At 41.9% G+C, this 143,844-nt stretch overlaps 2 protein-coding genes across 6 annotated transcripts; one reads left to right on the plus strand and one right to left on the minus strand.

The window, feature by feature from the left end:
• The first annotated feature begins 3,813 nt into the window (after positions 1 to 3,813).
• On the plus strand, positions 3,814 to 103,023 carry RBM33 (RNA binding motif protein 33). Of its 5 annotated transcripts, none has more exons than XM_064434341.1 (19): positions 3,814 to 4,061; positions 14,850 to 14,928; positions 19,788 to 19,836; positions 21,666 to 21,742; positions 24,279 to 24,570; positions 25,642 to 25,752; positions 32,338 to 32,509; positions 36,691 to 36,896; positions 38,686 to 38,992; positions 44,135 to 44,193; positions 59,738 to 59,897; positions 60,778 to 61,109; positions 61,774 to 62,016; positions 62,796 to 63,083; positions 69,232 to 69,870; positions 83,156 to 83,359; positions 84,753 to 84,941; positions 96,039 to 96,127; positions 96,309 to 103,023. In XM_064434341.1, the coding sequence occupies exons 1-19, from the start codon at positions 4,034 to 4,036 to the stop codon at positions 96,355 to 96,357; spliced, it is 3,573 nt and encodes a 1,190-aa protein (XP_064290411.1). In that variant the 5' UTR covers positions 3,814 to 4,033; the 3' UTR covers positions 96,358 to 103,023. The 5 variants fall into 5 exon arrangements, with proteins under 5 accessions (XP_064290411.1, XP_064290482.1, XP_064290542.1 ...); XM_064434412.1 differs by having other exon boundaries at positions 3,816 to 4,061; positions 38,836 to 38,992; XM_064434472.1 differs by having other exon boundaries at positions 3,816 to 4,061; positions 38,836 to 38,992; positions 83,159 to 83,359.
• A 23,688-nt stretch (positions 103,024 to 126,711) lies between these two features.
• On the minus strand, positions 126,712 to 136,867 carry SHH (sonic hedgehog signaling molecule). Its single transcript, XM_064434752.1, has 3 exons — positions 136,065 to 136,867; positions 131,065 to 131,326; positions 126,712 to 127,579 (listed from the first exon to the last, which is right to left on the minus strand). Exons 1-3 carry the CDS (start codon positions 136,371 to 136,373, stop codon positions 126,873 to 126,875), a joined length of 1,278 nt encoding a protein of 425 aa, XP_064290822.1. The 5' UTR covers positions 136,374 to 136,867; the 3' UTR covers positions 126,712 to 126,872.
• Between the last annotated feature and the right edge of the window lie 6,977 nt (positions 136,868 to 143,844).

The following is a 143,844-nucleotide window of genomic DNA, read 5'->3' on the forward strand; positions in this document are numbered from 1 at the left end:
GAAACCAAAATTGGATACACATGAACGCTGCCCACAGCTCTGAAAGCCCAGTTAGTCATGGGGCTGCAACACACTCAGAAATGTTTCTGTTCAAGGTTTATCATCAGTGTTTCTCATATACTTTGTTTTAATACTCATACTGCTCTCTTTCCTTAAGTAAGACATTTATTAGTTTTTAAGATTTTGCAGTGCCTCTGCCCTTGCAGGGATTGGCTCAAAGGAAAGCACCTTTCACCTGTGTCTCTCTTTCAAGAGGTACTGCTGCCTCCTGTGACTGCTGTCACTGCCAACAGGTCAAAGATAAAGCCCAGTGACACCTACAAGAGAGCAGATTTGCTTTTGCACCCCTCATTTGTACATTTTAAATCCAGAATTTCCTGTCAGGTGCGACAGAACATTTGCTGCATCACAGGATGTTGCTGAAATAACCCAAGAACTGTTAAGTGTTTGGTTTGGAGGATTTCACCCAAAGACAGGTTTAACTTTGGGTGGAAGGTGTCACTGAGAGGTTCAGCACAAGGAGGTTATGAGCCCAATCCAGACTGGATCTCCCATCTGCGCCAGCCTGCCATGCTGTGAAAACTCAGTCTGGTTTTGCCAGACTAGAAAGCAAGCACACAAAGAGGTAACTGTGGTTCAAAAGTAAGTAAAAAGTATATTTTGTCTATGGAATTAGGAACCAACACTGTTCTAAACACCCTCATATTAATTCCAAGTGTTTAATGGAATTAAACTTGGAAGGTTGCTGGACTGGATTTCTGACTGATTTTCTAGAGTGCAAAAATAAATAATGATTTAAGCATAAAAAATATCTAAAAAATATTATGTCTGCTCCAGAAATAAGTTACCAATTATTTTGAAAAAAAAATGTTAACATCCAAACCCACTGTAAATAAAACTGATAATGACTATTAGTGAGGAAATAGGTTAATGTAGAGAAGTTAGGACACAACAATTTTTACTGAAAGGTTTAAAAGAAGAAATCTGAGGCAGGAAATGCAAAGCAACCTGCTCCAGTAATGCAGTGAATGCAGAACCAGGATTATTGGATCTTGAGATCTCTCTCTGTCATTTACTTCATCCCCTTGCAAGACAATCTGTTGCATTCCTGACTGCAACAGGGTTTGCTTGGAAGATGCACAGTTATTTATGTTATTTATGAAGAAATTCCAAAAGTATTTTTTAAACAGATGATGATTAATTAACATGCAATAATTTTAATTCGTGGGTTCCAGAAGCTGTATGTTAACTTACTGAAAAGACAAAAGTACATTTGTATTTTATAGCATGGCATAGATAGTACAGAGAAAAAGTTGGAGGTTTTTATACAGAATCCAGAGCAAGTATAGTTCATGGAATTTGAAAATTCATAGAAAGTTCTGAGTGAAGGTGAGTAGAGTCACCACACATGTCTCTGTCATTATCATGTAGGTCCCTGTTCCACACCTGCTGAAGTTTGGACACCTGGGAATGGCCACTTTTTTTGTACCAGAGCTGTGCAAAATGTCTAAAGTGTTTGTATATTAACAAAATAATAGTTAAGTGTCTTGTTATTCCTCTTTAACATTGGACTGGTCTGTTAAGAAAATGGTAAATTGGTTTCTGTTTGGACTCTCAGTCAAAAAAATTTGCTATTAAAATGAGCAAAAATATAGAGTATAAAATATCCATAAAATGTACCCTTCTACATATCTGAATTCCACAAAGCTGCCCATTGTGAACATCATTTATGTTTAACAATTTGCCATCATCAAACAAAAGGGATGCAGAGATTTTTGACAAGAGACTGTGAATTGTAACAGGCTGCAGCTGAGCCTGGCTGAGTCTTGCCCCACACAGTCTTTAAAGGGTCCAGGAAACTCCTTCCCTTTGCAGGATACCCCTTCCCTTGCCAGAAAACCCTTCTGTACTGCAAACCAGCTTCAGGAAACAAAGCTCAATACCAAGAAGCAATCAGTGAACTCCTGGCCCCTCACTGAAATCCTCCTGGGTTTTTACCACTGGTGGCTGTTGTATTCACTTACCACCCCCATGTCAGGCAGCCAGAGCTGGACTCATGAACTACACACTAAAATATCAGCAAGCATCACTTAGTGATGGCCTGTATCCCACATTAAAGACAGAATTTGGCTGTGAGTTTGTAGGAATACATAAAGAATAAACCTCTACTTATATGGTTGCGAAGAAAACTTGAAAAATGAGATCAAATGCGATGCAGAGACAAGTCTGCAGGGAGCACAGAACAAAGTGACATGAGAACTTCCCTATTCTCACAGCGAGGGTTTAATCAGATAACGCTGATAATTTAAATACTAACATTGTTAATTATTTCCATGAGGACTTGTCCACCTGGGAAAGTTTTGCCGTTTACTTGAACTAGTCTTGTTATAGTAGGCTCCATTAAATTGTTTTAGGTCAGATTTGGTTTCCTTACAAGCAGTATATAACCTAGAAGTTTGTTTTATATCATGGCATAATTTTATATCGCATTTAACCTGGCCTGCGCAGAAGTCTGGATTAAAACTTGGAGAAGTCAGGAAGGAAAGTTGAAAGGAAAAACTTTTTGGTAATTACTTTTCTGACCAGTGATCCAAACTGATACACACTGGGTCCTTTGGAAATGAGAGGGGAGCAAATAGCCAAGCAGGCAGGAGGGCAGTGCTCGGAGTGCCAGCAGGAAGGGATTCACAGCTTGCAGAGAACCAAACCGAGTGTTGTGACTCTGAACCACGAAGGGAGAACTCGGGTGAGGTTTGAGTGGGGAAGAACCACATAAACTGAACTTCTTCAACTAACATAACTAAGTTAACTGGGTTAACTTCCCTGCTCAAGCCTTGAAAGATGGGGGACCACAGATCTGCCAAACACACCTTGACCCATCCCTTCATGATGTATTTAACTCATTAACTCACGAGGGTTTTTGTCACCCAAGAGGCAGCTGAACTCGGTGGTTCGGGCTGTTCCTGAAGCCTCAATAAACCCCGTGTGTGCAGCTCTGGGACCCGGCACTCAGGAAGGACATTGGACCTGCTGGAGCGGCTCCAGAGGAAGGAAATGGAGCTGGGGCAGGGTCTGGAGCCCCAGGGTGGTGAGGGGCAGCTGAGGGAGCTGGGGGCGCTCAGCCTGCCGAGAAGGAGACTCGGGGGGACCTCATCACTCCTTACAACCACCTGAAAGGAGGCTGTGCTCAGCGGAGAGTCGATCTCACTTCTAAAGCAATCTGCGATGGGACAAGAGGAGATACTCTTGAGCTGCACCAGGGGAAGTTCAGGTTGCACAAAATGCGCAATTAGAGACCGGAATGGGCTGCCCAGGCAGGAGTCACCGCTCCTGGAAGCGTGCACGGGAAGGCTGGAGGTGGCACTCAGCGCCGGGGTGTGATTGCTAAGCTGCTGCTCCGTCACGGGCTGGCCTCGGTGACCTCAGAGGTCTTTCCCAACCTAAGTGAGACCGGGATTCAGCGTGGGCCGCGCATTTCAGAGGCGCTACGAGGAGTCACCCACGTCCGCAAGAGACACGTACACATCCCCAAGGGGGAGCCTCTCCCCCCCACTCCCCCTGTTCGTGCAGACCAGGGCAATCCGCCCCGCACGCAGCCGGGACAGCGCAGCCGGGACAGCGCACCGTGCGCGCGCCCCGCCCCGGCCGCCATTCCGCCCTCACGCCGCCCCCGCGCGCGCGCGCCCCGCCCGCCGCGCACGCGCGCCGCCCTCCCGCCCCGCGCACGCGCGGGGGGCGCCGGCCTGGCCAACCAGCGGCGCGCGCCGCCCGCCCGCCCCTCCCCGCCGCGGAGGAGGGCCCCCGGGTCCGCCGCCGTCCCAGGATGCAGCGCGGCCCCGACGGCGGTGGCGGCCGCCATGTCGTGCTAGTTTGTTGTTCTCCGGCGGCGGGAGCGGGGCCCGGCGGGCGCTGAATCCGAGCCCTTCCCGGCGCCTCGCCCGTGTCCTTCGCCGCGGCACCGGCACGCGCCGCTCCGGCGGGCGGCACCGCGGCGCTGCCGCTGCCCGCCGCCGCCTGGGCCGGGCGAGGAGCCATGGCTGCCGCGCTGGGAGGAGGCGCAGGTGCGTGCGGGGGCCGCGCCCGGGGCAGCGGGGCCGGCTCGGGGCGGCGCGGCCCGCGGGGTGCGGGCACCGCGGGGTGCGGGGACCGCGGGGTGCGGGCACCGCGGGCTCCTGCGGGGGCTGCCGCGTGCTCGGGGCCGGGGGCGCGGAGCGGGAGCGGCCCGGGCCCCGCGCGTTCCCCGAGCGGCGCTCCCGGTGCGCGGTGGGCGCCGTGCGGCGGTGGGCGGTGCTGCGGCCGCTCGGCGGGGCAGGGCCCGCAGCCACAGCGGCCTCGCCGCGGTGCGGGGCCTTGCGGGGACCGTGGGTGTGTTTTGTTGGAAGGCGTTCACAGAATCGCTGGATCAGTTAGGCTGGAAAACATTTCTGGGAGTATCCAGTCCAGCCTGTGACCGATGCCACCGTATCAGCTAAAGCACGGTGCTAAGTGCCACGTCCAGTTTTTCTCTAAACACCCCCAGGGATGGTTGGTGTTTTTTCACACAGTTTTTACAGGGACAGGTGTGTGGCTTGAGTAACACGTCTTTAATCTGTGGTGTAGCTATAATTTATTTATAGACTACCCAGAAGTAGAGGATCTCACTTGAAAAGTGTGAAATAAAGTCAGTGTTTGACTCCAGGACTCTCAGGTGTTTGTTCCACTGTGCTTCTGCATGAATAAGGTTACCTCTACACGCAGCATTTTAATAGGCAGCTCTGTGGTTCTGATTAAGCAAACTCTAAAATGAGAATATTTGGTTGGGTGATTAAAAGAAAGTCTTTTAGGGATCTCTCTGGTGTCTTCAGGAGATATACACTTAAGAGGACTTGTGTGTTCCTGTGCTTTCATTAGGAGTAGCAGTTTTTGATAAAGACTATCAGAGTGCTCAGTTGATACACTTTCCTTGTCTGTACAAAAGTTTTTGGGGGTTTAGTCTCTGTAAGTTGTTGTCGAGGAGGAGAGGGGTGGTTGGTTCAGTGCTCACTCAGTTGAAGGGTCTGACTGGTTGGTTGGTTTGATGGGTGACAAGGCACATAAACATAATTATATTTTTATGCTAAGTCTTGCCATACATAAAGGTAAACGTCACAAAGAACTTCCCAAATTTAGGAGTTGAGTTTGGGAAGAAGGCTAGGAAGGACAGCGCTGTGGTAAAACAGCAAATAATTTAATACCTTGAGCATTGTTATAATAACGTTAAATATACTGCAATATTGGAGTTACTTTTCTAAAGTCTGTGCTAATTTATGTGGTTCAGGTCTGTGGTTCCACTTGTGGAAGTAAGGTTGCCATTCATGTACTAGGTGGAAGTTTTTGTGGTATTGTGAGGATAGAGTAATTTAATGAAAGTTTCACTTTTGAAGCATTTTGGTTCTCGTGTTTAAAACTGCTTCAAGTTGAATGAATGTGTTCTCATGTACTGCAGCAGACAGCCTTCAACAGAGTGGTGAAACTGCAATTTCAAGGCTGATTTTTGGTGTTGTGAAGTTCCATTTGTGGCCAAGGGTGAACTGGGACACCTTTGTTTTAGGTGAGCACTAGCAGGTGTTTTTGGAAAGGGACTGCTATCTAAAGTCAGTAGTGGCAGCATGTGAAAGAAGCTGCAAGCTAAGTGTTTTGGTAATTTAAAATTTTAACTGTAGCAACTAATGTTTGGGATTTAGCTTTTGAATTTTTGGGGCAAGGAAAAGGCTTTAAAATACAGGCATAACAGCACCCCACTGTTCCTTAAAAAAAAAAGGCTAATGATTGATAAAATAGGTATTGGGAATATAGAGTTAATTTGATGACATTGTAGCATAACAGCTGACAAAATTAGATAGTTTTGGCTTTGAGGATGCAGATTAAAGTTTTAAGTCCTCTGTAAGGGTGTGTTGTAGGACTGAGAATGAAATGTCTGCATTGGCTGAACATTTAAATGTGTTTGATGGAAGGAAGGTGATGTGTCTGTTGGACAGCATGTATGGACTCATCAGTCATTTTTAGTCTTTAAAGCTTTGGAGAAAAAAATCATTCACAAGTACTTTTGTGACCAGTTGTGTTGGTGCAGCAAAGCTTTCTAAGGATGAAAGTGAAGGGTCTTTTGGTGTTGGGTTTCACAAACTAGAAAGTTTTGAAGTGGTGGTCTGTGAGGTCTCTGGGAGTAATTCAAAGTTGCGTAATAGTTTGCAAATTCTTTAGCTAATCAGCCTGATTCAGCCTGCTTGAAGGTCTAGAAAGGCTGCATGTTGAAACATGAAAAGTTGAGGTGGATGTGCTGGTGCTGAGGGACCTTGAGGGCTCATAGTTGCTCATTGATAAGGCACTGGCTCCCAAACTTTGTTCCAGTTTTACATACAAAAACAGAGCCAGAGGAAGCACTGAATATTGAGTAACAGCATCTTAAAGGGATTGATAATCACAAGGATCCATGTGGAGCAGCCAAGGGACAATGGCTACAAATTGCACCAGGAGAGGCTTCATTTGCTACAAGAAAGACTTTTAACAGGGAGCATAATCACTCACTGGAAAAATTTCCTCTGATGGTGGAACCTCTATTACTGGAGACTTTGAGGATATATTTGGACAGGGTGCTAGAAAAATTATTTACTCTAGGCTCCCTTTTTCATGGGAGACCAGGTGGTGTTGGAGGGTCCCTTCAAACCTGCACTGTTACATGGTTTAATGATCATTAACCATTTTGTATAAATGCTGACATTTTTTCATTATATTTACTGCAGTCAGTGTGCAGCTAGATATTAGTCTCATTTAGGGAGAGATGGTTACAGGTTAAACAACAAACCATGTTCAAAACAAAGCAAGGAGAATCTTTTCGTTGTCTGTCATACTGCAGTAAGGGAAAATTATTGTAAGCTTTCTTTTCAGATTAGTTTGCTTCTGATGAACACCAGTGGTCTGGAAGACTTTGGGTGGAGATGTCTTGGGGTTGTGAGTCATGACATGAGATGGGGTGGAGGAGGAGGAGTTGGAGAGGGTCCCACTGACAGATGTGTCCCTTCCTGCTGGAAGTCCTGTACAAAGAGGTAGCAGAATGGGTGTTCCTTACCTCTGAGGCTGTCAGCAGCTTCATTTCATTTGAGCATGTATGAGCTTTGCTCTTGCACTCCCAGCAGTGTCAGGGCTTTGAAAGCCCCTTGTGAAGCAGTTGATAAAAAGGGGAGCCAGGCTGATCCTGCTAGCACAGCATGTGTGGTACATTCTGTGTGTTGGGAACACTGTCCAAGGATGCAGCAGGAATTGTCCAGGGTGACAAATTGAGTGAACTTGTGCTTCAGGCTATTCAGCAGTGCCTCCAGGGACTGGAATTAGATTCTACATTTGTGCCTGGGTGATGCAGACATTAAAACTCCTCCAAGTCTTAGAGGTCTGAAGAGTTTACAGTTCATGAAATAAGATGCTCAGGGTGTACCAAGGACCAGTGCACTTGTTATACTTTGTTTTTTGGCACTGGTTCTTAGTATAATACTATGCTACTTCAGTGTGCTTGAGGCAGGGAGATGTCCTTTAAACAAAGCAATTTTTAATCTCTACTTTTTTGACAAGGTCTCACTCTTCTGAATGTTTTCTCTTTTCAGGTCATCTGAAATAAACGTAGCCTTAGTATCAGTTGTTTTTACAAAAGCCAGGCCAAACTTTTTTGTATCATATACTAAACCTCAGATTTTTAGATCGTGTAGAGTTTGTTGTCAGAATAATTTAAGATGATGGCTGTCACAGGCTTGGCCAGAAAACCTCCAAGTAAGTGACATGATTCATCCTGTGTTATGCTGTGCTCTGATGCAGCCTCAGTTTTAACTATAACTTTTGTTTGCTGTGAAGATACTGGAGAGTTTCTGGAGAGTTGCAGTTTCTCATCAGTGTCCAAATCCATTTGGGAACCAAGCTCATGTGGATTTCATTTAAACTCTCAACTTTCCTTCAGTGTTCAGCATTTGTAAAACAAAGACTATGGCACTTTTGGTTTTCAAAAACGAATATATTTTCAAGTTCAATCAGACTTTGAAAGTAATTTTTCTTTTTTTTTGTGACTTGGTGGTTTTGGGTTTAGATGTAGTTTATTAATTAAAAAAAGAAAAGGAAGAAGAGGCCCTATTTCTTTCAAGTATTGGTTAGAAAATTTCAGTTCCAGACAGCATATCATAATTAGTTCTGATCTTGCATATTGCTAGTGACTTGCTGTGCATACAAACTCTTAAGAAGAAAGGTTTTGAGAAGATAAAAATAATTTCTCTCCTGTAGAACTTAGTTTTTTGCTTTATTTCTTTGAGGAAGCTAAACTTTGTCTATAGAAATAATTTGGAGACAAAACATGAAGTACACTAATTGAGGAATGTGTTGGGCAGCTGTTAGGTTGTTATCCTTAGTCAGCGAGTACTTAGGCTTCTGAGTAATTGTTTACCAGTATCAAGGCTGTCTGCTGTCTGTTCCTCAACAGATAAACTAAATTGTTTATATTTGAGTGGTGTATTTGTGCTTAATGTGGTAGTAAGACTGAACGTGATTTTTGTGATGGTGTAGAAAGGTTGATTATTTTGTAATAAGCGGGACTGGATTTGTAGTGGGCTTCATGAACTGTTGGGTTTTGGCACAGACTTGGATTCAGAAATTCCTGTTGACCTCGTGGGTTTTTTCCTGCCAGATGCTGTCAGGATTTGTTACCAGAAGTTTTTGTTAAACTGATGCTAATGGTGCAGTTCCATTGCCATGAAACCTGTTATTTTGTGTTGCATAGCAACAGATACCAAAATTCAGTTCACTGTTTAGCTGTTTTTACATGGTGTACTCAGGTGCTGAAAATCAAGTTTTTACAATTCCTGTGTGTTGTGTAACCTTTAACAATGAACTATGAAGAAAAATATTTTGTAGAAATATGTTATTACATAAAGACAATCTAGTAAAATGTTTTTAATCTGGAGTCTTGCTCTTGAAATGCTGCCAAGTTGTCATGTTTAGTGTTTTGAATGGGATAGAGCAAGATGGGCTTGTTATATTCAATATTATTTGAAGAAGACAGACATGCTGGTTTTCATGTGGTAAATGACCTTTTCTCCTCTTATTTTCTGTTATTTATTTTTTTTTCTTTTGCTGGCTCTCTTACCTATCAAACAATCATATTGGGTTTGTTTTATCTTGCCCCAAACAGTGAGTTTTAGTTACTTCAGTGAAAGACCTGTTGGGTAAAGAATATGTAGGACCTCTTTTATCCATTGACCTATATAGTGGCATTTACATCTTGTTTTCAATCAGGAGAAGTCTTCAGTGCCTAAAACTACAATAATAAGCTTTGTATTCATGAAAGTGTAATGCTGAAACAAACCAGAACACAGAATTTGGAAGTGTTCAGGTTTGTGAGACAGCACCTGCTTCGTGTTCCAGAAAGCTTTCAGGTGTAGGTCTGGGGGGACTAAAAATGCACTTGTCAAATGTTTTCCTTATTCCAGAAGTCTTGGCCATGTCACTGCAGTAAAGTACTCCATCGTAGCAACAGTTGCTATGTGTGACTACCTTTTTAGGCTGTTAGTACCATTTTAAGATGTTAAGAGCTCTGCAGTATTCTGCTGATTCACCTCCTACGCTTGTGAGACTTGGCTGTGCAGCTTAAGACTTCCATTTTACACAAAAAAATTAGTGAGGATTTTATTGAAGAGGTGTCCACAGAGTTAGAAACTGCCATCAACACAGCCAGAGAAGAAATGAGGCTTGTATTTTGTGAATTTCTGGTGTGGATGATGTGTTCTTATTGAACAAGAAAAAAGATACCAGGTTTGGCCATATATCATAAAACCAGAACATAAGCTGTATGGAACAACTTGCATCACTGCTGGTGCAGCACCAGGGTAAATGTCAATAAAACAGGAGCCTTTTAGTGTGGGACCCAAGTATGTTTGTGTTTATTCTGCTTTACAGCAGGCTGGTCTGACAGATCAGCCAGCGTTAGTCCTTCTCTGCAGCATCCTGAAACTTCCCTGCCACTTTGATCACAGTGATTTTCTTAGAACTGCAGTAGGAAGAGCCAGGTGGGTGGACTGTTTTGGGTTTTCCCTCTATAAGTGGCCTGTTCTTATTCAGTTAATGCTTTTTTTGGTGTTAAATAGGTCTCCTTTGGTTTGCTGTGGGTTTCTTTTTTTTTGTTTTACTTACTAGTTTTGCCTGGAAATTAGAGGGGGTTTAATGTGTTTAGAGATCACCTATCAGCATCTTCCAGCTGGTACCCAGCTGATGCACAAACATCATCTTGGTGAGCTTTGCCATGGGTGCCTGGAATTGTGAGGAGGAGCCTGGCCAGAGCCTGGCGTGTCTTAGCAACAGTTTCTGTGTATGGTTGCTGGAAGAGATACAGAATTCTTCCCTGCCATAGACATTTTAATGCTTTAGAAGGTTATTTTCATGGATTCCCACCATCTATTTATTTTCCTACTATCTTTCACACAGAATAAAAAAATTAAACTTTGGAAAAAGAAATTAAACTTTGGCTGTTGCTCTCAGTGGTTGTGAACTCTGCTGATGCTGAGTGGTTTTATTTCTGTACAAGTTAATGTTTTACAGGCATTTAACCACCCGTGACGCAAACATTGACTTAAAAGTTTCTCAAGGAGAAGCAGCTATTAATGTTACATTGATTGTTATTTACTGGTATTTTACGATGTTATTGCCTTGACAGGTCAAAGAAAAAATAAATGTCTGTGTGATTTCAGAAATGGAGAGAAAATGATGCCTCGTGAGGTCTGTTAGGTATCACATCACATTGCAGGTGCAAGGCCCGAGTCCATTTCCGAGCTGCTGTGTCACAAATAAAGCTGGCACAGAATGCTGTTTGTGCATGCATGACTGTTGTGACCTCCTTTTCTAAAGGAAACCTGCAACCTGCTCTGGGCTCTGACAGTCCTTAATGTCAAAATGGCATAATTTGTAGCACTCATTGTCAGTGTCAGCTGGCACAGAACAAATAAGCATTAAAAAAAAGAAGCTATCTCCTTCTGTCCCAAAGATCTTTATGTCATGTATGTTGAGATGGGGAGAGAGGAGATGAGGGTAGGGAGGTGAAGGGGATGTGTGGAGCAGTTGTTGTAAGGTGTGGTCACTACAGGCAAATTGGACCTGTCATTTTTGAGGATTTTGTGTGCATCCTGCTAGAGGGCACTTAGGAAAAGAGCTTTGCTGGACATGATTCAGCTCTGAATTTTGGTAGAAGTTTCTCATAAATAAGGAATAAGATGTGAGAAATGTGAAGGGGTTGGAGCATGGAGGTTCATGATGCTGGCTGAGTGGTGAGAGTTCAGGTCCACACTTGACAGATTCAGAAACTTGCCAGGAACTTGGACTGTCCTTTGCTATAATTTCTTCACTAGCAGCAGTAATAGGTCGAAACATTTTTATGGCTGTGGAACTTTGATGTCTGGGTTGGAAAAGTCAGCCATGAGTTGTATCAAAAAGTGTTTCACTGTGCTGTGGAGAGAAGGGTTTGGTGTGTAATTTTGTGTTGTCTAGATTTAAACCTGGCTGATGTGAAGGTCCATCTCTGGAAGGATTTTGTGCTAAGAGCTCAGATCTTCAAGTGCTCTTGGTTTATAATGCAGCTCTAGTGCTAAAGGGGTGCCTGGCATAGCTTAAAAAGAATTTACTGTCTTCCTGATGGTGGGTATTGTCTTGAGCTGTGTTAGGCAATATGTGGACACTTGTTATTTGGATTGCTGCCAAACCAGTTACTTTACCTTAAAAAATAATCTTTGGTGGTGGTTGCATCAAGTCAGTGGATTACTGTAATCCAGCTGTAAGAATAGTGTCAGTGTAGGATATTCATGCTCTTAAAATGTCAGTGCACTAAGGCACTGCAGCATGGTTTTGAGTGACCATAAGGAGAGCAATGTGGCTTTTTTTTTTTCCCCCAGAGACCACAGAATTAGTTAAGTTAGTGTTCAAGAGGAAGATGGGAAATACTTGTGTGTTTGTTTGGTTTTTCTCTGTGAGTGAAATAGGAATTGGAAGGTAGCAATATGTAGATGTTTGAGCAGAGAAAGGTAAAAGAGCTGTTTTCAATGGTTTTAGCTTATGTAAATCAGTTAAATATAAAAGAGTAATTAAAATATAGACATATCTGTTGACAGTAAAGTGGAGAACCTCATCAAGGAGAATTATTTCTAGCTACTGTTTAAAGATAAGAGTTGCCACACTTGCCTCATGTTGCATCATAATTCTTACTGAGCACTCTTTCTTTCACAGCTGTTTATGATTGAAATTTCTAGTTTGAATATTCTTAATACAGTGATGTTGCAAGATCTGGATTTTCTCTTTTTAATGTTTTTACCTTCTTTTAAACTCCTTCAGTCACTTAACCCTGATATTTTGATAAGATGAAGTGAGAAGTGAATAGGTTTGTCATTGCATATTCACTTAAGGATACTAGGCTGAATTTAAAGAGCTGAAGACAGATTTAGTTTTGGAGGTTTGTTAAAGAAACCAACCAAACAGAAACCACAGTTGAATAAAACAGTTGTTCCTTGGCAGTGTACTTGGTCAAAGGGTTGAATGCAGATAGACTCAGGAGGGTAAGTTGATTTATGGCATTTTAGCAATCCCAATTCAGTGTCAGACTGCAGGGACTGGGTTGCTTGACCTCCTGTATTTTGCAGGCCATTCAACTGCTGCAGGTTTCCCTCTATGTTGAGCATAACTTTTGTCCACTTGTTAGATTCTTACCAAAGTTGTTAAAATGTATGAAGAGAGAGTGAATCCAGCTGTGCATTCTCTGTTGGGCTGCAGTCAGAGAAGGGGAGAGTGGAAGTTGAGTGTATTCCAGTTTCCAGGTGACAGGACATGATGTTTGAACAGGGCAAATAGCCTTTGCATATTCTTGCACAGAAATGGAAGTTTTTACATTTTTAAGTAGCAAAATTGTCATTTGCAAACTAAGCTATTCAAGAGGAAGTGGTGGGCTAAATTAGGGTATTTATTGAGAGAAATATGGAGCAGCAGTTGTTTCTTGGAAGGCAAGTGCATGTTTAGGTACAGAGGGTAACCTGCTTCAGTGACTTCTGGTGGTTTTAGTGCCCCACTTGAGATGACTGATGGTTTTTCCACCTGACTTCTTTCTTGTGTTGCATTGCTGCTGCTGACCTGCCCTGTGCTGTCCTGATGTGTACTCCTATTTTCAAAGTGTCTTTGCAGGCTCAGTGTTGGTGGATGAGCTTGTGGCCTCCAAGGCAAGCAAAGATCTGGCAGATGATGTCACCTTCACCTCCACTGCACCTCAGTTCTGTGCATTTCTGGGGAGCTGCTGTTTCTGGAATGGCCTTCACTTGCAGATTTTGCCATGACCTGTTTTCCTTGGGTGATCCTTGTTGCAACAGTGAGAAGAGGCAAAGCTGTGTAGTACATTCTGGGGTTTTTTTATTGTTGAAGCATGGTGATGTTGGTTGATAGTGGCTGACCATGAGCCAGAAGTGTGCCCAGGTGGCCAAGAAGGCCATCCTGGTTTGTGTGTGTGGCCAGCAAGGCAAAGGCTCTGATCATCCCTTTTTACTGATACTGGTGAGGCCACACTTCAAATCCTGTGTTAATTTTGGGCCTCTCACTACAAGAAATACACTGAGGTGCTGGAGTGTGTCCAGAGAAGGGCAGGGAAGTTGGTGCAGGGTCTGGGGCACAAGTCTGATAAGGAGCAGCTGAGGGAGCTGGGGAGTCAGCCTGGAGAAAAGGAGGCTCAGGGGGACCTTATCTCTGAGAGGAGGCTGTAGCCAGGTGGGTCTGTCTCTTCCCCAGGTAACAAGGGACAGGATGAGAGGAAATGGCCTCAAGTTGTGCCAAGGGAGGTTTAGATTGCATGTTTGAAAGGATTGTAAAGATTTGGAACAGGCTTCCCAGGGAAGTGAAGTCATCATCCCCAGAAGGGTTCAAAAAACTAATGGATATGGCACTGGACATGGTTTAATGGTAAACGTGGTGGTGGAGCTGTTGATGGTTGAACTTGGCAATCTTGCAGGTTTTTTCCAACCTTAATGATTCTTTAATTCTATGCTGATATTCATCTGTTTTCTTCATGTTAAGTGAAAAGTAGAAAAAAGTATTTTTGTATCTTCTAAGCAGCGTGCACACTCCTACACCCACCCAGAAAATCCCATCTGTGTGGTTGTGTTGGCAACTTTTCATTTTGTATCAAAGGTTTAATGAAACTGAAGGAGTTCAGAATTTAGCTAGATTTTGTAAGGAGGATAGAAGCAATTTATAATGATTAGGAGTATACCAAGAAGAGTAGAAGTAATGGGGAATAGTTAATTATTAGCAGATAGAGTAGTTAAGACTGAGAGATAAATCACTTACTTGTCGTACTGTGTTTGAAGAAGCAGGATAAATATTTGGAGCTGTTGTGAAAATGAAGAAACTGTGACCTGCACCTGGGCCCTGAATCTTGAGCTGTAGCCAAGGGGTCCCAGAGCCTGCCAGCAAGGCAGAAGTAAAAGGTCACTGTGATCTCAGAAGACCTCAGACCCATTTCAAAGCCCACTGACTTCATTTAATCAAGAGACTTTGCAGGCAAAAAAAGAACTTTGGACTCAATAGGAAGCAGGGCTGGGGGGGCTAGGTAATGCATTTGTGTAGGTGTATTGGGTAATTATAGGAATATGTAAGACTTTTGTCAATAAATGGAGAGCCAGAGCTCTGTGAATTTTGCACATCTTTGGGAGATTACTCCCAAAGTGTGCCCGGTGCTGTCAATGAACACACAACTTTCTGACTTTAACTAGTTGGAGAATTCTATTCTGTGCTTCAATTTCACTAAGAATTATTTAATATAGTCACCTTTTTTTTTACAGATGATGACTTTGATCAGTTCGATAAGCCTGGTGCAGAAAGGTCTTGGAGGAGAAGAGCTGGAGATGACGACTGGGACAGGTAGGTAGAATATTTTCATATTCAGTTCTGTGTGCTGAATTGCATTGTTGTGTTTTCCCATTCTGGCATTTTGTACTCTAACATTCAGAGCAGTGCACATTTAGATTCTAATGAAGATGTTGGTTGTTTTGCATGTGTCAGCCAATGCTGGGTTGTGCCAAACATATACTTGCCTTGAGGAATAGAGAGCATTGTGAGGAGATGCCTTTTAAAATTGGATAAATACAAAGTATTTGTGCTGTGTAATTTTGCAATTAATGTTTTGGTTTTGCTTTTAAATATTTAGCAGACCTAGGTGGTTTAAATAGAATTTGCTGGTACTTGAATTTGCTCAACTTAATTTTTAAAGTATTTTTTACTTTAACTTGATGTTTAAATTCCTATCCTCAAGGTTCTAATTCCGTTTTTAATTGGGGAAGAGGGGGAGAGCTTAGGCATGGGCTTCTTAAACAATATGACAGTTCTAAGGATAGAGAAGTGTGTGTGCTCTGGGTTATTTCAGGGGAGAATGTGTGTTCTTTTATGAGACAGGAATCAAGCTGCTGGCTACACTGATCTGCTCTTTCTGGGAGAAAACATTTCATTTATTTCTGTTACTTTTCTATGATTCCTTTTTAGTAATAGACTTCTTCAGACTTTGCCAGTTGTTTTCACTCTAAAAGGGAGAAAAAATATTCTGAGTAGATTCTGTCTTCTCTAATAATCACTCAAGTGATTGTAGTAAACAAATTTTACTGTAAGTAGTTTTCCACTGAGCTGAGCCTTGGAGTAAATCAACTGCTCTACATTTATTGTCATTCCAGAGGCATTAGTTTCCCCTTCCTTGGTGTTCTGCTAGGTTGTGTGGGTAGTTTTCATTGCTGCAGGAGGTGAGGATGTGCCTGAGGAATTTGGGCAGTAGCTCAGGTATAGACAGGGTGTTCTGCTGTTTGCTGATGAGCAGTGTCTGCTCTCTGTCAGGCGGTGCAGCTGCTGATAGGTGGGTGCTGAAGTGCACGCAGGAGCTGCTCTGCTTTCAGAGTGTGGTTCAAATAACCTGCTCAGGCTGGGTCCCTCCTGTGCTGCCTCCTGCCCCAGGACTGGCTATTCAGAAACCTTAAAATCAGTGTTACAGGCAGAATGTTTTGGATTGGGACATTCCTGAACTTTTGGCCTTTGGTGCATAAATGAGTGGCTCTTAGCTGTTGATTGGTCACATTTGGGTGTAGCTGCCCTGCTCATCCCTTGATAAGATCTGAAAGAGTCAAGCAGCTGTTGCATCAGAAGTTTTACCCGGTGGTAAACTGCTCCTGCAAAGCTGGTTTTAATAGGGCTTGACAGTACTTCTAGAGTATTTTCACAAAGCTGGGACTTCAAAGTATACAAGGACTTAGTTTTAGAAAAAAGTTTTAATTTATGTGTTTATTATTAACTGTATTTAATTAAAGAGAGATGATCATAACTCCAATAGTGAAATTGTGAGAGAAGTGGTTTCAGGTACAGAACAAAATTCTAGAGTTTTATTTTGCTGATCATTTCAGAAGTTTTATTTTAAAACTGTATCTAATAAAATACTATTTGTATGCATTGAAATTTTTTTTTGATTAATATTATCTTCAAATTGCAAAGCTCTCTTTGTGAGTGTTTTGTTCTGTGGGTGTCTTGGCAATTACAAATGCTGTACATGGATATGTTGCCTAATGTAATTGCTTGGGGGTTTTACCTACTGGCCTAATTCAGTATAGGACATTGTTTCTCAAAGATGGAAAAAAGGCTGGATGAACACAGTAAATCTTGGTTTTAATCCTTCATGTCTTGTTTTCAACTGAAGCATCATTTGGGAGGGGGAGAGGAAGAAGTTCTGATGGTCACACATCTCCATCAACCATCAGCATTATTTGACTGAGTCCCATCCTCCACTTAAATAATTTTGAATTTTCAGATCTCTGTCCTTTCTCAAACCCTGGAGGGTGTTAACTGAGAGTTGGAAGGCCCCAGTTATTTAGGAGTACAAATCTAGTACAATTGTTCTTGGAGAATTTTCCCCATTTTTTCCAAGTTATTTTCCTGAAACATTTGTGTCCTTGCTACTGCTCATGTTTAATGAGGCATGCTTATAAAATTGGAGACATAAAAGGGCCAGTCTGACGTCTTTATTACGTTAATTTGTACATTTATCTCATTAAGTAGCCCAAAGGTTGGGTTTGGGAAAAATCTGCATTTCTGCTGCTGTCCTTCAAGATGACAGGGCAGATTTAGTGGCTGATTTTTGCTGGAATTCACTTGTTCAGACCCTTCTTTGAGATTACTGATTTCTCTATGCTGGCTGAAAATTTTCCACTTTTTTCTGCTTTTTTTTGGTTGGTTTTTTTTTTTTTCCTTATTTGAGAGGGCTAAATTTATTCAGTGAGGGAAATGTTGGGTATTGGGAGTTGAGGAAGGGGAGGAAAATCTGTCTCTTTCTTGTGAGAGCAGGAAACCCAAAATAATCTTAACCAAAACTTTCCTAGTATTTTGGTTTTGGAAAGACTTTTGTGTCTTGATGATAGCATGGGCGAGATGCTTTTGGAACTAACATAGGTGTGTGCTTTTATTCCAGTTTATTTTATGTTGATTTGTGTGATATCAAATTGCAACCATTAATTTTTGTCTATTTTTCTCAACTAGCCTAAGATCTGTTAGTGTCAGTGGGTTTTCTGTTTGCTTTCTTGGTGGTTCTTTTGTTCGCTGCTCTGTTCTTTAATGGTCAGATTTAGTCCTTGTGGTTCCTCTTTTTTCTATAGACAACTTCAGATTTGGCTATTTATAAAGGAGCTTGAGATAGTTCCACTTTACTGTGCTGGTTTTTGGCTGTTACTTTGTTTATTCAAAAAGTTACTCATGATCATTTTTCTTCTTCTAATTTATCAATGAAAATACTGAGTGATGTTGAGTATTTTAATAGGTTTTGAAGGGCACCCTGTGAACTACTTTTTGCTTCTCGTGCAAACTTCATTTATATCCTAGTGTTAATTTTTTGACTGTCAAGCAATAGGTCAGAGTTTCTGAAAATCTAGAATATGTTTGCAGTTAATTCTGGAGATCAAATGTTATTTTTTTTCTAAACAATCACATCAAGGATTACTTTTTAGTAGTGTGGCAAATAGGCCTAGGTATGTTTAGATAATTAATTTTTCACTTTCTTTTGCCTTCCTTTCCTTAATCTGAAGTTCTTGCTACTCAGACTTGGTTTTTATCTTTGAATGCTGCTGCAACATATGCTCTTGCCATCTCTTGAAATTTCTCTAGTGCAGTTTTATTAAAAGCTGTCAATGGTGGGCCATAGTGCTGGGAAATATTTTCAAACATTTTGGTGCATTTGTCAGATTACTGACAGTTGAAAAGATGAGTGTGTGGGGTTTTTTTTTAGAGGCAAAATTGAAGTAGGAAATTCTTCTGCAACCATTTCTGTTCCACAGAGTCTCCTGTCTCTGAAAGAAAAGGCTGAAATTGTAGTCAGTTTGCTCTTTGGAATGTGTGATATGTCTTATCTCCCAGGTTTTGTTTAATGTTACATTGAGCAGAAAACAATTGCTATTTGTTAATGTTCAGTCATTCCTGGAACTATTTGTGATCAGTTAACAGTGGATAAATTCTGTATATTCATGATAAAGTCCTATTTAGGGCTTATTTGGTGTATCATTTGTTCCTTCCTAGCCCACATGATTTTTTCAGCCCTCACTACGCCTTCTCTCCTTTGTTATCTGTACAGTAATTGGCTTTGAAAGAGATTGATCCATCTGAAAACCAACTGCTTTATGTTTTGGGATTGTCTCCCCATTTTTCAAACATTTGCCATGTAGTCCTAAGGAACTCTTACACAGTTTCCTTTTCAATTCATTCATACACATTTTCCTTTTCATACAGGCTATTCTCACTTGGGATAATTTGGGTGCTATGGACTACCTAAGGTGTGGTGGGTTTTGTGTCCCTTTGTTTGTTTAAGGTGTGCAGATAGAAATAGTCTCCTCTGAAAGTACAGCTCATATTTCAAATCACTGGCATCTCATTTTAGGATTGATACTCATATTCTAATACGTGTTTTTGTCAGTAACAAATGTTCATTATTGAAGGGGAATGGTCATCCCTGTCATTAAATAATTCTTTCACTGAAGGAGGAATGAAATTAAGCAGTTTTTCTGGAGTTTAGCTCACCTTGGATGTAGTTCCTAGCCCTGAATTGTATTTATGGGGCAGTTGCACTGTGATGACAGAAGTGTTGTAAGCCAATTTTTCTGTGCTTCCTGAATTCTTGGGCACAAATATAGAACTGATGAAACATGCATTTGATTTTGTCACCCTACAAATATGTGTTTGACCTTACCCTCAACTTGAGGAGGAGGAAATAAGGTATTTATGAAAGATCAAGGCCTAAACCTGGCCCTCGGGACAGGTCCAGGCTCCCAAGCCAGCTGGTTCCCAGCCTCCCAGCTCCTTGGGAGTGCAGCTCGGGCCACGTGGGGACCTGTACACTGAGTCTTGTCCACAGGACATTCCTGTCTCATGTGCTCCCTGGGCAGCTGGAAATCAGCAATTTGGGGTTGGACAATGTGTCCAAATGGCCTTGGAGTGAAGGATCTAGGATGGCTGTGTTTTGGCTGGCTGTGCCTGTGCTTGGCTAGGTTTCTCTGCTGGTTTAGTGGAGGGAATATGGAAAGGAGAGCATATAGGAATGAAATGACTGTGTAAAAACCTTTTATTCCCTGAATGCTGTGCTAAAATAGGTTTTGAGCTGGCTTAGCAGTAATTCTCCTTGAGGCAGTTTTTTAAGGCATATGCCCTGTAAGGTTTTGATTTTGTTTTGTAAAGTTCTGCTTCTTAAATTTGTTACTGTTTTACAGTGAACTTGATGATGACTTGCTTGGAGAGGATTTGCTAACTGGGAAAAAGGTAAGAGATGTGCATTAAAGTGAATTGTTTCAGGTATTAAAATGTGAATGTTGTTCAGCTTAGACAGTTCAAGTGTTTGGTTTGACATGTATTTCACAGTCACCTCCCCAAAGCACAGCCACAGGTACCTGAGGTCTGCCTTACTGCCAGAGCATTCTGCCCAGGCCTTGGTTTCCTTTTGTGAAATACCTCCAAGTGTGGCGTTTTAAAATACAACTTAGAGAAAAATGTGTTTTCAACCCAGTTAGGTCTCCTGAATGCTAATTAGCATGATGGAAGATTTAATCCAAGTGCCAGTTTCCTGGCTGTTAAAAATCACTTGTCAAAATACCAGCAGCATTTACCAGAGAGGAAATAAAAAAGCAGTCATTGTTGTCTGTGAAAGTTCACACTCAGTGTGCATGATCTGTTACCTTGTTGCCTGATGAGTAAACAGAGGATTTCCCCTTTTAAAGTGAGGGGAAAAATGTGGCAGCAGCTAAAACTGGGGAAAAGAAACAAGTTTTCCCCATGTCTGCTAGAGACCCTTCCTGCTGGTACCTATTTTGAGGGTCTGTGAAAAGAGCTAAATGTATCTTTGGATTTCCCAGATATCCATAGGAGAAGACAGGACTTCTGTTTGAGAAATCACATTGACTGGTCACCTCTTTCTATATTTTTTCTTCTAAATGAACTAATTTTGAAAGTAGTTTTTGAAGTTTTAGTTGGAGATCTCGAGCAGGTTGTTAAGAAACCCAGCTCTGTTAAGAGTTGAATTTTATTTGTTGTAGTTTTTTATAACCATCTTTAAGTGTTGGAAGTTAGCTTGAAATTATTTTATTTCCTATTAAAGATAGGAAGTTCCTTATTCTCATGTGCTGGTTTAAAGATAATAAAATTCCAGGAGGATAATGATTGCAGAAGTTTGTTACACAGTTACCAAAACCAGGAGCAGTTAACATTGAATGGAGGTGATAAAGCTACTTAGTTATCCTTAAAAATTGTACATGTGAATACTAACCAGTACTTGATTCTCCAGTATATTATGGGTTTTTGTGCTTTTTTCTATTCTTCTTTTCAATTTGCCATGTTACAGGGCAGTATCTGTGGGTATGGACTCATGTGATGGCATAATAATGGATTTATCAAAAAGTTTTCCCTGGGTTATTTAGGCTAAACTTCCTTCTACTTAATCTCATCCAGTACTTCTAGATAAATCTATCTTTGTGTAACCTTTCTGGCCCTTTCCAGCTTTAGAGGTTGGAAATGTTGCTCAGCAGAACTGCAGTTATCTCTCCCTAGGGGGTAATTATTAAAAAAAAAAACAACAAAAAAAACCTGAAAGTTTTGTTTGAGGGACAAATTAGGAGGTGACACAGTATTTTCTTATGTTTTTTCTTCTCTTACAAACTAATCATGATTTTTCAGTTTTCTTTATCGCATCCTTCCTCCAGTCTCCTGTCTCTTCTCTCTAGAAGTTGCAATACATGCATTTTCTTGACTTGCCTGATGTATCAAGGTCACAAGGCTGTGTACGAGAGCCAACCTTTCTTCCTTTCTGGTCTGTTTTAAGTGAGGTGTCATCTTTGGCTGTATTTGAGAATGCATCAGTGAAAAAGAAGTGTTGATAGACAAACAAATTATAGTTCTGTAAATTTCCTTAGGATTGTCAAAGATGTATTTTAAGATTTGTGATCTTGTGTTTTGTGTTTTATCTCATTGAATTAGGTAATTTCTTTGAAGATATGGTCTTAGTTTGGGATGTATTCTTCATGAAAAATATTTAGTCTTCAGTACTTAGTTAAAAGTTTGTGTCTTTTATGTTCATGATTGACTTTTTTGAAACCTAGAATCAGTCAGACTTGTCGGATGAAGAGCTGAATGATGATCTTCTGCAAAGTGACAATGAAGAGGAGCAAGAATTTCGGTATTTATTTTTTGAATCTTGTTTTGGATAACTCAAAGCTATGAATGACTCCTATTACTGATAGCTAATAACTGCTAAAATAAGGTTATTGGTATATACTTCAAATAGATTTGCTTTTTACCTAACTAACTAGTGATGTGTGTATAATGTACTCAATAGCATTGTTAACATTCCAGTAAAATTATTTCTTGTTTATTTTGATCTAATAGATTTATTCAAGAAACTGTGTCATCTGCTGTGCATTTTGAATTAATTATAAGCACTAACAGAGCTTTCTTTACTGCTTCAGCATTGCTTACTGTGGTAATCTTCCTTCTCCTGATGCCAGATGATTTTGTTTTGCCTTTTCTTTTATATGTCATATCACTTCTATGTATCCTCAGTACACTTAGCATGCATACTTGTAATTCCTTAAGTCTGATAATTTATCATAGTCCTAGTGTTCTGTTAGGCCAGGAGACCAAACATCCTAAAGGCCTTGTAGTAGGAGGCTGGAAAACCCTATGCTATCTTGGGAGACCAAGGTCCTCTCTAGAATTCATCCTGTAAATTGGAGATTTGGCCCTGCCAGGGGGGAATTCCTTGGGGTGGGAGGATATCATGCTATTCACTCAGGCCTCTCATTGGGGCATCCTCGTTAGGTATGCTGATTTGTAAGGGCTATAAATTGTGTATGGGATCTGTCCTGTGTTGTGTGCATTTTGGTACATTCCACCCTGGCAAAGTGGTGCACCATATGGATCCTTGTTAAATATCAAGGTAAAAACCCTTTATTCCTTAACTGTGTCTGGCCCTTAATTTTTAGGACCAAGGGAAAGGCATCACTCCTATAGAGTCCTTTTCTGCCATATTTCTTCTAAAAATCTATCTTGCCTCCTAAGACTCTGAGGAGGGGAATTTGTGACTTAAATATTTGTGTACAATTACATAGCAGAAAATTTTGAATAGGCTGGAGCAGATATTTCCATGGGAGTTTACTGAGAATCCTGCCCTGTGAATACCCTGTGGTAATATGGTTCCTCAGCTGAATTATGAGTATTACAAATCAAAATGGGTTTCTTGTTGTTTTTGCTTTTCAAGCTGGACTGAAGTAGGAGAGAAGATGCTTGTAATGCTAAAGTGATGTGGTGCCATTGCTGCTTTTACTGGCCTGTTTTTCCAGCTTTCCCTTATTGCATGCTGTGCAGGGCATGGCACCTGAAGGGCTATAAATCTGTAAATGTGTGTGTATATATATATATATATGTATATGTATATATCTATGTATATATGTAACATACATAGGTGTATCCATCTCTGAGATCTCCTGTTTTAGCTGTAATTAGGATAAGGCCTCCTGTCCTTATGTTGGACTTAGGTTGAGGATGTGATAAAATGCTCCACCATCAATGTTTTCATTGGCTGCCATTTTCCTCCCTGCAGGAGTGGGGGTTGGATGTTCCCTTCAAGAAGGGGAATCCCAGTCACAGTTCTTGGCTGTTTTTTTGCTGTATGTCCTCCTTGAGACCCCTGGGTAGCAGGGATGGCTGTGTGACCAAATGCAGCTGTGATAAAACATCTCAAATGTGATAGTATTGCTCAGTGGAAGCAGGTTTCTCTAGACAAAATTTGCAAGATTTTTAGCAGCTTTCTTGCCAGAGAGAGCCTTTCCCTTCCCCTTATGTTTCCAGTCAACCTCCTGTTTCTGTAGTTGGGAGGATAATGATAATCCTGCATAATGTTTTCACTTTTGTGTTAAATCTGCTCTCTCTTAGAGATGCAAATAGCTCATAGCTGCCTGGATCTTGTTCCCCCAAACTTAGGAAGATGGAGAATAATAGGAATGTTATTTAAAACAAAAATAAATTCTTTGAGTTCCTTACACACAGAGCTCTCAAATAAAGAACTAGTCTGCTGTTGGTTAGTTGCTTCTTTTGTTGATGGCATTGGCTTTTGTAAACAGTAAACTCTGAGCTTTTCTTTGCCTGCCTGTAGATTATAAACTTGCCAGCTTTTGTATTGATTTGGTTTTTTTCATGTCTGTGTGCTAGTTAAGAATGTCTTAATCATTTACATTACAGTTCTTGACTATTTGTTTTTTATTAAGTAGAACACTAAATCTATCATAAAAATGCAAGTTTGAATTCAAGATAATCAAGAATGAACAATGTTAATACATTTAGTAAAAAAAAAATTATTAGTGTGTTCTGAAAGATTGGAAAAACAGATGCAGTTATAGTAATTTTGTGTATTTTTTTTTGTTAGGCTTGCAATTCAAATTGAATCTGGTCTGCTTTGGTTACCAAGCAGGACTTTTGCCAGTGTGACCTGCTAAACCATCTGGTTGGTTTGATTCCCCTGGTCAAATAGCCTGCAGCTGGTGATAAGCTGCATTTTAGTATGCATTATGAGAACATGGCAAGGAGTCAAATAGTGTATGGGGTATAATTCCATCCACCAACTTGGAGATTTTATATTTGTTGGCTTTGTTTTGCTGAATCTTTGTGAGTAGTTGCCAGTTAGACTTCAGCCTCTGAGTTTTCCCTCTGTCCCACAGCTCTCCAGGTGTCACAGTGAGCCTCAATGCCACATCTGGCATCCTGACGTCGTACGAGTCCATCAACGATCCCTCACTGGAGCACGAGTCTGAGTATGACCAAGGGGAAGATGAAATTGGTTATGACAAATCTGAAGCACCTGAAGAATATGCCTCAGAGTATGCAGAGGAAGGACATTATGAAGGCAATGATCCTGAGCTGACAGAAGACCAAATAGAATATGGGGAAGAGCCTGGAGAAGAAGATGAAGTGCTAGACCTTGAAATCAATGAACCCCTAGATGAATTTCCAGTGAGTTTCCTTCTATTGTATCTTCAAAGATAACATTGCTTCACGTGCATAAGGTTTTAGATTGATTTAAAATCTGTTTACCTCCCTGGGGAGGAGGGGAAATTAGACCTATTATCACTGTCTGCCAGTTTCTTTATCTAGGCTGTGACAAAGTTTGTGTTGACAGCTTGTTTGGCGGTAGGTAATGCTCCTTTGTCATGCTGGAAAGCAGTTGAGAATCGTGACCTTGAGGGTTGTATCCTTAAGGAAGAAAACTGCTTTGTGTGGTGGAGATACACTGCCAATTGTTAGAAGTACTTAATGCAAAAGCTTTTATCCAGGCTTTAGACAAGATCTGATAAAGTCCTTCCAAGGTGAAAAGATTATTGACCTGCTAAAGACATCTTTAAGGTGCTAATATCCCAAAGTGATTGATGTCCTGCTTGTTCATCCTTTTTGTAACTGAGAGCTGTCTAAACCTGAATAAAGAGATTGGAGGTTAGTTCAGAAAATGTCACCTGCATAATTCAATATAATTTAAGCAGCATATTAGAGAACATGCACTGACTTTAATTGTTAATGAAATGATTTAATCTTAATTAAAACTGTGTGTGATCAGTGAGGTGTTTGAAAATACAAGCAAACTTAAGCAAGATTTTGCTTTTATGTTCAGAATTTTTTAGAGTTGAACCCACTCATATGTATGCCCTTGCATAGTGCTTTAAGAATGTTTATATTTGATGGGTGAAATCTGGTGTTAATGTCTATGTGCTATGGCCAGAAAGTCCTGCAGTGTTTGCTTCATGAATTTGTGATCAGTGGATGCAGATGAAAGTACTGTAGAAGTAGTTGGGACAAACTGTATTATATGGGAACTTTAGGATGACATTGCTGGGATATGGATGGAAACTGTTTTGGTTTTGATAATACTGAAATCATTGTCTAGTTAAAAGCCCTGCTAATTATGCTGTGCCATATCACTTATAGTTGACTGTTCCCAGAGATGCAACACTGCTGCTGTTGCAGCAATGCAGTCAGACCCCACCCATTCATTTGCCTTGTGTCTTTTCACCTTCCTGTTTACTTCATTAGGATGAAGATTACATGCAATCATATAATGAGCAAGCAATGGAAGAACAAGGAGAGTATGCAGCTGATGAGGAGTTGGAAGAATCCCAGACAATGGCTAATGAATCAGAAGAGGTATGTCATGAATTTAATGGAAATTTTAAATAACTAGTTCTGTTACAATTTGATTTTGTAGAATTGTACATACTGCTGGGTAAGAATTGATGCAACTTTGCCAGTGTTGAATTATTGGTGGTAGTACTTTATGTATAAAATGAATTATGGTAGTATCTATATTGTCAGATACATCAGATCCTCTCTCCCCCTTGGGACTAGAATCATAAGGGAAAGCCCAAAATGTGCCTACTTTGTCTTGGCTTCAACATTAGAAATCTCTGGGGCCTATTTATTTGGGTAGGAAATGACAGTAATACTGCACAGTCTGTTAAATCTCCAAGAGCTGTGGTGCTTCCTTTTCCAGGTGGATCATTGGTGCTGTTGGGATGTACATACAGTTCTTGGGTACCCCCTTTGAGGGAGGGGAGTGTAAGCATGGAAGGTTTGGTATTGTAGGCAGGGAAAGAGATTGTTGTTTTGAAATTTGTGTTGAGACTGAAATTCCTATGAGATTTATCATCTTCAGTGAGGAAAATGGAGAGTTCCTTCATTTGCAATAAGAAAGCTTTTGCTAAAGTCTGCCAAGTGTGCATTTACTAATTATAGCCTGGTAGTGATGGCTAGAAGAGTTTTTTTTTAGCTTTTTATATGCTTTTCATATATCTGTAGCCTTGTAGATTTTTAATATATATTCTTGTGGCTTCTAGTATTTTTTCTGCCCTCTCTCACAGTTTAACAAACCTTTACTCTACATTCCTGAAATTCCTGTTTAGTCTTATTCTTAAGAAGTTAATTCCTGACAAGGGTATCTTATGAACCTAAGAGACATAACAAGAAAAAAGGGAAAGAAGCCCCTGGACCAACTGACCCAGGGTTGGGTTGCTGGCCTAACTGATTTCCTATTGGGTATACTGGCTAGATAAACTAATTAATTAAACGTATACAATTACAGAAATCCTGTATCATGTATGTGTAATGCCATATTTTGTGCACCTGCAAGCTTTCATAAAAGAATTGGTTTTTTATCTTACCACTTCAACTGTGTTGCAAGGTTTTTCCTTTTGTTATTAGACAGGAGTATCACAACCATTTTTAATTTGCTGTAAGTTTTTGGTGTAAGATTTTTTTCCTTTCCCCACCAGGAATCTGCTTTAATATTACTTTTATTCCAGTTCTTAATTAAATAGGATTGAATGGATTACCTGCTGAGAAGTGTAGTCAGAGTGTATTTCCTCTTTGGAGCTTTAACTCATCAGGAAATTAATTCCTCAAAGACACAGCAGCATTACTGTATGAAGTTCTCACAGTTGGGTGTGCTGTGATGCTCCAGTTGTATCAAACCTATCTTGGTAAAACATTTTTTGGTAGGTGGAGATGTGCATTGAAAGGGACCACCTGCATCCTTCAGCCTCCTCTGTTGCAAGTGTAACATCTTGCCCCAAATACACATTCATGTCATTAATTTCCTACTTCCCAAGTGTTAAATTTACCCTTCAAAAGAACTGTGAAATCCTGGAGCACTTTTTATTCCTTCACTGGATTGGTGATGCACATTTTGTTTTGGTGTTTTGGAGGTGAACTGATGCATTTGTATCTGCAGCCACAGTCTGAGATGATGGACACAATGCACACCCTGTAAAATTAAATGCATAACTGGGACTCACTGCCAGACTTAGTGCTGTAAAAAAACCCACAGCTTCTTTTTGGGGAGAATCAACTCCAGAGTGAGAATTCTCTAATAATCCCATTGTTTAAATTTGTCTAATTCAGAACTAAATTTAATTTATTCAAAAGGTACCATCAATGCAAGTTTTTAATTGGTTTTATGGAATTTGTTCATCATATAAAGTGAATGTTTTGGCCATACCTTCAGTTACTCTACATTTTGGCTTTATTCTGATGGTTTGTAGATTGTCACAGGTTTCTTTTTTCCAAAACAGTACCATCTTTTTGTTACTTTATTATTTTGTATGGATCTTAGTTCCATTTGGCACTAAGGCTCACAGTTGCACTCTCCAAAGAATACCACCATGAGAGAGAATCTTTGTAGAGCATTCACTTCTGTTCACTGCATGGTTAGGTGCCTGCCTCCAGCTCTGAAGAGTTTTGTTCTTTATTCAAGTGTTAAGTAACAGCACTTTTCCTTAAATCTCATTCAGTACTTGTAAACAGGGGTAAGGGTTGGCATTCTCCTGCAACACAAGAGTGGAGCTGCAGTGGATGTGGTACAAAGAAAGAGCATTATCATCTCTTGGTTGAAATTCAGCATCTGAGTAACAGAGGAGAATGTTGGGTGGTGTTTCATTTTAAGCAGTTACCACATTAAAACCAGCTAAAGCCTCTTACTGTATTGCATGAAGAAATAAGAAATCTTTTTGTAAAGCAAGAGAAAAGCTGACTGGCTTGGGAATTGGAGTCTGATGGGAGAAAACAGGGAATAAGGGAAGTGAGACAATTGTTACAAGTGGCACTCAGGTGGGAGAAGTGAGGAATAGGCAGGTAAAGTTTGTTTTTGAAACAGTGCTTAAAATTGCAGAACTTGAATTTTAAATAAACAACAAGTCTCTGTGACTTCCTTGAAAAACATAGCAGTGCTTCAGAAAATATTTTTGTCTTCCTAAGGTATAAAGCAAAACCCAACACCCAGAAGTTTCAGCAGCAGATAGGTGTGGTAGAACGGCCACATGACGTATCATGTCCTAAATATTTTGGAGGAAAAATATCACTAATTACTTCTGTGAAATGTTCATAAGAATTAAATCTCATGAAATTAGAATTCATAATGTCTTTGTTTTATATTGGAAGAAAACTGAAGTCAATGATGGGAGATTTATCATTGCATAATTTAAACTGTCTTGGGTTATGCTGATAAGAAATGAAGAGTACTTTAATCAAGAAATCATTTCATTAAGAAATGCTGCATACTGCTTTTCTTTTGATAGAATAAAGGCTTGGGAAAAAAAGGCCAATGTGTCTGTCTGGTTTTTCCCATCTGTGTTTAGCCAGAACTTCTTCACTTTAGTTCTGTTGTTCAGGTTTGAAAACCACTACCTGCCAGCCTGGAGCAAAGTGGTGGAAAGAGTGCAAATCAAAACAGCCAATTTTTAAAGATATTATAAGGCACTTAGACTTGTTTCTTGGTTTCATTTTTCATCTGTAGAATTGAGGTGCCCTTGGAAAAGGTATAATATCTTCCTATCTCCCCTGTTACTTCTTGATCCCCTGGGATTGAACAATTGCAGCTTCTTCAGTGTTAACCCATAGTAGATGCCTCCACTTCCTTTTTTATGGCTTGTTAGTAAAAGTTGTTTGTTTCACCTATAATTTAGTTATTTTTGCACATCTTCTGAATGTCTGGCACAAAGCTCTCCTGAGTACTGTTTGGAGGATCCCATGTTTAGGAGGATCATGCTGTCAGTGTTTGTGCAGCTTCCCTTGGGCTGTGTCTGTTGGCATTCCTGCAGCTGCCTGTGAGCTGCTCGGGGCAGGAGCACTCGCCCCTTCTCCAGAGCAGATCAGAACCCAGTGTGAGGGGTCCTGCTCAGTGGCTGGGATGTGGGGCACAGTTATTGGATGAGGATGGCAGGAACCCCTGACCTCGTGGCAAAGAAAGGTCATTCTGTTTCTATGTAAGGGTCAGCAGAGCTCTTTGGTAGCTTTGTGCAGGGTGTCACAGTGGGAAATGTAAAGCTCCCTTTGGGAAGCCTGGGCTGGTGAGTCCAGTCCAGTGACCTCAAGTGGCCATTCAAGGACTGTGAACATCTCTGCAGAGATATTCACGATTAGCAGGTACTAAAGCCATTGCTGTGAGTAATGATATGGCTTAATTCTGTGTCTGCAGTTGTCTTTTTGAAACATAGAATCCATTCATGCTGTAATCTGGGCAAAACAGCTTCTTCTCTTCAGCTGGAAGCTGGAAAAGATCATGTAGGAATCTTGTATCTTACAGCTGCAGAACAACCTGCAGGGGAAGGGTGTGTGCTCCTGCCCTGCTCAGCCAACCTTTCCTGCAGCACATGGGTGGCTGTCAGACATGTTTGTGTGTCCATTGCATAAATCCCTCAATAAAAGGTGTAATCAGATTTGGACATGGGTCAGGTACCATGCTCCAGCACTGCCTTGCCTTGGTGCCTGCTTTTTCATTGGTTCCTTGATAGTATTTTTGTCTTTGATATTTAATGCTTGTATGGCTGTTGCTGGTTAATGAGTGGCATGAGCATTATGCTGATGAATAAAGTGAGTCAGACCAAGACTTCAGAATTGGTATGAGTGGGTAAGAGTAGAATAGTGCCAGTCTGGAAAAGTTTGAGGGTTTTTTAATTGTTCTGTAGGTAAGTAGTTGTCTGATAGTCTGTCAGAAATTGGGATGTTTTCTTTTTAGAATAGATTTTTTTTTTCCAGAATAATTGTCAAAATGCAACAGAGTTTCAGTTTTTTTTAAATAGCATTTCATTAAAACATAGCAGAAATTTTCTGGAAAATGTGGACTTCATTACCCTTTCTAGTCCTAGTTGAGCCTTGCACGATTAAGTTTAGCACTCACAGATGAGATTACATGATTGAGACCAGTCTTTGATTAATAAAAACCAGAATTTCAGTGTAGCTTTTAAGGGCCATGGATGTGTCTGGGGTTTTGTGCTTTAGAGTAGAGCAGGAGGCTCAGTCTAGAGTAAGCATGTCTTGCAAAACAGCTGCTCCAGTTCTGACTTCAATATCCTGATCTGAAGGAAAAGTTTGTAAAAAGAAGCAGTGAGACAGTAAAATTATGGGGTTTGTGATATTTATGCAAACACAGATTTAATAGAGATATTGCTACTCCTTGCTCTTTTGGGAGTCCCTCTTTTCCAAGTAAAATGCCAACCCTGTCTTTCTCTTGGTGTTGTTTGTTTTCATTAAACCATGTTAGCATCTCTTTCCTTGCTAACATCCCTCCTCTGTTCCACGAGTATCAAATGCTTGCCCTCAAAGGTATTTTGATTATATGTGGGTATGTTAATTAGACCAGTTGTGCTTAGTTTGGGTTTGCTTTTGAGGTTTCTTTCAGTCTTGAAGGTGGTTTTTTTCTTCCTGCTTTCCCTGTTGACTTTACCTCCTTTTTTTTTTAAAATATGATAAAGTTGTTACACCAAAATAAATATATTTGTAATGTGAAAGCCTTAAAGCCATTTGTAAAATTTGAGTGTTCTCTTAGCTGTATGTCTTAAAGCAGTTTTGTGAGGTCAGGAAATGGAGTGCTGAAAAGTTTGGAATGGATAAAACACAACTTGGGATCTAATGGAGTAGCCATTAAAGCCCTGTAACTAAGTATACAGATCATTTATTCACCAGACCAAAGCTGGAGTGGCTTTGAGCTTGAGCTCATAAGGTTTGCTGTCCTTTTTTTAAAGCAGAAGCTGTTTTGCCAGGTCATCCTGTCTCTGATCTTGCATCACACATTTTTATTTTGGTTATGGATGAAGTTAGGCTGTTGGATAGGGAAATTTGCAATCTCTTGCACAATTATGCCATTAATTCTTTCTTGATTTGTGATTTAATATCTGTCCACCTGACTGTCACACTTGCTGTGCCTTTCTCATATACATTTCTGCACTGATCTGGTTAATTAGAAGATTAAACCATTTTTCCATGTTAGATTTAGCTCATTTTTTAACTGTCCTCAAGCAGCATTAAATTTATGATGTATTTAGTGGCTTTGCATAGAATTAAAATGCATGTGCATTTTAATTTAACAGGCTCTAAGAAATGAACAAGTAGGCTTGTACAAGAAATAATGAAATACACAGTAACCAAAAATTTTTATGGAGAATCACATGATATTAGAACACTTCTAATGTTGTAGAAATCCACTATAACTTCTGTAACACTCTGGACATTTTCATCAGGCCTACATGTGAAAATGAATTTTTTTTTTTGTTTCTGTTCATTTGAAGGAGAGTGATCCATTTTCATTTGGAACATTGTTCTATTTAAATAAATGTTCTCTGTTTTAGAGAGAACTGGAAAGTAAATTCCAGAAGCATTCCAATAGCATCCAGAATAAAAATTGAGCATTTTCAAATTTGTCCAATCCTATTCTTCTCCCTGTCCATTACTGAATTGAAACTGAGAAGTATTTGAAGAACAAAGTAAAGGCATACATACCTAGAGGAATGGGATTGAGATGCAAAATTATCATGTTGGTTGGTTTTTTTAAACAGTATGGTACTGACAATTGTTAAAAGATGAAAAAAATATAGGATTTTACTGTTCTTATTATTTGAATCTGGTAGTAACCAAGGTTTGCATCATAGTCACAGTGACAAAAATCTGTGTGCAGAAGTACCTACTAATAGAATGGAGGTTCTAACTGGAGTTTCAATAATCCCTTTTACAGCAAACTTATTTTCTAAATATATTTTACTTTATTATTTATTATGTAGTAAATATATTTTTATTTTTAAAAAAATGACCAGCTCTTAAATGTTCACTGAATTATATATGAGCACAGTGTATAAAGCCAGCAAGATTTCTACAAAGGGCCTTTTAAAGAAAGCTTTGCTTTTGATACTGTTTGCAAGAAACTTGATTTTTGAGTCTGCATGTGCTCTGGTTTTTATGATTTAGGCAGCTATTGGGTCTCTGGAACTTCAAGAAGAAGCAAAAGAAGAGTCTGATGAGGAGGAGGATGATGATGAGGAGTCTGGACGATTACGTTTCAAAACTGAACGGAAAGAAGGAACGATCATCAGGCTCTCAGATGTGACAAGAGAAAGGAGAAACATTCCAGAAACTTTGGGTGAGGTTTTGTGGCAATGGATTGTTTTGCAGGGTTGTGATGAATGATAGTAAAGGGCAAAGGATGTTTTAACAGAGGTGAATTTTAAATGGATTTCCAGCCATGAGACCATATCTCTACAAACCACATAGAGACTGTATCTTGTTTATGCCAAAGGTATTGGTGGCTTGACAAAACAGAATATTTTAAAAACAAGAGTGTACTGGAATAACTAAATTTCTGCATATAATTGCAAGGTAAAGGACAATTGCATTTTTTTTTCAGGTATCTGTAGATTTATTCTTTAGTTTAATATAAAAACAAGACCAATAAGGAAAAAACCTTATAGTGGAGCTTGACTGTTAAAGGAACAGTGATTTGAATTAGACTTTTAAATGTAATTCAAAGTGATCTGGGATGTAGCTCTGAGATACAAGGAAAAGATAAGTGCATATGTGGATGATTATACAAAGATGTTTTTAAATTAATGTTTGGCAAAAATACAATATTGCTGTTGTGAAATGGTTTCTATTCATACTAGTTTTTCTTAATAATTTGTTGATGGAGACCAGATAACTGACCATGTGGTAAAAGGTTAAACCACAAAAAATTCTGTTTGCATGTAAATATCTGCTTCCTTTTAAGATTATAGAGCAAATTTTTGCAGCTGCTATGGTTTAAAAATGAAATTTCATTGCAGACCTACATCTCCTTACTCTAAAACATGAACATAGTTCAGAAAACACTTAAAGAGGAATTAACATTTCAGTTGAAGTTACAAACGTAATTTCCATCCTGTCACATTTTGGTGACCTTTTGTGACAGCTTGTCTCTATTGGAGGAGTGCATTCTTACTTACTGATTAAAGATGTCATTTGAAACCATTTTATTACCAGCAATAGTGAAATTAATCTTGACACTTAGAGACACTAGAAAAATAATTGCTGATTCACTGCATTAACTGTGTGTGTGAGAACTGTACAGTCAAGATGAGACCAAGTGAGTGCTGGTAAAAAAGATGTAAAAATACAGTGTTCTCAGTAATGTAACTAAGATCTTTCCTAAATATTTCTTCATCCAAGATAATCTAAAGAATGGATTTTCAAAGTCCAGAAGAGGGGTATTGTAGGACAGCTCTCCAATTCCTTTCTAGCAATACCAAGTTTGTCACCTTTGATAAGAAGTACCTATCTTCTTTCAGTGCCTGTAGGTGAAGCCTTCTCAGAGTGGGAATTGTCATTATTCTCTTTATGTAGTTACATCTTAAGGAATGTGAAGAGGAGAAATATCTTAAAGAATACTTTAGTTTTGGTAGTACCATTCTGTCTAATCAAAAATACCCAACTCAAACCCTTAGACTTTTATGCAGAACCAATTGCAAAATGCTAACAAAGGTCAGCTGGATGTGGCAGTAATTGTTATGCCCTGCTTAGCTGGCTTATGTTCACTGTGATGCCTCATGTCTGAGATTTCAGGCAGGGCTGGGAAGTTAAAGTGAGTGTTTTAAATTTGTCCAGTTGCTCTGTGTGCAGAAGCACAGAGTGTAATCAGTTTGCAGATCTGGATGATGAGGAGAAATGACAACATACTGCATATCATATATGTGTATGTATATATTCATGTGAATGAATCCCTGGCTGTGCTTTGGAAGAGCTCAGGGAAGTAAGGAAGGAGAATCTCTTCTTCCTCTGCTTATCACCCCTTTTCTTGAGCAGTCTGAGGTTGCTTTCAGGGACAGTTTTTGTGGTTTCTCTCCTTGCAAAACCGTCTCCCATGCCTTCTCCTCTGCTTGATCTCTGTGTGTGTGACACAGTGCTCTCAAATTCAATCTGCAGCCCCCCTCAAAAGAGAGCTGACTATATTTTGCTGTGTGGTGATGCAGCACTTGAGGTGCTCATGGCATCAGTTTTAACTTCTGCAAGAGGGTTCTGAACCTGCACTTATGTGTCTAAGCAAAATTCTTCACAGGTTGGACAGTTGTCCTCAATGGCATTTTGTGGAGGAAGTATGCTTGGTGTTGATGTAATCTTCTTATTTTTAAAATCCAGTGGTTATATTGTACTTCTGTGTCATAGATGTAGTATGGATGTGAATTTGTGTGTGGTTTTGTTTGGGATTTCTTTCCAAAGTTGGTCTCTATTTTGTCTGAAAAACTGAGCTTGTGGACTGTGCCTTTAAGGACATGGCCTTAAAAATTTGAGAAATTTTGTGTAAAGTCAGGAGGAAAAAAATTATGTATTTTAAGGAGAGTGATTCTACACATCCAAGATTGACAGACTTGACTTTGCATGGATGCTGTCATCCCTTCCCCAAGCTTAATGAGCACAGTGCTCTGAAGTAATTTTGTTTGGAGCAGCCCATCCTTTCTTCCAGAGTTGTTTCTATTCAGTGTCCTTCAGTGTGTGCTCAAGAGGCTGAGAGACTTGGTCATGGTCTTGCTTTTGTAACATAGTGGCACTATTTTCCCCTTTGGATATGTGGAGAGTAGGGGTATGTCTTTTAGACAGGTCAGGTCAAAGCCCACATTTGCCTTTCAGTGTTTGTGGCTTTCTGAAGAAGCACAGCTTGCTTCAGGTGTGGAGAAGAAGAAGACTTGAAATCAGAGCTTGGTTTTTCCCACCTAACCAGCATTTTTGATCCCTGGCAGCCAAAGATGGCTATGGCAGTTGTTTTATTTGCATCTAATGCTTTTAATTGCTTTGGGCAAGAGTACATTTCTCTTAATTTTTGTCAGAAATGCACATTTCATACCTAAGACTTGAGGGACTGTGGTTCCTTCCCTCATTCTAAACATTCTGTAAGATTTTCCTGATAAAGCCTGATTGTCTTGGGCTCTGCTGTGCTTTGAGGGCAATGGTAGCATTTCATAAGAGTATTTATTAAGGCTTTGTGCCATTCAATTCAATTGTGGTGTCAGAGTGGAGGGAAAAGGAGGTGGAGAAACTTGTCTCATCACCAACATACAAAAATGAAATAGGAAACTCAGGCAGATCCTGGGCTTTTAGAAGTCTGTCATGTTTGCTGTGTTCTTACAGGCCATCAGCAAGTTCAGAACTTTAAAAAAATTGAAAAGCTTCTGCTTTGTGGAGGTGCTGAATACTTCTGAAAACTGGGATATGCAAATTTACAGTCACTGCAGCTCAGTCATGCAGGTAGTTTTTGTAGCAAAGTAAGAACAACTGCTGCAGAGGGAATGCTCAGTGCTCACCCTTTTCTGCCCTTCTGTCAGTCCTCAACTTCAAAGACTAATAGAGATTACTTATGAAGATGTTAAAGATGGTGGTGGTTTAAATAGCTTTGGCCTTTAGACTCACAAATTGTAAGAGTTTTCTAATTGATTTAGTTATTTATTCTTGGGAGAGGGTATCTAGTGGTGTGGAGACGTAGTAGTAATGTCTCCTGCCAGATACTGGTTACTTTAATTCCAATATTACAGCCACTTTGTGTAGTATTGACAAGTAAATACTATATTAATTCAAAATAGCTTTTATTTGTCATTTGTCTTGGCTGAGTACCATGTGTTTTCTGGTGTTTACATGTGTTGTGAGTTGAGTGGGTGTTACCAGCCGCCACGTGTTTGACTTGAGCTGAGCACAGATTATAATGTGTGCTCTCTCTTCAGTGGAATTACCACTTGTGAAGTACAGTTGGTTCTTAAACCACATACAGTAAAACAAAAATTAAGTAGTTATGTACTAGAAACACTTCAGCAAGCAGAATGTCCTTCTTTGGAATGGACCAATGTGCAGAAGAGTCTGGTGCATAAAATCTGTTTATATGGAAGACTCAACAGATCCTTTACTGTAAAGTTTACTGCAGATTCATTGTCTTGCCTGTCATCTGCAGATGAGTGAGATATTAAAGATAACAAAACTTTGAGCTGAGCCACAGCCTCCTCTAAGAGCAGAAGGCACACTTCAATACCATCTTGAAAAAGAAAACAACCAAACCTTTTTGTTCATGTTTGTTGCATTTATCTGCTGCTTTTTGCCTTTGCAGAAGACAGAAGTATCTGTGCTTTTCCCTTGTAAATATGTCTTTAACGAAATGTTAACATGCCACCTAAAGGAGATCAAAGCGCCTGCAAATTTTATGTTAGTTACAGGGATTCTTCTGTCGTTCTGGCAGTGTTTTATTTGTCATTGTGTTTTCCACCTTCTCAGCACAAAGCTAAAATAATTTTCCCATTTCTCTCTCAACAGAGCTTTCTGCAGAAGCCCAAGCAGCATTACGTGAATTTGAAGAGAGGGAAAGGCAGCTCAAGCAGGGGCGGTACGGCTCCAGGAGAGGAGGGAGAAGAGGAGGCTCAGTTATGTGCCACGGAATGGGAGAACAAAGGAGAGACAATAATGATAGGGGAAGAATGAAGGATCACAGGCCTGCACTGCTGCCAAACCAGCCATCAATGGTACCTTTCAATCCTTAGTATTCTTTGAGCGTCCTTACAGGCAGTTGTGGAGAAATGTATTTTAAATCATGAATCTTTGCAAAGGTGGAATATATATTCCAGTGTAGACTTTCTGCTCTTTCAGGGCACTCTTAGGCAGTGTGGGCTTTGTGTGATCTGATGATTGTAATGTGCTTAGTCCTGTTACTGGCTTCACCTTGAGCAATCTCAAGACCTCCAAAGGAAAAGTGCTTTTTGAGTGATGAATCACAGTCAGACTTACCTGCTGGTTTGCATAAGGATGGAGGAAAAACTAAATTCCTCTGAGAAGTCTGCATGTAACATGGAAACATGTTCAGGTCCCTATTATTTATAATAATGTAGTTTAAAAATACAATTCTGTAAAATACTTCCTGGGTTCTGTCAAGGTAATATTTTTGCTGATACTTCTTTAAAAAATCTATTTGCATATAAGCTATGCTACTATGGAGGTAAATAAATCCCTAGTACAGTAATCATCACTTCACTACTAGATAAGTTACTATTTTGGGATTTCAAATGAAATTTAGCTTTGTTACTACTTTCTATTTCTCTGCTGTGCTTTTTATCACAAGAGTAAGACTTTACTTTTTCCATCAAAAAAACCTTGCAAAAACCAAAACCATCTCCAAGTGATCAAGAGGTCAACATTTTTTTTTGTTCACTGTCATAAAATATACTGGAAGCTGAGATTGTAGAACAAGCTCTTTGTATATCTTGCAGGACAAAGTCATCTTTGTTAAACAAAGGTGATTTTTTCCAACAGCAGTAAGTAGGTGCTGGTCACTGCCAGGAGTCAGTGGATATCTCAGTGCTTGAGAGCCCTGCAGTAGTGTATTTCATGCTTTTTCAGCAGTGAAATTTTTTTTCTGTTTTGCTGCAGTCATTGCAAGCTATTTTGATTTGAAATGTAAATATTTTTGTGTTCATCACAGTGTCTTATTGTGCATACTGTGTGGCTGCTTTGCTTTATGTATACTGAAAGAAAGAAGAAACAGTCTGTCACACCTCTGTTGCTAGAAGGTTGCCTCTTTGGGTCTCTTCTTGCACTGCCACTTGGAAGTTGCCGTCTAGGACTGAGAGCTAGTAACAGTCACTTGAGAGGCAGAAATGTCTCTGAAAAGAGACACAATATTTTTTTATTAGCACTGATTTTGGCCATTTGTTTTTGAGTTGAGCAGCAAGAGACTTTCTTCTGTGTTTGGATAATATATTTGAAAGATATCTACAAATGAGTTTTTTCTTCAAAGCAGTATGGATAGGTGTGCAGCACTGGTACTGAAGAGTATTTGAATTTGTGCTGCACTGATATCTGAATTTGTATTTTGACTTCTGTTGCCAGCACTAGGTCTGTTATCTCAGAGAGGCTCTTGTATACATGAGACAAAAGGTAGTGAATTTTTTTTGTACTATGACTCAGATTTCTAGTGATCTTCACATAAACCTTATTGCAGTTAATAACACTGACATATGCAGAACCCTGACTTTATATGAAATTAGACAGTTTCACTGCTAAAAATGAGAGAATGTGTCTGCATTCCCTGTGCTTCTTTGCTCTTTGTTGCCTTCTCCTTCACGTGAATGTTTTTGATTGCTCCTTTGCTTTCCTGTGCTGATGGTTTTTAGTGGAACCAGTTGATTATAGGAAAAAAGTTTCTCTGTTCATAATTGGCCTTAATTGTTCTCCAGAGTTGTCTTGGTTTTGTGCTCATTTATGTCAGGATATTTTAACTTTAAAGCCTAGTGACTCTGTTCTTTTGTCTGACTTTAGACTCACTCACAGAGGTTAATTCCAACACACCAGCAACCTGTTATGAGTCTGTTCCAGCAGCAACAGCAGCAGCAACAACACCAACAACAGCAACAGCAGCAGCAACAACAGCAGCAGCAGCAACAGTTACAATCTCTGCTTCCTTTACAGCATCAGCATCATTCTTCTCCTCCTCCAGGGCTACATATGCCCCCTCAGATAGAAACACCTCGAATAATGATGACTCCCCCTCCAGTGACACCTCAGCAGCCGAAGAACATCCACATAAATCCGCATTTCAAGGGGACGGTCGTGACGCCTGTGCAAGGTGAGCTTTGTGGGCACCTTCCCAGTCATGCAAGCGTGACTCATCTCATTCTTTGCCAGAGATGGAACAATTTGTTTGTTTATCACTTCATGGAAATGTGCTTCAGGCTGCTGGTTTTTTTTTCTTGAAGCTTGAAACAAATGTTTTGCCTCAAGTAAGACATAATGTTGTTGGACTGTGGCCAAATGAGCAAGCAAAGCCTTTTCAGCTTCTACCATGTTTGCTAGTCTAATGTAAAGCCTGAGAAGAGCAGTAAAAATGGAAACTGAAAAGAGAATGTGCTTTTCAAAAAACAATAAATGTCAGTTTTCAAAACTAGGAAAATACTGCAATTTGTGAATTTCCAAGGACCATCTCCCTGTTTTGGTGAGAGGGTACTGAGGCACTCCTTGCAATGTAATTGCTCTGTGAAAAATACCAGTTGCTGTTCTTTCTTAACGAGATACATGCCCTCAATTCTCCTTTCACAAAGTCATATCTGTAATTGTTTTGATTTGCAAATATGTTTTTTTTTTCTAAGTTAACACAAGCATTTGTGCTGTGCTTCTTAGGGTAGCTCTCAGCAAAGCTGTTCATAGTACTGCTTATTTAGGAAGTGTTTAATCCCAGAGAGGGTTAAAAAAGATACCTGCATAGCTCTGATTTCTGATTATGTTGGGACAAGACAGACTAAAGAAATACATAAATATTTATAGATATTTACCATTAGGTTTTCTGTGTTTTCCCCCTCCACATCAGCAGAACTCCAAGCCAGTGCTATCTTTGCTTCATTGATTTGACCAATGAAAAGCAGGAATTTGGCAGGGTAGAATATTGCCAGTGTATGCAGGTCTGTTTTGCTTCTCACAGATGGCTTTGTAGTAGCTGTGTCAGAGAGTTTATTTTGCTTTTCCCTGTGGTGCTTCCCACAAAATTATGCATCAGGACAGATTATCTGGAAACACTCCAAAAGAACCTTTACTTGTGAATTTGTACCTTCTGTGCATTTTTCTAGCACTACCAAAGTAAGTTACTGTTTAATGAGAAGCAAAAATTGCTTTTAGACTATTCTAGATGCCTTTTCTCTGTCCCTGTGAAACAGTACCAGATCTTTTCTATCTAGGTAGGCAAATGCGATCATAATCCTGGGAATGGCTACTGAGGACTGAGGGCTTGTCCTTTTGCCTAATGTCAGAAGTTTCCCAGTGTATTTTCTTCCTTCTGTCTGAGGAGTTTTTTTTTGCATTGCTGCACAGCTTCAGGCTCTTCTCATTTTTGCCTCTATGTCTGTGGCACTGTAGCTGTTGCAGGTCTCTTGCTTGATCTTGTTCACAGTCTGTTTTTCAGTCTTCATGCACATCCTCATTTCCAGAAAGTTGTGTACTTCCTGCAGGTTAGGAGATCTTCAGTACTGGATTTGTAAAGGGGAGGGTGTTCTTGGGTTTTTTTAGATCTTACATCTACTGACTTTATGTACACATTCATTTCTTGGCTTGTAAAAGTTCAGGTGTTCTCTTAGTTGGAGAGTGAGTTGAGATTGTTGAATGGCGTTAAAACCTGCATTCAGCAAGGGCATTCTTGCTCTGTGTATGATGGCAGCTGCTTCATATGAAATCCCTTTGTGCCATTTATTTTACTGAAAGAGTCCTTGGCAAGACTACTGAATTTTTCTGCTAATAGCTGTGCAACATACTATTAAATATGATCTTTTAATTCACTGTAGAAATTTCATCTTCTTGATTAGAGAGCATTTATTGGAAGCTGAGTCTCCTGCAGTGACTGAGAATAGTGGCCATCTCAGTCTTAATCTGTAGCAGTAGTTATGTTACATGAAAGTAAACACTTGTACACATAAGGAAAATGTGAAAATGTGTTGAAAATCAGGAGCTTTCTGTAGATAAATGAGCTAAATTCTAAAATCTTCAATGGTATTTGCATATTAATGTGAATTTTAAAGCAGTCACTGCAGGCAAATGGTAGATAGACATTCCAGTGCAGGAAGTGCTGTTCCAAACTTCCTCTTCAAAAGTCTTCCTTTAATCCATCTGCTTGAAGCCCCAGTAGGCAGAGACTGGTGGTTGGCAACAAAAAGATGTGTTTCACTTGCAGCATCATTTCTTTCAGGATAACAGGAAGGATGAAAGATCAGATTGACTTTGTGTTCTTGATGATGTCCTGCCTCTTCTTGGCTGAACATGTTTCCACATACATGAGGGACTTTACACATTGCACCTATCTGACTGTATTCTCCAAAGTTTATTGGGATTCTGTTCTTGAAAATGTGATGCCTGGAAGCGAAAAATGCCATGTCTGGAAGTGCATGATATGCACACTTAGGTTCTGGTAATTTTAATGGTGTGCTGTCATGTTTTAGTGTAGACTGGCATTTTTTCCTCTCTAATTTTATGGCAGGATAAAGCTCACACACTTCTAATTGTCAGCAGCAGGGACACTCTTCCTAACTGCACATCTTAGAAATACACTTTTTAAACATCTTTTTGGTTTGAGTTAGTCTTGAAATGCGTTCACTGTATCAGTATTTTCTAAAATAGACTCAAACCACCTGTAAATTGTTAGGAAATTTTCATGTGAATAAAATAAGAGCTCTGAGCTACTTCAGCCTGAAAAGGAGTAGAAACACTGTTGAAGAATCCAGTCATTGGCTTATTCCTTTGATGTTTCAAAGGCAAATCTCTTTACAGTGGCCACCATCTCCCTGCCCAGCCTTGAATCCTGATTTGAAAAAAATAGTTACTTTCAAGTCAGTTTTGTTTCAAATGGATTGGTACTATTTTTAGTCTTTGAAGCTTCATAAATGATTGAGGACTTGGTCTGTCAAACCCTTAAAAGATGAGTCTCTGTGGATACCTGCTGCAGGTACTGTGCAGTTGGTGTTCAGCTGTGGCATTTGAATCCCATATCTTTTAGCTTGTCTCATAGTTTTATCTTTTCTTTGTGTTCTATTCTGCAAATTACTTTTGAGTTGTAGGTAGTAATTTTTCACTGAATGTGTGTCCAAACTTGAGTATGATCAATTTATTTGTGCAGGAGAACTGTACATAGATGCACTGTTAAGTACTGATTTAACCTGTGGTAATAGGTGTTGCATTTTTCCCCTTAAATGTTTATATCTGAAGTAACTATTTCAGGGATCCTGTGGTGCTGCCAACATTGACATGAACTAATGAGCAGTTTATGGCAGCTCACTATGCCATTTACCTTTTGAAAACTGTTTGGTGTCTTGGGAAAAATCACATTATAATTCTCCTGAATAATCAGTGTGGGAATTGCTTCTTCATCTTTTCCAGTATAGTGTTGGAATTTATAGCAAGAAGCAATTTAATCTTCTTAAAATAGTGCCTTACAACATGCTGTGTATTATTTTTGAAACATACTTTTAACACCTATGGAATATTTGACATCAAGAAAATGAGGGCTTGAGACTTCTTTGCTGCTTAAGCAAGTGTCCAAGGATTGAAAGGGCACAGATTTTGAACTACTATCTTTCATGAGTATTAAATTAATTTGTTGAAAAGATATAAATATATGAATTTATATGCTACTGCTGGAGGCAGGATACTGGAATAGACTCTAGTTCAGTTGACATTTCTCTACATTTCCCACCTTATGCTATTTTTCTCAATGCCTCTTTGACCTGTAATACCTGAACTGTTTCAGGACTAGGTCTGTCAAGAGCATCTTACCAGTTTTTTTCTGTGTGGCTATGGCTGTTTGATACCAACAGATGTTCATTAGAAGCCAGGATGAAACTATTCCAGTCATTTTCTGGTGTAATGTGATACAAAGCTTGCACACAGTCCTCCCGTGCTGAAAGACTGCTGCAATTAGTTTACCCCATCAGTCTCTGAACCAGCAAACCACAAGTACTTAATGAAAGTGGATAGAAGCCAGACATGGACATGAACTGAAAAAAAACCACTAATGCATTAGTTCTTGTGCCTCGGTTTCCAAGGGAAAAGGGATTTTTGAGGCATCTTAGCGAACTTCTGTGTGGGGAAATGCATTCAACTTCTCTCTCTAACTGGAAGCATTTCTTAGTATCTTCCCTGCTCTGAAGTGTAACACAGTAGCTGTCTGCAAAGTCAGTGTTTAATCCTGCCTGGAAAATGTTTTCCTATCACTTTCAGAAGTGCTAAAAACAAACTGAAGAATCTTAGTAAAAGCTTTTAGCAAATGAGCAAACACATTATGTGGTTGGAAATGCTTTATTTAACTTCTCTAGGCCTTCATTTAACATGGAAATGTTTGTACTTTTAACCACTTGACACAACTGTGAGAGGAAATAGAAAGTGCTCTGGAAAATAGGAAAGCTGTTGTTACACTTTGTATTCGAGATTCAAATATAGGCTCAGTTCCCAAGGTGATCCAGCTGTAGCACTTTGTGCATTTTGCCATAACATTAAGTGAATGTTTTGGGAAATAGCTTTTTGTGACTAGCATTTCAAAGTGCAATTGTAAGGACAGTTCATCCATGTTAATCCCCCTGAAATACTAGTTTTAGAGGTTATTTTTTCAGGAAAAGGTCTCCTGATTCTTCTCAGTATCTCTGTGCAATCACTGTCTTTCATCTGAGGTCAGCAGTTCTGTGATCAATGTTGCACACACCACTCTGGTGGCAAGGCCAGCCAGACTAAGTAATTTTTGTGTGCTGTTAATTGCAGCTGCCTGCCTCATTTTACCCTCATGAGCAGCAATTTTTACCATTTAGTGTCTCTCATGTGGTAGTTTGGTGGTGAGACTGGGAGATGCCTAGGAAATGTTGAGTGGCATGAAGTTGAGAAGGCAAATTAATCATGTATCCTTCTATTTGAAACATGAAATTATTGTTAGTGTCTCTGTCAGCTTTGTCTAAGGGATGTCTTTGGCTGAATAACTGTTCTAGTTTGCCTTCCTGCAACAAGGAGCAATTTAATTCTGGAAAAAGCAGAACTAAATTATGTAAATTAACTAGGAGAATCCTAATTGCCCTGTTGCATGTTGTAGGGGAGGGAACGGTTGGTTAAAGTTAATTGTAGGAACTGTGACATGTGAGAGTAAAAGTAACAGATTTTAATCATGGCTTTTTATTGCAAATGCTTTTGGAAATAACTACAACAACTGTTAGGTGAAACAAATGGTGTTAAAAGGTGCTTCTTGTTTCAGTGCCCTTGCTGCCAGTTCCTGCCCAGCCAAGACCTGCTGTAGGACCCCAGAGATTTCCTGTGAGTAGCAGCTGTTTCTTCTTCTCTGATATGGATAAGCATACATTTGCAAGGAAATATTAATATAGCAAATAAAAGCTGTTCTAGTGAAATATAATTTTAAGGATTTGTAAATATTGACAATACACTCTGCAGTTGAAAATGTTTGTTAAAAGCTTAAGGTCAATGGATTTTTGAGAGTAGAATTAATTCTGTTTAACTGTAAAATTGTTGAACCAGTCTCTCCAGTGGAAAAGGCATGAATGCATCTTGTCTTAAGGAATATGGGCTTCATTTTATTACTTGACTCTTTCTGTATAAATAGAATCCTTATTTTATTTGATATAATAAAAGGCCATTTGAAATAATCCCTAAGCTTAAAAAGCAGTAATATGTATTTATTGTAAAATGCAGCAATCATTTTTATCATTACTAAAGGTATTTCAACACTCTCGTGTTTTTTATGTAAAAAATAGAACTGGCATTGCATGACCTTGCTTTCTTTGTTTCTAATAATGAAAACAAACAAGACACTTAGCTGCTTCACTAAGATAATTTCACTTCATAATTTTTTTAAATTCTATGAATGGAAGGAGTGCATGCTTCTAGAACTTTCCTCATCATTTCAGTTTTGTTATCCTAGATTTCTAGTTGAAATGGTTAGCAGGGTATTAAAATAAACAAAATACCTAGGTTGCAATATACCTAAAGTATTTTCAAGTAAAAACTTGTATATTATACTTCCCGAATATATAAAACACACAAAAAATGTGTTGATGTGTGCAGTGTTGAAGGAGGAAAATAGATGTCTGAACATCTCTATAGTATCTCTGTCATAGAGATCAGATGTACTGGAAAGAAGCAAATTTCAGAAACCTTCTGTGACTTTTGATTGCCCAATGCAGACCTGGTTGTTTTTAATGCAGAATATTTTTCATACAGGACTTATGGCTGAGGAATTGTGATATCTGTATTTTGCAGAGAAACAGTCTTTACATTGCTGCATTTCTTCTGTGAAATCTTAAAAAATTAAGTTAAAATGCACAGTTGCATTAAGTAAATTCATGTTATATCTTCAAGAAAATATTTTTGAGCTTTTTTTAAAACTAAAAATATTGTGGTTTTCAGAGGAAGTAGTTTCTTCAGCAGTCTTTAGTATTATGGGGAGACTTTACATTTTGAAAGTAGTTTTAATTGTTATGAAAACAAGTGTCTTGCATTTGTTTTTCTTTGATACTAAGTTAATTTGCCAGTAAATACAATTTGGGATGGAAAAGAAATTGGAGGATAAGGAATATCTGTAAAGGCATTGTAATTGGCATCTTTGAAGTATGTTTACATCAGTGTAGAAAAATTGGAAATTAATTTTTTTTAAAATCAGTGTGAAATTAGATTTTAGTCCTGTTCACTTTTGGGGCTGCAAGTTGAGAAGTATTGCAAACCTAACTAATCTAAATGCAGCAGTTTTTAAAAGGGAACAAAGTAAACTGAACATTTTTTGGTCAGACTCTTGCTCCTTTAGCCTGCAGGAAAAACTTGACTGCTTGCTGTCTTTTTATTTATATAAGCAGTGCACCAGGAAAGAGTCAGTATAATAAAATTTTCATAAGGAGGAGGAGGGCTGATTTAAGAACAAGGGTCTGGCATTGTCATTTGGTTGCCCTCACTGTTTTTTTTTCTGCTTCAGCAGTAACATGCTGCATGACCCTGAGAAAGTTGCTTCATCTTTCCATGGCTCACTGAGTTATAAAGTGGACTTCCCCTCTGAAGTACTTTATAAATTTTGCATGGGTTATCAGTCATATTAGGATTAGGAATTAAGTGTCACTGTGTACATATCTCATGTTTGTTTTATTAAATGTAGTATGTTAGCTCTTGAGCTGAAGACAAATTTACTTTCTGACTAACGTTTTATCTTGCAGAACTACCTTTTTTGCTGTTACATGTCAGATGCCTTTGTGCTATTATAATTCACTTGTTTATGTATAAATGTTGACTTAAAGCAATGCAGCAGTGGTTAGACAATTTTGACAAGCCATTTGTAAAAGATCAAAGACGTACTCCAGACTATGTACAGTTCATTCAGCCTTTTCTTCATTGTATAAAGAATCTCTGGATATGTAATAACTTGAATTTGCTCTTGTTTCTAGGATTGCATAATCAAAGGATAATAGTTAACTGATTTTTCTGATTGCTTTGTTTCTAAAAGATAGTGAGGTTAGATTTAAATATTTGCAGTCTGCTTTCCCCTTGAACTTTGAACTGGATGGTTTCTTTTGATTGAATGTGACAGAGGTGGAAACATGAAGAGTAATTAAATTCTTGCAAGAAGAGACCAGAAGTGGGCAACTGAAGAAAAAATTTGTCTCTGAGTTTCTGTCTTATCTAGGAGAGAAAGCTCTCAGTGCAGAGAGCCTCTGTGCTCCAAATGTGGGAAGAACTTCAATCAGAGCTAATCAATTGCCAGTCATAAATCTATTGGAAACCAGGTGTTGTTAATTTAGGGCTGATGAAATGACTTTGTAACCATGTAATGGTTAATTCTTACAACCTTCTGCAGAAGGATGTAATTGGAGGGTTGAACAAAGTTGTAATGAGCGTGTTAACATATGGTGTGAGACCTAAATTATAGGAAATAATGTAGTGCTATGTCAGGCTAGTGTTGATCAGGACTGAACCTGCTTAGAGTGGGGGCTGATTAAATTCCCTTGAACTTGAATCTCAATTTTAGTATTTCAGGGTAGAGCTCATTGTTCAGTTATTTCTTTCTTAAAACTTAACTCCTGGAATATTTAGAAAGGGAGTACTGGAAGATACAAGGGAATGAATCTGTGTTGTGTGCACGGAGTTTTTGTAACACTCACAGTAATCTTGAATCAAGCAATCAAGTTGTCCTACCTGTTACTCCATAAGCATTTGAGGTGACTTGGTGTGAGTGGTGTTTGAGAGCTATATGCAACTGATAAGGACTGAATAAATGGTGGATCTGAGGTGTGTCACAGCTGAGAACCATGGTGCAGTTGTGGGATCTGGGAGTTAAGGATGTGAATTCTGTTTGTCTGAGTTACACAGTCCTCGTGGCTGTAGTTCATAGTAATCCAGTCTAAAAGCATGGTTTGAATTAACCTGGATCTGTGCAAGTGCCAACTATATTTTCGTTAAACAGTTTAAAGAATAGATTAAATAACCTCTTTGGCACAGTCCTTCTCAAGGTCTGGCTTTATCATCTGTCTTTGCTTTAAATGGTTAAGAGGCCCTTTCCAGAGTTCCTGTCCCAGTGTCACTGTTGGTATCTCACAAACAACAGTCTACTTTGCAGACTGATCCATTTACAGGAAGGTCACAGAAGACTTTATTCACAGACTGCTCATATGGCTCTTCTGAACTTCTTATGTGTTTTCTGACCAATTTACTAACTCTTGCGGATGCCTCAGTCAGGGAAAGGAGCTGGGGGGTTTTAAATTACACAAGAGGGACCACTGTGATTTCTGTCCTTCATCCAGTGTTTGTTATCTTGGCTAATTTCTCTTTCAATTCCTCTGTTCTGTGAAGAAAGATGGGATAAAACAAGGGAAAAGGAGATTAAATAAAAAATGGAAGAGGTATTTCAAAGCACTTTTTGTTATATAAAGGCTGCTGGTAACTGACTGTTACAGAGGCCAGAGCATTAGTGAGAGTGAAGCTGGAAGTTAAGGGCTGAAAAAATCTGGACCATCAGCTTATCTTGAGTCCAGCAGCACATTCCATGTCTGAAATATTTCAGTGTTTCCCTGAAGAAAAACATACAGAAGCTTTTGGCTTCACACATCATGTATTTAACTTATGAACACCAAAATAATAGTACTACATGAGACACATGTGGGCAGTAGTTTATGGACATACAGAAGTGAAAGAAGTGTTGCCATGCCCACTTTGGGATGGAATGTGGCAGAGAGAAGGTGTCAATGTTCTTCAGCCTGAAATTGTGAGCTATCCCTAGCATCCAGATTTGTGGCTGGAGTGTGGGGCATTTGGAGAGAAGAGGAAGCTGGGGAGAACCTGCCTCTCACAGCTAAAGGCAGAAGAGAGGGATTCCTCAGGTCTGAGGCCATTCCCCTGTGTCCATGACCTGGATGCTCTGCAGAGAGAGCAGAGCCTGTTAACGGAGCTGTGTGCCTTTGGCCAGCAGAGCTCTCAGGAACTTGGGATGAAGTCTCATTTAGCTGTGGTCCTTAAGCTGTCACCCTGGGTGTGCTGTGAGCCAGGCAGGTGCCCAGCCCAGACAATTTGAGTTTCAGAGCTGAGGCTGGGAACAGTCTGAAGTGACACCAAGCACAAGATGAAGTGGCACCACTGCCTACCTGACTAATTTGTGCCAGGAAGGCTTTGCTATTTTTTAATGCACAAAGCTTTTCCCCTTTGATAGGACACCCTAATGCACTGGGTGGGTGTCTTTCAGCTAACTGTTGGATTCATGTCTGAAGAAGCTGAATTGTAAAACAAAAGTAATGTTTTATTTAGTATTTTTAAGACTTTATCAGGCCCTTGTGAATAGCCGATGTTCTATGTCTTTTTTATTCCCAGGGGGATTTGACATTATTTGTTTTTGGAACTTAGAACTTATTTTTAAAATAATCTTTATCTCAAAGAATACGTTTTTTTTTCCTTAAACAGCAAAAACCTTAGTAAACTTTCTTCATGTTCTCATTCAGCATGTTTCCACTTGATCTCCAGCACATCAAATGGTGTCTCAAATGGATGCTGTGAAAGGCAGTTGATCAGTTTAGATTAATTTTTCCCACCATTTCTGGAATCAGTAGTTTGATTTCTGAGTTTTCAAGTGTTGTTTGTGTTCCAGACACTGTTTTTAAATACTTCTTTATTGATTTAATCTGTGAAAAGTTTTTAAGCAAGTGACTAGTCATTGCTTGAAACAGAAGTTGCCATCCTTCATGGCCAATTGTTTGAAACATTTTTTTTTTTTAAAGCAATATATTAGTGCTATACAAATTAATTATAAAAGGTACATTAGAATACAGCTTACATATTTTTTTCCAAGTGATCCTTGGACTGACATGGATCACCCCACCATCATTTTAGCAAACATGGGCTAAAATGGTGTTACAGTGGGCCTGGCTCTGTGGCTGTAGCACCCTCCTACAGGATGTAGAGGCAGAAATTTGCAATGGTTTTGAAAACAAAACTCCTTGCAAAAGTGTTTGTTTTGTGTTGTGGGAAATGCAAATAGGGACAGCATTTTTCCCCATTGTTTTCAATACAGTCATGAGTTGCTACATGTGAGTAAGGGTTTTTAAGCAGTTGTTATTAATGTGGACTCATAGTCCACATAGTAAGGACAAATTGGACTCCTGCATCTGACCTCAGGCAGTCATTTTAAACTGATATTTAGTAACCTGTACATGTTTGCAGCAGTACGTGTGTAGGAGGCAAACTGTTAATGGAAATAAAAAGCCACTTGTGAAAATGATTCTCTTACTTCCTCACAATTATTTTGCTTTAGCTATGGCTTCACTATAATGAGTAACAGTAAATGAAATTTTCCCTCTATCGCTGTGTAGTAGTGGCAGATCACAGGTAGTGTAGAAAGCATTTTGTTTCCATTTAACAGAATACATGGTATCAGGTGGTGTTGATTGACATTTCTTGGATACTGCTTTACACAGCATTTCATGCAAATCATGTTTGAATGAGACTGCTGCATCAAATTACATTTCTTTCAGATTACAGCCCTTGCAGATGTGAGACAGAGCTTGTTCAGCAGCTAGCAAAAGGCTTTGGTTTTTAACAGGTACAGTTTTCACAACTTGACTGCAAAGCTCTGTAATTACAGCACTTTAGATAGTGAAGGAATGATGGGCACCTTCTCTTATCAGATCCATAAGTAGTAGCAAGCAAATGCAGCATGAGATCGCTCCAGCTGTCAAGTATTGTCAGGCTGCCATAGAGGCAATGCAGTTTAAAATGCAGGTGACATAATACCCAACATCCTCCATTTGCTAGTGGGCTTCTGATTAATCACGATTACCATACATTATCATACCATCAAATTTAATCATATCAATGAATTCCCATCTGCAGGAGGAGCAGCAGCAGCTAAACATGATGGTAACAGCTATTAAATAAGAGAGAAATAGCTGGTTTCTAAATGGAGTAACCCTTTAACTTGTCATGTTGGCTCCAGTGTGCACGTGGTCTGTAGATGGTAAAATGGAGCAGAAAACTTGTGCATTTATATTTTACTGTCATTTATCTTTCTGTAAGGTGATTGCTGTTTAGCACAGCTAAGGAAAACCAGTGTTGATTTTTTTTTTTCCCTGTGTTAATGATGGTAGATTTCCTTCAGTCTCAGCTTTAGTACCTTTAGAATCACAGAATGGCTGAGGTTGACAGGGACCTCTGGAGATCACCTGGTCCATCCCTCTGCTCAAGCAGGGCCACCTGAAGCCAGTTGCCCAGGACCACTTGTGGATGGCTCTTGAATATCTTCAAGGATGGTACAAGTGCTCAGGCACTCTGACAGTAAAAAAAGTTTTTGTTATCTAGGTATATAGTTTGTACTTTGGTTTTTGTATATTTCTGTGAATGAAATGTGACGCTCTTAAAAAATCCATTGTAAGCAAAGCACAAACTTTTATCAGTGCAAAGAGGGAAAAGTATTATGCGTGTGCTATTTTGCCATTAATTAAGCACTGTTAGAGTTACTTTGCAGAAATCAAGACTTATAAAGAAATCCAATTAATATATACAATCTGCTGAGTACAATACAGTAAGAGTAATCTACAGCTTAAACACTGAATAGGGAACTAAAATGTATCTATTATAATACTAGAGAGTATTAGATGATAGTAGAGTTATCTTAAGCTATTTCACTGAGATGAGAAAATGCCCTTTTAAAAGGTAACTCAGTACATTTGTGTCATCACAATATGAAAAAGAGTAAATCTGTAAACTGGTATTTGTTCACCTTCTGTGCCTTCATTTCTTGCTAATTCTTTAGAATGTTAAAGGGAAAGTGCTTCATTTTATTATAAAGTAGTAAGTCACTACTGTTACAATAAAATAAGGCAATTCAGAGAGATATGGTTTGACTGTAGGATACCCAAAAATGATGAAAATGTTCAGGCCTTCTTAGCCAATGCATGAATAGTACTTGCAGGCATATTGGTAACTCTCAATATGTAAATTTCTCATATCAATGTGTTTGTAAGGTCAGAGATGTGCAGAACATCTCAAAAATGAGATTTCCTAGCAGAACTGAAAACCATCAATCCAGTAATTTGATTACTAAGTAACCAGGTCATTTTCAAAGTCCAGGGTAGCAGCAATTCTCATTTTTGTTTTCTGTAAAGCTGGCTGCTTCTTGACTTTTTTTGTAGCAAGCTGACCATTTCTTGTTAAAGAGAGAAGCATCATCCCTAGGTCGCATTGAGGTTCTGAGATTGTTTTTAAAGAAATTGTAACTGCAACTTCAAGCTTGGACTGTAATATAGAAATCTTAAATTTGATATTCATGATCCAGTTTAGATGTAGCCTCAAGTTGTTTCTAATTGTTAGTGACTTGCAGGCCACCAAGATACACATAAACATTGTGATAATATTTCCTTGGGGTAGTTTCTGCAAAGTCCAAGAGAAAGATTTTATCTCATTAGTTCTACAGCAGAAGGGGTTCCTCATTTTTTACACATCCATAAAACTGTTAGCTGTCAGCACAAAATGTATGCAGAAAGATTTTACTGTCTTTTACTAAATGATTATGGAATCCTCATCTTTCAAGGGATAGTTCATTGTTCTAAATGACATTAATGTCTCTTATACTCTTTTGCCAATTTGATTGTGTCGTACTTAACCTTAGAAGTTAGAGGGCACCAAACAGAAATGATCATGCACTCTTCTACACCCCACTCCTGCAGAGGATTGCAAACTTAAATGAAACTGAATATTCCAGATGAATTAGTTTAAGAATTTAGTGTTAAAGAACTTCCTTAGGTTTGTGGTTTGAGAGGTTTGGGTTTACTCTTCCCTTCAGTCTGTGCAAGTTGCAACAGCTTGTGTGTCACACTATTTCTCATTGTGGCCTGTCTCTGCTGGAGGCACTCTGCTTCATCCATACCGAATGGATGGATGGGAGTGTGTGGTTTTTTTGCACATCAGCACTTCAAATTAGGCATTAAAATCTAGAGTTGGGATTTCCTTACCCCAGTACATTTTCTAGTCTGTATTTCATTAAGGACTCTGAAGCAGAAGTTCTCCTGTGGAGAAGTGGATGCTCATGGGTCCATCTGCTTTGGTGCTTCTCTTAGAAGCACACTGAATTTGGGAGTGTTTTTGTCTCCATTTGCAACATGAATCTGTTCCTGCTGGATGTATTGCGGGGATACCCTGAAACTTGCTGAAAAGGGACACTTTTAGTATACAATAGTTAAAATTTTTAGCTTTAGTCTCCTGAACTGCTAGTGATTGTCAGTCTGCTGGGAATACCCATCTCTGTCTGCATCGCCTGTGTTACTTATTTTAGTTATTTGATCATGAGTTGGCTTAAATAACAGGGGACTTCTTTCCTTGCTTGTACTGGTTTACCATGTTGGCTGACATGGTAATTCTTCTTTGAGACCCTAAACAGTGAAATAGGGCATTGGTGATTTCTCCTACAGATGACCTGGACTTCTGCCATTATCTCTTGGAGTTGTGTAGTGTCAGAGAGGAGCCTTGTCCAAGTTTTGGGATACATTTTAATATTAAAAATTACTTTCATCTCAGTTGCAAATATCAGCCCATTCTCTGTGACTCAGTCTGCCTGTAGTGCCAGGATCTGTGCAGTCCACAGACTTGGACCAGTGCTTGGCTATGTCTATATGTTTTCCCCTCAGAAAATATATTCCAGAAACTTTGAAAAGATTAATACATGGGTAGCATAAAACTGTTGTTTGGACTTTTATGGGCACTCTGAACTTTTTTGTCCATGACTGGCATGAATTCAAGGTGTCTCTTTTATATTAGGTGATCTTATCCTAAATCTTAAATCTTTATCCTTATCCTAAATCTTCTGAGAAAACCATGGTGCTTGCTAGGTTTTATTTCACCTTGATGGACTTACATGATTGTCATAGACATCAGAAGAACAATACTGAATCATTGAAACCATATTGTAAAAGTATCAAAATTAATTTTATAATAAAAATTTTCCATGAGTCATTCCTTTCTGTATACTGTGCAAACTAGAAGAAAATACTTGAAACTTGAAGACCCATATTTCATGGAAGATACGGATACATATTTCTTCTTGGAAGTTTTTGAACCATATCCAAGATATATGAGCAGGGTTTCCTGCACAAGAGGATGAAAAGTCAGTTTCTTGCACAGAAGGTAGGCAGTTTAAGAAAGCTTTTCAAAAAGTCTGGGGGCTGCTGAAATAAGAGGATTAACATCTTGTGACAGATGGCTATAGTTTTAATTGTCATAGGTTATAGTGGTCATTATTCTTTGCATTTAAACCATATAAGAAGAATTAACTGAGTGGCCCTGCTTAACTGTCAGTGGGGTTCTCCTGGCTCTTTGCATTTTAAGTGAGATTAATAAATGAAAACATGTTGTACAGGCAGGGTGTATTTTATTGAAAGATTCATGACGTTTCAATGACATTGTTAAGGTATTTAATTAGACTCATGAAGAAAGTGGAGTGACCCTTTTAGAGAAGCTGATAAATCATATAATAGCTGTTAGATCCTCTTTATTCCTTGCTTTATAAGATTAACTTTGTGCTAAGCAATTTATGCTAAGTTTTCCCTTTTATTGGTAACCAAAGTTATCTGTGCTTCATGAATAGATTATTGGAGATAACATCATGTAATTAACAAGAGATGCAGAAAAGTAAAAGTACAATTTGTGTAAGAATTGTATGAGAGAAAATGTTAATTTCTTAACTAGGAAGGATATTTAAAGGGATAAAAGGAAGGCAAAATAGTGCAGTTCTTTGAAAGGATTTAGTAACCTTATCTCGTGTTCTTTCAGAAGGTGGGATTGCATGAGTGTGTGAAAGTCATGTTCAATGAGCTATTCACAACTCTAATGAATTGTAGACACAAGTTTGCATTGCCTTTTTTTTCCCCAAAAGCGATTGATAGGGTGTAGGTTATGCCTTAGCTATATTGAATAATTGAAGTTAGTAAAAGGGGAAATTGTACAACCTGCAGTTATTCAGAACTGTATAAAAATGTCAGTCTGAAGTGCAGTAAATTACGGTGTGTGTGGGTGGAAGAGTGGGTACATTTTTTGGTAAGAGTAAACATCAGCAAATCAAAGATTTAAGACAAAATACCTGTCAGAAGCACTTCACTGTAGTGTTACCTTCTCCTTTGAAGTATTTCTGAAATGTCTGTGGTTGTGTTTTCTGAAGAAATCTACACAGAACCCTATTTCCAATGTAATTTTCTTCTAGACCTCAGGTCTTGTATTCTTATACACCACCTTTTTTTCTTCTTAAATTTTCAAAATAAAATTGCAGGAGGATAAATTAAATTGTGGAGTTTAGAGCTTTCCTTAAAAACAGGAAAAGATACAGATGTCTGCTGGGTCATTCTTAGGGACATTTGGTAGAGCTGTCATGGTAACCATTTCTGTAAGAATGTGAACCAACTTTGTGGGATCTCACTGGGAAGGCACATAATTTTTTGTCCTTTCCCTCAGTGTTAGAGTTGGCCCCAGTGTTGGACTGAGATGTAGAACCTTGGAGCCATCACTGATCATGTGAATTTGCAATTTTCTTTTTGAAGTTGGAACCTATTAGCTTAAAAATAGGTGTTCTGAACACTGAGTAAGGAAGCTTTCTGAAAGATTTAATAATGGTGAAGTAATAGTTAAAATGTTTTTTTGCAGGGATTCTTAGCTGATGTGTGTACTGAATAGTTGGGTGTAATTTGAAACTGTCCGGATAGCAAAACCATGAAAAATGGGAGTAACTACTGTGCATATAAAGATTTATTATGCATCTATGTTACAGTATGCTTATTTTATCAAAAATAAACCATTATGAAACCTGGCTTTTGCACCTGCTCTTCATTAATTTTTGAAGTTAAATAGCTCTGAGTGGTCTTTTCCACCAAATACCAGAGGGCACTTGGGGGTTATTAGCAACAAATACTTGCTGAATGTAGAGTTTAACATTAATGGTAAAATAATCCACTACTAAAATTGTAGTTTAACTACTGTTAAACACACACACAAAAAAAAACAACAAAAAAAAACCCCAAAAAAACCAAGCCCACCCTCAAAAGCTTTAAGCAATGAAGAACTGTTATATTACTTGGTACTAGTTTTAGGACAATTAGAATTTGACGTAAGTAAAAGTTGAAGTGCATTCAATAGAATACTGTTGTATTTCTGTTGAATTGAAAAAAAAAGTAATATAATTTGAGAATAATAGACAAAGACCTCATAATTTAGAAAAAGCCCCCATCATAGTTTATGTAATTTTTTTTAAGTTAATGTGTGTCTGGAAGTAGTTGAATGTTGGAGTTTTAGTTTCACATGGAGTGTGTGATATTAATCAATTGCACAATTGAATTCCTGTTGGAATTATCCTGGGAGCTTTTTCAGAAGAAAAATCTCAGCAATGTAAGATATGAAAATATAAGCTTCCCCCTCCCTGTTCATACTGTTATTTAGGGCAGAAGTTTTTATCTTTAGGGATATGGAAGCAAAGCTGGTTTAGGAAAGAAGTGGAGGTCAGTCTATCATGACTGTGAGAAGGGAAAGAATCAACCTAATTTTTTTTTTAGAAGCAAACATTAGTAATTAGTTTTCCAGCAAATAACAAATGTCTTTGCAATTAATTTTGCATGATTGGCCTTTGGTTATCAGCCAAGAAATGTGATCAGTCATAATTTAGTAGTTTTTCAAAATGTCAGACACATAAAGTTAAAATCTGCTCAGCAATCAAATAAGTAGATAAGTAGATATTTATTAGTGAATCTGGAATCTTAAAAAGTGGAAAAAAACCCAGAGTATTGCACTACTAGGGACAGAAAAAAGAGAGGCCAATAGGAAGAATTCCAAACTTCAGATATCTCCTTCCATGTCTTGCTAGTTATTGGTTTGTGGTTTTGTTTTGTTTTTTTTTTTTTTTTTTAAGTGTGAGCTTTCTGAGACTTAAAATGACCTTGTATTATGCCGTTCTAAAAGTTACCTAAAGCTTATTTCATAAAGATTTCTTTATGATGCAAATATAAAGCTGCTGTCAGTGTGTGTAATAGTAGCAGACTTCAGTGGCCTAAACCATGTTGTGCTGGATGCTTGCCTCATTTTGAATCCTTTTGGTTGAAATTTTCCAAATATACTTTAATTCCAAAACTGAAATGGTGGAAAAATATTTTGTGCCCAAGTGAGTTATTTAGAAATGTTTTATTTTTGCTCAGTTTCCAAGGTAGAAAATGGAGTTTGGCTGCACTGAGGATGTTTCAGTACATAAGGGCTGTGTGGAATTCAACAGGACTTTCCATGCATTTGCAATTCAGGGCTGCCTTAGGAGGAGACAAGTCTGGGCATCATAATGAGGGTACAGGTTGGCAGGAGAGGGAGGGCTGGTACAAAGAATTTTTTATTTATAATAAACACACTGGATTATTTTCAACCTGTGCCTGCTGCTTCCCTGGCACGAAAAAGAGGGGAGATGGCCTGGTGTAAGTGTACAGACAAGGAAATCAGGGGCTGAGTGGGGCAAGTAGGAGCTCTTGACCAGCTGCCACCACACAAGACCAGCATCTTGGAGTCTGGAAGCTGGGATCTGGATCCATGCTGGGATTAGGAACAGTGGCCAGAGTGAACAACATGATGGGGATGAGAGAATGTATCTGAAGGAGCAGGACCAGGAGAACAAAAAGGCAAATTGGGCAAGGAATTAATATTGAGGAAGATGCTTGAGACCAGGTTACAAATGTGGTTGAGAAGCAGGGATGGCTGCTGAATTTGTAGCCTAAGCCTGTTGCCTTTCAGGCTAGCACTTAAACTGAAGTCTGGGAGTGAGAGGAGAGACTGAAAAGGATCTGTTACCTCAACCAGGGCAGAATACATGGAGTTTGGAAGAAGCAGGTAGAGGAGAACATGATCACTGCCCTGCCATTTGGTGCTTGGAACCAAGCCCAGACAGGTCATTGCTGCTGCCAGTTCTTCAGCTCGGGTGGCAAATATGTGACACTTAAGATTTATTAGCCCAGGTTTCAGTAAGTTTCCACGTAATTTGTTTTTTGCTGGCTATTTTACAAATGACTAAGATATGTGTAGGCATATGTCTCGGGAAAACTATGAGGAATTTGAGAGCTTCTGAGTCAAGCTCTCTGAAAATGGAGAGAAAAGGTTGTCAAGACCATGCTCTGTCCCAAGAATTAAGATGAGCATATGACTACGTGCTGTAAATCAGATGCAAGGTTGAAACCATCTTGTGTAAAAGTGCCCTGTTGAACTGGGTTCTCCCATGCTCCTGTTGCAATGACCTTATACATTATCCACTGGTAAACTAATAACTAAACAGCTAAAAATGAGTTGGTCAGCTGGGTGCCTCCCTCAGGGATGTGCAGCATGTGGAATGGCTGTGTGTGTATTCCCTGGGGTTGCTGAAAGAGCAGTACTTTGAGAAATAGGCTTTTGTCACCAGGCTTCTGAGATGAGGGAATGCATCTAACCTAATTCTGAAAGCAGCTCTGGCTATGTGCAGTGATGCTGGAGGTGTGGTTTGGGAGTGAAGGGTCAGGCTCCTCAAGGTTTGTGTTCAGTTGATCTTTTGGCAGGCAGCCGGCGCTGTCCTGGTCAACATGAGGGAAGGCAAAGTAGTTGAACATCCTTGTTCAGCTAAACCTGAAAAGGTTTTCATAGAACAAATAAATGTCACTTTTTTCCATCTCAAAAAAGTGGGATTCCATTCCAGCTCCCTCTTGCTCCAAGTGCTGTTGTTTGCAGCCAGCCTGTGAAATTCAAAGGCAGCAGTCAGTTCCAAGGTAGCAGGAATATTTTGTGTTGTGACTGTTCACTTGCAGAAGTGTAGAGCTCCTCCTACAAACAGTGTGTGTGTTATGAGGACTGTCATGCTTGAGTGTAATATAATGTCTTTTCACTAAATGAAATACCCACAGGAGACTGGCTGACTGGAAGCACTGGCAAGGGGATATAGACCCTTTAATCTCTAGGAATGATAATGTATTTACAGTTGATGGCTGTATAATGACATAAGTAGTCACAGTCTTGGTCCCAAATAAGAGGTTTTAGTATCTCACATGTCCCCATTCAGGTGTTTCAGGAAGGGCACAGATTTAGTAATGGATCTGATCCTTGGTGCTTCTCATCTACTTATTTGGGCCTTGCCAATCCCAGTTGTATTGTGCTGGTAGAAGGCTGTGAAGCAGCTCTGTCTTGTGCTGCTTTGATAGTGAATATGCTCCAGGGCCATTGTTGCTGTGTGAGAAATTCTTATCCTAAAATTCCAATCTTGGTGCAGTACAAATGTGATAGGGTGAAACTGTGCATAACCCTTGGTGAGGGCAACTCAAGAGATAAAAGATAAGCTGCTGCAGCTTAGTTGTTTGGCCCTTTCCTGATGACAATCCTTCAGTCTAGCAGGGAGCTTTTGGTCTGGAATCTGTTTTGAAAAGCTTGTCTTCAGCAGTGAAAATTTTAAGCTTCAAGGTGAGCATCACATGTAGACAGAACAGATCCCACCACTGATTTCAGAATCTTTATAGAAAGAAAATCTTTGTGTTCACAGGTATTTTCATTATTTACTTGCTTTACTCACATAATAAGGAAATGGTTGAGAATATAATTTATGTGAAGCAAAGCTTACACTGTAGATCAGAGGTTACCAATGTATTCTGTCAAATTTCAATAGAAAAAAAAAATTCTAGTGTGAATTACTCGTTAAATGTGTCTTCTGCCGAGTTCAGTTTTTGTATTAACATACTGCTTCCTGCAATATGCAAAGGCATTAAAAAAAGAAAAAAAATCCAGTGTCTTACTGGAAGAAAGAATACAAAATTTTCTTTCTTAAAATGCTTCAGATGCTAAACTGTGAATAGCTAGAAATGTTACTCTCCTCTTAATTCTTTTAGAAAGATTATTTCTTTAATTTTCTGGATGTTATAAAATGTACTTCCCCCCCTCGCTTTTTTTTTAAGTAAAGCTGCTCCCTTCTGTGGCTTACATTGTGCTAAATTGATGATGAAGAATAGTATGGTTTATGAAGATAAATGTCAGGAATGTCTTCTAAAGTAGACATTCAGATTTTTTTGGATTAATGGCAAAGAAGGTCAATAATTGCATGGATTTCAATAAGCTTGAGAAGAAATGGCATTCCTGTGGTGCTAGTGATTATTAAAACATTGTGAATTCATTTCAAGATACTGTACTCGGGTTTAATGTGTCTTCCATTGTGAAGGAATGACTCAGTAAGGGCTGTCAGTTTGTACAGGTGATAGGAGATAATGCATACAGCAATTGTAGTTTCGAGAGAAAAAAAGTTATAGCAGACAATACATAAATTTCTGTATGGTAGCTCTAATTTTAATTCTGCCTTATTAAATAGGGCCCTCCAGACTTCCAGCAGCATACACCTGGACCAGTTCCTACCAACTTCTCCCAGGCCCCGAGGCTGCCAATCCAGGACCAGTGGAGAGGGCCACCCCCACCCCCTCCACCACTCCCTCCTCCACCTCCTCAGGACAGAGATCCTTTCTTCTTAGCAGGTGAGCATTTTCAATCCCATTAACAATTAGCACGCACCTGTTGTAAAGTTACTGCACTGTGACTGCACATCCCACAACGTGAAGTGTTCAGAAGAACCTGAAAGGCTGCAAGATGCCATTTGATGTAGTCAGGCTTGTACATGCTAGTAGTTCTGGTTATCTAGTATATTTTTACTTCTTTTGATGTGGATTTTTACTTTTTTTTTAATGTCTTCACCTGTAACTGCCATGAGTCCAGATATTTATATAGACACAAAAAGAATTAATATCTGTTTGTTGCAATGAAGTTGTTGCACTTTGTTATAGTTTGGATAACAAGTACTCCCCATACACTTGGGTTTCTTGTAACTCTTTAAGCTGCCTGGACTGTGTGTGTAGTGTAAGACATTTGTTAAGGTTTGATAAAATTATACAGCCGAGCAAAAAAAAGAGGGTAAATGCTTGTTTATACCACGTATATGTAATGTATATATATACAATGTTTTGCAAATATCTTACACATGTACAATATGTAAAAATGTGCTAAATACCTGGTCAACAAATGGTGTCAATGCTTTATGAGTTCTTCTGTGGTTTAAATTGTAATCACTGGAATCCTTCATTGATTCTATTAAAGTAGAATTTCCAAAAGGTATTGCTGATTCCAGCAGAGTACCAGTTGTGCTGGTCTTTCAAGGATCAATTCCTTTTGTACACAAATGACAGGAACAAGGGAAACATAACCTTGAGGGTAGCTCTTAGAATTAAAACATCCCATACATTCAGTTTTGCACTCTGCAAATTTCAGGTTGCTTTCGGAATCAGACTAGAGCTGTATGTTTCCAAAATGTGTTTGTGTCCCGGGAAGGTTGTAACTGAATCCATTCTCTCATTCCCGCAGATCCGAGGTTCCCGGGTCATCCCTTGTTTGAGCAGCGCAGCCCCCCGCCGCCGCCGCCTCCCCCGCTTCTGAACAGCGCCCACCCCGTTCCTACGCAGAGCCCGCTGCCCTTCAGCCCGCCCGGGCCCGCCTTCAGCCAGCAGGGACAGCAGCCCGTGTATCCCCGGGAGCGGCCGGTGCGGCCCAGCATGCAGCCCCAGGGCCCCGTGGGGATCCTGCACTTCAACCAGCCGGGCTCCGCCGCGCCGCGCCCCTTCATCCCCCCGCGGCAGCAGTTCCTGCAGGCGCCGGGACAGCCCTTCCTGTCCCCGCACACGCAGCCCAGCATGCAGGTACGGCGCTGGGGGAGTCGCGGAGCCGGGGCATTGCCGGTCCGGGGGGATGGCCCGGCGGGGATGGTCTGCTCCCGCCGCCGTGCCCGGCGGGGATGAGCTCCTCCCGCCGCCGTGCCCGGCGGGGATGAGCTCCTCCCGCCGCCGTGCCCGGCGGGGATGGGCTCCTCCCGCCGCCGTGCCCGGCGGGGATGAGCTCCTCCCGCCGCCGTGCCCGGCGGGGATGAGCTGCCGGATGAGCTCCTCCCGCCGCCGTGCCCGGCGGGGATGAGCTGCCGCCGCCGTGCCCGGCGGGGATGAGCTGCCGGATGAGCTCCTCCCGCCGCCGTGCCCGGCGGGGATGAGCTGCCGCCGCCGTGCCCGGCGGGGATGGGCTCCTCCCGCCGCCGTGCCCACCTCGCTCGGGCCGGGGCCGCGCGGGGCCGCAGCGCCCTCTGCCGGCAGCGGCGGGGCCGTGGGGCCGGGGCAGCGCTTGGGGATGCGCAGAGGGCACAGAAACCTCACTAGAAAACGGGGTGCAGGACAGGAACCCTTGAATTCGTCTTTTTCTTTTTACTTCAGCTGAAGGTTCATAGCTGCTTACAGTTCTAAGGACTCAGGAGACTGGAGCTGCTTTTCTAGAGTTTATTACCTTGAAACTAAAATTTTTTCTTTTCATGTGAAGGGTCCCATGCATCCTCCATTACAGCCTCAGCCACAACCTCAGCCTCATCAGCAGCATCACCAGCCACAACAGCAGCACCATCACCAGCAGCAGCAGCAGCATCACCATCTCCAAGGGCCTCCACAGCCCTTGATGCCCATGAACCAGCCACAGTTCAGGCCTCACATGCAAGCCACACAGCAGCAGCCAAATAACAACAGGATGCAGTGTCAGCCACGACAGGGTCCAATGAAGCCAAGGCATGTAAGTACCACATACAGCAGTGTCCTGCATGAGCAGCAGGCTTGTAAGCACAGGTTTCAGAACTCACCAGTGTGGGTTTTCAGTTCTATTTATTCCCTTCCTGCCCTTTCCCCTCCTTTTACCATTTCTTGCTCATTTCCTGCCTTGATCATTTTATAATCTACATTAAAAAATACCATGTGTATCTTTTTTTTTTCCTCTGGTCTTCAAAGTTCTTTTTGATTTGGGTCCAGTAGGAGATGTTGCACCCTGCAATAACTAGCAGTGAAGGGGTGGTGAAGGAGTGGTTTGCTTTATAAAGCTTTACAACTAACTGATGGTAGTCTGTGGTTGTGTGGGAGCCCAGTTTTGTGGCACTCCTTTGATTTGAAGGCCTCTCTGTATCACTGCTGGTCAGTTTTCTGTTTCAGATAATGCCTCTCCTGTCTTGTGCATTTCCTACAGTGCAGCATATTCTGGTGCTTGGTAGGTTGTGTAGGACAACAGCCTGGAGCAGTGCTCAAGACAATATAACTATGGTTTAGCATAATTGCTTTGATTAGGAAAGGAAATCACACAGTGAATCCAGTTTCTGAGAATGGTGTTAAACAAGTGAGATTAAGTCTTGCTTTTAATTAGAAAGAGAGGTTATTAAAATATTCTCACTTCTGTATTTTTTCCAACATTAAAAATACCGTGCCTCTTCCCAAACTGAACTAAATCAGGCAAATGTGAAACCAAGATCACTTCAGCCTGCTTTGTGATGGAAGCCAGCAGTTCTTTTGCATTGTTCTTTGCAGAGCACCCCATCACAGAATATTGTCAAGCGCTCCAGCCAGCAGCTGCAGCCGGCCGCTGCCAGGAACAGCAACCTGCGCGAGCTGCCCATCGCGCCGGCCCACGCCATGGAGATGAGCAGCAGCCGCCGCGGCTCCGCCCCGGCCGCCCAGGTCAAGCCCATCACCAGCACCCTGCCTGCCGCCAAGGCTGCCACTGCTGCTGCCAACTCCCAGGGAAGGCCTGAGATGAAAGCTAAAGCAGTCGCTCCGGTGGGCCAGGCAAAGTCAGAAGGAAAATGTGAACCGGAGGTAAGGGATTTTCTTTGTTTAAACAAGAGATCGAAAACCAAACGATGAGAAACAAGGCTCCCACCACAAAGCTCCCACCTGTAAAAGACTTTTCTAGTCTGATTTATGAATTGAAAGCACACTTAGTGTGTTATCCACCAAATATTTTAGGTGCCACTAGAGGCCTCCCTTCTGAATTGCACTTTTCTCTTTTATTGCAACAGCAGAAATATTCTCCATTGACATAAAAGGTCTGGAAGGTTGGCAAGGCTGTGGTGAATTTGTTTTTCAGGAGGAGTTGTCATTTCTACTAGGAAAAGGCAGAATTTGAGTGAAGGTGATCAGTGATACAGGTCTCTGAAATACTCATTTTGCCCATTTTTATCTTTGGGAATTATAATTTATTTTCAGGTGATCATTCTTGTGAGTCTGAAAGCCTCTTCTCTGTCATTTTGTATGATGCTGTATGGCTCAAAGGAAAAGAAAGAAGGCTATTTGGAGAGCTCTCTTCCTCATGCTGTTTTCCTTTAGGCTGTTCAGTCTCTACTAGGCCTTGAGCATTCATGCAGGAGATCATAGCTGTGCTGTCTGTGGACCTTCTTGCTCTTGAAAAAGAAAATCTCTTTTTTATAAAACCTTTTCATGTAAGGGAAAAGAGGAGATGCTTTTAAGTTTTCCATTTTGGAGAAAGTGATGCTGTTTGCTCTGCTGGTATTCTGCACAATTGAAAAAATCAGATGCCAGTGTTTTCAGCTCCACTGGATCGTGTCATGTGAACAGATGACCATTTCCCTGCACAGATCTCCTGGAAGCTAGAGAAGGCTCTCCATGCGCTCTGTCACTTTGACACAGTGTGGGTAGGATTGGACTGATGGTGCTCTTTATATCCTGAGCATGATGGCTAAATGCACCCTGTGTGCTTTGTCAGGCTATTCTGTGAAGAACTGTAAATCTTCATAGCTTTAGTTAACCATGAATCTTGTCTCAGGGACCAGGTTTTCTTCAACAACCATTGAAAGCTTTAATTGTGATAATGCTGTCTTCCTTCTAAGCTGCTCATGATTAGCTTTTCATCTTGTTCTTGAATTAGGGATGGTCATAACTAATTTCCATAAATGAGGCACAAAAGAAACCTAAAGCTATCAGTGTTTGACCTCCTGTGCACTTGCTTTGCAATGGAAATGAAAAAAAATCCTTTTTTAGCTTTTAATTTTCACCTTTTTGGAAAAAAATATTTAAGTAATCTCTTTCCCCTCAATTCAGTCTCTTGGAATAATCTCATTCACAGAAAATGCAAAATGTAGTGCCTCATAGAGAAGCTTTGTCTTTAAGCCCATCAGTAAGGTAAGTCTTGAAAAGCCACAGGCCTCCCCATCTAAAACATCTTGAAGTTATTCTGTAGTATAGTCATACGAAAATTAAGGCATTAGTTCCAAAGTATCTCTGGCAGTATTTAGAAAAATATAAGAATTTTTAAAATTTCTTTTAATTAAATAGAAAATTAAAGAAACAAACAATCCCAAAGCAGTCATCTTTTCTCCATTTTACAATTTAAACATGCTCTAGGCTGTGGTTATCAAACCAACTAATCTTACCTGTGTGGATTCTTGGTGTATCACAAATAAAACTTTTTGTTTCTCTGTCAAACCTGTCATTGAAAAAATCCGATACCTGTTTTATGCAAGATTTTGCAAAGCAGGATAAAAAACCAGGATTGTCTTGGAATAAATGAAGTCTCCTAGTAAAGCCCTTGTAGTTATATTTGGCAGGCATTAGGAGAGTGTGGCTGTGCACACAGAACTTTGTCCTTCCAAAGCACCCCTGGAACAGAGCCTGGTGCTGCAAGCAGTGTAGTAGCTGTTGTCCCATTTCTGCTGTGGTCTTGTTCACTGCTGCTGCTGCTTGTCACTCTTACAGATGGGAATGCTGCACTAAAAATGTTCATTTACAAGCATTTAGTAATTTTCTTCACTGTTTTTGTAATATAAGTTATTACATATCTCTCCTTAGGCAGATTACAATGTTTTGCAGTCTTTTTTTGTGTGTTTTTCTTGTAATTAGCTGACTTCATCCTGTTCTTTTGATTTTGGTGATGATGAGAAAGAGTTAAGTTCTGTCACCTTTTCTAGCTGTATGGCACATAACTGAATTGGGCAGGTTATTTTGCAAGTGTCTTCAACTGGAAAATTAAGACTTTTCTTTGCATCTTTCTTCCTAAAGAGTCAGTGGCTGTATTTATGAGTGGCCTATCATTCAGGAAGCACAAAAAAAAATAGCAATATTGGCTGTTAGAGGTTTTGCTCACCCTAAATATAGATATTTGAAAGGTTTGCAATGTGAGTGAATAGAAGATTAAAAGCTGTATATTTAATGGAATGCTTGTGTTCCTGTGAGGCTGCAAAATACTGACCTTAAATGCCTGTTCAGAACAGCTTTTACTCCCCATGATTTAAATTGTATATCCTTAGTCTGAAACATCATTTTGTCATTGAAATAGGAAAGTCTGGATGATGTGGACCTAATTCTGCTCCTGTTGAAGTCAGCTTAGGATTAGAGGAATTAAGGCAGAATTAAGCATTTTTGAGTTTCAAGAAGAGGGAGAATGGGGAAAGGTGATGTGTCTGTAGGAGAAATGGATATTGGAGCTCAGAACAGGAGGGAAATTAGTAGAGCACTGCATAGTCATCAGTTGATGTTAGTACTTACACTGGGGATCATGTCCTCGATGTACTGAAAGAAAACCTTTGTATTCTATTCTTCCAAATCCAGTAAATGGTGAATTTTGTTGGATTTTACATTGCTGCCTTTTCTAACAAGGCTTGCAATATGGAAAAGAGTTGTTGCACTAATTTACTAGATCAAATGTATCTGAATATTTTCAATTTTTTGGTTGTTAACTACTGAAAAATTGTAGAATTTTCTCCAGTTTAAATAACTTCTCTTCCAGATTTTTGTAATGGTGCCTCCTGTCTTGTGCTTGTAAGGGTCTTATCACAGTTTTTGTGTCCAGGTGGGAATTAGCAAAAGGGCAGTGTGCTCCTTGGAATAACTTGTAGCCTTGTTCTTCACTATCTCCCTGTTTGTCTAAGATGTACAGCACCTCTGCTTTGTAGGGTGTCTCATACCTTCCTCGGGTTCAGGAGCTGATGTTATCAGCAATGTGAAATGCACAGTGTGTATATGTAGGTACCCTTTAATTCAAATATTCTGTGGATTTGAACACAAGCAGCCAAATATGCAATTTGGATTTGACTGTGCCTTTTGCATACAATTGGCATGAATTTTTAGACAAATTATTCTAGCTTCTTATGTGTTTAATGTTACAGCTTAAAATAAAGACAAGCCTGCTGAGTAAGTTTGTGTTCATGCCACAGATCAAACCATTTTGAGTGCTCTGTTCTTGCACCCATTTCACTGAGACACATAAGTGATCCTGGTTGCAAGATTCTTTTTTGTTCCTTGGGAGCCAACGAGAACATTAACAGTGTCTGGTTCTTATGACTCAGCATTTAGTTCTATTAATTGGCAATTAATCCCACAGACTTCTGCAAAGTCTGTAAACTTTTAAGAAGGGATTGACTTCCTAGGATCATTACTAATTTCCTGAGTCTAGTTCCAGAAAGGAAGGTTTCAGATTATATTTGAGATCAAGTTGCCTGAATATTCTACTGAGCATTCTTTGAGCTGCATGTGTGTTGGCAATAGAGTTTATGTCTAGTTTATGTCAGTAATCTTTCTGTGTTGAATTCTGGCATAGTTGGAATCAGTCTGTCTGTCCAAGGGCTGTTGCAGGGATGTGTTAGTCAGAGTCCCTTGGGGTGTTCATTCCTTGTGTGCTGGCAGGACTCATTTGAGTGTGCTGCAAAGCACACAGCTCTGTGTGATGTGCAGCCTTTGAGTTGATGTTCTGAGCCTGCCACATCATGATCTGTGTCTCCCAAGGTCTTCAGAACTTGTTAGGTGATAAAATGCATGGGCAAATCCCTCATGATAGAGGGCCCTGGTAGAAGTGGTGGTCTCCTGAAGACTCATGCTGCAATGTTCCAATTGAACATAAAGGGAAAAAATTACAGGACTGCCTCCAAAAGTAAACTTGATATTTGTTCATGGCATCCATCCATCAGGCTTGTTTAGATAAATTGTAGAATATTACAATCTAAACCAAAGCAGGTGAATAAATTAATTCATTAACTTAAGTGAAACAAGTTTTCCCTCTGAACAATTGTGGTAATTGTGGTACTTAGTGTCTCTAAAAAGGACTGAAAATTTTACATCATGATCTGCATAACAGCACGTCCTCCTCCTAGCTGGAGCTTACGTGATTTCTCATCCTTTGCAAACTATTCCTAAGGATCTTAATCTTTCCCTGTATTTCATAAGGGTAATATTCTATTTTTTTTGCTACAATCCAGCATCTCCAGTAGTCAATACAAGACGAAATATCTTGTTTCCTCCTGTAGAAGTATGATTCTGTACCATCCATCAACACAGATCTCTAATTTAGTTGTCACAGTGATTATTAATCATCACCATCATGTTCCACAAAGTATAGATAAAGATAAGAATTTTGGAGTGGATGTAGCATTCTCATGCAAAGAACTGTGTTAGATCTCATCCCTGCACTACAACCTATTCTTAAAAAAAAAATAAAAATTTTAAAAATGCAATTTGGTTAGTCTTATTGAGCCACTGTTTTGGCTTCTAATTAGACTGCTAATTAGATGCCTGTAATTGGACTTCTAATTTGAGACAATGAGCAGGTTTTTAGTAACTGAAATAATCCCTGTCAATACCTGCTCAGGGAAGAAGCAGCTACAGCTGAAGGAAGCAAACATTCTGGAGTTGTGCATCTGGGTGCTGTGAGTGCAAATCTGACTCTGCTGGGCTTTCACATCCATGAACCAACATTATGGCTGAATCTGTTCTTCTGGGTTTTTCTTGGGTTGGGAAGGATTCTAGGGTGCACTAGGATTAAAAGCTCTTAAAAACCCCCAAACCTTCAAGTCACGCATTTGGATCTCATATGTTAAAAAGTGACAGTTGTTTTGAAAACAGTTTGCACCCAGTTGCTGCAAGGTGCATAAAGGTTTGTCACAGATTCCCAGTTTTTGAGCAATATTTTAGCACTCTTTATGCATTAATTTACCAGCATGCAAAGTATCATTACTTGGAGAGGCTGTTGTTAGGAGTGATTGATACATCTTGAATAGAATGTTGTGCTCATTACCATTTGTAAGCATTCTCTGCAAGTCTAACTTAATATTTCAAATGGTTAAAAAGAGATAAATAATACAATAAAAAAGTATGCTTCCTAATTTTGAAGTATATATGTGATTTTACTGCAAGACCCTTTGACTTCTTTTCCAGGATGATGAGAATCTGCATTTTCTTGACTCTGTCCATTTTTTACAGCTTTTCATAAGAACCCATTCTGCCAGAGTTGAACAGTCTTTAGGAAGGTTATTTGATGGTGTGTAGTACTTTCAGAGAGGCCTAGGGCTGGAATATTAAAGGCATTCTCTATATACCATTAATATTCCAACACTGCATTTGGCAACATTTTGATTCTGAAGAGAGTGCATGAGTTCAAGGTCAGAGAGATTGACTTGTGCTGTTCATTATAACCAATTATTGTGTGACAAATGAGTTTGAGATCAGGCTTAAAATTCTGTGAGAAAAATCAATAGTTCTAATCAGGGCCTTTCAGGTCATTTACCACCCTACCTTTTGTTACTTTGTCAGAAAAGAGCAAGATAAAACCTGTGTGACAGTGGGTTGCCTCTGTATTGTTACCTTCTATTTGAAACATATTTTGGTATCTTGAATTATATTAATAGTTTAATTGGTTTTGGAAACTTTTAAATTAATTCCAATTTGTCAAACTTTTTTTATTATTATTATTTTTTTAGTATTCTGATCAGATTTCTCAAGTGGTATTAAAGCTTTTCTGTCTAGGAAGTAGTATATCTAAGTCCTAAACCAGATCTGAGCTGTTTGTCTGTAATGAATAGCAAATAAACCTTAGCAGCAGATACACTCCACTAATAGCCTTGCTTTGGTATCAGGGAAAATTTAAAAAGCTGTACTTCTGAAACAATTTCATGTTGTTTTGACCAAGCTGGGCATCTGTTTAGAATTTTATAAATTCATTTGCTTTTTCCTTTGTTAGTACCCAGAGGAAGATGAAGAAACTCGGTTGTACCGTTTGAAGATAGAAGAGCAGAAGCGCCTGAGAGAGGAGATCCTGAAGCAGAAGGAGCTGAGACGGCAGCAGCAGGCTGGGGCCAGGAAGAGAGAGTTGCTGGAGAGACTTGCCCAGCAGCAGCAGCAGCAGCCTGGCTCCCAGCAGTCCTACATGCAGCACGAGGAGGATTCCTCCGAGTTCCCCACCAACGGCAGCCCCTACATCCCCCACTCCGGCTTGCAGACCCGGCACAACGTGAAAAGCAGACTCCTTGTTAGGAAGCAAGACGCGGTAGTTGCAAACATCCACCCCAAACCCACAGATTTCCCCCAGGGCGCAGGGGACGGGCCGTACCAAGGACAGCAGATGAAGCAGCCAGTGAAGCAGCTGAGGCAAACTAGAACAATTCCTGCGAGCCAGCCTCAGGCAGCCCAGAAAGTGTTACAGAGCAAAGCCGCGGCAGCGGCGCTGCCCACGGCGCAGGCGGCGCGCGTGGCCTCGGTGCCCGGCAGGCCCCAGGAGCAGAAGCCCGGGGTGAAAAGGACTGTGATGCAGCGGACAAACAGTGCTAGTGATGGGCCCCATGGCGGCAGCAAAGTCAGGGTGATTAAGTTGTCAGGAGGGGTAAGTGTACAAGGCTCATCTCGTCTCTGTGTCTCCTCGTGGTTTGTTTCTGTGTGTTTGATTCTGTGTAATCCCGAAATAAAATATGGGCCTGAGCTGGTGAGGGAAGTAACAGGTTTAGCATACCTAATAGGCTATATATTATATTTTCAGAACTGTAATTTATTAGCAGTTATTAAGCAATTAGTGTTTCCTGTAATGCTTTGCTGCCAGGCAGTTACCAATGAAATCATATTGAAATACTCCTTTCTTTTAAGTTGTAACTTGGAGTCTGAAATCTGAAAGACTGCTCAGTTGAGCTCCTTTTGCTTAAGGTTGATAGGTCTGATAATTGCTCAGAGAAAAGAATTTAGATGACTGTATTTATTAAGGTTTGGTTAAAAAGGACCTGCTTATTTGGTAAGTGAGGCCACCTAATTTAGTTGGGTGCATTTGTTGGTCTTAGTATGGTTTCTACTCAGTGGAAGATGGTTTTTATTTTCTTAGGAAGCATGTTATGAAACTGATTTAAGCAGTGTGTTGACGGGGGGTGTATTTTCTGTTACAAGCTGGGTTTAAAACGTTACCATTTCATTTCTGCATCTAAATGAGATTTCCTTATCTCTTGATGAGGAGTCTTTTATCTGCAGTGTGTCCCTTGAGCACTGGTGTGGAGGACTCGCAGTGATGGTCTTGAGGACAGTGTGCCTATTTAAAATCTGGTGTTTTGGTGAGACTCTCTCAACCAAATTTCTTCTGTCTTAATAAAAAGACAAGTTAATTTGTTAGGGCTCTAAAGAAGCTAAGATGAGGTGATAGAGATCATGTTGTCAGTGTTTGAAGTCTGTCCTTGGGTTTATGCTCAGGAGGAAAGAATGATGTGATGTAGCAGCACATTGGAGGTGTTTTCTGAAAGAATGATTTTAAATTATTTGGAGAATTTTAGAGGGGAAACAAAACTGTGTGTAACAGGGACTGAACAAGGCCTTGGAGGCTAGGCTTTGCTCTGTAGAAATGGGGAGGAAGTTGGAATGACAAAGTCTTAACTACTTTTTATGAATGTTTTTCTACAGTTCATAAAACTTAATTGCACTCAGAGTTGTGAATTGCATAATGACTTTATGGTCTTTCCAAATATTAACATACAGGTCATTATTGACTACAGAGACAGTCCTGCATGTCAGGTTGTTGTCAGTTTTAATTCCTCAGACATGGTAACTTAAGTACAGAAGAATAAAGTACAGGAAACTGAAAGAAATTAATTCTGTTGAGCTAAAAATATTTATATATAAGTATGTCTGTAGGAATCCCAGTGGCCTGCAAGAGGTATGACAGGTTTGTGATTCATGCATAATTGAATAAAGCAGTCATGCACAACTTCTTTTATTATGTGATGAAACAAAACAATGCCAGTCACAACTGTATACAGCTCCTCGTAACAAATAGTTATCAGTGCCCACAGCAGCATTCACAATGAAATTGTTTTTATCACGTGCTCTATTTCAGAAGACCATTAATGATTTGTTTCAGATACGTGTCATGGTAAGCAAGAGTAACTAGCTTAATTAAATGCATGTGTAACTCCTCTTTAATTGTGTACAGAAGCAGATTTACTCTGTCCTCCTTAACTTTGAGTTACTGAGGTTTCAGCAAGGTGAAGCAGGTTCTTTACATGTCACTGTTTTCATGTTGCCATGGACTTCTTAAGTTTCCTTCCAGCTGTGGGAGACTGAAAGCAAGCATTGCAATTAGCTGTTAACACTGATCAAGATAGTTGATTAATTTTTAATCAGTTATTGACAGGCTGAATCTGTGACTTTATTTCTTTGACCACACAAGGAAAAAAATATAAATTGAGCAGCAGGACAGACGATTATCTAGTCCATTTTTGACAGAATTTAAAGGAAGAGTTAAAGGGTGCTTGGGCTACAAATACTACCACAATTGGAGATCATAGTTAGTTTCCACTGCTTTAGTCCTGCCACATGCTTAATATATTTTCCCAGCTTTTGCCTGAGCACTAAATATAAAGCAAAAGCCAAATCTCATTTTTCCTAGCCATTCGTTCTCCTTAGCATGTAACAGTGCTTCCTCTTACTCCCTGCCTTTGGCCAAAGGGTTGCTGGTATCTCTTCTGTGTCTGCACTGGCTCTGTCCTGCAGCTGAGCATCCCTGCCCTTGCTCCCTATGCAATTCCTTGTACTCTTCTCCTCTCCTGGGCTCTTTTGTGCAGAGATGTTTTGAATACATTTGTACAAGTGAGAATGGCTCGTGATCAGACAGAATTCAGGTTCCCTTTGGGAGCTTCCTGGGTTCAAGTGAAGACCTGGCAAGTCTCTCCTGTTGCACAGCACCCCTGGGGAGCTCTCAGCTGAGGGAGCTGCTCCAGCCCAGAGCTGTACTCACTCTCTAGACCAAGCTGGCCTAAACCAGAACCTGATTACAAGGACTGTTATTAATTCAGGAGGGCCATCTGTAGAAGCAGGATTCAGTGGTTTGGTGTTGCTGCTGATGTTTTTTTGTGTAATATTTAAGCAGTGTGGTGTGTTGGTGAGAACTGAGGAGTACAGACATTGTCAGAAGGGAATGGCTTCTTTTCCTGAGAGCAGTGTCTTTACCAGACTGAGCTTTTGTCTGTTTGTGTTGCTGGGCACAGCAGTGCTCCTGAAGATCTCTGACCTACAGGTAGAAATATCCCTTGGGTCCTTAAAAAACAAAATGGTCTTTCATCTGTTTCCACAGTATTCTTTTGTGAGAAGGTTTTACTTTTGGAATTTTAAGAAATACCATGTAAATTCCAAGAATATTTTAACTTGGTCAGTTTTCCTGATACATAAGATGCCTTAATTGATGACTTACTGTTCTTCAGGAGAATGAAAGTAGAAAATGATTCAGCATTTCCAGTATGTCAGACTAAGTCTGTGTATCAAGGTGACACATTAGGTACTGTCAGTAATGATTTTGTCTGTTGATGCTTTTTTATTTTTTAAATAAATCCCACTCTTCACCTCCCCCCCAATACTTTGCCCATCCCTTTCTAATATACATATAATTTATGCAAGAATGGCAGTAAAGTGAATAGTTTTCCATTTTAATTACTCCTTTAAATGTTATTTTCCTGGAAAATTAAGCAGTGTTTAGCACTTGGACTTGAAATTTTTTTGTTGCTGGTTTGGTTTTTGGATTGGGGTTTTTTTGGGGGAGGAGGAAAGTGGGGTGGGTTTAGGGATTTTGGGTTTTTTATTGTTGCTTTGGTTCTGGTTTTGTTCTTGTTTTTAATTTTTCCAAGGAGGCCCAGATATTTTTCAGTGAATCAGTGTGCGTTGTTTTTGTGGCATTTCCTCAGAGCTGTCCTTTTCAGATACAAGAGTTCAGTGTATTCATTGAGTATTCATACTTTAAATTTTACTAATAAAGCATCTGAGACTTGGAGGACCCTGAAGTCAATCCTAAAGTTACTTGTAAGTATAAACTCAATGAGAGTGTAGGAAAGAAACACCCTAATAAATTACTTGAAAATGTGATCATAAAGTTATAGAAAATAAGGGTGAAAGGACTGTTGAGCTAATTTGTCTTGAAAGGGGGCATGAACTCTGTAGTATTCCTGACAGATATGTCCAGCTTTTTTCTGAGATCTCATTGCTGATTTCCCAAGTAGTCTATTCCAGTATCAAATGTGTATATTTAGGAGAATTTTCTTGGTGGTCAAACCACATTTTCTTACTATAATTTTGAATTTCTGACTATTTGTATTATACTTGAAGAGAGATGGGGAAGAATTTCTCTCTCCTTTTAAAGATATCTTAACTGTTTCTGAGCTCTAATATCTTTCATTCTCTCTTGATGAGATGTTTTCTAACACCTTGGCTGTTTGTGGTGCTCTTTGGGCTCTCTGTCATCAATCTGTCTGTTAAAGAGTTCTAGTACCAAATGTAATTGGGATGCTTAAATCAATATATTCACAGTTGTTCTAGTCCTGGAAGAACAGGTTTGTACCAGCCACAACCTTAGATGTCTAAAGATCGTATGAAACACATGGTGAACATGTTTTCTATTTAGTTGGTTGGAGGTTCTGTGGTAAATTACAATATCTTAAAATCTCTGTATTATTGTCATCTTATGTTGTTGTTGGATGATTTTTCTCTTAGCCAGAAAATGTCCTGCCATGCTCAGAGAGCTGTGTGTCTGTCCCAAAGGCCTGAAAATGCTGGTTCTTATGCTGCACCAAGAACACACCAATCTTTGTCTCTGTGGAAGGCTGCACAATGAGGGGTTTTTTCATAAATACATATATAGATAAAAATACATAAAAATCTTGGTGTTCCCTGTTGCATTACAAGCAGTATCTTATAAGTGATCCTAATTCCTGAAAACTTGAAATGCTTCATATGAAAAGCTTGGAAAAACAGCTGGCAAGTTCTTCTGTTTGAAAAGCCTGTCACAAAAAAATGTCTTTGGATTGCAAAAACAAGATGGAAATGGAAGATAGACAACTTCGGTCATATTTCAAGCAACTGGGAAGTGTGAGATGAATATGGAGTTCTAAATATGGAAAAAATACTGATTGAGATGATTGTTGTTTGATAATGTAACCTTATCAACCAACTTTGCTTAATGTTTGTACTTGTTTATACTTGTATGTGTTCAAGTTTAATTAAAAATATTTGACTTGAAAGCTCTTTAGCGCCTTTCATCTAAATATGTCAGGAGCTGGGAACACTAAGAATTGTGGCATTTGTGTGGGAAGTTCATGAAGCCCTTTCCCCAACCCTTGGCAAAGGAACTCTTGCCCTGTACTGTCCTATAACTTTTTGAGAAACAGGAGAATGACTTTGGTGTTCATTTGTACCCCAGAGGTTGAAGGAGGCATGGATAGTGCCCACCTAGGAGTGGGCTGGGGAAGCTGCCATGGCAAAATGAGCAAGACCTCTGAGGCAGCATTAATGTCAGTGCTCTTGAAGAAGGACTGACTGCCATAACCTGCAAGATTTCACTCTGGAAATGTTTTACAAGTGGACATTAATTTCTTGGTTGTATGAAACTGTTGAAATGTTTCAGAGTTGGTAAGGGGACCGGAGCACCTCCCTTCTGAAGACAGGCTGGGAAAGTTGGGGCTGTTCTGCCTGGAGAAGAGAAGGCTCCAAGGAGACCTTACAGAACCTTCCTAAAGGGGCTACAAGAGAGCTGAAGAGGGACCTTTTACAAGGGCATGGAGTGACAGGACAAGGGCAGTGTCTTCACACTGATGAAGGGTTGATTTATATTGGATATTAGGAAGAAGCTTTTTCCTGTGAGCGTGGTGAGGAACTGAAACAGGGTGCCCCAAGAAGCTGTGGATGCCCCATCCTAGAAGTGTTGAAGGCCAGTTTGGACAGGGCTTAGAGGAGCCTGGCCCAGTGGAAGGTGTCCTGCCCATGGCAGGAACGTTTGAAAATGAGTAATAAACTCTGTCCTGTCCTCCCAGACCTGCAGTGAGGATGATCCCTGTAGAGACAGAGTCCCTTATTCCATGCATTGGGGTCAGGAGGTGGGCTGTGCTGTACTCTTTAGGACATATTCAATTACTGGGAAAAGGAGAATTAAGATGACAGCCAAACCAGACACGGATAATGCATTTTATGGGCTTCTCATAAAATGTGTGAAAGGGGAAAGAGATATTTGCCTAAATTGAATCTGACTTTGCTATGGATAGCATGGATCTAAAGCGCAGTAAAGTATTTTCTATTGTAGACTACAGAACAGGTTTCTCCTTTTCCCCAGAAGACTTTTAAATTGTATGTTGAAGAAGAGTGCAGCTTGCTCCTGAACACCCAGAAAGCAGAGCTTTGTTGCTTATCACTCTTGTTAAGTCTCAAAGGAGAGTTTCTCTGCCATGGTAAACCTTACAGTGCAGAATTTGTATCTGTGTTGCAGAGATCTTGGTGTTACAGAGTATCTTGGAGCCCAGTTTCCTGATAAAGACAGCCGTGACACCACTAAAGTGCTTTACAAAGAGAAAGTCAGATTTCATATGAAAATGCAGTCTCTTAACTTGGGAGGCAGTCTTGCAGAGTTGTAGAGTTGAATATTTTGAGAAGTCACATCCGTCTGTTGAGAAGTTGGACCACTTGGAACAGGCCTTCAGGGCAGAGGTTTGGCTCCTGAATCAGGAGTGTTTGGGGTGGGAGGGAGTAGGGGTTTGTTAAGTCTTTATTAGGACTTACCAGGAGCTTCAGGGAGGACAGAAAAGGGATTTGACTTGCCAGTAGTTTTAAGCTTCAAGGAACATGAACTGCAAAGGCCAGACATGGCACAAGAAGGGAAGTACAGGTCTCTGATGTCCAGTCCTGGCTTTCTGTGCCATAGCTGGTGTCCAGCTGGGAAGTGCTCCTCTTGGAGCTTTGGGCCATCACAAGTTTTGTATCGCTGATATTTTCCAGCAGAAGCTTTTTCTCTTGGTCTTCTCTGCATGTCCAGTCTTTGCTAAAATTCCCTGTACAAAAACATCTCAGACTGGCAGCTGAAAAGTGACCAGGAAACTTTGCTTAAAACATTGTTTATCTACATTATATAGACATACAGACATCACATAAAAATGAAGGTATTTCTGAGAGTATTAGACGTGTCCATTTAGAACCTAGATTTTGCTGTAGGTTTGACATACAATTTTTATTATTTTTTTCATAAAAAGCAGTTGGGTGCTTTAACTAAAAACCACGTTGTTGTGATTCAACACTGATTCAACGTGATTCAAGCTGTGCTTTTGTCACTCCCAGTGAAACTTCATGCAGCGTGGATATGGCTGGGACTCTTTTGGGCCAGTCCTTTTCCATGCTTTAGTTCTCCTTTCAGGTGGATGAGGAGTTATTTCAGTTAAGAATTGTGTTAGTACATGGGATTAAATGGAATTAGCTCCTTTTTCTGCAAGATGCTTTCTTCTTCCTGTTCTGGCTTTTCATACACCATTAGGCACAGAAGATGCTCATCACATCATGGCTCACTGAAGCAGTGTAGCAGTGTCTTTTTATCACAGGAAGGGACCTATTTCTGCATTATATTTATTTATTGCTTTGTCTGGGTGCTCTTGCTTGGGTCAAGTTTGGCCTATACAAAAATTTTAGGATGAGAAAAATAACTGAATCACTGACCAGCATCATCAGAAGTGTCTTTTTTCTTTGGTGTGAACTGGGAATGATTTGGCTCTTTCATAATTTTTGTAGTCTGATGTAGCTTATTGCTGTGTGTACTTTGAGTCAAAAATAGCCCATTAATATATCTTAAACCAGTTGTTAATGATAAGTTGTCTATTGATAGAGTGGCATTTTCTAGCCTGGTGGGAGAGCAGTCTTCTTAACTACTGCTATTCTTAAAAAAAAAAAAAAAAAAGAACCTTTTAAAGGTCCTAGAATGCCTGGGAAAAAAAAAAAAAAGGTCTCCAGGTGTTTCTCATTGGCATTTGACAGATTGAAAACAGATCGTCAAGTGTTCAGAAACAGTGCTTGGTCATGTCACTGGGTTGTGGGATATTTGGCAAGTGATTAGGCTTCCTATTCCCAGGTCCCCAGTCTGTCAGCCAGCTGTATCACAGTGGTAAAGCATTTGGAGCACCAGTCAAAGAGAAATAGCTCGTTATTAGGGGTTTGCTTCTAGTAAGTGTTCCTGATAATTAATAGTGAAAAAATACTTGTATATATTAGATGAAAGTCACTGTTGTTCTGTGTGGTTTTTGCTTTACGTTTCTTTCTCTTTGTTACCTGGGAATCACAGCTGTCTGTAGATGTCTGTTTTACTGTAGTCAGTTGCAATATCAGTAAAATACAAGTTTACCTATGCAAACCTGTATAGCTCAGGAATAGTAATTTCTCTTCTCCTGAAAGTAAAGATGAATTTAATAACCAAAAGGATGTTTTCCTCCCCCAACTACTGTGATATTTTAAAGATACTAATTTCTAGAAATATTGACTTAAACTGGTAACAGATGAGGGGTTTCTCCTTTCTTACAAGAAATCAATCACAGTACAGTCTTGGACTGAGATTTCCCTACAAGATTTAAGTCTTCATTATGCTACAGAGAATTTGAGTTGTAATGCATCTCAGAAAAGCTGACAACATTTTGCTTCTCTGTGTTATTTTTACACAAATCACCCAGAGTTTATTTATTCCCTTATCCAGCATGCGCATCCCTTTGCTATTGGACGATTTTGAATTAGCTTTACAAAGATTACATGGATAGACCCAGCATTGTGGTGGTTAATAGAAACCTGTGCAGTGAGGTCTGTGGGCTGCAAGATCACTAACAGTGCCAATGACAGTGAAGTATGGCCTTATCGAAAGGAGAATTCATAAGAGGCTGCCCTGGGACACTGCACCACTGTCCTTCTGTGTATGCTGACAATGTTATCTGTCCTCTCAGTACGGAGTATCAAATGTCTGTCACGAGTACAGAAATTAATTTAATGTCACCTGAAGACATGCAATTAATCTTTTAGAGGTTTTCATAATACCTTTACAGAAAGAGTTGCCAGTTTGGCGGATTTGGATTTTGGGGTTTAGCAGAAGATAAGGAAAATTAATTTTTCATCAGGGTTAATACAAGCTAGCAGGGCCACAAAGGCTGAGAAAAATGGTTTGGGAATTTGTCAAGTGTTGTCACTCTAGAATAATGCTGCTTAACGTCTGATAGGTGTAATCAAGAGTTGAGATTTCTATAGAGGGGGATTAATCAATTTGCTCACTACAGAATGCAAGTTGGTGATACCATTCCTTCATGGGGTTTAAGAATGAAAATAAGATTTGATCTGTCAAATTGCAAGCAGCTCTGACAGTATCAATAGGCATTTTTATCAGTACATTTTAAAGCATTTGTTATAAATAAATTTGTCCTGCTAATGTTGGTGGCAAATAAACTTCATCTTCATCATAAAACTGTCATAATGATTATGACAGAGGCTCCAGCTTGCTAAATTCATGCAGTCCTTCATAGAATTCTGCTTTTAGAATTTGTGATCTCATATTTGACAGAATTCTTTCTAAGTTGCTCAAAATACAGCACTGACTATATTTAGATCTGTATAGTGAGAGGCTGATGAAAAACAGCCTTGATAGGTATCAGTGAATTGGTTCTAAAAGTCATGGCCATTGAATGGCATCATTTCTTTTTGTTAGTCTAGTTTCAGGTCAAACTGCAGATTCTTCCAGAGCAGAGGTTTGAAAAACATTCACCATGTAAATCAAATCCTTTTACCTCAATCTTTTCACCTTTATTTATATACACTCAGTATTTGAAATTAACTTGTTTTGGCACTGCTCACAATCTTTCAGTACTTGAAATTTGAAAGATACTGAACAGAACGCCTACAACTTAAAAAAGGCATTTTCATTACTCTAGCTTTAATTGAATAATAGAAAAGTTTCTTTCCTGGCCAGATCTTAGGAAGGCAGACCCTCTGTAAAACTTCAAAATTTGGAGCTCGAAACTCTGGAAGATTTATAATCTAGAAATTAAGGAGTAGACAATAAGAGGAAAACATTCTTCTGTCATTGATTTGCAGACAAAGGATGAAAATTCATTTTCTACTCAGGACTTTAGAGGAAATTGGAAGTATAAAATCAGAGCTTGTTTCACTCAGTCCCAGGTCTCTGTGGTAACTGAGGCTTTGTATCTGGGGTCAGCATTTGTATATCAAATTGTGTGAGACAGGCCGTGATGATGAATAGATGCATCTCTGAAAAATTTAGTGCAGCCGTCTACATTGTGAAATACTCCAAGGAAGGAAATGTATTTTGACATGAGAAGGCTTAAAACTTTAACACCTCCCTCTGTTGCTACATATTTAAATGTGGGGAAGGCAGTGATGTAAGCTGATGAAAAATAACAATATCAAAATTGTCTTTAGGAAAAGCAAAATTTGATTTGAGATGAGCTGGACCTGAGACATTCTAAGTAGAAGAGATGTTAACAATTTAGCTTCTGTGATTTCGATGTCATTTGGGGTAGCTACTACAGTACAGCTGTAGTGGACTTACCTGCTTGCCTGTAATTTGCTGTGTGTTTTTGGTGCCAGCTCGTTGTACAGCTCATGAGGAAACATCAGGAGTCAGCATCTGTACAGTCATCTTTACAGCTGTATGTCCTTTCCTCCAGAATGTCAGTGTATTCCTGTGAGCATGTGACCTGTCAATAATGTCCTGGGGTTTTGTAGCTTTAAGTCTAGAATTAAAAAAAACTCTTTACAGGTGTTTTGCTTGACTTGGTTCTTCATTGTTGTAGCTGGAAAAGCCGCTTGTTGTTGTTTTGCGTAGAAGTTTAAAGAATGGTGGGTGGTGGTGGTGAGTGTAAGTCACCACTACATGGTACTACACAGGGTGTTCATTTTGGCTTGGACAGTGTTTGTCCTTGCACTGTCATGTCTTTAACCAGTGAAAAAGGAATTACTGCTGAAATGCTTTTTCTGGGTCGTTTTGCTTGTTGGCACGTGTCACTTAGCAGTCACGTTTGGTTTTTATTTATTAAGAAAACCACCGGGTTTTTATCTTCATTTGAAGCCAGACTGCCTGGAACAGGAATTAATGTCTTGCTGACTTGCTCAGCTCTGTTGGGCCTGGAGCACCATGTCTGACTCACAGACCTCTCTGGAGAAGCAGTGCTGCAGTTTTGTCTCTGCTTCCCCTAAAAACCAGTAAATGTTCAGAGCAGTAACGTAAAAAAGGGATTGGTTGATCCAGTTGCCTTTCATTTCATTCATTTTACAGGAACAAGCAAAACTTGTTCCATCCCCTTTCTTTATTGTTTTCTGTAGGTTTTCTTATTTCTGAAATGGATCAGTTCATTAAAGAGCTTTCCACCTTTTCAGACTCACAGAAGCATCTTGGTAGCAGCAAAGACCAGTGGTGGCATTTGAGACCCCAGCAGGGAACAAACCTCATCAGATTTTTCATCAGTGCAAACCAATGTGGTGTGCTAATGCCTTTGACTCTGTTACAGTTCCCTGTTCAGTTTATACAGTTTTATTTGGTGATAATTGAGCTTGGTAGTTAAATATTGGGTGGTTGTTGGCCATCCTAGACTTTTATGTGAAATGATTGTTTGCTTTTGAAGTTTCAGTAATGAGCATGTTGGATGTGTTTTGTACCTGAGGGCTTTGCTCTCAGATGCTCTTCCGATGTGCTGGGATCGTTTTTTGGTTTGGAAAGAAATGGTTGCAAATATTTATGGTTCTCACAGCAGGCATTTAGCAGAGATTAGATTTTAACTCCCAGTTATTGCATTTAAATTCCTTCTGGAATTTTTTTTTTGTTCCTTTTGGTTTCATCGTCTTCCAGCTGCTGTAGGGTTGAATAAAAGAAATTATCTGATCAAGGCATAGAGCTTATGGTGATGTTGATATCAGAACTAATACTAAAGGATGTAATGCTGGTAAGGTTTTGTGCATATGTTTGGGTTTTTCAGGAGTACTCTTTTGTGTTTTTGAATACAAATTGAAGAGAAACTGAAGGGAAAGCTTTGTAATTTCTCACTAATTGCTGCTCTCAAAGGTTTACATACCAAACTTTCCATGAAGATTTGGTGCCATACAGTTCAACAGAGAAAAAAAAAACTGTTTGTGATTAGAGGTGGAAAAGACAGATGCACATTTCTGTTGCTTTCTTGTTTTGTACACTGTGGACAAATGCCATGATGAGCTTCAGGATTTTCCCTGTGACAGATTGTGCTTTTGAGCTATAGTGCAAGGAGGTTTGAAGCTCATTTATCTGGGATTTAAGCACTTGAGTTCTTGAGAAGTTGTAGCCTACTTATACTTTGTCGTGCAGAGGCCTTGATTTTGAGGTGTAAATTCTGAACTACTGAACTTGCAAGCGTGAGACTGGCCCACATACCACAGACTATTTCTTAGCTAAAATCTTAGCTGAGGCTTTGTAACCAGTGCTCACTAGGTATTTCTTTTCTTTAATGGAGAGATGGGAGAAATTTAATGGAGAAATTTTAATGAACTTTAGTGGAGAAATTTTCTTTAATGGCTTTTCTTTAATGGAGAAAGGTACTAATTTGTATTTTCAATGAAAATAGTCTTGCTATTAGACCATAAGTCTGTGTCTTCTGCACCCTTGTGTTTTGTCTCCTTATCCATAAGAAACGTGCCAGTTAGCATGAAAACCTCTGGTTTGTGATGTGTTACAGGTGCAGAAGGAGTTTTGTGACTATTTAAGGGAAGGTGAAAATAAAATCCTGTGTAAATAAAGGTGCTTTCATAATATTTTACTTTTTTTCCCTTAGACATGCATTCTATTTGAGAGCTTTTGTGGGGTTACCAGAGGTTGGTTAGGGAGTTAGTCAAAGCCTTCCCCCTGCAGATAAAATGTTCACTGGTATTTGAGGTCTAAAGTTGATGTCCTGTCAAGACATAGATAATGCTGTTGCATACAATGCATGTCGTAGGTGCAAAAGTACCTGATCTTTTGTCAGACTCTGCTGGTTCTTGCTCCATGGAATTTTCAGTGATTTTTCTAATCTGGACAGGTAGACAAAAATTCAAGAATCACCTGTTTCTAGGAAAAGAACAAACAGTTTGGGTAGAGGCAGTGGAAGGGAATAATTTCAGTGCTTTGAGCTCATGGTTTTACTGTGCCTGATTGCACCAAGAGATGTAATGGCAAGAGTTACCTTGGAGGAGAGAGGCACTGAGATGGTGTTTCAGTGTGTTTATGATAACAAATCTGTATAATAAGAGCTTTGTAAGGCAAACAAAACACCCTGAGGAACTGTTCCAAGTACACAGTGTCTGAGGAAAGGGACTGCTTAAAAAGCTGCTGGTATAGAAGTTGGCAGAATGAGTATGCACTTCAAAATAAATACCAGTTTTGAACTAAAGGGAGGTTGGAGGTTTAAAGATGAGCAGAGCATTTTCCTGGTTCTTCCAACCTCCACAGTTCTTTGCTCCTCCTTCTGCAATGTGTCTCTTGTTATATTAAAAAAAAAAAAGTAATAAAAATATAACACACACCATAGTTCACATGTAACCTGGAAGGAAGAATGATTTGGAAAGAGAAGTGAAAACATCTTGTTGCTTTGTATATGAAAAAACATGGTTGACCATTGATTATAATAAAGCCTGAACAAAGTAGACTGTTCTTCAGATAGCACAGATTTATTTTAGGCTGAAGTTCAATTTCCAGGCTGAGCCTTTGCACGCGCCTGCCACAGCCACCAGTTTGCTTTAGCAGGCAAAGCCCTGGACACTGTGAATGAGCTGGAACGTGGCAGGAGTGTGCTCAGGGCGAGGGTGTGCAGTGCCTGGACACTGAGCCGCTGTTGTGTTGTTGATTTCAGCAGGGGGGAGAGGATGCTGGCTTTTTTCACCCTGAGGGCCAACCCCAGCGGCCTCAGCAACCCCCGGAGCCGAAACAGCAGCCAGTGCGGAAGGTCACATTGACAAAGGGAATGCAGCAGCACCAACAGCAGCAGCAGGCACAGATCCATTCACCAGCTCCTCAAGGAGTCAAAAACATCCAGGGAATCCATCAGCCTAAAAAGGTGATTTTTAGATGCATATTGCTGCTAGAAGATTCACTGTCTAGCTGTGTTGCTCTATTTATAACCGGCATTCTGTTTGTCAATTGCTAGCACAGGGCTGCATGACCCAGGAGATGCATAATTGCATATAAAGCTTTTAATCTAGAGAGACTTGTTTGTACCCAGCACAGACTGGCAGTGCCTGCAGGTTGCTTCATCTGCTGATGTTCTGGCCAGCTCAGCACTCCCTGGGGAAGTGCGTGTGTCCCGAGACAGCTACTGGAGGAGATGGTAACCAGCGTGCTTTCTGGCTTTAAAACCAAGTGGGTTTTTGAAGTTGTGCTTAAGGTTTTATTTTGGCAATTTCCTGCATATGTAGGAGCACACAGTAACTGTTTCAACTGCTCGTTGCTGGATCCCCAAAGTTGGTACTGCTCAAAGCAGTTGGTGATCTTGTAACTTGATTTTTGCCCTGATCGTGCACTGGTAGGAGGCAGGGAAGGGTCAGGGTGGCAGCAATGTGTGCCTTCTCTACATTTGCAAGCTGGCACACTCCTTGAAGGTAGCTGGCATTTTGGCTTTTAAGTTAGTTCCTGGGTTTGAGCTGTTGACCATAATCTTCCTGCTTCATATAAGGATAGAGTTTTGTTGCAGATGTTGAAGGGTATGAAAAGTTATTACCCATCATTGGCTTTCCAAGTAGGAATCAAGAAACTCTGTTGAATGTTGACTCAGTGTTAAGTGTTAACTCTGTTTAATGTTTGTTACTCTGTTTTGTTGTTATTTTTCAACTCTCTGACTGTTGAACATTTAATCTGCAGGAAATAAAGCCAGGCATTTCCTGCTCCAAAGTACAGGGGAGAGGAACTTTGAAAAAAGTTATTTTAAAGTTATTTAGCTTTATGCGAATAAAACCAAGAGTTGGTAGCAGTAGAGATTGAAGGTGCTTGAAGCACTTTACTGATCTTATGAGTACATTAAATATAACTATGGGTTAAGAATAGAATAAGGAGAGGGATCACCTGTTGGTTTTTTTCTCCATGCTCAGAACGTGGGAGCTGAACACATGCTGCTGATGTGATCAGTGTTAAAAACTAGGTTATATATTTTTGTCTGAGATCTTCCACTGTGTGATTGATCAATCTGTGCTAGAGCTGAGGCTTCTAGGATGAATGCAGTATATATAACTCAATATATAACTTGTTATCCCACTAAAAGAGGTTTGCATAAGCAGTGGAGGAGTATGTTAGTAAGTGGCCTTTCAAATTGGCAAGCAGCAACAAGCTGTTTTAAATCAACGTGTACTTTAATCAAGTCTTCAAGTAAATAGCCAACTTTTATATCCTCTGTCAAGTGCAGCACACAGAGTCAGTGGGTAAGTAAATCAAAATACTGTTACTTTTGTTGTTGGCAGGTCATTATGCACGGCAGAGGCAGAGGAGTAGCAGGCCAGATGGGCCGAGGACGCTTGATGCCAAATAAACAGAACCTGCGAGTGGTGGAGTGCAAACCTCAGCCCTGTATTGTGTCAGTTGAAGGGCTTTCTTCATCAACTACTGATGTCCAACTGAAAAACCTGCTGATGTCAGTGGGACCCATTCAGGTAGGTCAACCTTGGTTTATCATTTTTGTGCCAAAAGGCTTTCATTCCAGAAAGCTCAATTAATTCCCTGACACTAAATACAGTGCGTGTTTATTGGTAATTTATGTTTGAAGGCACCCCCACCCACACAAGCTACACCTGGTAGCAAAGACAAGCACGTGATGATATTGCAGCACAGGAGGCACAGTAGGATTTTGCTAACCATCACATTCCTGCTGCAAAATTCTCCTTCATTTTGGAGTTCCTGTGCTATCTCTGTTATTTTTGTAGGCAGTACAAGCCTGTCCATTCTCTGAGGTTGTTAAAGCCAGATGGTCATATCAAAGCAAATGTATTTTGGGTGCTGCCCTTGTTTATTGTTGACTTGCACCTACTCTCCTTTTTGACATTTACCTTTTCCTGTCACTGCAGTCCTGGGGTACAAACACCTAATGACCCAGTGGACATTTTATACTGTGTATCATCCTCTACTTTTTCATTCTTCTTTGGAGGATTTTATTGATCCTTAATTTTTTAGAAGGTTCTCTTTGGTAGGGGCCTGTGGGCAAGGTTATGACATGCACACACTTGTATCTGCTGTGCAGCTTCTGTTCACAAACTGCCTGCTGCAACTGATGTGTCAGTTAAATGACTTGAGGAAAGCAGGAGGTTTTCAAAGCAGTGAAAAGCTTAGGAGGCCCTGTCTGACTGTTGTTACTGCATTAAAAAATATCAGCCAATGAATAATTAAAAATACAGGTGAGAATTTTTTTTTCCTTTTGACAGGAACAACATTTTCAGACAAATGCAATGCATGAATTGGAGGTGTTCTGTGAGACTTCTTTATTACTAGGATCATCTCTCTGTTGCAAAACACACTGCTCTCCTAAAAATGAACACTCTGCCTCACTTGTTCCTAATTTAGTAAATGGAATAATGCTGAATTATTTACGTCATCAATTCAGAGAGGTTTAATTTGTTTGGGAAAGCAAAACTACCCTCACAAAATACTTTGTGCCTTTGTGTTCTGTAGTACTCTAGGAAATTATTCATACAGTTCCAAAGCACATTTATTCAGTGTTTACTTGCTAAATCTTGCATGAGAATATTAGAAGGAGATTAATAGAAACCTTGCAAGGAAATCTCACAATTGAGAGAAGTTATTGAGAATGTGCTAAAAAATTTTATTCAGTTCTTGCTGTTTCATAGCAAACCCTGGTCTCTCAATTCAATGTCACAGACCAATTTAGAAGGATGTAGTTACAGGAGAAAAAACAATGACTAATTTTCTAGTGAGATCTGATGCATATCTGTGCCCTCCAGAACTTGTATTCCTGCAGCAGCATCAGCTGTACCTTTGGAAATTATGCTTTCTGAATCATCTTCCTTTTTCCTTACATGAAATCTATAAGTAGTACTTGAACAAGATGCTTGAATTTAGCTAATGATGCAGAATGTTCTTGTGCTAGTTCTGCACTTGAATTTCAAGTCAGACTTGTAGAAGGCTGGAAATTCCCTGGCTTGTTTGAAACTAAATGATTCACAAGTATGAATGGTAAGATATGCTGGAAAAAAGTGATGCTTTTGTAGAAAGAATATGAGGCTGGTTCCACCATCTGTAATACTTAGCTTTTTGATTTTGTATTTTTAATGGTACCCTGAGAAGTGGCACAACAGTGTTAGTGCACCAAATGGGGAGGATGCAGTAACAATCTTAAGTTACTTGGAGGACAAGAATGGAAAACAGAATGTTTCAAAATCTACCTTGTTGCTGTCCACATCAATTAGTTTTACACAGGTAGTGCTAGATTTTCAAAGAGGTCAATATCCTGAATTACAAAAGTGGATTTTCTCTTGGCTGTAAATTAATATTTTAACTCTTGTTTATGCTCAGTGCTGCACAAAATCCTCTGCAGGTGGGAGGGTCAGGAGGGATAGCAAAGGGAGACTCCATTATTTCCTCATTCTTCCTTTAATATGTGTTTCATGTAAGGGGTATTGCAGGGAGGGTGCTGAAGAGAGCCCAGCAGTGGCTGGAAGGCTCTTCCCATGGAGGCTTTGGGTGTTCCTGTGTGAGGACAGGGTGTGTGGGAGGTGTGGACCACAGCAAACAGATCTTGGGTGCTGCAGAGCTCTGGTCCTCTGAGATGAAGTGTTGCAGCTTGATGGACTGAAATAGGAGGGATTTGGGGAGATGGCAGTTGTGGAAAAACAGCAAGGTGTGAAATTCTAGCTGCTTTTTTTTGAAATTAGGCCAAGATTGCCAGGTTTTTAGCTGGTTTCTGATGGAGCTGAAGAAATAGTAAGGGAAGGGAAAGGAGAGTCAGTTCTAGCTGACTCAGTCTTTAAGATGTAGAATATTCTGTCTTCAGCTGTTGACTATATATTCACCAAAATTTTCCTTAAGGAACTGAACTCTTTTGAGATCAAGATTTTTCATTTGTCTCCAGGGGAAATAAGTGTGTTGAACTCATGCTTATTTTTTTGCAATTGTAAAGGAAATTTAAATCTGAATCAAAACTTACGGAGTTCTCTTCATGCCTGGATAGTGTCTTGAAATGACACATATCCAACCCCCAAATGCCTGCTTAAAGGTAAGGATTCACAAATTGTGGGACATAGTTAAACAAGCACCTCTGATGTTAAACAAGCACCTTGCTTCAAAGCAGCATGCAGACACAGCTCAGAAATCCCAGTATCTTGTGTATCAATTTCTGCTGCAGTCACCTTGGGAGTGGCTGAGACAGAGCTCCCAGAGAGGAGGAAGAAATACTTCCAAGGAGCTCCTTGCTCTTTTACAAGAAGAGCAGACCACAAGCACTTGTCCCACCTGGTAGAGGACCTCTGCTTCATCTTCACCTTCCATGCTGGGGCATCTGTAAAACAACTCATCCCACACCAGCTCTTGGTTCCAAATATCCTGAATTTATTACAGTGTGATCATCCTATGTGTTTCCCTCAGAAAGTGAATCTTTGCTGGCATAACAGTTTTAAGTTGTGGAAAAAGTCTATAACCTATCAATGGAGTTAACAGGGAGGAAGAGATTACTTTGTTTTTCTGGGTCCAAAAGGCTTGGGGTTTTATTTTTAGCCTTTTCTTGTCAGTATCATTCTCGAGGTACAAGTACCTTGCACAAACCTTGGGAAGGGAAGTTAAAAACTTCCCTCAGTTTATGATGTTCAATGCTCCCAGCTTTGCCATCAGCTTTCGTAGAGGTGTCTGAGTCACAGTTTGGGAATAACTGGGTATGCATTAGACAGGATGGGGGAAACTTAGAGTTGAAGTTGGGAATTTGGCATTTTTCCCTTCCCATACCCTAGAAATGGAGAAAATTATCTTTTCCCATGTATAACCTTTGATATACCTTCAATTGCCTAATCACTGAAAACTCTTTAATTCTCATCCCCACTTCACTAAAGGTGCTCTGTTATTAACAGAGGGGAAAAAATACCATTAAGATTCTCAAGACATTGAATATAAGAAAATCTTTAGGGCTCCAGGAACATCCGCTTTGTTACAGCTGCCTTTTACAACTCGAACATGATGAAATTAGCAGAAGTGCTTCCTTCCAGCATACACTGCTGTCGTACTCTTTCTGGAGAGAATGAGCTTTCACAAGCAAATAATGTACCTGCAGTAAAATCTCATTGCTGATTTTAGAATAATTACGTGTTATAAATAAAATTATGTATTCCAAAGTGTTTGGAAAGTACAGGAGATTTCTGAGCACATCACCCAACTAAAGCCTCCTGAGGACGGTGGTGGAGCAGTGACATTCAATGCACATCCATCCAGAACCACTTGATAAAGTAGATTACTAATAAGTTGCAAAGGTCATGAGAAACAGCACTTGTATTTTGTTTGGGTTTTTTTGCTCTTGAATCCAGGTATAATGTTTATACTGTCTATTTGTGTTCAGCTAGTTGTTGTCTCCCTCAGGTGAATTGAGTTTTTTTGGTATGGTGGCAGGTAGAGTAGACTGTTTTCTTTCCACATAATTTGAGTACTGAGGAAATTGTTCTATGGGGGTATTCCATCACCATCATCTTTAATCATGTTTTCTTACATCAAATAGATGCAAACATAAAACATTAATGAAAAATCTCAGTATTTGTGAAGATTTAAGATTGTAAATTCTGATGCTTAAAAAAAGAGGAAATGGGCCACTGTTGTATATCAGAGATGAGGAGAATGTTGGGATTGTAGGTGTACTTTGAGTAGCTCTACAAATGAGGCTTTTGCTCTGCTAATGCTGTCATTTCTGGTCAGGGAAAGGAAAAGCAGTTCCAACACTGCTGTGCCTGGCTTTGCTTTCTCGGAGTGACAGTGCTACCTAGTGCTCAGCTGCTGTAAAGGCAGCCTCAGCCAGCCCGGCCCTGCCTGCATTCCCAGCTGCTGGATTTATCTGGGTTCACAGACAGAGCCATGGGTGGAAAAGCCATGGGTGCACACACCCGGAACGTGGTGCTCTTGCAGGTCAGCAGGGGGTTCTCCTCTGACATAAGATGCTCAGGCTGACCAGGGGATAACTGTGGTCTTTCTGCTTGTGAAAACATTTTCAGCTGTTGCAGAAGCCGTGGGAGAAGATGTGGCCAGTCCTGCTCCATCCTTGGGGCTGGGGAAAAGAAAAGCAGCTCCATCATGAGCCTGTCCAGTTCAGCCTTGCTGTAGAGCTGTGTGGGAGTGACAGATGCCCAGCTCAGGGACAGAGCAGCCTTTCCCCTCCTGACTCCTTGCAAAGGGAAAAAGAAAGCTGAGTACTTTTAAGGGCAAATGATAGGAAGTCAAAGGTGTCAGAAGGGAGGAACAGAAGGTGGAAGAGATCAATTGCAACAGCTGAGGGTGGAATAAATACATTCTGTCCCAGCCTCTGTGCCTGCTGGTAGTGGCTGGGAAGTGTCATTGCTAGGAAAGATGCTTCAGGTATCAGGAGACTATGAGGACAATAAAAACATGTCTGCATTTATTGATGGGAGGGAAGAAAAAATAAAATCTACTCATTCTGTTCAGAAAGGGCCTGCTGTGCTGCTATTTGACTTGTTGCAGAACAGCTTGGATCACACACTAGAGATGATGTTGATTGGAGAAGTTTGCTTTCTTTTTGCATAGACCTGGTTTTTAGCAGCATTATATGAACTGCCACTCCTAATCCCAAACCCACTGGTGAACTGAACGTGTGGTCTGCTGGGCAGTACATTTATTTAGTGAGAGAAATTAAGTAAAGGAGGAAACCTTCCTTTCCCATGTGTTTCCTATAGTTGAAACAAGTGCTTGCTCCAGTCTCATTCCTGCCTGCTTGGTTTCCATCTCTCAGTGCTCTGTTATCTCCCTTTTAAGTTCTTACTCTCTGGGTAACCTCTGAGAGTTCTGGTGTCCAAGGTGTTTACATTCTGCAGTCTCTCACTTTGTACTTGAGGATGTCCTGCAGATTGTCTCAAGGCCCTTGGTTTTGCAGTGGAGCTTTAGTAGAGATTAATGTGCTGCTCTGATCATACTGCCTATTTCAGTGTTGTACAAGTAAGTGCAAATTTAATTACAGAGCTTGGATAGAGGAGAAATTTGAGGGCAGTGTAGATCTTCAGGCCTAAGGAAATATCTTCAGAGGGAACAGTCCTTTTATGATATTCATGCTTTAGTCATTAGTAATAGTTCAGTTGCAGAAAAAGTCAGAGCTGATGATTATTTTTTAAGTTTTCGAGTCAAATAGTATGTTTTAAAACAGCTTGTAAGCAAACTCTCAGTCAAAAGTATGATTATGAAATACTAGGTTTCTTGAATTTTCCATTCATCCTAAGATCTGCATCTTTCCATGGCGGTTCCTAAGTAGAAAAAGAAAACAGTCAAGATCAGTATGAGCTCTGTGCTTCCTAAATTCCTTCCATGTAAAATACTCTTCCTCACTCTAAACTAGCTTTTTATTTTTAATGCTAGAAATATGTCAGAATGTAATCTCTGTTCTCCAGAGTCAAAAATGCTCAGAATACCTGTGACCTCAGGCTGCTATCAGGAAGTGCTGCAGAGTAGATCTGTACAGCCAAATCTGTGAAGTAACCAGTCATTTGAAATCCCTTGGAAGTTATTGTGTGTATTGTCAATCCTTTCCACCTGAGTGGCTCCCAGAAGAGGTTTTCATCCTCTGGTGAACATCTGACTAGGTCAACTTAAAGAGAAGATGTGAATGAAGTTGTTTTCTCGGGGCTGTGACGTTTGGGAGGATTGTGGTATTCCAGTTTAGGGGCTCATGATAGGAGGTTCTGGTGTTGCAGCTGGCAGTAGGGAAGTCTCCTGTGGAGGAAGAGTGGGGGCCCTCCCAGTAAATCAAGTGATGCTCACTAGAACCAGCTGGTCTCCAGAGGCAGTGCTGCATCCTCCCCTGCCTCCCACCACTGGCCTTTCAAAATCTGCAGGTCACAGAAAAATACCAAACTCTGATCAAATTCCTGTTGAGGTATTGTGCTTTGGGAAACATAGAACCATGTGTTTTGTCATTACAATGGAGATCATAAGACCAAGGATTGCTGTGGGAATGTTTGTTCTTTGAAAAGGAGAGAGCAGCTGTCATTAGTTGTATGTGGTGCTGCCTCAGGTCTAAGAACAACAAAATTGATTACTTTTTGAGAAATGTGTGGTGGATTTGCATGGCTGTGTTTTTGTAGTGGGGGGCTACAGGGGTGGCTTCTGTGAGGAGCTGCCTGAAGGTTCCCCTGTGTCTGATAGAGCCAATGCCAATTCCAGGATGGACCCACCACTGGCTGAGGCTGAGCCCATCAGCAGTGCTGTTTGTGCCTCTGTGTTTTCAAATAATAATAATGTGTTTTCAGAAGGAGAGAGGGGCTATTGAATGTTATCACTGAAAAAAAAAACAACTCAGCTACCAAATTATTCAAACAGGATGAAGAAGTTTAAGTGTGTTAAATTAGCAAGGTAACCTGTTTAAGGTTTGCAAAATGAATCAATTTTTGGATGTATTTTCCTGGTTTGTTTGTTTGGAATCAGCAAAAGCAGAAGCTGATGCAGTAAGTCTTTGAGATAATGCCTTGAATCTTTTGGGATAATAAAATACCACAGGGTACACAAGGAATGTTTTCTTCTGACTGTAGCTGTTAACATCATCCAAACGTAGGGTCAGCTCTAAACTGCAAATCACCCCAAATTTGAAAAGACAGAAATAATCCAGTGGGATGAGAATGCAGTAATTTTACTTCAGGTTTCTGCTGAAGTGGAACTCTTAATTTCTATGCCCAGCCAATAGCCTGAATGCTCAGGATGGGAGCAGCAGCTCAGGCCCTGCACCTGTGCTAAATGTGTTGTGTGTCTTACCATCAGTGTTCTTAAAACATAAAGCTCAGGGCTTGGCTAGTTAAGTGAGTAAGAAGGTACTGTCCTAAAATCAGAGCATAAATAAGTCTTTGTTAGCTGGATGCGTAATGTTCACACTTGCAAGGAGGATTTGTTTGAAAACACAGCAAAGATGGTGGCATTTCAGATCGTGGTCACATCTTCAGGGTAACTTAACTTAGTAATTGTCTCTTGTTAAAACAGAACCAGAAGGGTTTTTTATCTATACCCAAAGAAGGTGTATGTACCTCATATACCTAAAAAAACATGAAGTGATTATGAATCATTTTGCTGACATAGTCTGAGCGCAGCAGAGGCTGGAATTTGAATTAAACCCATTTAAATTATTTTCTTTCAGACAGTTTCCAACTGCAGCAGTATTGTTTGTGCAACATTAGTTTATCCTTTGTTTTGCAGTCCTTAATTCTCAGTCTTAAATCTAGGCATGTGTAACTGCAGCAGTTGAGAAGATGCTGCTTTACCCCAGGCTCGGTGATGTTTAGGCAGTGCAGTGAAGGATCAGATGGGTAGTTTTTTGTTTCCATAGTTGTATTGACCAGTGAAACTAAATCTGATAAAGATGCTTTTCAGTAAACTTACCCAAGAACTGATGCCTTGTTGCCAAAGCAGTTGAGTATTAAAATGCATTTAGTGTTTTGATTTCTTTGGTTTGTTTTTTTTTTCCTTTGGAAAACAAAGCAGTAATACAGTGTAAGAACACAGTACCCAAACTAGTCAGTTAATAAACTTATTAATTCATAAGAAAGTACAAATAAGTTATCTCTAATAATATTTAGATGCTTTGCCTAATTTTGTTAATCAGTCTGTGTTACACCGGAATGTCTTCCTTTAGTCAATTTTTTACATGCTAATTACTGACAAACTGGTTAATAATTCATCATCATGCTTGTATAAACTGCAAAATCAAATTTTACTTTTGTGCCTCTCAAGAATATTAATTCAATAATATCTCAGTTCTTGTGGGAAAAGTCACCAAACACAGCTTCTCTTCTTCAGCTGATCACAGCAGGAGTCTGGAGCACAAAGCATTGGGAGAATCTGCTGTGGTAGTCGAGTGAGACCTGACATTGTGGGGAGGATCAGTTGGCAGCAGGACATGCAGGGTGCATCCCTAGGTTCTTGTACAGCTCTTGTTGAACTGTTCACTAAAATATTCATCCTTTCAGTGATTCAAACAGGTTTTTGTCTCATTAAAAGTATTGACTCCTTTGAACAGAACAGATTTTTTGTTTGTTTGTTTTTATTTGTAATTCAGAGATACTTTTGTTGGCAACTCTTAAAGTTTGTTCTTTCCGAATCTTATTTAAGGGCTGTGTTTAAATTTTAGTCTTGAAAGCATAGTCCTCGGTGATAGGACTTACTTAATTCATGGTTCTTTCTTTTTTAGCAAGAAAAGTGGTGTCAAGAAAATGTGTGTTAAGATCTAGTTCTGTAAATCATAAAAAAGTGAGATCAGTAAGAGGAGAACAGACTTCAGGATCTCTACCACTTATTCCTGCAGATAAACCTGCAGGTGAATTGAGCTTTATCCAGGGTCTTTCAACACTGCTTTTTGCAGCGTGACTGCATTCTCGTTGGTAAAATGTGCTTAACTGTGTCAAGAGCATTCTGATTTAAAAAGAAATAAAGATCATCCTCTGAGGGTTTTTTTTTTAAAGCTAAATCCTATTTCTACCAGCTCAGAAATTGAGAAGTTACAGTGACTTAGCTATACCTTTTCATCATAGCAGCTTTCAAAAAACTATAAGATGCAAATTAACCTGCTGTTACTTATCAGATTTGCTGAATCCTTTAACTTTTATTCAGCTTTCACTTTGAAATCACAGGCTGGTGGAAATACTAAACATCTGTGATTTTCCTGGGGAGAGAGGAAAGTTTCCTATCAGTTAGAAGAAGGTGCAAAATTAATTGCTTCAAAATCACAGATAGGTAGGTTACAGAAAGTGGCAAAGCTGAATTGTCAGGCTTAGATACAAAGAAATACAACTTATCAGGTGCCATGGCTCTTGTTAAATATACATTTACCAAGAGATTGTTATGTGTTTAAAAAAGATAGAAGTAGACAATTTTAATAAGAAATTTCATCTAGGCATATGACATCTGCTTGAAATGCTCCATTAGATTGAATGAACAGGGAAAAGATTAGTGGGATTAAAAATTCTTTCACTAAGAGATACCAAAGTGTGTCACCCTCAAAATGTGTTGAGTGGAGTCGTACGTTGTTTCCCAAGGAATCCTTGCTTTCTCCAAAGATCTGTGGTGCTTTTTTAACAGTCTAGGTGGTAATACAGACATTTTGAAGGTGAAGTTTCAAATCCTGAAGACTGACCATCAAAGGGCTGGAATCATCCAGGAGTGGGGAATGCAGCTGAGTTCCAGGCAAAATGCAGGAGCAAAGAATTATGGTTATACTTATCCATCAGGAGGTCATAATCTAGAAAAGTTTTAAGGTGTTCATATATGTGCATTTGTCTGTGTGTGTGTATATATATCCCAGTATAAAACTGTATTGCCTTTATGTAGAAACTGAGAGAAAAGTAGAATGTTAATAATTCTTTATTCTGCATCCAAAGCCGTGAGAACAACTGGGAGCTGAATCAGAACAATTCTGTCTTTAATGTGCTGCAGCATAGGCTGTTAAACATCCAGGACTTTCTGTGAGATGTTGGAATCACTGTGGTACTGTGAAATTTTGATTGAAGCCTTCAGATCTGTTTTAACCTCATTACTCTGAAATCTCTGGCCTGTGTTCACAGGCAGCAGGATTTCAGGATCATATTTCCATCCTGAGTATTCTGTGATGCTGAATACTTGCTGGATGTTCTCACTGATTGTTGGATATGTAGCTATTTAATGTGTAAATCCTCATCTTCTTGAATTTCTCAAGTGTCATTTGGAAAATTATTTTTTTATAACTGAAGGGCTAACTCAAAGCATAAACTTTAATCTTCATAAGGGTGATAACATCTCTTAACCAAGGTCACAGGATTGCTCTCTGGGATCAGCCTGACCTGCTGCAAGCAGGGAATAAGGACATGAGTTCTCCAGAGTCCTGGCTGAGGTGTGCTGTAGTTCTGGAGAGCTCAGTACTGGGTAGAGGGTTTGTCACAGCTAAAGCTTTGTGAATTGCTGCTCTCATGGTGTGGCACATGTCAGATGGACTTGTCTGGGGAGGTGAGTGTAGTGTGGAGGACTTGGATGTGGTGACCTAACCCATCTCAGTAGGGTTTTGTGGGGGTGTCTGCCAAAAGCTGGCCACTTGTTTTATAAAAACTATGTGAAGATATGCAGTTGAGAGAACTTGCCAGTTTTTTTTCTGTTTCTGCCCTGTTTATCCTGTGGAAAGTCCTGATCCCTTAACGTACATCAAGTAAATGACTCCAGGTGCTCGTGTGGGCGGTTGAACTCTGACCAGTTGAATGCTTCTTACTTCGTGGGAGTTTGGCTGTGGGGATTGGCTCATCTGTGTGGATTGAATTGAAGAGTTGTCACCTTTGCTTAACAAGTGATATTCTGGGTTTTCCCGGTGGTGCAGTTGCTTAAAGCACCAACTCAAACACCATGAGCTGGGACCCTGACTGCAGTCTCAGAAGTCTCTTTCCAGTCTGTTCTTTTATTGCCCACAAATAAGAGAACAGAAATACGTTTCTGAATAAAGAACTACAGCAAAATTTCAGTCATTTCATGCAAAATAAGGGAAGTGAAGTGGATCTTGAAGTGAATATTAAAAATATGTTTTGGCTTTTTTGTCTCTGCAGAGTTTACAGATGCTTCCCCAGCAACGGAAAGCCATAGCAAAATTCAAGGAGCCAGCACATGCTTTAGCATTTCAACAGAAATTCCACAGGTAAATAATTAAGCACTGCTGCCACCATGGTTCCTTCCCTCCTTTCAGAAGATAAAATCAGTCTCCTCTGGGTTGGTGTTTCTTTAATCCAATCAAGCATCTGTTGATTAGTGACCTTCATGGAAGCTCCATGCCAGAAGCAGTCTAGCACCACATTTACCTTTCTTTTAACTTTTAACAGGCACATGATAGATCTGTCCCACATCAACGTGGCGCTGATTGTGGAGTGATGTCTGCTGAGAGAAGTCCCTGCACCAGCCTCAGTGTACTGTGGAGCTACAGACTCAGAGAGGAAAACCCATCGTGTTGGGAACCCTGTCAGCTCAGTCTGTAACTGCTCTGTTGAACTACAGAAAGCACCAAGGTGACCTCCAGGAGAGGTGAATTCAAGAGGAGCTGCAAAGGTGGAATTTCTGTTCAGTTTTTTCACATTCTGTTGTAACCACATGGAATTATAGAGGTTTTGTTTTTTTTTTTTCAAAATGCTTTTGATGCATGTAGACATTGTTCTTCAGGATCCTACTGTGTGACCACAGTGACTTGAGAGAGAACGGTTGCAGCGAAAGATTTGAAAAACTTTCAAAGAATAGCAAAGAATATTTGATAATGGTTGCTCTTATCTTCAGTGCAAGGTATTTGAATGAAAACTCATTTTTCTAAACAAATTAGTTGCATTGTATACCTGAGAGCACAGAAGGTATTCTTGAATAGATTTGAACATGGTCTGCTTCGCTGAATAGCAGTTTGCTGAGAAGCTTTGGAGGTGACACTGGAAAATAGTTTTGATCTTTGTAAATAAGTCTGTGCATTTTTCTATTCCAACGTAGACTTCCATTTTCTCTTTCCAACTCCACTTATTCCATAAAACCCTGTGTAGGAGGACTAACACTGCTGTATTTTCCCTTGGTTTTTAAAAACAAGGATCTTCACCCTTCAGTAGCATCGTGGGTAGTGAACGCTGAGTTGTAATTAGGTTGTTTTAAATAACTGCCAGATGCAAGGAAAAAGAAGTATTTGGTGGGTCACTTCAAAAATGTTACACAGGAAGAGTGGTGCATTCCTGATAGTTCTTCTGGGCTAGTGTTTCATGGTTGCCTCATGCTTTATTTTGATCAGGTTTTTTTCTTTGAGATTTATTTTGTCATTAATGCTGAACCGTAAGAAACCCATAACTGAAGGGCCTTGTTTTGATGTGGTGTTCCTGATGCATAAAGGACTATAAGGACATTGTGAATCTCTGATGAACATGTCAGTTCCCAAAAAGGCCATGCAAACATTAAGGAGCTTATATTTTATTCAAAGTAAAAATTTGTAATATTTCCTTTCGGTTAGAACCATCCAGACGGGGTTGCCAAAGTAACAATTTTTTCAGTTACTTCTGAATAAACTTATTAAAATGTCATCTTTATATTGGATTTCAGTTTTTATGAACAATTCCTTAGTTTTTAGACCATGATGTTTTGCTTCATGCGTTATTTTAGGAATACTCTTAAGCACTCCACCTACTTTTTGAAAGGGAGACTTGCAGAAATGTGGGTTTGTTACCTGAGTGACTGCAGAAGAACACTATGGGTATGAAATAAAAGAGCTGCAAATGGGGTCCAAAATAGGCATGCCAAGCTAGAAGGGATGAGCTAAGCAAATTTGTAGTACCTTTTTTTAATAGTAACTTTTTTTTTAATGATTTAACAGCACAGATACCTAATTGGCTTTCTTCCACTTTTGGTCCAGCTTTTCAATTAAGTAAAAGTTACCAAAAATAATGAGGGAATAAGTACTATCAAAAGTCTTCTAGGTAGACCTGCTCTCTGTTCATTGAAAAAATGTAGAATAATATGGCACTTAGGAAATATTAAGTCCATTTAAAACTTAGTGACAAGACACAGTAACAGAATGAGAATATTTTCATAGAGGTGAGGTTAACACCCACCTGTATAATTCATGCATAACGTTTAATGACAGCCACAGTTGCTGTACATGAAGTGCTGTCAGTGCTTCAGGACAGAGCTGCAGGTAGGAATGCCCAGTGGGATCAAGCCCAAAGAGCTGCAGAGTGATCAGCCCAGGCTGTTGAACCCCTCACACCATTAGCTCTGGGACCCCTACACTGCCTCCTCAGGTTATGTCACTTTTATCCTTAAGAAATAACTGCTGATCTTTAAAACAAGGCATTAAATAGTTGCTCATCCCACTGTTAGGGAGCAGCTTCTCTGCAGCGAGCAGGACAAGGAGACATCTCAGAGTGGAGTTACAGGAGTGCGTGCCTGGAAATCTGGGATAGATGCAAACTCCAGACAGGCCAGCAGCTGAGTTCAGCAGTAGGAACATCTGCAGTTGATCAGCTGTCCTGTCAGAAGCAAACATTATTGGGGTTAGAGGGTTTCTTGGAACCTAAGAATATGGGTTTGATTCAAAAGTCAAAGAAGTTTGTAGAAATGCTCCTGCTTTGGGTTTTGAATCCAACCCAAAGATCCTGAGGTTCAGCCAACTTAAGTTTTAAACATTTTTATTCAGTTGGGTTTTTAACTTTTTTTTTTTTGAGACAAATGTGTGGCTTTGGAATAAAGACACGAAATGGCCTCATATCTATTTAAATGAAGGAGTGACGTGAGCAGTGCCTGTTTAATGAGTAGATGCATCCTCTTCAACAGCAGTTGCAGGAGATTTATGCTTGTGCATAGACAGGGTATGGGTGGATTGCTGGGGATTAATTCAGCTGCTTCCTGCAGTACCTGGGTACCTTCCTACATGTGAACCTACCATATGTATGTATGTCTATATTTGTTTGATTATACACATACATACATACTCACACCCTCTGTTGTCACCACATCTCTCTAATGTCCAAAAAACCTCAGAAGTAAAAGTAGCAATTAGGTGAGTCATTTTTTAAAATGTTTGTGTTCTCTTACTTCTCAAATCATAACTTAAAGGTGGATCTGTTGGCATTGATCAGTTTGGGTGATACAGCTCCTTTAGATCCATTTGTTGTCTCCTCCCAAAAACACCCAAAGGAAATAGAGGTAAAGCTAGACAGACGTGTTCTTGATGTGTTCTCTTCAGCACAGAGTTAAATCTGAGCATTTTAAGTTAACTTTCTTGGAAGATCTGTTGCAACCATTATCTTGTTCTTTCTTTGTAGTGAATTCACAATACGATGCAAAATGGAAAAAAAAAAGAGAAGGTGTTTAATGTAGTATGTAAATATTGACCTTTTAAAATTAAAATGCTACTCAAAGTGCTTACAGTCAACCACATCTTAGCTATTTGTTAGTTTTTTGTGTTGTCTTATCTAAATTTAAATGGATATGGTTCCATAAATGTTGATGTGTTTTTGTGTATATCTTCAAATTTTTATAAAGATGCTAGTAAGTCAATACATATATCCTGATCTGTGTATTATTTGTTCAGTTTTTATTAGCATAATTTTATAATTATTTAAATAGGCATCTCCAGTAGGTGGTTATATGAAGTCAGCTTTTTTTTTTTTTCAAATTATTTCATTTCCATCTTGTACCACTGGAAAATTCACTTTATAACTATTGATATTTTGCCTTGACTAAAATATTGAAGTATCCATATGATCTGTGGTATTTTAGTTTAATGTTCTACCTTTTTTTTTGGTTTGTTTTTTTTTTAATTAAAAAAAAACCTAAAACAACTCTGTCCTTTAACTTCTGAGGGAAAACACTCTCAGACCAAGGCACGGGGTCTCTCTGGGTTTGTTCCATTGTGCTGTTTGCAGGTACAATCAGGTCTGTGGTGTAATGCTGTCCTCAAAAGTTGGGGCTGTTCTGGTTTCCCAGCTTGGTTTCACACACAGGGCAGGTTGGGGCAGGCTGGTGCCTCCCAGTGTGATCAGTGCCACGCCAGCCTGTGGTGTGCTGCTGGGGATGCTCAGGCTCCTTGCTGCAGGCAGGGGCACCAGGACAGGTCTGTAGCATTTCCACAGCCAGAGGGATGCTGTCCTCAGCCCACACCTATCCCCAGTGTGACTTTGGGAAGGAGGAGTGGATACAGGCACCTCCTCTGCATGGTATCCTTGGATATCTAATTTATCCCCCCCATTGAAATCTGAAGATTTGCTTCAGGTTTCTGATTTTCTGTAAAGAAATCCTTCTAGCCTTTAAAATGCCAAGCAGACTGAGCATTTTAATTCACTAATGTTAGGTTTCCTTTGCAAAGACAAGATGAGAGTAAAACTGAAGGTTATTTCAGAATAACCTTGGAGGTCCTCAAAGTTGGGGGTTTTTTTGGTTTTTTTTTGTTTTTTTTTTAACGTCAGCTACTGGGGATAAGAAAAAAACCTTTTACTTGGTGCTATATTTTTTATCTTTTTTTGAACATAGTATTTTTTATCTGCATAGCTTGAAATGATGCAGTTTCCCTGGAAGCTGCTGCAGGCCCTGCCTGCTGTTTGCACTCATTAACTGCGTGGCTGTCTGTGTGTGTGGGTGTGCCACCCTTGTACCTGGGGTGAGAGGGGGGTGGGAGGCTCTGGGCTTTCTTTTGAGAGTTTTTTTTGGCCTGTTGCTGGTTTTTGTTTTTTGGGTTTTTTTGGTTTTTTTGGTCTGCTTGGGAGATACCCTGGATTTGTCCTCTGGCATAGTATTGTGCTTTTCCTGTCCTTTGTGTAGTACTGTGTCTGTGATGTGAGTCAAGGTACTTGAAGGTAGAAATCTGTGTCACCTGTTCACTGTCAAAAAGGCATTTTTTGTTCAGAGAGACATAAACTTTTTTTTTAATGCATTTTTTTGTGGTTTTGGTTTTGTTTCTTTTTTTAGCATCATGGTAGATGAGAAATTAAATGTAAAGGAAACAAATCCTGAACAGAAAGTTAGCTGTATTATAAAGGTCATTTAGGGTAACATAGAGCTTTTGTTTCAATGTTACCTTAAATCATGCCTTGTCCTCTAATTAATTCATAAACATAATACTTGAAAGTATTTTATCTTAAAATAGTATCGAATCCTAAGGATTTTCTGTAAGGTTTTTTTGTAACCTGATTTTTAAGCATGGAGATAACTTACTGTCCACATGAGCACAGGGGCTTGTGTACAAAACCAGATTCATATTGGATCCTTGCGTATGCCAACTTCTGGTGTGATATGGTTGGGAAGGATCATTTTGTTCTTTATAACGCTGCTTTTGGCAGGGTTGGGTTTTTTAATTTCAAACAAACAAACTCCCTTTTCTACTTCTCTGCTTGTTTTGGTGGAAAGTGTGGTCCTTATTGCACTAAAGAAAACCTCGAGGGGAAAGTTAATCTCACAGGGTCTTTTAGGTGCCTTTGTTGCTCTCTGCTTTCTTGGTTCACTGATTTTTCTAACTAACTGGAAATGGGCTTTATAGATACACTTTTTCAACAGGTTACACTGCTTTTATTTCATGCAACAGCACTTGTGTTCAGTGGTTTTTACCATCTAAACTCTAAACAGTATTGCAGATTAAAAATACTTTTGTAAAGGAACCTGTGTGCAGTTAAATGTAGCTGTATTGCAATGTTGTATGTAGTCACTTGGAAGATCACAGTTTCAAACACTGCTGTATTGATGTTGTGTTTGTTCAGGATTTTCTTTGTGTGCATCTAATGGATTTTAATATGCATGGTATTTTTTTTCCCAGTGTCTGTCAGGCTGAGATTGGAACCTTACAGTTTTATCTCTATTTTGAGAATAACAAAACCATTTGTTTGCAGGTTTTCTTTTTCAGATGATGAAACTTCTTTCAGCAGTTTAACTTCTAATTAATAGACATTTTTACTTACAGATCCAGCAGAGACCAGATGGTAACCCTTGTTTATTCACAGCTGATCTTCTGTACCATTGCATATAATTATATTTATAAAGGAGCGCTCGGATTAAGTCAACTTTCTTTTTTCCTGTGGTACCCTTTGCCTCTCTGCTATGCTTTTTCTCATTTTCATCTCATTTGCCCCCATTTTTCCATTTCCATTTGTATCCTTGTTATGTTCCTGCCCTTTTCACTCCCTGTTCATCTCTCTGCTTTTTTTCCTGAGTGCATTTCATTCAATCTTTTACTGTTTTCTGTTCTTCCAGCTCTTTTGAGGGTGCTTGAACCCTACATACCCTGCCCTGAAATCCAGCCTACCACACTTTCCTTTGCAGACTCTGGTGCCTGAAGTTGAGGTTGCTTTGATACAGGTGTCACCCCTTAGGCCACGCTGCCCATTCCAGAGCACTGGAGAAGCACCATTAACACTTTTGCTTTGCAGCTTTAGCCATGCTGGGGAACGTAGACATTTCCTTTACATGCTTGAGCATTTAGCCAGGCTAAACAGGATTAACAGCTGTTTTATCCTTTTCACTTTTTCAGGAGCTCTGTTCTTGAATTCAGTGATAGTAATAGCACTTTTTGTTATTGCCACATAGAAAAACCAACACTGTCGACACGATTCTGCCTCCTATTACTATTACTGAATGTGATCCTTCCTAACCTGTAAAGTCCTAAGCAGTGTACACATATATACACACACACATATTTATCTGTATCTGGGTGTTTTGAGAATCATTTCAAATGTACTGCTCTAATCTGGATTGCAGAGTTTGTTTATTAGCAGTTCAGGATATAAATTCAGCAGCCGACTGTGTCATACTGACTGCACTGGGAGTGCATCTGCCTCCTGTTTCCTACAGCACCATCTGCACCAGGTGTGCACTGCTGATTGCTTGGGTGTAATACTGGACTATTCCAAATCCTCCACGTGCATAAGAGATCTTTGTCGTACCTGTTTGAGTGAATGTAAAAATGGAAACACAAAGATGATCTCGTGTACAAGTTTTTTTACATGTATTTCCATGTTTGAAATGTGAACATGTAATGTGAACATATTTATTGTACCTATAATATGTCAATAAAACCTGATCTTTATCATTTCCTGCTTGTTGTCTCTTCATGTATGACTTCAGACTTGTCAAAAAAGGCCTCACACACTGGATTATTTTGCCATTTTTTATTATGGTATCATCTCTGGGCTTACTTTTACATCAGCAGAATAGCACAGGGCTCTTCACCAGAAAAGGTGCCCCAGATGGAACAAAAGTGGCTGAGGGTAAAAGGAACTTGTGCTTGTGTGGCTGGTCTGGAAGATAAGAGGGGTCTCTTTTTAAAGAGATAACATACATACAGGAGGAAAGCTTGTGAGTGTTAAAGCTTTTCTGGTGCTTTTTAACCATACTGACATGTCTAATGAAAGATCTCTGCTTTCAAATATTGCTTATCTTAATTCATGCCATAAAGAGGAGCTCTTGGCAAGCTCAGTTTGGTAACCATCAATTACTTCCTGAACACAATTATATCAACATAAATGGAGGCTAATTCCACTGGTCTGCTGTAGATCAAGAAAAGAGGTCAGAATCAGCTGTCTTGCACTTCATAGGGCTTTTTTAACATTATTCACAAAGTTAAATGTAAAATTCCTGTCACTGCAAGTAGCACCTGTGATGCAGTGTGTACATTTCTAGGGAAGCATTGCTAACTTGTCACATAATCACTGGGGTGTATCTCAGGAGAACCTCGTTACGTGGGCAGACTGATGACACCCCAGGTTAGCCTGGTGGAGGGCACACAGCAGCCAGCAGCACAGTGACCTCAGAAGGCTCATCAGGGTTTAAAAATTGCCTCTGATTCAGTGATTTAAATAGGGAATTCAGGATAAATACATAAGAATAACCTTCTTTGTGAGCAAAGTTACAACTTAGTTTTCAGCCTGTGATTTTGTCATTATTAACAGTAGGAGCACACTGTAAATATCCCACTGCAGCATCACCTCTTCCACATCTCCTCCTTTGGACAAGGTTCCAAACTAAAGTAAAACTCACCAAAATCCCTCAAAACCCAAACTTAATGAGTCCTATCTCCTCACTTCCTTGGACCACCTTTCTGTGCCCCTCTCAGTCTGTAGTCTTGGGGCAGGAATTTGTGTTTTAGTGAAGCTGAAGCATCCCTGAGCATTGACTCCAGTCCACTCCTGCCCTACACTGAATGGATTGAACATTGCACAGCACAGGGGAAGAACAAACCCCCTTTTCAAGGGGGTAGGTGAGGACTGGGCACAGAAGTCTGTTGGTCTTCAGAAGTTAAAGTGTTGTGATGAATTTGTAATTTTGTAAGATTGCAGGATTCATGCAGGGATGTGCTTTGGGAGCTTTAAGGCTAACAGCCAGGGAGAGAGGGATGAAATCAGTGTGGCTAAAAAATGGTTACTGAGGGGATGAAAAGGGAGTGACCAAGGGAGGTGCAAACAAACCTTTAAAATCAAATGTTGAGATGCCTAGTTGTGTGCTTCAAAAATTGGTCTTGATTGACCTTAATTAATTTGTAATGATTTGGGCAGGACGAGCTGGAGCGTGCTCACCAAGCGTGTTGGGAGACAGATGAGGGAGGGCTCAGCTGAGGAGGAGGATCAGAGTATCTTGGAGGAATTGGATGAGCTGGAGAATTAGAATAATAGAGGTGAGATTAAATTTAATCTTGCAAAGTGCAAAGCTATGCACTCTGGTATTAATAAATACGGATTTTTGCTGTAAGAGTCACTGGGAAAAGAGGAAGAACAGTGAATTAATTGCAGATATCTGAGCTATAGATTGGGTGATCTATGAGGAAAGGACTGCTGCCTTTTTAGGCTGGGTGCATCAGGCACTTCCAGAATTGAGTTATTAGCATGTGGGTGTGTGGCATGAAGATTTAGTGCTGGACTTCAAAAATTTTGCAACCCAATCAACCACCTCCCTACTGCCCTAAGTAGTAACGCCCTGTGAATATTTATTTTGGGAAGATTTTTTGAATGGTTTATCTATCAAAGACTTCCTCTGCTTTTGTTCTACACATTCAGCCTTTCAAAGACCAGGGCTTAAGCTACAGAAACCATCCTTCCTTGGGTTCAATGAGAATTGACTGGTCACACAGTGCCACTGCTCCTTGGTTTCAGATATCAATTCTGGTAACTGCTGAATATACATTAAATATTTTCACCCATCTGTGCTGTTCTGAAAAGATCCCAGGGGGATGTGTGCCTTCAACTGGTGAAAAATTAAAGATGCTGACCAGGAAAATTGTTCTGTGGAGATGCTTTTGGCATTGGGGATGCTGTGGGGAGAACATGGGACTTAAGCATTTCTACTTCTTCCAGTTCTAGTCCTGTATGCCACTGATTGTTACCTAATTAACAATCTTTTCATCAAATTAATGATGAGAGGATTCTCCTTTCATAAGAAGGATTTTAAGATAGCACAAGGATGGACTGAATAGCCCCACAGCCTTTTCCAATCCTGTTTTCTAGGGTCTCAAACAAATCAGGCTGCACCTTCTGTGGCTGTGGTGCTCCTTGCAGCAAAGCCAGTAAGAGCAGAGGGAGGGGTTTGGGAGACTTTTTTCCTACATTTATCTGTGCAGTGAGTCAGGTGCCTTCCACAGCCTTCATCACCATGGATCCCACTTGGGAAATAGATAAAAACTTCAGAGAAAACAAAAGTGGAAGGCAGCTCTTTCCTTTGTTTTGATAAGACTCAAAAGGTGTTCAGGGGTTTGGGATGCCTGGCTGCTCTTTCAGCCCTCAGTCAATTCTTCATCACTTTTTATAATTAGCTTATTATAAAAATTACTATTGCTATCGTTATTAACATTATTATTGAAACTGGCACTTCTGCAAACAGTAGCTGGATGCAAAATCTGAGTCATGGGCACTGAATACAGTTTGAGACCCCTGACATTGTAAATATCTCCTTTTCTGTTTCTACCCTGGACTTTGGTGTGGCAAAACCAGTGCTGGAAGCCAAATCCCAATTAACTGATGAGAAGATGATTTCTCTGTATATTCTCCATGTTAAATACCCCCACAAAAGGGTCTCTCTGCCAGGTGACACCCACAGTTCCTCCTGCTTTAAACCTTTCAGACAGTTTAAAGGTGCTGGCTTATTGCAAAGGGCTTGTGTTCATTAATTTGGGACAGGAAAATTCAAGGGTTGCATCAAAACAGGGAAGATGTGGTTGTTTCCAAGTCTTCCCTGTGCTACTGTTAATCAGCCTTATCCAGGGGGAGGATGCACTCTGCTTTTAATGGGGTGAGGGGCAGGAGGAATGTAATCATCCCTCATCAGCCAGACCCTCAATCACTGCACTTGAAACAGCTGGGGGTACGTAACCTCATCTTCATTTGAAAATTTTAGTACCTTTTCTCTTAGCTGCCTCCACTTTATGCCCTTTTTTTTCCCCCTCATAAATTTTTATGATTTTTTTTTTTTTAAGAAGAATTTATGGGCGAAATGGCAGAGACCGTGTGAAATGTGGAGGAGCTAAAAGGCTATCAGGGTGGTAAATGAGGCTAAATGGTTCTCTGCCACCAGCTGTGTGGAGCTCAGTGATTGAGTCTAGCTGACAAGAAATAATTACCCCCTCTCAGGGAGGTGAAATGGGCCCTCACACTGTGAATGCTGCTGATGAAGGGGCTGTCCCGGAGCAGCCAGCATCCTCTCTGACAGGTTTTGTGCCACAGCTTGAACCCCGTGCCAGCATCCTGCTCCGGGGTTTTCTTGCCCAGGGTGATGCCCTTCAGTGACTCAGCACATCCCTCCTGCTCCCGGGGAGGCTCCAAACCCTGGCACAACTTCTTGCAGGGATGAGTCCAGAGCGAGGATATTCCCAGCATTATTGATTAAACCTGGCAAGGGTCTCTCAGCCTGTTTTATTTCAAAGCAAGAGCGCTCGTGTTTCTTATTGCACTAAGATCTAAAAGCACCTGGGTTTTTTTCTTCCTGTCCAATCAATTGCAAGGAACAAATATGATGAGTGCATTTGTTTGAAAGCTGGAGAGAGGGGAAAAGGAAAAGGAGAAAGGATTGTGGTGCTCCAGTCTTAAAACTGTATCCTCACAGGTCATGCTGGAGCCTTAGAAAAACACACACACAAATCAAACCCTAAATAATTTGAGCATACAAGAAACATGAAGTCAAGCACAAAAGCATGATGGCGATGGCTTGAATGCCTCTGTATTTCCCTAGCTTTATTAGCCCTGTCACTAGTTTGATGACAATGCAAACACTTTGGATATGTTGAAAATTATGTATCTGAAATCTAATAAATTGTTATTGTGCACGAGCCCAGCCAGGTTTGTGCCCGAGGGAAGCAGGTACCATCTCAGGGCAGCTCAGGAGGGTGGGAGGAGGCTCTCTTGGCAGCTTGACAGCCCTGTCCCCGTCATTGCCATCCCTCACCTGCCTGTAGAAGATGATGACTGTGGTCACCAGATGGCTGCCGTGAGCCACCGTGGTGCAGGCAGGGCTTGGTGGAGCCTCAGCAGCGAGGGAGCAGCTCACTGAGGCTCTGCATCCATCCCTGCTTCACTGCTCCTCTTTTATGTGGCTGCTTCTGCTGGGACTCTGCCTTTTGAGATGAGAATTTAACCCGTGAAGTGTCCAAGGTCCTGTGGGTTCTAACAGGGCAATGGTGTCACCAGTTTGGCCTCCTCATTCTTGACTTCTCCCCCTGGGTTTGGCAGAAGGAGATGGGGTGGGCACACAAGGCAGTGTGTGAGAGAGTGCTGAGCCCCAGAGGCAGCATCCTCTGAGCATCTCATCCCTGGCAGCTGCTGCATCCCTGCTTTCCCCTCCTCTCCTGGCTCTTCAGTGAGGCAGGTGATTTACTGAGCACTGAAGTAAATCTGTGTAAATCTAAGTCTTATCAAAATAGTATCAATAAATACCCCCAAAAAGCCTAAAAATACCCTAAAAGAACCCAAAAATCCTGCAAGCAAACCCAGCCAACCCATCAAATGAAAAGACCAAGCCAGGAAAGGCCTTTTCTTCCCACCCACCACCAGTCCCTCACCAGCTCCTGGTCACCAGGGTGGCCCAACAGCTCTCCCAGCTTCGTGTGTCTGCTGAAACATGAACATGAGGACAGAACTTTCCTCTTGTGAACCCACTGGGATGGTGCCAGGGATGCTATCATTCCTTACATGCCTTTCAGTAGTGCTCAGTAAAATCTTCTCCATATTTTTCCAGGAACTGAACTGGGAGTCTGTAGCTCCCTGGGTCTTCCCTCACACACCTTTTTCATAGTAGCTCCCATCAGGAGAGACTTCCAGGACTTTTGGTAGGGGAAGGGTGCTGCCATAACATCTGGCAGCTCCTTCAGAGCTCCAGGATGGATCCCAGCAGGTCCCGTGGGCTTGGGAGCATTCGGTGGCTGCAGCTGATCCTTTTCCATGGAGGAGACAAAGCAGAGCCTGGGTCTCCATCCACAGGGCTGGCAGGAGGGTGAGGGAGGCCTCAGGTGGAGGTGAAACTCACCCCAAGGATCAGGAAGAATCCTGAGGGAAGGTGAGGAGAACTCACAGGCCATGGGGTCAAGGTACTGAAGGCAAGCATTTTTGAAACATCAAAGCAAATTTAAAAAATGCTGGCACGTTCTAGTCAAATCCCCTGGGTTTGATTTGAAAGGGCAGAGAGGGCAACACCATGCATGGGAACCTTCCCCACAAAGGTTTATATATCTTATTTACAAGATATTTGGGGTTGCTTCCTGAGGGGAGGTGGGAAGTTACCCGTGATAAGATATATGAAAGCCAAGAGTCGCAAAAGTCCTCAGATTTGTTTTAGGTTTCCTTATGTTGGTGAGTGAGTCTTAAGGAGGATGGGCCAGTGTGACAGACAGTGAGTGGCTGTTGCCAGCTCTGTGATATTTTTGGCCCTGGTTACAAGAACTCATGCTGGGCATGAAGGTACAAGGGCTTTCCTTCTGTCTCAGCCTCATAAAATTAAATGAGTCTGGTATATGCCTTTCAACCACACCTTTGCCCATCCCCAGGCCAGCAATCCATGATGAAATTCACTGAGAAATTCCTCCCCAGGACCTCCCAGTCCCCTCCCAACCCTCTACCCAGCCTGTGCTGCCTCTTCTAGCACAGCCTCGGGATGGGGGAGCCTTGTCCCACCTCAGAGGGGAACCCTCCCTCCCAGGAAGAGCCTGTGCCCATCTCTGACCCCTGTTATGGGATTTACTTATTTGTAGTGCTCACATTCCCCTTCCTCCTCCTGCCTCCAGTAAGATTTGATGTTGGAGGGACCTGGACCCTCATGGGGCACTGGGGTGGGCACAAGCCATGCTGGGCCTCTGGAGGAGTGATGTGAACCAGGTGTTGGTTGTGCTGGAGTTTTGGCTGCTCATGCCAAGCCCAGGAGTGCCAGCAGAGGTGCCTGGTGTGCTGGGGGGTGTGCAGTGGTGGGTGAGCTGCCCGGGTTCCCAGAGGGTAGGGAGAGCAAGATTCCCACAGGAATATGGTCCTTGTGCCATGATTTGAAACACCCTAGAGAAACACAAAAAAACCCCCCAAACTCCAAAGAACACCTCGTTGCAGTTTTGCATCAGAATTGTTTACACCAAATGTCCCAGAACATTCTCAGAGAACCAGTTTTAACATGTGATTTTGGGAAGGGCGTGAAAAAATCTTACATCAGACTGAGCCAGAGACGTAACCAGACTGAAACCCATTTACAGGAACTAATTACCAGTGGTTTGGGTAGGGTTGGTTTTTTTTAAAATTATTTTTCCTCCTGGCATCCCCAGCTGTCTTTAGACAGGAGCACAATGAGCAGGCCAGGAAAGGAGCAGCTCTGGAAAGTCAGCCTGCTGCAGCCTGGAAGGGCACTCCTTGCAGGACACAACTCCTGCCACGCTCATGCCGCATGCCAGCCCTCCTCCTGCTGCTGAATCAAAGTGCCATGGAACCACAGAATGGCTTAGCTGGGAAAAGACCCCCAAGATGTTAACCCAGCACTGCCCAGGTGTTAACCCAGCACTGCCAAGCCCAGCACTAAACCATGTCCCCAAGTGCCATATCTACATGTCATAAATATCTCCAGGGATGGGGACTTCACTGCCATGGGCAACATGTTCCAGTGTTTCACAACCTTCTCTGTGAAGCAATTCTTTCTTAAAATCCCATGTAAACCTCCCCTGGTGGAACTGGAGGCCACTTCCCCTTGTCCTACCACTTGTTCCTTGGGAGAAGACTGACCCCCACCTGGCTGCTACCCCCTTTCAGGTGGTTGTACAGAGTGATAAGGTCTCTCCTGAGCCTCCTTTCCTCCAGATTCAGGAGATCAGGTAGAAAACAATAGTTTAACTCAAGGCTGCTGCTCAGCTGCAGCGTTTGAGGGATGGCAGGGTCCTGCGTGGCAGAGCAGAAGATTAATGCAGGGAGAGGTGAGAGGAGCAGGAGGAGACTGCTGCCACTGAAGCCTCCTCACCTGCAGTCAGAGGGCAGCAAAAACCACAGCACACCACCAGCTGGCTCCACTGAGACTGATTATTCTCCATATTTTACAGAACCAAAAATCACCAGGCCCTTGTGCCATGTGAGACATTTCAGGACCAGAGTTGTCAGCTGGTGCTGAGTGCAGTCCTGACTGTCACACTAACCTGGAAAAGGGGATTTGGATTGTGGAGGGAAAGAGGGGCAAAGCCTGCAATGTGGTCTCCATGCTGCTGGCTGCTCTCTAAGTGAGCTTCATTATACACATAATTAAAGGAAGAAGGTTGAATACTACTTAGCCATGTTTTAGGGGTATTAATTTCAAGATTAATGGCACCTGGAGATTAAATGAATTAACTCACAACCGAATCAGGTTAATTGTCAGTTTCTTCACCTGGAATGAAGCTGGAAAAAGGGAAGGTTTTAGTTCAATAATAATATTTAAGAACAGATTCTTGAACTGAAGGAAACTTACTATGAGAAATAGTGAATTGGGCACCAAACTGGACAAGGGAAAAGCTGGGTGGCAGTGTGGGCTTCCAGTCTGGCCAGGCAAAAGTCCCTTCACCATACTGGGAAGAAACTGGGCTCTGGCTCTGAGCTGTGCACTCCTGTCCATGCAGAAGCACCCAAAATTGGGCCCCACACCAGGGGCTGCCCTGTGCACCCTTTGGTGCTGGGGTGATGCTCCTGGGCAGGCGCAGAGCTGGCCTGAGGCTGGGCTCAGCAGGTCACAGCTTCACTTCCCTCCCACATCACATCAGCTCTGAGTGCAGTCACCAAAAATGCCATCAGACACCTCACCTGGACCTCCCATCCAGCCGTGCACATCTGTCCTGGAGCTCTTTCCTGCCAAGCCCCTGTCCCCTGGGCTGATTTACCAGAGCCTGGGGTGGGATGGGTATTTCAGTGTCCCCCTGACCTCTGCCCAGCTCCTGGCTGCTGCTCCAGCACAACACAGGTCAGGCTGCTCAGCCCTGGAAACCTGACAGAGAAGTGCAAGCTAAACACTGCTTTAAATAACAAGTAATTAGCTGTAGAGATATGTGTGGAACCTGTTGAAATTCCTGGAGAGATGTGGTGTGTTGCTGGATGTTTGTTTTTGCAGGGGTGCTGTGACTGGCCAGTGTAAATGTGCTGAAGGGTGAGCAGCCTTCAGCAGAGGGTCCATCTCTAATCCTTCCTCTCTCAGAGCACACAACCCTGACTTCCTTCCTGTATCTCCATCATCATCAGGCTCACCTGAATTCTAAACAAAACAATTCAAAACCCCTTTTTTTCCTGTGCCTATGTGCTTCTTCCCAAAGCTTTCCCCCAGCTCTGGTGGACATGCCTCACCTGACACCTCTTAGCATCATGCTGGATTTTTGCACAGGCATGCTACATTCCTGATGGTTACATGGATGTGGTTAATGCCTGAGGGACTCTGGCCTCCCTTCCTGCCTTCCATTTATAACAGGAATAACTGTTTTTACTCACAAGGAGCACCTCTGATTATCATTTTCTCATAATTTCTATTATTTGGTCAAGAGTATTTTGGTCACATTTATTGACTGTGTCAGCTAATGTCACCCACCAGCACACACTCCTAAATTTCTGACAGATTAGAGCAGATGAGTGAAACAATCAATGTGTGAGGAAATCCATTTGTCTCCTCCTTCCATTTTCACAGTGAGCTCTTCAGAGCCCCTCCCTGCCAAGCCTCCAGCCCTGTTTGTTTCCATCCTCTCGGGCTGAGGGGGCACACACTAATGTAACATCACTGCAAATTCTCCTTAGATCAATTGTTCTCTCTAAAAATAAAATAAAATCGCTGACTTTATCAAAGAACAGTTCTACATTAACTGACCCAGTCTGGTACTATAAACCCTGTTCTCTGACTCTCAGTCTTTGATCCTTTTTTCATCTAAAACCTGCTCTGTTTTTTTTTTGTACAATACCAGGGTCAAGACATTTGGCTTGTGCTTGCTCAGGCACTCTGCTCCCTGCACAAATTAGAGTTTCTCCTCCCACAGCTGCCCTGCCAGCCCAGCTGATTTGATGGACCTGTGGAACATCATCCTCTGGATGTGTCATCTCAAGTGCTGCTCCCGGGTGTAGAGCAGCAAGGCTTCTTGGTTAAGGGCTTAAAGGGACAAATTGAATTTCTGTGGTGGATCCAGGAATTTTCCATCTGTGTCCACGAGCCAATTCTCTCTTCCTCCGATGTCCAGAATCAGCATTTTCCTGGAAACCACAGCAAAGTGCTTTTCAAGCTGCACTTCAGTTCCCTTTGGCCTGCTCCTCTCTGCAGGGTGAATGAAGCTATCCCAGCACAGCTTCATCTGTACCTGGACATTTCAACAGTCTTTAGGTTATTTCTGTGCAAAGTCAAGCTACGATACCTGGTTCAGAGTAATTTTCCTTGTGAACCTCTATAGAGATTGATTTCTTCACTACTCAGGGTCTTGCCAGCTCTCTCCAGGGGTGAGGTCTGCCTGCAGTTATGTGTCAGGCTCTGCCCTGTGCAAGGGTGCCTGAAGAGGACTGGAAATGGATTTTCAACACTTTACAGGTACCACAAAATTGGCTAAACCACAGACATGGCCCAGGAAGATACAGGGAGAAGAGCCATTAATCTCAACACCTTCAAATGGCTTCCAGGCATTGTCCTTTCCATTAGTGTTGGGTTTTGTTGGTAAACACTTTTTTTTTGCTTTTGGACCCAAAATGTGCCTGGCAGCTTGTGCAGCCCCACCAGGACTAGGGAACCTTTTGTAGTTATAATATATATCAAAATTATATAATTATAATATATAATGATTATTATATATATAATAATTATAAGACTATATAATATATAATATATAATATATAATAATATATAATAACCTCCATATTTCCCTGTGGCATGAGGGAAGTCTGGAGGTTGGCTCCACTTGGAAACCCCTGCAGGAGATGCTGGAGAGGAGCTGAAAGGACTCCTCAGCCCCAGGGCTTTCCTCTCCTCTCTCCTGCTTCTTCCTTGACATTTCTAAATCCTGGGTACCAAGGCAGAAACCCCAGGTCTCCAGAGATGGCTGTGGGGACTCTGCAGGAGCACATTGTGCAGCTCTGGTTTCTCCAGGCTCCTTGGTCAGTCTCTGTTCCTGCACCCCACCATTGCTTCCAGTCCCAATGGATTCAGCCAGATATTTTCTACGGAACAGATTGCCAAACTCCTTCCCTTAGGAAGACTTTCCTTCAGGCAGCAGTGAACCTTTTGTAAAATATCCAGCACCACTCTGTTTCTCCTTCTTCAGGCAAATGCCCATGGAGGGCTGGGGGAGGCTCTCCTGTGGACAGGCTGAGCAGGGTGGGCTGGTACCCAGCTGGCTGGTTTGCACTTTTCTATGGTGTCCAGCATCAAAGAACTTAAATGTTCCACTCTGCTACTTTTGAATCATCTCCTGATCCCAATTTCAGCTGTGCAAGTTTTACCATGACATAAATACAAGAGCAAGTTTTATTTAAATTTCCTTATTTCATTTTTTTTAACATTTCAGGTTCACATGTTTAACATTTTTGCTGCAGACAATGAAGGCCAGAAGATAACTTGAAAAAACCAACACAATCTGGAATTGGCATGCAAACACAAGCTCACAGAGTCAAAGTTAAAAATGCCTCTTGAGGATATTCAAAACAAACAAAAGTTTAGAGAAAATACTCTAAATGGTCAACCCATTATGCAGTGTTGTTATGTGAGAAGTTCTGTCATCAAGACAATATTTCAGCAGCTTTAGACAGATGAGATTTCTAAAGGGGATTTCTAATTTGTGTTTGTTTTTAATTTGGGGTTTGGATCGCAGCAGCAGCAACAATTTGTTTTGTTTTGTATTTATGGCTGCACATGTTTAAAATGGTAAATCTGCACTGACCTATTAGACCACAAAAGTGAAACTAGCTTCTGTATTCTCATTCCTGAGCTGGAAAAATAAACCCACAGCATGCATGTGTAAAATAAATCATATTTTTACAGCTTTCAGGGTTGGTAACCAAAGGCTTTGGATTATCACAGTCCTGGCTTTAAAAAATAGGAAATGGTGCTTTACCAGAAAGTGATTCTTTCAAGACAAAATGCATTTTTCTAGCTGCTGCCTTTCATTAAAATGATATCATTTAATCCAAAATGAAAATGAAATCTATAAGGAGCTTAATAAAATGTGCATGTTTCTTTGTGAAAGAAATTGACTGATGCACAGAAGGATTCTGTTTTGGTTTAACACCAATAAAGATGCCTTGGCCTAAAAGATAATTCAGAGTTAGCACCAGACCATCCAGTGCTGAGCCCCCTGCTTTTTCTCATCCACCTGTTTTTATTGGTTTTGCTGCTCACAACAAATAAAAATGTTTCCCTTCAGTCTCTAAGCCTTAGAAGCAAACAGAGATTGAGCCACATTTGACTTCACACAGAACTGTGGATGGGACCTGTTGCTTGGCCCCAGTCACGGCTCCACAGAAGGTTTGCCCAGGCAGAGCAGAGCCTGGGCTGGGACTCTCTGCTGGCTGGATTCATTATTGGAACACAAATAGTTTTTCTCTGGCTGATTTTTAGCCCTGGACAAACACATGCATCATTTTACCCCTTCGGGTTGCTTCATGCCTCAGGATGGAGGAGGCTGAATTCAGAAGATGCTCCTGAGCAGTGGCAGGTGAAATCATGCTCTGACAGTAACAGCCCAACACTTGCATTTTGGGGGTAGAAAGCAGAAGGATTTTAGGAATACAGCCTGGTTTTACACCATGGACACCCCAGAGAGGCAGCAGGGTCCTCAGCATCCCTGGCAGGGCTGGTGGGGCAGGCAGAGGGTCAGGCTGAGACAGCGAGTTGGGCAACTCCCACTGCAGAACTCCTCATGTCCGTGTGAAATCCTTCTGAAGTGTGCCTCAGGAATGCCCCAAACAGCACTGGCTGGTGGGAGTGGAGGGTGCTGACAAATCCAGGGGATAAAAAGGATCTTTATTGCAAGTGGGTGATCAGCCTGGCACTGACCACAACAAGGGAGCTCGTTCCATTGCAGCCTCTGTGAAAATTACAGGGAATGCAAAATCAGCCCTGGAAATTATTTAAATAACATTTTGCTCTCAGCATGGCCATCATGGAGAGCTGACAGCAGGGAGAGAGAGCAAGACAGAAGTAGTGTTCCTATCCTCCTTCCTGGAGAGGTCAAACCTCATGGTTTTTAATGGACATAGAGATAGGGCAGGAAAGAATCAGAGGTCAGAGATTAATTCTTTGAAACATGAAGGAAATCAAAGCAGTTGGGTAGGTTTCCTTCTGGCAGGGATAGGGTCCTGGTTTTCACCCAGCTCTGATTCAGAGATTGACACATCTAACCTATGAAAGGCTTGTTTTTTAAATATCTGCATTCTGGTTCCCAGCAGAGCTCAGCATCTCCTGAGGATCTCCTTTGTGCCCATCCCAATCTCCTGTTCCAGAGGAATCAATGATTTTTTCTGCCTTCCCCAGCCCTGAAATATCCCTGGGGAGTACAGGGACAGAGCACACAGCCGTCTTGCTGCTGACAGATCTTCTCCTGCATTGCCTCTGAATGATGACATCCCATTTCTAACCCCCTTTGGTATTGATTTTCATGGTAAACCGACATAATTTGGCTGATACACAATTTTCATTTCCCCCACCGCTGATGAATTGTAACATCCTCTCTCTCTATGCTCCTTTAAAAAAAAAACACCTTAATAGTCAGGGAGAGGAAAGATGACCTTGCAGAGGTGATAATCTCTCTGCTTGAACCCGGGGATGGGTATGGCTTAGCCCCACAGCAACACTCCACACTCCCTACACAACTGGGAATAATTTTGTGATCAGCCTGTGACTGTTCCAAAAAATAGGAACAAATGAGTTAAATCACAAACCTAGTGCACTTCCTATCCTGTCTATTCCCAAAGAACAGCACGTCAGCAGTGCCAGAAGACACATGGATGATAAGTTACTAATAAATTCATTGTGTTGCTGATTTTTAACAGACTGATAAAAACACTCCTTTTAACAATGCACAGCTTGCATGAAAAGAAACGGTAGAGTTTGGGAAAATATTCTACACTTGAATTGTAGGAATTGCTATTGTAAAGGCTGTTAATTGCCATAATTTTGCATTAAGCAGGTATTGATTGCATTTTTTCCAGCTGAGAGAGCAGCACACATCCCCTCTCAGCTCAGTGCAGGCAGCTGCCAAGCTGCACGGTTAACAGGGAATCACTAGAGGTCACTTTGATTCCACCTAATGCAACAGAGCCTGAAAGGTCTGAGGGTTTGTTTCTGCCTTTTTTTGGTTGTTGTTGTGAGACACTTTTAAAAAGCAGACTCTTTTTGCACATGTGGATAAGACTTGTTAATAGAACCTCCTTGGGCTGAATTTTATTCTGGTGTAAAGGGTGAAACTTTGAAGAAGTTTATAAAGCTGTGTCTGTATTCATCAAGAGGAAATTTGGCCATGAGTTTCTGTTTTAATATGAAACATCTTCTACTGGATTTGATACTCCTGATAGCAGATGTCATTATTTAACTCTCAATAAATAGCTCTGTCCTGTCAGGATCCATATAAATAGGAAAAAAATTGCTCTGATGTATAATCTGCAAGAAGATATTCCAATTTTCCTGCATATTCAGTTACACCCAAATGAGGAGAAACATTTAGGTGTATTTCATTCCTTTCTTCAGTTGATAAATAAAGTACAGGCATTTCCTTACTAAGAGAAAAAAACACCCCTAAAAAGGAACACCTTGGGATCAGGCAAAACACTTCCCTGGTGCAAGGAGCAGCTCCAAGGGGAATCCAAACTTGGCCTTTTTTTACATTTGTAACATAACAATTTGGTCCCTCCTTGCAGACCTGTAGGATGAAATCTGAGTTTTCTTTAATTTTGAACATTTGGGACATTTTGGTCCATCCCTGAGAGCTTCTTTAGCCCCAGGTTCACAATAGCCTGAGCCCCAGGTGAGGAACCCATGGCACATCTCCCTCAGGAATGGCATCACTGCTGTCCAGATGTCTCCATGCTGAGTCCCTGATGGGGCAGGGGCTGCACAGAGACATCCCCCTGCCCTGATGAGTGCAGCATCCTGCCTGTTTCTAAATGCAGTTGCTTCAATCCTGTTTTGGGAAAGGCACAAACACTTGGCATGCCCAGAATCTTGGTGGTGCACATAGGTCAGCTTTGGCTGCAACCAGCAAATCCCACAAAGCTCCTCCTTTTCTTCTGCACCTGACATTGTTCAGCCCCTGCTGGAAGGCACCAGAGCACCTGAGGCATCTGCATCACCCCTGCACTGCTGGGTACCAGCTGCATCCCATCCAGTGGCACCACCAGCTCAGCACTGACAAGAGCAAGACACCAGAGCTGATTTGCAATTAAAATGTTTCAGAAGGACTTGGCCCACGCTCTCAGTACAGAGGATGTCTGTACTTGTGCTTGGGAGCCAAGGAGCCAAGGACAGCACCTGTGATGCTGCATGTCACAGAGAGAACGGGGCACTTTCACATGCACACAGCCCTAAGGCAGCCCAGTGATCCCTGGTGTGTCCCCAGTGATCCCTGGTGTGTCCATGGGTGACTCCTGGTGTGTCCTCAGTGACTCCTGGTGTGTCTGTGACTCCTGGTGTGTCCTCAGTGACCCCTGGTGTGTCCATGGGTGACTCAGGAGCAGAGGGTGGACAGCTGTGGCTGTTCTGTCTGTGATGCCCAGGACAGCTCCTGGTGGCAGTGCTGTGTCACTCACACTGAGTGCCAGAGCACAGACCTGGCTGTGTTGTGCCCACACCCAGGTGCTGGGGACTTCTCCTGTCCTTTCCATGAGCTGCCCAACAACTGGGCTTTGGAAGGTGGGAGGTTCCCAAGACCCCCAAAAGTGCCAAGCAAGAAGCCAGAGTTGGGTGAGTGTCAGGGCAAGCCTCCATCCATGCCTCTTGCCTTGGGGAGCAGAAAGTCTTGGTCTCCTGCTCTCTCTCCTGGAAACACATCACTCCTTCCCTTCCACACTGCACACATTCAGGGAAATTTCTTTCCAGGGACAGCTCTCCATGGTGCTCCCACAGCTTTTTATCCCCACAACACTGCATGTCCCACTCCAGATCACATTAAGCAATGTGATGAGCACCCCTCCCATGAGCATCCATCTTCTCCCTTCCTTCCCCCAGGGGAAAATTGAGTGGGAATAGTTTTAATTAACTAGGCTGTGCGTGCACAGTGTTTATACCTACGCAGGCAAGGCTGAACAAGTGTGCCTTGCTCTTGGAAAGAGAGGCACTGAGGTTTGTGGCCTCTCTGAAGTTCTAATCCTGCAGTGGAGAGCCAGCTCCAGAGAAAGCTCTGGGTTTGACTGCACTGGGCTTACCCCAGCACAGAGCAGAGAGGGGTGAATGTCTGGGCCCAGAGCTCGGTCACTCTGCAGAGCTAAGGAAAATCTCTGTGCATCCCTCACAAGGACCACTGGATGAGACAGAGATGCTCCCAATGGACCCTGGGACTTCAGGAGGAGCCTCTGCAGAAGGCTGACATGATGTTTTAGGCAGGATTCAGAAGTGAAGTTGGGACACCTCCATTCAGACATATTTGCAGCTGTCTCTGTGAGCTCTTGGTGTCTCAGCTCACTCGTTAGTCCACAGAGATCTTGTCCAGCCAGACTCCTCCAGCCAGCAGGGATCTCCTCTCCATGGAGGTACATGGAGACACAACCAAAAGCCAAAATAATTTCTTAGCCTTGATCTGGCTGAGGCCTTGGGGATCCTCCTTCTGATATATGTGTGTAATGCAGAGTTTAGCATCATGCAAAAAGCCATCTGTCCTCTTTTCCAAAGGTATTTAAAATGAACTTAAAAATCTGGCAGGAAGCACACTTATTTTATATATAAGAATGCCTAATACTGGCAGCTGTGAGACCTCTAAAAATTAAATTATTTTTTTACCATTGTATAAATTAAAAGGGCTTTCAAATAGTCTGACTATTTGTCAGTACAGGTTTTGGGTAAGGCTGCATTTCACGAGGTGCCCACAGAGGAGATCTCTCAGAGTGGCACATGGGCAGTAGCTGATAGCTGATTCACTGTGTTCCTCATCATGTTGACCCTATAGACTGTAAAAAAGTATCCTCAGAGATGTTTTTCTGCCCATTTCTGGTAAACCCAGGGGGACAACAAGCTACTTGCTCAAAATGAGAAGAAACCCTATCAAAGGGACAAGGACCAAACTTGGTTCACTCAAAGCCCAGCATTGTTCTGGCCACTTGTTTGTCTTCAATAAGGAATTTTTTTTTTACTGTTTTCTCCTACTTACAGCTATTTATAGTTTCAGTTCATAACCAGTGGTTAATATTTTCAAAGTAGTCAAGCATGTGGTCACCCACACAGAAGATGCGACTGATTCTGCTGTGCTGCCTAAGTGCTGCCCATGATATTCAGGATTTCTGCAGGGATCAGCGGGGAGCTGTTGGCAGAGGGCAGGAAAGATGCCCTGCTGCCTTGGGAAGAAGATCTTGCTGAGTCTACTGCACTCTGCAAGGCTCTGGGTGAGTTTGCAAAGCTGTTACCTTCTCCTGAAGGTGTCCCATGTTGGATTCATGGATATAATTATTATTTACTGAATTTAACCCACTCTTTTCAAAGTGCAGCTGAAAGTTCCTGAATACATGGGTTAAAACTTATTGCACTCTGGATCAAAGACTGGTATTTCATGGCTCCTCCTGCACTGTTGTGCAGTGACAAAGTTCCTGGTGACTTAAGTGGGAGAGAGGCTGTGTCCTGGGAGACAAAACTTAATTGAGTGTAATACCACAGGGCATGTAAAGTAGGACAACACATCCTGACCTCATTTTGCCCATACATAACCCTGCTGACATCAGTGGGAGCTGCACATATGCAGTCAGGAGGTGAAATGTGCCCACTCTTGGCTGCTCTAGGAAATTCTGACTCGCCTGATAAATTCTGTTATTTGGTGGTGCAATATGAGAGTGTTGGATACACCAGGTAAAGCTGAGCAAACACAGCTCAGCTCCCTGCTTGTTTGAAGTTGTGGAAAAACTTCTTTTGACGCTGGTGGTTGTTGGACTGAGCCCACAGTACACAGTGATTCATAATCATTTTCCTCAATGAAAGCAACCAGGTTGGTTTGTTGTTATTTGTGGGATCACATATTCATTATTTGCAAATATTTGAATGGCAGCTGGACTTTCTGATGCCTGTGAACCCTGTAGCTTCCATTGGTGTTAGCACAAAATGGTTATTCACACAAATACTCTGCCAGAACAGACTTGTTTGATACTGTACATTTATTACACTCCTGTTTTCAGAAAAACTTTGCTGAGTAGAAAGGGCATCATTTGGCAAAGCCAACAAAGCTTACACCCAACCAGTGACTATTCCAAGAGAATTGTTCATGAGCAATCCTGAGACTAATATTTATTTGCATTCATTACTGTCTAATAATTAAAACCAGTTTTTACTGCTGTAGAAAACAGGATGGGGCTGACTTACAAGGAAGAGGTGAGCTGGGTGAGTGAGGTTTCAGCTCTCTGCTCAGGGCAGGCTGCAGGAGCAGCAGCAGAGCTTTGCAGAGCTCTGAATGTCCCAGATTCTGACTCTGTGATTTCTTAAAACTAATCTTGTTTTAACTCTTTGGTGTCCTTCCTTACAGAATAAATGCAAGGAGACTATAAGGGAATATTATTGTTAGATGGGATGCAAGGCTGCTGTATTCAGGAAAACTGTCAGCTTATTTAACAACACCAGTTACTCAGAGGGATGGAGCCCCTCCATCCTTGCAGACACGTGGGACCTGACAGAGGCTGGCTCCAGCAGATTGCTCTAAGTGGGCCCAGTATGGGCTGAGACGAGACCTGGGACCACCAGAGGCTGCTTACAGCCTAAACTGCTAAAAAAAAAAAAAAAAAAAAAAGAAAAAGGCCCATTAAATGCTTTAATGCTCCAAACTAGCCAAAGCCTGATCTATATCCTGCTTGTAAATAAGTTCCCCCACCCAGTGAAAGCCTCCAACAGGTCTGTGACACAGTGTCTGTCTGTCATGAGACAAAAAGGAAGTTGCTGTAATTGCACACAGATGCATCATCCACTCCCTTGTATCATCAAAATTCTCAAAACTTGGAATGATACAGCATTCCCAAGAATGGCTTCCCTGTGAGCACATCCCCTTTCCAAGGGAGGCATCCTGATGTCCCAGAGGTCTGGTCCAGGCAAGCTTTGCCCCAGAGATGGGCTGAGGAAGAAAGGATCCCTGTGCCATTCCCGGAGCCCAGCGTGCTGGGCAGAGCTGCATGAAGAACACGGTGCTCTCAGGACATCCCTGCTCCCCTGTCCATGTCCAACCCCTCCTGCCCTTGGGCAGCAGCCAGATGTGAGCCTGGTGGCCAAGGAACCCTCCACAGCCACACAGAGCATCCCTTGTCACCTCTCCTCCTCAGTAACACAAACGGACATTTGTTCACACCAAACTGAGCAAATCTAATATTTATTTCACATTTAGGTCACAGGACATCAAAACAAATATTTTTGCCCCAAACAGATATCCCGACCTTGTGGTTTCATTCCTGATTTGCAGTAATATTTGTCTGGAGAGATGTCTTGCTCTCACTTAAAAATGAAAGGAAAAGAAGTTATATAGGGTCCTGCACTCAGCTTTAAGGTGTACAATTGCTTGTGCACCCAAATCACCTCTGGATGCCACTTTTGATTTCACTGGAACCAGGACAAGATCATTAAACTCATATTTCCTGCATTTCTTCACTCCTTTTCATCCCTGAAAACCAAAATTATTTAAATACGTAAGTCTAAACACCCCAAATGCAAAGCATTAAAAATTATATTTAACAATCTTGGCCCAAACAGTGGCTGTGGGGCCCCTATCAAATCTGAGACAATCTCATTGCTTGTAAAAATGGGGTTTTTTTAAAGATTTTTTTTTCCCTTTCAGCCTGCATAGGCCAAGGATCACATTAACACTGCTCCTTTGGAAGCTCTGAAGGGCTCTGTGCATGGAAAATTGACCTTTTTTTCAGTTAAGTTTGAACTAGTTTTAAGGCAGAAACTGCTGAAGAGAGAATTTCAAAAGCTTAAGAAATCTAGTGGTCCCTTATGGCTTGCAGTAATGAGTAAGATAAAATGCTCTTTCTGGTTTCCTTCCCCCTGTAATTGAAATAGATGCTGTACTGGGGCTGCAAAACTGCTGCCCAATTATCGCCCAGCCAGGCTGATTTACATCTCCTGCTCAGCCTCAGCATGGTGTGAAATGCTCAGGAGGGCCAGTGTAAACATATTTATATCCTGGTGGGACGTGCTGAGCGCCTAATATCAGGACAATAATATTATATATGTAGACATATATGTGCATGTATGTCTAAAGACCCAGCTAGGCAAACTGTCCCATGTGAGGGCACAAAGAGCTGCTGGCTGAGGCACAGCACAGCTCCCTGGCTGGGAAACACCTGCTTCACCCCAGTGCTTGGCTTGGATTTCAGCTGCACTGTGGATGTGATCCTCTTCCACTGGCACATCCCAGCTCCCCTTTGGAGCTTTTCCTGGTGGCTGAGCAGCAGGGCACTGCTGGAACTGTTGGTCAAGTAAACACAGACTGGTCCCAGTCTCATTAGGGTCATTTCTCACATTGGCTTGGGTGGGGGGCCTGGAGAGGACAGGCAGCTGCTGGTGGGCTGCCCTTCAGGGCACCTCTGCCACCCCACAGAACCCTTCCAAATGAGTTGGCTTTGCAGAGCCACGCAATATTTCACAGGTAAATGACAGACTGCCTACGTGGCTGTAGGTGGGAGGAGAAGGAGGTTGTGGCCACCACATGAAGCCACACTGGCACAATTCCTGGTATGTTTGAAGAGTCCAATACCAAATCCCTCAGGATTCCCACTCTGAGTTTCAATGTCATCAGGGTAAAATCCTCAGAGGTGTGCGATAGGAATGCTGTCACATATCAGACATTTCAGGAAGTCTCTGTAATTTCTTTAATTATTCAGACAACAGAGCACAAGGATAATAGCTTCAAGTACATTCTTATACATTATTTTGACAGTAGTAGATATGTATTTAGTCATAAACTATTCTGTAGCCACCACTATGTGTACATTTTATACAAACTATTGCCATACTCGGACCCTGAAAACGGACAGTGACATCTCCTAGATGTTTAGCACAAGGTTATGACAGTACATCCTTCATACGAGAGCTGTGGCTATGGGTTGGATTGGCCCATCTAAGGGAGCACTTCTAGCACACCACGGAGGGGTGATCCTGATGGGAGGCGCCAGAGGGAGAGGTGGAATTCAGACACGGTGAGAGGAAGACATAGAGCTGCTTGGAATAAGCGTGACGGAGAACACGGCACAGCATTTCTCTGCTCAGCGAAACAGGCTGATCCTGGTGTAAGAGCATCAAAACTTCTCTCACACCACAAAGATCTGAGCTCATCTCGGCCTTTGGGTGAAGATTAAATGAAGCAATGTCTGGTGTGGTCCCATCCAGGCATGTGCCCTGCCCTGACACAAGTGTGGGCTCTGGTCTGATGGCTCTTTAACATCTCAGTTGCAATTTAGATTGAAGCCCTCCAGCCAGTGGCTTTAAGTTTGATCATTGACATCCCTAAACACCTCCATCACCCAACCTCTGGAGAAGGCACCTTCCAACACGGTCATTTCTTTGAGTGCAGAGGCCTTAAAAAATGGCAACCACCTCTCAGAGACAGGGAAGGAGAGCTCAGACACCCAGATGCTGCCAAACTAAGGCCAGACTCTTACAGCAGAGACTCATTTGTTCCACGATCACATTCTCACATGCCCCAAATCATCTGGATCTGCAGCCCTCAGCACACCCCAAAGACAGGGAGGTGGCAGAGTCCAAGCTGGGGTGGGCAGCAGGTCCTCAGCACCCTCCAGGCAGTCCACAGTCCCCCGTGATGCCTTTAGTTGGGTAGGCATGAGGGTGTCTTTGTTCCTCTCCTGGTGCTGCAGCACACTGTGGTCACTCCAAAGTCTCATCACCCTGGCCATGTCCAAGCTTTGGAGGTTGGAAGTGGGGCTGGACTAGAAGCTGACAGGAAGGAGAAACCACATCCATCTGTTGGGGGTTCACACAGCAGTGCTCGTGCGTGGAACTTGGCCACCAGCTCTTGACAGTGCTCCAGAAGCTCCTGGGATTTCAGCGTGGAAGAGCACGGTCGACACTGTGTGGAGATGGCCCCAGGCAGGGACATTCTTGGAGGCTGTGGAGCTGCCATCCATCCCAGCAGAGAACATGGCTGTGTCTCTGGAGCAAAAGGTCTGGTGGGTGAACATCCTAGAGTGGCGAGTAATGGAAACCAAAGAAAAGGTGAGAAGACATTCAAGGCAAGCTCCCTTCCGGCACGGTCCCGTCGCAGACGCGCACACACATGCACACACAATGTTTTGCAAAATTTTTGAGGGGATCCTGGAAACCCTCCATGGAGGAGGACGCCGGGCAGCAGAACCTCACTGATCAGCACCTGCCAAGGATGATCCCCTCGGGGTGGGTTGGAGCTGGGACCAGGCAGGGGACGCAGTGCTGGCCCCACCACTCAGCTCCTAAAACACATCTCCAGCACATTCACCCGTGGGTGGCTCGAGATGGGGTCCTGCATTACAGCTGGGGAATAAATGAACAAGTCTTTATCCTTTTGTTTTGTAAAGGGTGTTTTGCTCTGTTCTCAGCAGCCCCAAGCTCTGTGCTGTTACTCAAAGCAGACAGTGAAATCTGGTGGCCGTCTCCTTCTTCCAGCATCAGCCACGTGAATCCCTCTGCCTCACCAAAGTCAATGTCTCTCCCTCAGATTTCCATCTTCTGGGCACCCAAATTGAAACCCACTGAAATCCCAGGGTTGCCACAAGGTGAGGGCAGCTTCCTGCCTTCACATTAATGCGCTTCAAAGGGAAAACTTGATTTAGCATCCTCAGAATTTTAAGAGCCATCTACAGTCTCCATTCCAGAGTGGGAAGTGGACATGGAGTCGGGGCTGGAGCTGGAAGAGAGGAGCATTGCCTGAGCAGGGATGGGGAGCCAGGGCTCTGGCAAAGGGAAACCCGTCTGCCGGTCGTTCGTGCAAATAAGTGAGGTTCTACTGTCAGTACAAGAGATTCCAGGTTATGCACAGATGTGATGGATTCGTTTCCTTAATTAAAGTACCAAAATTAAATGTTATAAGCAACACATCTAAATAAAATAACGGGCACTCATTTAGGCATCATGTTTCCTAAACCAACAAGCAAAAAGAAAAAAAAAAATGGGATGCACCAGGAACTCTTAGTTATTATATACTAACCAAACTGTGCATGGCACATTTTATTTCTATAAAACTATTAAAACTATTACAAAATATTCAAAAATACATTTTAGTAAATTTACAGCAGTTATTTCTCAATTTATTAATGCAAAACATCCTTTTCCCCCCTCTGTACAAACTACCATCTCCATCGTCACAGAATTGCCGCCATGTGCGCTTTTTAAAAAATATTATTTTCTAATAAACTTTTTCTGAAGTTAAAAATAACAAAGTTTCTTACGGTTTTTGCAAATAAAAAGTTTGTGTAACAGTCTTGACTTCCATGAACTTCCATGAACGTGGCCAAATGATGTTTTTACAAAGCAAAACATGGAAAACGATACAGGAAATGATGTTACATTTGAAACTATTTAAATTAAAATAATATATTCTCATATTTTACACTATTTCAAAAAACGAAATGTGATTCAGTTAAGTATTGATCTCTCAAAAAAATCTAATTTACAATTCTGTGTATAAAAATATAATTTACGGACCCCCATGAAGTTTGTCTTTTTTTGTGTGTGTTTGTTTGTTTGTTTGCTTGTTTTTTAGACTTGCTGAAATGAAGGAGCAATGTAATGGAGAGATGGGAAAGTACAGAATTTTGCTTTCTGAAAGTCAGGACACACGTGACATGTAGAAAAATAGACTCTGCGCAGTTTTGCTTGGCCTCACAAAATAATTTTTTCCCCTGTGAGTACAGTTCACATGACAATAAATTATCAAAGAAACTATTTAAGGCTCTTGAAGGTCCGGTTCATATCATTTAAAACATCTATTCAAAATACCAAAGAAATAAATATCCAGGAGAGGAGGAAAAAAAACAACCAACAAACAAAACAAAAGAACAAATAAAAATATATATATATTTATAAACTAAACAGAACAGAACTTCCAGGGGTCTTTGTTTCCCTTTAAGTCTACTTTGGACTGTCCTACTTAATTATTATTATTTTATTATTATTATTTTTAAGTCTTAATCCGTGCTCTCTTTTAAAAATATGTATTTTTTTCTTTTTTTTTCCTTTTAGTTTTTTCTTTTCTTTTTTTTTTTCTATTTTTTTTTTTTCTCCTTTCTCTCCCCCTCCGTGTCTCTGTCTCTCCGTGGAAGCCTGGCGGGCGGCCGGCGTGGCGCGGGGTCCCCTCAGCTGGATGACACCACCATGCCCAGCGGGTGCAGAGAGTCACTATCCAGCACCCAGCTGCCGATGCGGTAGAGGAGCCGAGAGTACCAGTGGATGCCGGGGGCCGTGGGGTCTCCCATGGGCGACCCCTCCCCGGAGGGCCCGAGGGCGGCCAGCACGGCCTGCAGCAGGCGGAAGGGAGCGAAGGCCCAGTGCGCCCAGCTGTGCTCCTCGATGACGGCGTAGCACGAGGCCAGCACGCGGTCGATGAGGATGGTGCCCTGCGCGGTGAGCGGCGCGTAGGCGCCCGACGCCTCCTCCCGCAGCGACACGCGGTGCACGGCCGCCGGCAGCAGCCGCCGCCCGCCCTCGCCCAGCACGAAGACGCGCTGGCCCGGCCGCACGCGGCTGGCGAACAGCGCCCGGCTGCCGGCGGCGCCCGCCTCAGACTGGTTTTGCTGGGGGGCCACGAAAAGGAGGTGGGCGGCCGTCAGCAGCAGCCGGGCCTGGGGCTGCCGGGTCTCGATGACGTAGAAGAGCTTGTGGGAGCCGTCCTCGCGGTCCAGGAAGGTGAGGAAGTCGCTGTAGAGCAGACGGCCTTCCGTGTCGGCCACCAGCACCCGGTCTCCAGGCCGCAGGTCCTTCACCAGCTTGGTCCCACCTTTCTCCAGGTGCACCGTGGCCGAGCCAGGGAAGCAACCACCAGATTTGGCCGCCACTGAGTTTTCTGTGCAAGGAGAGAGGCACAGCAGGGTTAGAGACACATGCCGGGCTGAGGCATGGGGGCATGCAGGAACTTATCATTTCCCCAGCCACCCCAACCCACCAAGAAAGCTCAGGAGACAGCCAGACTCCCTTCTGAAATTCCTCCACCCTCATCTATGAGCATACTCCATTTACAATCAGTGCATCCAGTGAGAATCCCCTTCCTGCCAGATTTGAGCCAGTGCAAAATCTCCTCTGGGTTAGGAGTTACAACAGTGATTTTTCTCATAAAGGAAATGAGCCAAAATATTTCCGCTGAGAAAACTGTTCCAGAACAAAATCTCTTCTGGAAGAACTTCCCATTTGGCTACTGTTCACCCTGCACTGACACCTGATGCCAGATAATTTGCAGGCTTTCGAAGCCGAGTGGTTTTGCTGGCATAAAGTTTCTTCTCTAAGCAAGTGCCTGTGCTCTTGATGCTCGAGGTCCCCACTCAGCTCCTACTCAAGAAGCACATCTAGGGCAGCAAACAGCAGAGGACAGGAGGAGACTTTGCCCCAGGGTGCACACAAATTTTGCCACTGCAAAGCAACAATCCAAAGTTCCCAAATCCCCCTGCATCCTGCTGCACAAGCCCCCATGCTGCCTCCAGGCTTGCTGCTCAGCATGGTGGCTACTGGGGCACATCCCACACTCACAGCACCCCTGCCTGGCATCTCCAGCACTCTGCTTCAATCCTCTTTCAAAAAAGAAAGAAACATTTCCCTCGCCCTAGAAGAAGCTTGCTCTTCCCCATCTCGGAGAGTGTGGTCCCAGAGCAGCCCAACACCTGTGCCAGGCCAAGCAAATGCCTCCTCCACTTCCTCCAGCTCTTGGGAGTTACTCAGAGCTTAGAGCAGCTTTTGCTGCTTTTCTGTGCTACTGAGAGGAGCAATCTCAGACTTAAAGAAAGCAAAAGCAGCAATGAAACTCTGTCTCCCTTGCAAATCACTTTTTGGAAGCTCAGCCACCTGTGGGGTGGTGGGAAAAAGCAGTCTGCTGTGTCCAGGCTGATCTCTGTCTTAACAGAGGGACTTGCAGTGTTCCTAACCACTCTGTTTTTGTTTTTTTTTTTATTTTTTAATATTGGGTAATACCCCACAGGATGTCATGGTAGCAAGTGCTGAGATTCCCCATCCCTCCCTTGCCTTTCCATGCTTTCTCCCAATTACTCCCTAGACCAGTTAAGAGACCTGGTGATTTAGCTCCTAAAGATGGACAGATTTAACATTTTGCCTCTGTGGCTGCTACTGAAATTCCTATGATTGAAACGAATCCTTTGAGTGTCTCCTAATGACTTTCTCAGGAAGGACAGGAAGGGTGAAAATTAGACCGTTATTGATTTGCTAATGACTTTATCGCTTCTCCTTCAGAAATGAAGCAGCAAGATCTCCAAGGCCTCCCTCTTCAGGGAGGACATGGCAACAAACAAGCTATGTGCTTTATGTGGAGGCCTCTGCTAGTAAACTACACCTTCCTACAAGCTGGCAGTAAAGGCCTGGCTAGAGCTTTGTTTGCATATTCAGGGACTTGATGAATAGATGTAGTAGTGTAGCAGCTCTACAAACATGCCAGTGAATTGGCAGAGGTGTGAAAATCTGCTTCTTTGAGCAGTGCTTGTTTGGGTTCTCTAATTAAAATCCAATAAAGGATCAGCATTGTCATTCTGATTCATGTAATAAATGCAGACACTCTTGGAAGAGAGGACACTTCCATTTTTTTCCCAGCTTCGTCCCCCCCCTTTTCTCCCCCTCCCTATTTGTTCAGGTGCAGAAACCCTATGTGCCAATTCACACACATACTCTCCAAAAACCCAGGACCTTCCAAGCACTATTTGCACAGCAGAGCCACTTTTCCAAGGCACTCAAGATCTGTATTTGAATTTTAAATGTAGAAGCTTGCTCTAAATACTTGCTGTAGCGCATTATCAATGTCCCTTTTACCACCCCTGCCTCTCCCTCCTCTGTTCTGGTGACAATAATTCAGGCCTTGGGGGAACTCTTCTTTGCATTCCAGTCTCCTGGATCATACTTTTTGCAAACAGAGATCTAGATAAAGAATCTTCCTGCTGGCATTATGGGATTTAATCTTCTCATGAGATGCTCTGTCATGAAATGAGGTTTGGACAGTTTAGGATCAGGCTGAGAGAGTGGAATTCAAGCCTGCTCCCTTCAGCCTGCCTCGTACAGTCACACGACCCTGCCTGACACCCTCCAAATATTGCCCCCAAGTCCTTGTGTGCCGAATCTCAATGAGCAGCTTGGGGTGGCTCCTCTCCTGTGAAACACCCTGGGGTGGATTAGGAGGTGCTCCTGGGCTAAGGTCACCGCGCCACAATCGGACACCTTGCGCTACAAAGCCCATCTTGGCTATTGAAAGGGGTGTTTCAGATCTCCACGCAGCTGACAGCTTTGCAGGGCCTCTCTTCGGCTAGAAAGGACCCGGGAGCTGAACAAAAGCAGTAGCAGGCTCTCAGGACAAAGCCCACATGGGCCAGGAGAGGTGCTCAGCCCCTGGGGAGCTCCGGGCTGGAGTGAGGGATGTGAACCCTCCTGCAGGTGGGCACGGCAGGGCCGGGCTGTTTCCCTGCCGTGGGTTCGAAGCAAACGGCTATATTTAAAGAAAGCCCATTATTTTCTTTTGCAGCCAAGTGTCTCCTGACACATCCAGCAGGTTGCTGGGCTAGGGTATGCTCTTAAAAAGAGCTTTCGATATCATACAGCTGGATGGAGGGAGGCGGTGGAGCTGGGGGCTGTCACTCGCTGACAGATTTGCTCCACCAAAAAACGTGTCAAGTGTCAAGAAAAGAAACTCTGCGAGTCGGGGATTTCTTACGAGCTGTTCCCGGGTTGAGACAGCGTGTGGCGTTGTAAGCACAGGGGAGGGGAGGGAAAAAAATTATGTGTGTGTGTGTATCCCTATCTGGGAATTTCCTAGCGGCTACCGCTGAACGAGGCTGGGGACCACGTTACTTATTTATTTTCCTGGCCGGCTCCCACTCGGAGATTAGCGCTCGCGAGTAAGGCGTGCAGCCAGCGGGGCGGCTGGAGACGGCCACGAGTGTTTGTGTTGAACATGCTCCTTGGATGGGGAGAGCATCAGAGCCCACGGGGGGAGGAGAAGGGTGTGTGGCTGCGACGCAGCTCTCGTGGGAAGGCTGGCCAAGAATATCACCCAAATAAAAGTGCTGTGAAAAACTGCTGCAGCTGCCTGGGCTTTGTTTTTTCCTTCCCCCTCACTCTTTCCTTTCCCCCACCTCTGCTCCGACGGGGTGGCTAAGAGGCGGGGGAAGGCTGGCTGTCCCCTGGGGCTCTGCTGCCATCCCCGGCGGGGCAGGCCGGGCGATGGGGACCCTGCAGGGACGACAGGAGGGAGCCCGACGGCAGAGACAGGTCACAGAAGGCTGTAGTCGCGGCCCGGGGTGTCTCCCCACCTCGACACGTCCCTGGGCAGGCTGCCCGCCTTACCTGCTTTGACGGAGCAGTGGATGTGCGCCTTGGACTCGTAGTAGACCCAGTCGAAGCCAGCCTCGACGGCCAGGCGGGCCAGCATGCCGTACTTGCTGCGGTCCCGGTCCGACGTGGTGATGTCCACGGCGCGGCCCTCGTAGTGCAGGGACTCCTCGGAGTGGTGGCCGTCCTCGTCCCAGCCCTCGGTTACCCGCAGCTTTACCCCGGGCCACTGGTTCATCACCGAGATCGCCAGAGCGTTCAGCTTGTCCTTGCAGCGCTGCGGGGATAGGGGCGGATAGGAAAGAGTCATTGTGGGGTGCTGCAGACAGGAAAACACCCCCCCTTCGTTATCGATCCCCCCTTGGGCCGCATCCTGCTTCCCTCTCCAGCCAAAGAGGCGGCATTCCTGCCCTCCCCGCCGAACCCGCCCCAGGATGGGCTCAGCCAGGGCTGAGCATCTTCTCCCCCGCAGCCAGAGAGGGACGGGGAGGTAGTTGAGGAGGAGGAGAGTGAAACCTGGGGACACGGGATGAATACAGGATCAAACACCACGAAGACCCACAGGGACAGACCATTTCCCTGTCCTGGCACCTGCTGCGGGGACAAGGGGACCCCCCTCTGCCGGCGCTGCGGTGCGAGCGTGGCGATTCAAAGCCACCTGCACCGAGCAAATTCCTGCCGCTAAGTGCCCTGTCCCTTCCCGAGAGCAAAGTTTCTGCCCAGAACAAACACTCGCCATATATCTCAGAGTCACGGATTCCCCCCCGGAATGTCTCTGCGGGCCTTTTCAGCTTAATTCTGTGTTGAAAAGGGTATCAATACATGTTAACAGCCTTTATGTGCTGGAGGGAGGGGTGTTTTTTTCTTGTCTCCCTTCGCCCATCACTCATTAGAGCCCTCAAAGCTGCATGGGCTGGGAGCATTCACTCTGCTTCAAACATACATCGGCGCTCGCCTACAAAGCCGAGCAAATCCATACAATAATATAGCTCTTAGTGGGAAGATGAAAAGCAGGGGAGGGCCAAGGAGGGAAGTTAAGCAGAGCAGGGATGCTATGCAAGCTAGGAGCCCCTTTGTGTGGAGTGAAACCCTTCCAACTCCTTGGGGAAAGTACTGCAGGGGTTTTCATTGACCCTTCAGAGCCACCAGCCTTCCCTGGGCTGAACTGGGCCCAGCAGCACCGGGAGCACGTAGGGATCAAGTAATGAGGGACACGGGACAGGGGAAAGTGAGGAAAAGAGGTGAGCTGAAACCATTAAAGTTTTGGGGAGAATCCCATTTTAGCCAGGCAGGGAATAGACACAGTGGTGACGGGGGAAAAGGACTCTCAGCCCGGCAGGAAATCAGCACCGAAATCATTGAAAAGCACTTGACTAAAGGTAGAGAGTTAGAAACACACACGTTGCCAGATTTCTTCCTCCTTTTTGAGAGGAAAACAACTAGTGCATGTACCCGACGTTGTTCCCTTGATGCAAATACCGATGTGGCTGGAAGCCACGGCGGGATGCAGTAACCTGCTCTTCCCACACTTTTGCTGGCCTGACTGGTATGCCCGGCCTTCTGCAGGACCATTCTCCCCCGTGTGCTCACAGCACAGCCAGTAACAGAGCACAAAGTCCCCCTTTCACAGCTCCCAGGAAGGCAAAGCCCCTCCATTAGTCCGACGACACCACTTTTAGTTAGGGACGTGACAAGGTTGCTTAGCAAGGAAGTTCCCATGTGTTCACCAACAGCCATAAAAGTGATTCCAGCAACACACAGGTTGATATAAAGAGATATAAAAGTCCCCGAGAGATATAAAACACGGTCATGAGCTCACTTTGGACTCTCTGGCCTACCGTTTTATGGAGAGAGACGGGTGTTTGGGTTTCGGCACCGTTCCCGGCAGCAAAGTGCAGTAGTACAAGGAAGTTGAGTTTGATTTATTTTATTTTTTCCCTCTCTCTCTCTCACACCTGAGTGGATAGATACGCTCCATCACTGATTTACAGGGGAAAGGGGGAGAAGGATCAAACATCTCAGCTGCTGATAAGGGGACAGCGCTGCGCGACACGGCGATGCCTTGCCCCGCACGGAGCAGCGGTGCGGGCAGGGACGCGGGCAGCGCCGAGGGGCTCTGGCCACTCCGGCCCTGCCAGCACCACTTCCCGGCTCCAGGCGAAATAAAGAAGAAGAAACGGCCTCCTAAAGGACTTTTCTCCCTTTTATACTGCCTGAGCTGGATTGTCAGAGTCAAAAGCCGTGAAGCCCAGACTATTTATTAATTCATCGGGTCGTGTGCCACAAATCAAGCCCAATTCTGTTCAGCCACCGTGAAGCTCAGCAGGGCTGCCTCCACTAACGCTTTGTGTGGAGGCAAAGTTGTTCAACAAGCCCTCTCCTGCCAGCTCCTAATCTCTTCACAAATGAATTGCTTGAAGGAAACACTTAACAGGTACCTGTCAGTGTAAACAACCTGGTGGGCTTCCTAAATGCCAAGTTGATCTCTAAATTCCTCACATCACGCACTGGTTGTGTGCCTGCATTACACGAGATTGCTATTTTATTTCATACAAATTCCAGCTTTATCATACTGACCTGGCCTCCTTATCTCTCTCCCCAATCCAGCCAATGGCCGGGGTAGGGGGGGTAGGAAGGGGAGGAAGGGGGGAGCCCTTAGCAAACTGCTGGTGTCACCTGCAAAGTTGAGAACCTGACTTACCTACCTCTGTTTGCGTTCCCCCCCCCTTCTTCTGGAGTTAATATTAACTAGCCACTAATGCATTCGGCAACCACTCTGCAAGTTTAACGATTCTGTCCATGAAAGATCTCTCCATGGTTGAAGGGCTCCCGAAGCCGGCGTTTAAAGGCTGGGATTTAACGAGAGGGTGCTGGCCGAGCGAGAGAGGGAAGGAGAGGAAAGCAAGGCAGGGAGGCCAGCGGCAGGACCGCACCCCGGGTCGCAGAGGACCCGGCCGTGCCCGAGCAACGGGGAGCGAGGGCAAGCAGTCCTCTCGCTGCCCGGCCCCGCTCCGCTGCCCCTCTCCCTGCCTGGCCCGGGGGTGCCGGAGCCCCGCTCGCTCCCCGACCTCGCTCCCCTCTCTGCCGCGGGTACCCGGCCCTGCGGCCTCCCCGGCCCCGCCGCTCTCAGCCCACCTCCCCCCTTTGTGTCTAAGGCACGGGAACAAGCACTGAAGGGGGGGGGGGGGTGAAAAGTATTTGTTTTCGTTTCGTTCGTCTGAGGGAAGTTGACAGAAGGTCAGGAGTTCAGACGCTGCCAGCTAATGCAGCGGGAGCGGCCAGCCGCGTAGCCGGCGCGGCGTGCCCCGGGAGAGCCGCGGGGCCGGGGTCAGCCCGCAGTCCGCCCCCGGCCCGCAGCCCACCGCTCCCGACCGTGCCCCGGCTCCCCCCGCGCCCGCCGCCCCGCTCCGCTCCCTCCGCTCCGCTCCGCCGCGCACACGCACCGGCGCAGCCGCGCAGGGAGGGATGCGCCCAGCCCCGGCGGGAGCCCGTCTCCCGCGGAGCCGCCGCCGCCGCCGGGCTGCGGAGGGAAGGGTGAAACCCGAGCCGCCGCGATCGATACGCGAGGGGAGTAAGTGGAGCTGAAAATGCGAGAGATGCGGCTCCGGAGGCAGCGGGGGCGGAGGACCGCGGGTGCGCGGAGGGGCGCGGGCCGCGCCCGAGCGGGGACCGGCACCCGCTCCGCTCCGCTCCGCTCCGCTCCGCGCCCGTGCGCGGGGCGGCGGCGGCGGCGGGCGGAGGCGCCGCCGCGCTCCGAGGTGCGGTGCGATTTAAGGTGGTCGGGAGGAGATGGTGGCGGCCGCCGGTCCCTCGCCCCGGGAGACCCGGCAACGTGCGGAAAATCAGGCCGAGGAACGGGGAGAGTTTGGGAAATTCCACCCCCCACCCCCCCTTCGCCGCGTCCACTCCCCGCCTAGTCCTTCCAGGCGAGTCCTGCTCTAGCACTGAAGGTGGGGCTTAAATGTATTAATATTAAAAAAGCGCTGTTGACCTATATTTGGAGGAAACCCATTTCCAGTGTCTAGATTGCATGTAGTTTCTGAAACTCCGGGATTGGCAGAGCAATTGACTTCACCGAGCTCTCTGTTGAGCATGAATTATAATTACGAGGTGACTCTCGGAGCGGTTCTCTTTCTCTCTCTCTTTCTCTCACCTTTATATTTTTCTTTCTTTCTTTTTTTTTTTTTCCATAAAATAGTTCCGCAATCCGATTCCACCCGAAATCCAATATTTACCCAGTTGTAAACCTTGTGCCATCAGATTTTTTAAAACAGAAGGTGATGCAATGCCGATAAGTTGCAAGTCCCTCCCCTATGGAAGTACCAAAGCATTGGCGGCGAGCATCCTTAAAGAAATATCAATATATTTACGCTCTGATGGGCACAATTGCAAATGATGGTATTGCAATACGAGCTATATAATACGGAATCAGATGAGGAATGGTCGATCCGGCTTCAGCTGCCTTTTGTGAGTGCACGACTGCATGCCTACTAAATTTAGAATATGCTCGCGAGGAGAACAATAATAATAATGAAGGTTAAAATGAAATTAAAACAAAAAATAAAGAGAAATTAAATAAAATATATAGAGAAAAAAATCAAGTCAGCAGGCGCAGCAACCGCGGACTACGTTTGTAATAATGAGTGGGTGGCCTGGCGGTCACTATACACTCGGGGTCCTCTGAGCTGTATGCAATTCGTTTGATCAAAGTGCATCCTTGGGGACAAATGCAAACAGCAATCGCTAACCAAGTTACAGGGAACGCCATGGCACGGTAATGACTGTAAGTATCACACAGATTCCCCCACCAAACATCTAAACAGCTCCAGCCCCTGCTAACTTGGCCGGATAGATGGTATTTACATTCAATGGGGAAACTAGTCGAGTTTGGAGGGGCGGGGGGAGGAGGGGGAGAGGGAAAGGGGGGGGCTTTCAAAAATACTAAGACAGATGCGTCCTTTAGGATTGCTCAGAGAGGTTAACAAACACAAATACAGGTATCTCTGTGGCTCTACCTGAGTCATCAGTCTGTCAGCTCCCGTGTTCTCTTCATCCTTAAAAATAATGTCAGGGTTGTAATTTGGGGTTAGTTCTTTAAATCTCTCGGAGTTTCTTGTGATCTTCCCTTCATATCTTCCACTGGCCCCTAGGGTCTTCTCTGCCACATTGGGAATAAACTGCTTATAGGCTAAAGGGGTCAGCTTTTTGGGGTGTCTCCTTTTTCCAATGCCCCTGCCTGGTCCACAAGTCAGCCCAGAGGAGACTAAAAGAGCGCAGATGAAGCCCACCAAGAGAATTCTTGTCAACAGCAGCATTTCGTCCATTGAATCCAATTACTTCAAAGCTCTCTGTGCCTATCCCTGGCTGTCTCTCTAGAGCTCTCTCTCCTCCTATGTCCTTGTCTGCTTTCTGAATCGTATACTATCCACCGATCCCTAGCAAGACAGGTGCTGGAATGGCAGGCTTTAGGTCGCTGATAACGGAACACATCGGAGTTTGGTCGGGAGACAGCAATCGAGAGACAAAAAAAGGGTCTGATTTTAATGGTAGCAAAGCAAGACGCTTGTGAGAGGAGTCTGCCTTTAGTTCTATATTATAGCTGCCAGGGCCGAGAGCTGATTGGCCAAGGCGAGACAAGCTTGTCTTCTGATGTTTTAACCCTCAAAAAGGCAACAAATTCTTGAAAGATTTTTTTTTCCTTTTACCTGAAGGGCTTGGAGCTGAGAGGGGTGGAGATCGCTCTTTCTTGGGATAACATCAATTACATGCTTTTTTTTTTTCTTTTTTCTTTCATTTTTTTTCTTCTTCTGATTTTTTTTTTTTCTCCAAAAACTTTCTTGGCAGAATGGTACATTTGTCAGCAAGAGGAACAGATGCCTCTCTGAAAGAGGGGAAAAAATTAAGATTAGCAGGCTGCTTCAGTGCAAATCAAGTTTCTAAGGGCAGTTGTGGTTAAATAAAATGCCGAATTATCGGGGAGCCGTGCAAATAGGAACATACTTGGTAATATTAACGCCCCGGGGGGGAATAATGCCATTTCAGAGCGCACCCACCTAAATGGCTTTGTAACAGGTTTCTTGCCCCTGAAAAGGGAGATTGCTCTCCCTCCCAAAGACATACATTTTTAAACACACTCGCCTTTTAGCTGATAAATGACCACTTTAACAGCAGAAACAGGTCTGATGCGAAGCGGCAGTTCAATGAAGTTAGTGTGTCTGACTTGTGTATCACACAACTGCAATGGGGCACCTTTTTTTTTTTTTCTTTAATAAAATCAGGACTATCACCCAGTTTAAAATAACGTTGTATCTTCCGAAGTGCACGAATAGTCAACTGATTAAAAATAGATGGTCTCCTGAGCACGCTGGGGCTATATTCTTTGTTTCTTTGGTCAAAGTCGGAGAGGAGCGTTTTAGACTCTTACACCTCCTTGCGGGGTGTCATTAAGTTTTTAAGAAAAGCATAGTGTTGAAAGCATCCGCAAACACAATTAACAGAGATCGATCCAAGCAAAGTGAATGGAAGGGGGATAAGTTTAATGTTAAATTAATTGTTATCTCATGCAGCGTGGCAAGTGATGTCTTTATCCCGATCTCCAAAAGCTACTAATCAGACAAAGGTGTTGAGAGACGAGCAAAATTGCAGAGATGAGGCTGATAGAGCAGGTTAGACAGAACTGTAGAGTTCCATATGAACAAACACTTCTCTGCCTGCAAAGTGCTCATTTGCTTTTGCTCCTAAGAAAATACAATTTGTCCTAGAGTCTAGAAAGTTTCAGGAGTTTTTTAGGAGTTCTTAAAAATTCCAGGATGGTGTGATAAAGTAATTCAAAGTCCACTTTCTCAGAAAAACAAAACACATCCAAAAAAATTAGAAACTTTATTTAAGTTATGGGGTTTAAAAAAGAAAAAGAGACAGAAAAAGGAAAAAAAGAAATAAAAAGAGCTCTTTGGGGTGAACAACTATGTGGGAGTTTTCCGGTCTGTGACATTGAGCTGAGTAGTTATCAACTTAAACCTTGAAAATGGATTTTAAAATCAGTTTTTAAGTGGTAAAAAAGTTGTATATCAGTAAACTGCAACAAGCAGGTCAGCACGGACATTTAAAGGGACAAAGTGGTCTTTTCAGGTAAACTTTAGAAAAGAGGCGAAAGAAGTGGTCCGAAGTGGTCTCACGCCGACTCTAACTGGTGCTCTTTCATCTTTTTCAGCCCATGCTTTTCTTCTGCTATTTATGTTTCTTTGTGGAGTTTCAGTGAATCATCGATTTCTCTTTCCGACCTTTAAATTGAGGAGTTTTAACTTGGAAATGGGTAAAAAGTTTGAAAGTCAGCAGCTTGGCTCCTAGGTTGTTATCAACCAACTTAGTTGCAGAAACAAGTTGTATAACAGCTAAATACCTGCTTCATGCTATTAAAAAACAAACTTAAGTTTTATCTCTCCGTCTGCGTGCATGCGAGAAGACAGATACAAGGAATATATAATTTATACAAAAGAGGGTATGTTCTTTTGATGTGGTTGCCTAAACAGCATGACTTGATATAACAGTTGATTAAACAGCGCCAAGGAATAAAAGCTATTCTTAATGGTGTGGAATACTGCAAAACTTTTATCACCCCTCTTACCTTGTCCCCCTCCCCATGGAAAGAAGATCGATATCCCAGGCACTAGATGGGTGGACATCGCAGTGAAGAAGTCTAGAGAATAAGGACAAACTCCCTCATTATCAGATTGCCATATGTACAAAGCAGTCACCCAAAGATTAACAGGGAAGGAAACGCAAAGAAGGAATTAATTAAATGCAAGTAATAAATGCGCGGGGCGGGGGGGGGAAGGGAGAAATCAAGAAAAGTTGTAACTGTGGGAAGCTCGAAATCCCCCTCCTATCAAATTAGATGTGAAAGAAAGCAGAGCTGGGGGAGCGGGGAGGCTCTGCTCAGCCTCAGCGCAGGCTGGAGCTGCCGGCCCCGCCGGGAGCCGGGCGGGGGGAGCCGGGGCTGCCCGGGGGACACCGGGGGAAGCCGGGGAACCGGCCCGGCGCTCCCGCCCGCCCCGCCGAGCCTCCGGGATGCGCCCTGCCTCTCCCCCCCGCCAGGAGCTTTTCTTCTTTTCTTTTTAATTATTATTTGAACGCCACGGCTTCTGGGAAAACAACAGCCCCCAAGCCCCCGCTCCGCTCTCCCGGCAGCGCGGGGGGCGGGGGTCCCGGCCCTGCCCCCGGCCCGGCCCCGGGCTGCCGGGGAGCCCTGCCCGCCCCACAGCAAACACCCCAGAGCTGCAGCAGCCCCCGGCCGGCACCGACGCCTTCTCTGGAGGGTCCAGAGCCCTCAGCCCCGCGGTCCCCATGGGCCCCGGGGTCCCGCAGGGCTGCCCGGCGTGAGGGTGCCGGGGAGGCCCCTGAGGGAGGCCCCTAAGCGGAATGGCTCCGCTCCCTGCCCTGCCCACAGCGCCAGGTCCATTGTGGAGCTGCCACCAGGCTCCTCAGCAGCCCCCAAGCCCTGCTGGGGTCCCTGGGTCGTCCAGACCTTCATCCAAATCACAGTCCCACCGTGGTGGAGCATCCACGACGGACCCCTCTGAGCCGCAGTGCAAGCAGCCAGCACAGCCCCACGGCCCCGCGCTCCTCGCTGACACACGGGCTCTTCCAGGAGTTCAGCCAAACCCCTGGAAGCTCCCGCTGTGGTGGCATGGATGGGGCCATTGCCAGCACTGTCCTGGGCCATCCCCATCCAGCCTGGGCTGCAGAGGGGCACTGATGGATGCACCCAACCCCCAGACAAGCTCTTTGGGAATCAGACACTATTTGTCTTCTTTTTTATGAAATCTGGATTTGCTGATGGCTGTGGGCTCTGCATAAAGCTAAGGAAGGGTTCAGACTGCACAAGAGAGGTTGCTCATTGGCCATTTGAAGTTTCCAGATTTTTCTTGCACTGATATATTTTGGTTGGTGAATCTCAAAATACAGAAAACTACACATGTAAATGCTGTGTGACTTTTAAGTGGATCTTAGCTATTTATCATCCTTAATAGCCAACATTTGTCCTTATGCTTAATGTATAATTTTTTAAATAAATTATCTATTTTTGGAGCATGAAACCTTCATTCCTGTAGCCTCTTTGCACCTGTGGCTCTTCCCAAGAAATTTGGGATCACAGCAATCATTGCCAAAGAAGTAGATCATGAATAACTTCAGTGAAAACAAAGGTTGTACTAGAGTAAAACTGATGTAAATAGAAGGACACTCGGGCAGGATTTTCACCTGAAGTTTTGTTTGATTGTTTTTTATACCCCAGCCTCCTTCATGGCAGTGTTAACCCATTTTCATTATAGGAATTGGTGCACATCCCTGTTGCCCATTCTCGTGGTATTGCAATACCTATCTTGAAAATCAACTTGGAAATTTCAGTTCAGAATTACTGGCTATCTGGCAACTATATAATGACAAGCAGAACAAGTTCTTTTTTCCTTGGCATTTTCTTCTGAAAACCCCAAAACTCTGGCACCAACAAGAAAAATTAAGCTCGTAGTTTTCCACACATTTTGGTTTGACGGCAAAATTCAGGGTGCTGTGCAGCTGAAACCTGGTATTGCTTTGCTGTGCCCTTAGTCTGGCATTAGTCTGTAAGCATTTCTGCTACAAGAAAAAGAACATTCTGTGTGTATGGAGAAGTAGAAAATATTTGCTTTCAGGAATAACTGTGCATTGATTTTGCAGTTTTTATATCCATTTGCTAGTGGATTAATGCTAATCATTGTCTTGGATATGGTCAATAGAGTCTTTCATCATACATGCAAAAATTTTTGTAGGCAGAATGATTCATAAGACATTGTTATCTAGGCTTTGTTGTGTATTTGATGTTGAACCAAACTTTAAAGCAGAATTTCCCACAGGTTTCCTTATATCTTCATCAGGGCAATATGTAGTGTCTGATTACAGGTTTACAGAGAAACCCTTACATTTCTCTTTTAGGTCTTTTAATTTCTCCTTGAATAACCCAACAGTTTCTCATTCCAAAAGTCCCAGGTGGGAGTGAACATAATTTTTTTTCTTTCTTGGATTGTAATCCACATCCCTTTTGCAGTTACTTCCTTCTGGTCATGAATGGGGAAAATCCCAACCGAGGTGTTTCTGTCCACGGGGACGGTGGGAGGGAAGCAGCCACTAGGGGAGCTCGATGTTGGGAGTAACCTCTGAGCACCTTCCTCACAGCTTACACAGCTTTTCTGCAGCTGAAATTTGAAAACAGGTGTTAAGTTAAAAAAAAAAAAAAAGAAAAAAGAAAAAAGAAAAAAGGAAAAAGAAAAAAGAAAAAAAAAGCAACATGCCAAATGGGCAATTTTTGGAGCTTTATTTTTCAATTTTTTTTTTTATAACAGCTTTATAGCCAAATAAAAAAAAATTTCTTGTTGTTCTATGCATTGAATTGTGAGGTGAGAAATGGCCACAACACATATTTTCTTAGCTTTTGATAACCCATGAAATGAGCACATACTGAGATGAAGCTGCAGCCATGAGTACAAGAATATCTAACCTTTAGTCCCAGTTGTAAAGTTGACTTGCTTTCCTGGTTGTTGGCATGTGACTTAGATTTAAAATTCACATCACATAAGCATTGCTAAGAATAAACCTTCAAAAGAAATAATATCTTTCTCTTGTTTTCATTGCTATAAAAATTGTTGACTGGATTATTAATGGTTCGTATGTTAATTTGGGTTTTGGTTGTTTATCTAAGGAATTTATCTGCGCAACAGAGTCAATGATCATTACAGGCTGTGGGTGTATGAAGAGCCAAAATAGATCTTTTTCTCCATGCAGATCAATACCAGCAGGTTCTTACTTGGCTGTCTTTGGGTCCCACCTATTCACAAATGTACCTCAGTACGAAGAAGCTGTTTATTCCAAGAGATTTGTTCTCATATTTTTCAGTATCAATGACTCTGGAAGCTAATAAAATGTTTAGTGTAAATAAAGAGCCTATATTTAATATATATTAAAACTCCCCACAAATGGTTAATAAAATTATTACCTTTTAGCAAGATCTACATTTTAATGTACTGTTTCCTTTTCAGAAAATAAAACAATAACCATGGATACATAAAAAGCATTGGGAAATGCAAGTAATTCTTGGCTGTCTGATTTGCACAATTGTGTTTTAGGTAAAAAGTGCAGAGTCATATTTTGGAATATCGAGTGATAGTACATCTCCCCCTCTGTGCGATATGACAGCCAGACAGGGGATGCTAAGAGAAACCTGAAGGCATGAGATAAATTCAAACTTAACTTGCTGGCTCTTGCAGTGTGAGGTTGGCTCGTTCAAAGTACACAAACCAACAGACTGGATCAAGGCTCTGTTTGGGCAGAGATCAGAAACAAAGCTTGCCCTCTAAAGTCCACCTCATAGCCAGATCCAGCCATGGTAACCACTGTATTCACTGGGCCATGGTAGCAGGAGAGGTATGTGCATGATTGTCTTAGTTTTTCTTGTTTCCTTACATTTGCAGACTATTTTTGAGCATAGTTTACATGTTTTCTTTCTTTTTCCCTGGCATATTTACACCCCAGCTTTTTAAAAAGCTTTGTTCATGCCAGTCAGTTTAGCAATGCGCTTGTTAAAACAGTTCCTAATATATTGTATATGACTGAAAATGACTTAATTGTTCTATTTCTTCTGACCCCAATAAAAAGTGTCCCCGATATTGTTTGAGTCACTCCCTGTTCACAAGAGCCTACATGTATGTCACCGGGTGACTTTGAAACATTTCTTAGCTACATCAGTTCAACTGCTCTTATTTATTTATTTAGATTTGTAATAATGACAGTAAATGGCCATCTGAATCAATCTGGGCACTTTGCAGTCATTAATACTGCAGCATCGATATCACATAACACAATTATAGTGCAATAAATTACCCACATGCCTCATCTGTTGCCCAACCAAAATAAGAACTCCCTGTATCTATCACATTGCTCATTTATGCCCTTTCCCTCTAAAACACCTTGATAGCGGAAAAAAGGGCTTTGAAATGTTCCTGAAAGCTTAACAAAACCCTGTCCTTTCCAAGGGAAGATGCAGATATGAGAGCTGAGGAAATGGCGTGTGGGATGCTCCATCAGCTGATATGTCCTTATGAGCAGAGAAGGACCCAATCCTCCGCACAGTCTACTCATAAAGTTACTTAAATTAACATCAGAAAACCTCAGAACATCTTTTACTGGTCACATCTGCAGCTGGATTGTGTGACAGTTCAGGAAGACTTCTGCTCTCTTGTCTCAAACCATGTGGGACTTCCAATGACGAAACCAAAATCTTGATTTTTTGTAGAAACCCTAAGTCACTGACACAGCCCTGAATCCAGTGTGAAGCCAGAACTAGGAGCAGTCTGTCACAGTGCAGATCATTCTGAGCTTCCGTGTTGGCTTGAGAAAGTGCCCAATTCAGCAGCTTAACCTTCCAGTGGGGAAGGACTTGGGTAACTGCAGGAACATCGGCACCTCAGTCCCGCTGTGACAGCTGATGATGCAAGGACCTCTTTTGTGCAGCCTTCTTCTGAGCAGCAGCAATGATTGCTTTTACCTCAGATGGATTTTGGAGCATCTTTACTGGAGGAACGGAGGAAGGGAGGGACAGAGGGAAGGAGGGAAAGAGGAAGGGAGGGAGGGAAGTTTCTTGAGTGCAAAGAGCCCCTTGTGCAACCATGAAGCTCAGAGCTCCTGTGCTGCTTTGCCATGGGCTGGAAGGGGAAAGAAGCTGAACCAATGATTTTGCAGAAGCAGTAGCTCGAAGCAGCAGTAATC

The sequence above is a fragment of the Passer domesticus genome, chromosome 1 (assembly GCF_036417665.1).
Source record: "Passer domesticus isolate bPasDom1 chromosome 1, bPasDom1.hap1, whole genome shotgun sequence".
Classification (NCBI taxonomy): Eukaryota; Metazoa; Chordata; class Aves; order Passeriformes; family Passeridae; genus Passer; species Passer domesticus.

Excerpts from the sequence above, each read along its gene's own strand:
- SHH (XM_064434752.1), bottom strand. The coding sequence starts at position 136,373 with ATGGACGAAATGCTGCTGTTGACAAGAATTCTCTTGGTGGGCTTCATC. Across the intron at positions 131,327-136,064 it reads CTGACAGACTGATGACTCAG|CGCTGCAAGGACAAGCTGAA; the intron begins GTAGAGCCACAG and ends CTATCCCCGCAG. Across the intron at positions 127,580-131,064 it reads CCACTGCTCCGTCAAAGCAG|AAAACTCAGTGGCGGCCAAA; the intron begins GTAAGGCGGGCA and ends CTCCTTGCACAG.
- RBM33 (XM_064434341.1), top strand. The coding sequence starts at position 4,034 with ATGGCTGCCGCGCTGGGAGGAGGCGCAG. Across the intron at positions 4,062-14,849 it reads CGCGCTGGGAGGAGGCGCAG|ATGATGACTTTGATCAGTTC; the intron begins GTGCGTGCGGGG and ends TTTTTTTTACAG. Across the intron at positions 69,871-83,155 it reads TGATTAAGTTGTCAGGAGGG|CAGGGGGGAGAGGATGCTGG; the intron begins GTAAGTGTACAA and ends TGTTGATTTCAG.